The sequence below is a fragment of the Vombatus ursinus genome, unplaced genomic scaffold (genome assembly GCF_900497805.2).
Source record: "Vombatus ursinus unplaced genomic scaffold, bare-nosed wombat genome assembly UNPS02014962.1, whole genome shotgun sequence".
Classification (NCBI taxonomy): domain Eukaryota; kingdom Metazoa; phylum Chordata; class Mammalia; order Diprotodontia; family Vombatidae; genus Vombatus; species Vombatus ursinus.
Window position 1 is genome coordinate 332,079 of NW_020954740.1, and position 144,179 is coordinate 476,257.

Genomic DNA, 144,179 nt, shown 5'->3' on the forward strand with positions numbered 1-144,179 from the left:
GTAATAAATAATTTCATTAAAATAATAACAGGGACAGAACACCAAAATTGTGGACATGCAGTCAAAGGCATCCTTAGGGAATACATTTTTCATAACTGGAATGTGTGAGAAAAAGGAGTCAGGGGAACTAGCATCTCATGAACTTCATATCAAAAGAAGTGAATACACACAGAGACACATGCACATGTAGAATTCTTGTGGCAAAACAAATTTAACAGGGAAAGAGGAAAGTAATATTTAAGTGGTTAGATAAAGTAGTTATTGAGTCATAGATTACAGCTGAAAGAGTCCTTAGAGGTCATCTGGTTCAACTCCCTCATTTTATAGAAAAGACAACTAAAGTCTTGAGGGGTCAAGTGAGTGCCCAGTAATGAGAAGTGATGGGAGTGTCAATGCTTGGACCATGTCCTTTGGCTCTAAATCCAGTGGCTCTTGTCATATTAGGTTATAGATTTAGATATTCTACAACCCCTGCCATTTTGCAGAACAGGAAATTGAGACCCAAAAAGGTTAAGTGATTTGCCTTAAAGACACACTAAAAGTGGCAGAGCCCAGATGGAAACCCAGGGCCTCTGACTCCCAAGCCAGGACCCTTTTCCCCATACCAGACAGCCCCCCAACATTGATACACATGCATGCATTTGGAATCAAATCCAGACCCCCCCCTCCACATGACAGGCAAGAATGCTATGACTGAGTTGGCAAAGAATTAAATCACAGGAAAACAAACTTCAAACTCAGAGAAAAGAGGGTAAAGAACAGATGAAAAAGAGAAGAGAAAGAATGTAAGAACCAGTGATCAGTAGTCTGGGCTAGATGAAGAAGTAGAGTGAAGGACCCAAGAGGAAAAGTATAATCAAACATGAGCAAGAAAAAGGGAAATAGTCTTTATAAATATGAAGATAAATGGTGTGAATTCATCCATAAAAGAGGACAGGGAAATGTTATCAGAAAAGAGGAACTAGCAATATGTTGCTTACGAGAAACACAAAACAAAAGACACCATTAAAATGAGGGACTGGGAGGGAATTTATTATGTCTTGAGTGAATTACATAAAGCAGAGGCAGTAATCATCTCAGAAAATGAAACAATAAAAATAGATGGGGTGAAAAGGAATAAAGAAGGATATTATGCTTAAAGGCACCATCAATAAAGAAATAATATTAATATTAATGATATCAACTTTAAAGGAAGTCAGGAAGGCAGAGATGAGGAGAGAGAACATTTCAGGCATGAAGGACAGCTAGTGAAAATGCCTGAGGTTGAGAGACGGAATGTCTTGTTTAAGGAACAGCAAGAAAACCAGCATCACTGGATGACAGAGGACATGGCAAACCATTTAACAGCACAGTAACACAGTCTCCAATAACTGATGCTAAAGAGGCCAAAGTTGACCCATTCTGTGAAGACCTAAAACATCTTCTAGAAATAACACCAAAAAAAGATACCACATTCAGGATTGGAGATTGGAATGCTGAAGTTGGAAACCAAAAGTTAATTAAAATAATAGACAAGTTTGGCCCTGGAGTACAAAATGAAGCATAGCAGAGACGAACAGAGTTTGGTCAAGATAACTCACTGGTCTTAACATTTTTTTCAAAAATCGTAAAGGTGACTGTACATATAGACATCACCAGATGAACAATATGGAAATCAGAATGGTTACATACTTTGCAGCCAAAGGTGGAGAAGCTCTGTACAGTCAGTTAAAGCAAGACCTGGTGCTGACTGTGGCTCAGATCATGAGCTTTTTATTGCAAAATTCGGACCTTCAATTGAAGAAAGTAGAGAAAACCATCAGACCATGTAGGTATGACCTAAATAACATCTCTTATGAATATGAAGTGGAGGTGATGAATAGATTTAAGGGATTAGATCTGGTAAATAGAGTGCCTAAAGAACTATGACAGAGGTTTGCAATATTGTGCAGGAGACAGCAGCAAAAAAAACATTCCAAAGAAAAAGAAGAGCAAGAAAGCAAAATGGCTGTCCGATGAGGCTTTACAAATAGCCGAGGAAGGAAGGAAAGTGAAAGGTAAAGGAAAAAGGGAACAATATATTCAACTGAATGCAGAATTCCAGAGAATAGCAAGGAGAGAGAAGAAGGTTTTCTTAAATGAGCAATGCAAAGAAATAGAAAACAATAGAATGGGAGAGACAAAAGATCTCTTCAAGAAAATTAGATACATTGAGGGAAAGTTTCATGCAAAAATGGTCAATAAAAGACTTAACCTGATGATCACCCTTAATGATAGGGAACATCCAGATCATCTTGTCTCCTGAGCAACCTGTATACTGGCAAAGAAGCAACAGTTAGAACCAAACATGGAACAACTGATTGGTTTAAGATTGGAAAAGGAGTATGACAAGGCTGTATACTGTCACTTTATTTTAACTTATATGTAGAGTCCATCATGTGAAATGCCAGACTGGATGACTCAAAAGCCTAAATTAAGGTTGCTGGGGAAAATATTAACAATCTCAGATATGCAAATGATACTACTCTGATGGCAGAAAGTGAGGAGGAATTAAAAAGCTTTTTCATGAGGGTGAAAGAGGAGGGTGTAAAAGCTGGCTTGAAGTTAACATCAAAAAAAGGAAGATCTTGGCAACTGGTCCCATCATTTCCTGGCAAATAGAAGGAGAAGAAATGGAAGTGGTGTAAGATTTTATATTCTTGGGCTCAAAGATCACTGCAGATGGTGACTATAGCCATGAAATTAAAAGATGGTTGCTCCTTGGAAGGAAAGCTCTGGCAAATCTGGACATCATACTAAAAAGCAAAGACATCACCTTGCTAACGAAAGTCCATATAGTCAAAGCTATGGTTTTTCTAGTAGTAACGTATGGCTGTAAGAGTTGGACTATAAGGAAAGCTGAGTGCTGCAGCATCGATGCTTTCAAATCGTGTGCTGGAGAAGACTTTTGATAGTCCCTTGGACAGCAAGGGGGTCAAATGAAAGAAATCAAAGAAATTAACTCAAGCTATTCATTGGAAGATCAAATACTGAAGCTGAAGCTTAAATCCTTTGGCCACATAATAAGAAAATGGTACTCATTGGAAAAACCCCTGATGTTGAGAAAGATTGAAGGCAAAAAGAAAAGGGGATGACAAAGGATGAGATGGATAGATAGTATTATGGAAATAACAAACATGAACTTGGACAGACTTTGGGAGATAGTGGAGGATAGAAGGGTCAATGACTATAGTAATCTATTTGATAAACCCTAAGACCCCACCCAGCTTCTGGGATAAGAACCCATTCTTTGAAAAAAAAACTGCTGGGAAAACTGGAAAAGAGTATGGCAGAAACTAGGCATAGACCAAAATCTCACACCATATACCAAAATAAAGTCAAAATGGGTTCATGATTTAGATATAAAGGCTGATACTATAAGCAAACTGGGAGATCAAGGAATAGTTTACCTATCAGATCTATGGAGAACAGAATTCATAATCAAACAGGAGACAGATAACATTATGAAAAGCAAAATGTATAACTTTGATTACATTAAATGGAAAAGTTTTTGCACAAAGCAAATGCAACTAAGATTAGAAAGAAGGTAGAAAATTGGGAAAGAATTTTTACAACCAGTCCCTCTGATAAGGGCCGCATTTCTAAAATATATAGAGAATTAAGTCAAATTTATAAGAATACAAGTCATTCCCCAATTGATAAATGGTCAAAGGATATGAACAGGCAGTTCTCAGATGAAGAAATTAAAGCCATCTATCTATCTAAAGCCATATGAAAAAAATGCTCTAAATCACTATTGATTAGAGAAGTGCAAATCAAAACAACTCTGAGGTACCACATCAGACCTATCAGAATGACCAACAAGACAAAACAGGAAAATGATAAATGTTGGAGAAGATGTGGGAAAATTGGAACACTAATGCATTGTTGGTGGAGTTGTGAAATGATCCAACCATTTTGGAGAGCAATTTGGAACTATGCCCAAAGGGCCATAAAAATGTGCTTACCCTTTGACCCAGCAATAGCACTTCTAGGGCTATATCCCAAAGAGATCATACAAATGGGAAAATAATCCACATGTACAAAAATATTTATAGCAGCTTTTTTTGTGGTGGCAAAGAATTGGAAATTGAGAGGATGCCCATCAACTGGGGAATGGCTGACCAAGTTGTGGTATATGAATGTAATGGAATACTATTGTGCTATAAGAAATGATGAACAGGCTGACCAGAAAAACCTGGAAAGACTTGTGTGGTCTGATGCTGAGTGAAGTGAGCAGAACCAAGAGAACATTGTACACAATAACAACCACATTGTGCAATGACTGATATTGATAAACTTAACCCTTCCCAGCAATACAAGGATCTAAGACATCTCCAAAGGCCTCATGATGGAAAATGCTATCCACATCCAAAGAAAGAACTATGTAATTTGAATGCAGATCAAAGCATACTATTTCCCATTTTTTTTTCTTTTCTGTTGAGTTTTGTTTCCTCTTTTTGGTGGTTCCTCCTATTGATTCTAATTCTTACTTATAACATCACTAATCTGAAAATATGTTTAATAAGAATGTAAAAAAAGGAATATGCATGTTTCTCAGCTATACATAGCACCTTTATTAAAAACTATGATCTAGGACATTGGGATTTTGTAAACAAATGCAGAATAGCAAAAATACTATCTTTTACTGGCCACAACACACACACAAAAATTATAATCAATAAAAGTTAAGAATAGGGAGATACTAATCCCATTTTTCTCTATTCTCATCAGACCTTATCTAGAGTATTATGTTCAGTTTTGGCAACTATGGTTCAAGCTAGCTAAAGAACATGTAGTGGAGGACAACCAATATGATAAAGGGCCTTAAATCCATGACATAAAAATTGGTTGAGGAAAATTGGCGTGTTTATCCTGGAGAAGAAAAGACTTACAGGGGTGGGCGGTGGGGAGAACATAATAGCTTTCTTCAAGGATTTGAAGGACTATCATGGAGAGGAGGGATTAGACCTGTTCTATTTGGCTGCAGAGGACAAAACTGGGAATAATGAGTGGAAGTTTCAATGAAGCAAATTTAGGCTAATTGTCAAGAAAAACTTCTAACAATTGGAACTATCCAAAAGTGGAATCATCTGCTTTGAGAAAGGTGACGAATTCCTGTTCCTTAGAGGTCCAAAAGTCTAGGTGATCATTTGTCAGTGTTTCATTTGGTGTGTATTTCTTTTTGTGTACAGGTTAGATAGACTGGCTTCTGAGATCTCTTCCAATTCTCAAATTCTCTGATTTCTGTAAGATTTGAAGAAAGGATTAAAATATTATGAAGACTGGGGCAACTAGGTGGCACTATGGATAGAGCTCCAGCCTGGGAGTCAGGGGGACCTGAGTTCAAATCTGGCCTCAGACACTTGACACTTAATAGCTGTGTGACCCTGGGCTGGTCACTTAACCCCAACTGCCTCACCAAAAAGCAAAAAAAAAAAAAAATTATGAAGACTAAATAATTTAATCACAAAATATGTGGGACAAAGAAAAAATTGTAGACATAATAGATCATTAGAATTAGATGATATAGATTATTATTTAATTATTTAATAATTAGATTAATAGAAAATAACAGTGAGACAATCTACCAAAACTTTAGGGGTATAATCAAAGTAGTCCTTAGAGAAAATGTATTCCTAAATATTTTTATTAATAATGGAGAAAAGGAAAAGATCAATGAATTGAAGAGGAATCTTAAAAAAACAAAAATATTAACCAAACACAAAAATAAAAATTTTGAAAATAAAAGATGAGACAAACAAAATTAAAAACAAAAAATTGAATAAAACTAGGAGCTATTTTTTAAAATAACCAAAAAAGTGCTAGCTAATTTTATTTTTTAAAAGAGAAAAACACATTTCAAAAAAATAAAAAAATGATGAATTCACAATAGATAACAAGGAAACAGAGACTTATTAGAAATAATTTTACCCAATTATAGATCATCTAGATCTTCCATAAAATTGCTTGCTTTATAATGCTGTTACTATATAGGTTGTCTTCCTGGTTCTGTTCACTTCACTCTACATCAGTTCATACAAGTCTTCTCAGGTTTCTCTGAAATTAACCCTTTTATCACTTTATGATACAAAAATATCGCATTACATTTACATGCCATAATTGGTTGAGCCATTCCCATTTGACAGACTCCCCTTTATTTCAATGTCTTTGATGCTACAAAAAAGAGCTACTATAAAACATATATATATATATAATATATATATATTATATATATATATATCTCCTTTTCTTCTTTTTTCAATCTTTTCAGGGTATAACCCTATTAGTGCTATCAAAGGATTTGCTGTTTAGTGACTGGGGAGGGGCATAGTTTTCTATTTCTTAAGAAACTTCTCTGTAGCAGGCACTGTGCAAAGTCCTGAGGATAAAGACTTGTTCTCAAGTCTAAAAAAGTCTTAACAGTCTAAAGCAGGAGACAATATGCAAAGAAATGTGTAAAAATAACGTACAAGATAAATTGGGAGTAGCCTCAGAAGAAAAACACTAATATTAAGAACTGGGAGGGGGGAGAACTAGGAAAGCTTCTTGCAAAAGGTGGGATGTTAGCTGGGAATTAACGGAAACCAGAGAAGCCAGGAAATGGATATGAAGAGGGAGAGCATGTCAGGCATGGGGAACAGCCAGTGAAAATGCATACTGTTGGGAAATAGAATGTCTTGTTTAAAGAACAGCAAGAAGACAAGTGTCACTGCATTACAGAGTATGGGGAGGGTAGTAAAAGATGTTATTGTTGTTTGTTCTTTCTCTAGGAGAACATCAGGGAGATGATGCCATGACATGCAAGTGAATTGGATTTAAATGAGGGAGGGCTGTGCAAAGTCATCAGCCTCACTTTTCTCCTCCAGAGTCATCAGGGTCAAGATATAGATCAGGACACCTGGAGATGGCCCTGGATGCATTGGAGACCTTGGCCTTTTTAAGCAAAGTTCTTTAACAGGTCTCAGTTTGACCGAGGCAGTGCCCATTCAATGATTAAGGGTAGCTAAGAAAAGAGGCAGAGAATGGACTCTTTTACCTAGTCAAAAAAAAAAAAAAAATCAACCCGAGAGGGGAAGATGCTCAGAGTTTCCAGCCAAAACAGAAACAATTGCTTTTTCAATTCACTCTGGGGCCAAACAGTGACCAAATGGGGCTTGGCCTGGGAAAGTAAGGTATAAAAATAAGGAAAGGTAGGAAGGGGTGAAATTATGAATGGCTTCAAAAGACAGAGGATTTCATATTTGATCCCAGAAGTAATAGGGAGCAACTAGAGTTTATCAAATGAGACATGACCTGGTCAGACCTGCACTTTAAGGAAGATCATTTTGACAGCTTAATAGAAGATGGAGTGGAGTGGGGAGAAACTTGAGGTAAGAGGACAAACCAAAAAGCTATTGTAGTTCAGGCATGAATTGATGACAGCTGTGAAAGCATTTTTCTCTTAAACACATAAAGTAAAATATATTGGATTACAAAGGAAACCAGTTATATTAAAAGTTATCCTTTTTTTTTTTTTACAAAGCAAATTCACTGATCCCATGTTAAGAATCCCTAGTCTATAGTTATTTTTCTCTACTTTATCTCTCCTTGGTTTAGGAATCAGGACATTTGTCTCATAGGAGATTGGTTGGATCTGTCTTTCTCTATTTTTACAAATAATATATGTAATATAGGAATTGTTCTTTGAAAGTTTGATACAATTCACTTGTATTTCCACAAGATTTTGAGTTCCAAATTTTCTCCCCATCTCGCCCCTCCCCCATCCCAAGATGGCATGCATTCTGAATGCCCCCCAATCAGCCCTCCCTTCTATCACTGCCCCCCCCTTATCTGCTTCCCCTTCTATTTTCCTGTAGGGCAGGATAGATTTCTATACCCCATTGCCTGTATATCTTATTTTCCAGTTGCATGTGAAAACATTTTTTTTTTAATTTTTAGGCAATTGGGGTTAAGTGACTTGCCCAGGGTCACACAGCTAGTAATTGTCAAGTGTTTGGTCTGAGGCCGGATTTGAACTCAGGTCCTTCTAACTTCAGGGTTAGTGCTCTATCCACTACGCCACCTAGCTGCCCCAACATTTATTTTTATTTATTTATTTATTTTTTTAGACAATTGGGGTTAAGTAACTTGCCCAAGGTCACACAGCTAGTAAGTGTCAAGTGTTTGGTCTGAGGCTGGATTTGAACTCAGGTCTTCCTGACTAGGGCCAGTGCTCTATCTGCCCCTGTGAAAACAATTTTTAACATTTGTTTTTAAAGCTTTAGGTTCCAAATTCTCTCCCTTCCTTCCTCCCTACCCACCCTCATTGAGAAGGCAAGCAACTTAATATAGGTTATACATGTGTAGTCATGCAAAACACTTCCATAGTAGTCATGTTGTAAAAAACTAACTATATTTCCCTTCATCCTCTCCCACTCCACGTTTATTCTGTTCTCTCTTTTGACCCCATCCCTCCTCAGAAGTGTTTGTCTCTGATTATCCCTTCCCCCAATCTGCCCTCCCATTGTCCTCCCCCCTCTTATCCCTTTCCCCCCTATTTTAAGATAGATTTCCATACCCAATTGAGTGTGTATGTTATTCCCTCCTTAAGCCAAATCCGATGAGAATAAGATTCACTCGTTCCCTCTCACCTTCCCCCACTTCCCCTCCACTGTAAAAGCCTTTTCTTGTCTGTTTTATGTGAGATAATTTACTTTATTCTACCTCTCCCTTTCTCCTTCTCCTAGTTACAATTCACTTGTAAATCCATCCTGTCCTTTGGAATCTTCCCCTTTGGAAGGTTTTTATGATTTGCTTAATTTTTTATTTGATATTGAGTCAAAATTTTAATTTCTTGTTCTCTTAATCTGAGGTTTTTTTTCCCCTACAATATTTAGCCATTTCACCTGACCACTCCCCAGAACTACTCCAAACAACCTTAAATAATGCCTTACAACAATTTCTGGAGTGGCAGAACCCACAAAAGGACAAGGTAAAACAGTCAACAACTTAGAAGGTCTGCAGGAAAGGTCTGTTGAGTGGATGAGAGTTGGCCTTGGGAGCAGCGGGCCTTGGGAGCAACTGAGTCAGCAGCACTGCTTCCAGAGCTCTCAGGCCACAGTCAGTAAGGGGGGTTAACAACTGGTCAGAAGGAGATGACTGGAGTCCTGTGCTGGCACTGAGGGCAGGATTCTGTTGCTTTGCCCATACTTGAATATGGGTAGCAGTCCTGGATGGCAGTCCCAGGGCAATGAGGAGCACTAGCACACTGTGGCCACAGTGAAGCTGGAACTGTCCTCACACTTCCAGGGCAGAAAAGAGTGCTTGTGGTCACTTACAGACCAGAGCACAGGCCAGAAAAGTAATAAACACACTTCTCCTTAGATCATACCATCTTGGAAGAACTGAAAACTTACAAGTCCCTAGAAGTATCTCTGAAAACACCTCACAAAAGCTTGGACAGTGCGCCCTCCACCCTGGAAGCAGGGCCACACTTTAGCAAAGAGTTAAAAGTCAAGTAATAGGCTGGAAAAATCAATGAACAACAGAAAAAAAATTCTGACTATAGAAAGTTACTATGATGACAAGGAAGATTAAAAGACACACTCAGAAAAAGGCAACAAAGTCAAAACTCCTACACCCAAAGTCTCAAAGAAAATTATTAATTGGCCTCAGGCCATGGAAGAACTCAAAAGGATTTTTTTAAAAAATCAAGTAAGAGAGGTAGGGGGAAAATTGAGAAGAGAAATGAGAATGATGCAGGAAAATCATGAAAAAGGAGTCAACAGCTTAGTAAACAAAACACACACACACACAAAAATACTCAGAAAATAACACCTTAAAAAACAGAATAGGCCAAAAATCCAATGAGGAAAAGAATGCCTTGAAAAGCATACTCGGCCAAATGAAAAAAGAGGCACAAAAATTCACTGAAGAAAAGAACTCTTGGGGCAGAGGCAAGATTGCAGAGTAAAGGCAGGGACTTGCCTGAACTCTCCCCCAAACCTCTCCAAATACCTTTAAAAAATGATTCTAAACAAATTCTAGAGCAGAACTCTAGAGGCAGTCCAGCAAAGGCCATGCCAGCATCTGGGCCCAGCAAACCTGGAGCAGGCCTCAAAGGACTGAATCACTGGCAGCAGTAGTGGTTTCCAGACTTCTCAGTCCACGAACACCAAACACAACTTAGAAGGTCACCAGGAAAGTTATGTTGCACCTGGATGAGAAAGGAGCATGATCCAGGCCTGACCCAGCACACTAGGAGCAGGCCTTGGGAGTGACTGAATCAGCTGACGCAGCAGCAGTGGCTCCTTCTGGAGCTCTTAGCCAGAGATAATAAGGGGATCGAACAACTGGTCAGAAGATTACAGGGGTCTCTTTGCTAGCATTGAGGCAGGACTCTGCTGCTTTGCCCATACCTGGATCTGGGTCACAGTCCTGGGTGGCAGTTCTGGGGCGAGGAGGAGCACTAGCATAGCAGAACTTGTGGCAGCAGTGGAGAGGGGACCCTCCTCATAGTTCCAGGGCAGAAAAGAGTGCTTGTGGTCACTCACAGACCAGAGCAAAGGCCTGGAGAGGAGTAAACACTTCTCCTTAGATCATACACTTCGGGAAAACTGAAAACCTACAGGTCTCTAGAAGTATCTCTGAAAACAGCTGCACAAAACCCCTGAAACTTGGGACAGTTCACCTTCCACACTGGAAGCAGAGCCCTACCTTAACAAAGAGTTAAAAAGTCAAGTAATAGGCTGGGAAAATGAACAAACAAGGAAAAAAACTCTGACTATAGAAACTTCCTTTGGAGACAAGAAGTGCAAAACATACACTCACAAGAAGACAACAAAGCCAAAACTCCTTCATCCAAAGCCTCCAAGAAAAATATGAATTGGTCTCAGGCCATGGAAGCGCTCCAAAAGGATTTTGAAAAGCAAGTAAGAGAAGTAAAGGAAAAATTGGGAAGAGAAATGAGAGTGATGCAAGAAAATCATGAAAAATGAGCCAACATGGTAAAGGAGACCCAAAAAAATGCTGAAGAAAATAACATCTTAAAAAATAGACTAGACTAAATGGCAAAAGAGGTCCAAAAAGTCAATGAGGAGAAGAATGCCTTAAAAAGCAGATGGCCAAATGGAAAAGGAAGTCCAAAAGCTAACTGAAGAAAATAATTCTTTAAAAATGAGAATGGAGCAAATAGAAGCTAATGACTATGAGAAATCAAGAAATTATAAAACAAAACCAAAAGAATGAAAAAATAGAAGATAATGTGAAATATCTCATTAGAAAAACAACTGACCTGGAAAATAGATCCAGGAGAGAGAATTTTTAAATTATTGGACTATCTGAAAGCCATGATCAAAAAAAGAGCCTAGACATCATCTTTCAAGAAATTATCAAGGAAAACTGCCCTGATATTCTAGAACCAGAAGGCAAAATATAAATTGAAAAAATCCACCAATCACTCCTGAAAGGGATCCCAAAATGAAAACTCCCAGGAATATTATAGCCAAATTCCAGAGTTCCCAGGTCAAGGAGAAAATATTGTAAGTACCCAGAAAGAAATAATTCAAGTATTGTGGAATCACAATCAGGATAACACAAGATTTAGCAGCTTCTACATTAAAGGTTCAGAGGGTTTGGAATATGATATTCTGGAGGTCAAAGGAGCAAGGATTAAAACCAAGAATCACCTACCCAACAAAACTGAGTATAATCCATGAGGAGGAAAAATGGATATTCAATGAGATAGAAGAATTTCATGCATTCTTGAGAAAAGACCAGAGCTGAATAGAAAATTCAACTTTCAAATACAAGACTCAAGAGAAGCATGAAAAGGTAAACAAGAAAGAGAAATTATAAGGGACTTATTAAAGTTAAACTGTTTACATTCCTACTTGGAAAGATGATATTTGTAACTCATAAGACTTTTCTCATTATTAGGGTAGTTAGAAGGAATATATATAGAAGAGGGGACAGGTATGAGTTGAATATGAAGGGATGATATCTAAAAAATAAAATTAAGGGGTGAGAGACAGGAATGTACTGGAAGAAAAAGAAAGGGAGAGGCAGAATGGGAAAAATTATTTCACATAAAAGAGGCAAGAAAAAGCTTTTACAGTGGAAGGGAAGAGGGGGGAGGTGAGAGGGAATGAGTGAAAATTACTCTCATTAGAATTGGCTTAAAGAGGGAATAACATACACACTCAATTGGGTATGGAAATCTATCTTACCCTACAGGAAAATGGGGGAAAGGGATAAGAGAGGGGGAGGATGATAGAAGGGAGGGCATAATGGGGGAGGGAGTAATCAGAAACAAACACTTTTGAGGAGGGACAGAATGAAAGGAGAGAATAGAATAAATGGGGGGGCAGGATAGGATGGAGGGAAATATAGTTAGTCTTTCTCAACATGACTATTATCGAAGTGTTTTGCATGACTACACATGTATAACATATCGAACTGCTTGCCTTCTAGAGGGTGGAGTGCAAAGGGAGGAAGAAAGAGAATTTGGAACTCAAAGTTTTAAAAACAAATGTTAAAAATTGTTTTTACATGTAACTGGGGGAAAAATAAAATACCAAATAAGAAAAATTAATTAACACATACACACAGAAGATCTCCTTAAAAAGCAGAATTGGTCAAATGGAAAAAGAGGCATAAAAAGAGGCACTGAAGAAAATAACTCCTTAAAAAAGTAGAATTGGCCAAATGGAAAGAGAGGTACAAAAGTTCACTGAAGAAAATAATTCCTTAAATAGGAGGGAAGAAGATAAGAAAGCAGGGGGATGATAGAGGAGAGAGCAGACTGGGGAGGGAGTAATCAGAAGCAAACACTTCTGAGGAGGGACAGGGTCAAAAGAGAGAATAGAATAAATGGGGAATGGGAGAGGATGAAGGGAAATATAGTTAGTTTTTCACAACACAACTACTATGGAAATGTTTTGCAGGACTACACATGTATAACCTGTATCGAGTTGCTTGCTTTCTCAATGAGGGTGGGTGGAGAAGAAGGAAGGGAGAAAATTTGGAACCCAAAGCTTTAAAAACAAATACTAAAAATTGTTTTCACATGCAATTGGGAAATAAGATATACAGGCAATGGGGTACAGAAATCTATCCTGTTCTACAGGAAAATAGAAGGGGAAGGGGATAAGAGAATGGGTAGGGTAGATTGAAGGGAGGGCAGATTAGGGGAAGGGGTATTCAGAATGCACACCATGTTGGGGTGGGGGATGGGCGAGATGGGGAGAAAATTTGGAACTCAAAATCTTGTGGAAGTGAACTAATCAATAATAAAAAACCCAAATTACATGGAAAACTATCATAGAATAGCTATCCATGCTCCAAATTATAGAGCAGGAATTTCTATTATTCCTGCTGAGAAGGAAGCTTACTAAACAATTACGTGGGGCTACATTAGGCAGAGAATGATAAGCACACTCATAAAGACTGAATTCTTATTGGCCAGTTACTTCATTATATAAATATTTGACAATGCATATTTTGAGTCTTTTATGCTTAAAATATCTTTTTATTATGAGAAATAAAGAACTGATTTATATGTAAAAAAAAGAATTCCTTAAAAATTAGAATTGGGCAAGTGAAAGCTAATGATTTTATAAGACATCAAGAAACAATAAAATAAAACCAAAAGAATGAAAAAAAAGAAGAAAATGTGAAATATCTCACTGGAAAAACACTGACTTGGAAAAGAGATCCAGGAGAGATAACTTTAAAATTATTGGACTACCTGAAAGCCATGATCAAAAAAAGAGCCTAGACATCATCTTTCAAGAAATTATCAAGGAAAACTTCCCTGATATTTTAGAACTAGAGGGTAAAATAGAAATTGAAAAAAACCATCGATCACCTCCTGAAAGAGATCCCAAAATGAAAACTCCCAGGAATATTATAGCCAAATTCCAGAGCTCCCAGATTAAGGAGAAAATATTGCAAGCAGCCAGAAAGAAACAATTCAAATATCAATGAGCAATGAGATTAGATTGTTTTCTCTAAGAACTGTCTTCTCTAAGAACTCTGTCTTGATGACAGAGTTAAAAAATACATTGCTAAGCTGAAGAGTATCCGGAAGAGGACAGCCTGGAAGATGAAGGGACTTGAGTGCATGTCATATGAGAATCAGTTAAAGGAACTAGGCATAATTAATTTGGAGGAGAGAAAACTAAGGGCAGGACATACTAGCTGTTTTCACATTTTGGAAGGGCTATTATGTGGAGAATGGGTTATTCTTGTTCTATGTTACAGATCAGAAGTAATAGATGGAAGTTATAAAGAGACAAATTTAGACTTGATATTAGGAAGATCACCGTAACAATTAGAGCTGTCCAAAATTTGGATGGGTTGAGTTAAGTATTGGTAGGTTACCTCTACTTGGAGGTCTCCAAGCATAGGCTAAATAACTACTTGTCAAATATGTTATAGTTGGGATTCCTTTCATTTATGAGGTGGGCTAGATCCAAAGTGTCAAATACACTGCTCACAATATTCCCAAGTGCTGCCCAAATAAGATTGCAATGTAATTCAGAAATATTTAAGAAAATATATACAAATACAATGTAGATAATGTTCATATGTCATTTTCTAAGTCAATTTGTGAGGATCCTTATTCAAAGTTTTAGCGACTTCTTATTTCTATATGAGTTTGATACCACTGGACTAGATGACCACTAACATCTCTTCAAAATCTCAATTTGTGTTTCTGTTACACTATCTTCCCTTTTTCTGAACTTCCCTATTTTACAACTTTGGTGTCTTTCTTGACTCCTCATTCACACTCACTTCACATGTCCAATCCATTGCCAGATCTTACAACATCCCTTATGTTCTTATATACCCTTTCCTTTCACTCACATAGCTATTACTTTGGTACAGGACCTCATAACCTCAAGTCTGTACTATTGTAATAACCTTCTGGTTGGTCTCGCTACCTCAAGTTTTTCTTCACTCCATTCTATCCTTCACTCAGATGTCAAAGTGATCTTAAAACACAGGGATAACCACATCACTCTCCTATTCAACAAACTCCAATGACTCCCTATTACCTTCAGCCTTTCAAAACATGGCCCTTTTTACCTTTCCTGGCACATTTGCACGAGATTCTCCTCATTAGTGGAGTGGATGATGACTTGATGCATACCTATATTAGGAATGGAGTTGACACGAGAGCTTGGGAAAAGAGACATTGTTTTTTCTTTGTGCTTTGAATGAGGACATTTGGGGTTCCATACCCTTATTAAGAAAAAATCTGGAAAGAAAGAGGAAAAAACTTTGGGAAGCAGAACACATGTAGAGAAGCTAGCACCTCCACTTGTCCCTGATTTCCAGCTGATCTCCCCCGAGACTTCAGGGAATTTCTGCTTGGGTAAGAATGGGAACTTTCTGTCGATTGAGCTCCCAATGCAAGTATTGGCATTTTCTTTGCAGAGTTGTTTTTTGCAGGGGGGGGGGAGTGGTGAGAAGGTAGAGAAGAGAGTATGCTGACTTTTTATGCAGTTGTGGAATGGAAAAAAGTTAGTTACTGTAATATCTTCCTTCCTTTCCTTCTTTTCTTCCCCTTCCTTTTTTTTCTTAACATATTAGTATCATTTTAATTCATTCCTTCTTAAAACACCACAATACATTTAATTTCCATAATAAATTAAATAGCTATTCTCTTCCCTTTCCTTCCTTCCTCTGTCTCTTCCCTTTTCTTCCTTCCCTTACTTCCTTGCTACATTGTTGTAACTACCTTTCTCCTTCCCAACCCCCTCCCCATTCATCCATAGTTGTGAAAGGTATGTCCACTAATCCTTTAATTTGTTTATGATGTGACCTTTTATATCTAGGTCATGTATCCATTTGAAGCTTATTAGGGTATGTGATGTGAAATATTAGTAAAGCCAAATTTTTCTATCAGATTGTTTTCCAGTTTTCCCAGCAGTTTCTATTAAATAATGCATCCACACTCCAGTAATTGGGGTCTTTGTGTTTGTCAAATACCGTTATTACGTTCATTTGCTTCTGGATCTTTTGTTTCTGTTCTGCTAGTCAGCTTTTCCATTTTTTAACTACTATGAAATAGTTTAATGATTACAGCTTTGTAGTATAGCTTGAAATCTCAGTCGTAAGACTTTTTCTTTCTTTTTCATTATTTCCATTGATTCTTTATCTTTTGTTCTTCCAGATGAATTTTGTTATTTTTTTTCTCATCCTGTAAACTAACTCTTTAGTAATTTGATTGGCATGGTACTTAGTAAGTTAATTTAGATAATATTGTCATTTTTATCATAATGGCATGGGCCAACCATGAGCAGTTATTTGGGTTTGTCTTTATTTATGTAGAGTCTTTTATTCATATAATTCCTCTGTGTTTTGGTAAGTGGACTCCCAAATATTTTATCCATTCTATAAACAGTCAGTCAATAAGCATAACTATGAGCCAGGCATACACAGTACTAAGTATTGAAGTACAAAGGCAAAAGACAGTTCCCGTCTTTAAAGAGGATGAAGAGGAACACAACATTCAAATAATTATATATGAACAACCTGTATACAGGACAAACAGGAAATAATCAACAGAGGAAAGGCACTAGAATTAAGAGGGGTTCCTCTTAATTAAGTTCCTCTTTCTTGTAGAAGGTGGGGTTCTATTTGGGACTTGAAGGAAGCAATGGAAGCCAGGAGGCAGAGATGAGGAATGAGAGCATTCCAGGCATAAGAGACAGCCAGACAAAACGCCCAGAGCCAAGAGATGCAGTGTTTTGTTCAGAGAATAGCATTTTAAATGGAATTTCTCTTTTGGAATTTTGTGGCTTTATTTTTTATCCAGTTACTTTGCAGAAGTTATTGTTATTTGTTTCAATTAATATTAGTTGACTTGTCTCTCTGGATAGACCATCATATTATCTAGAGAAAGTGATAGTTAAGTTTCCTCTTCCACTACTGTTTCTAGCACCATGTCAGATAATAATGTTGATGATGGACAATTTACCCTTGACATCACTGGAAAGACTCCTAGTTTATCTCCACTGCATATAATATTGGCTCTTAGTTTTAAATGGATATAGTTGCCACATTAAGGAAAAGTTTATTTATTCCTGTGCTTTTTTCTACACTCTAAATTTTTTTTAGTACATATATTGATAGAGATATGTAATTTTTATTGTTTTGTTCCTAATGTGGTCTATTATGTTCATTGTTTTTCCTAATATTAAACCAATCTTGCATTCTTTCCTTTAGGAGTTCATTTATGACCTGTTTAACTTCTTTTTTTCTGAGATTGGATTGCTTTAGTGCTCTATTTCTTTTACTGTTAATCTGTTATATTTTTGTAAATATCCATTTCATTTGTCAGATTATTGGAATATAATTGGGCAAACTGATCTCATCACTTCAATAGTTTTTTTAATTTTTATTTCATTTTTTCAATTTTCAGAATTTTTATTTTTTTTCTTTAGTTGGAATTTTTTATTAGTTGCTTTTCTGGTTTTTTTTTTTTAACTTTTATAACCAATTCATTGATCTGTTGTTTCTTTCCTTGATGAAAGTGTTTAGAGCTATAAAATTTCCCCTCAGGACTGCTTTGGTTGCATGCTAAAAGTTTTGGTATGTTGTTTCATTGTTGCCATTGTTTGGATAGCATTTTCAATTGTTTCCATAATTTGTTCATTAAGCCATTAATTATTTAATTTATTTAATAATTATTTTACTTAATTATTTAGGATTATTAATTATTTAGGGTTATTTAGTCATTTATTTATTCTTTTTTGTTCCTTTCTTCAAATAATTTTTATTGTGCTGTAGGTAATAAAGGATTTAAAACTATTTAATATCTAATATTTCTATTCTTAGAGATATTAATATTTCATTTAATGTTTCAGTTTTTTAAATTTTTATTTGTGAGGTTTTTAATGCCCCAATAGATGATCAGCTTTTTTATTTTTAATTTATTTTTATTTTTTAATTAATTTATTTTAATTTATCAACAATTACTTCCATAAGCTGATATAGGCTATACATATATACATATATATTCCTATTAAACATATTTTCACATTAGTGATGTTGTAAGTAAGAATTAGAACCAATAGGAGGAACCACCAGAAAAAGGAAACAAAACACAACAGAAGAAAAAAAATAGCAAATAGTATGCTTCAATCTGCATTCAAACTCCACAGTTCTTTCTTTGGATGTGGATAGTACTTTCCAGATGATCAGCTTTTGTAAAGGTGCTGTGTACTGCTGAGAAATATATAAGTTGCTTTCTATTCCAATTCAGTAATTGCCAGAGATGTATCATATCTAACTTTTCTAAAATTATTTTCACGTCCTTCTTTCCTGTTTATCTTTTTGCTATATTTGTTTAGCTTTGAAAAAGCTATATTGAGGGCCCTTACTGTTACAGTTTCACTTTCCAATTCTGCTTATAATTTGGCAGATTTTTCCTTTAAGTATTTAGATGCTATACCAGTCAGTCTATATGTGCATATGTACATTACATGTGAAGTACTGATATTTATTCATTATCTATGGTGCCTTTAGGCATAACGTAGTTTCCCTGCTTATCTTTTTTTATTTATTTTTGTTTTTAATAGTTTATTATTTTATTTTTTCAGTAGTATTTTTATAATTCTATCCCTCCCTCTACTCACCTTGAGCAATTTTTTAAACAACTGAAAATTAAAGCCTTTGATACATGGCTGCATAGTTCACCACATTAGCCATGACTGAAAATGTATATCTCTTTATGCATTTTAAGATCAATTAAAAAATTAAACAGCCATAAATTGATTTCCCAAAGGAAAAAAAAAACTCCAGAACCAAACTGATTCACAAGTGAATTATTATATAAAACTACATAAACTGTTTACAGTAGGAAGAAAAGAAGGCACCATTTCACTGTCTTTCTGTGACACTAATGTGGTCTTAATTCCTAAATCAGGAGAGACAAAGCAGATAAAGAAAGCTATAGAACAATATCTATAAAAAACATTAATTTTTAATAAAATATTAGCAAGCAGGCTACAATATATTAGAAAGATTATATGTTATGATAAGTTTGAGTTTATACTCAGAATTTAAGGTTGGTTCAATGAAGTGAAATCTATAAACATATTATGTTAATAACATAAATAATAAAAAACATGACAAAATAATTGGATATTAAAAAAGGATTGACAAAATCTGAAACATGTTTCTATTAAAAACTGTAGAAACCATAGGAATAAATGGATGTTTCCTAAATTTAGTAAGTATTTATCTAAATACAAGACCAAACATTATAAGTAATGAAAAAAGATCAGGGTTATCCCAAGCAAAGATGCCTATGATCGCCACTACTATTAGTATATTGCTAGAAATGTTAGTTATAAAAATGAGACAAGACAAAGAAATTGAGGGAATAAATATAGGCAAAAAAGGAAACAAATGTATTGCTTGTTGCAGATGATATGGTAATGCACTTAGAAAACCCTACAGTCAACTAAAAATAAATTGAAATAATAACTTTACCAAATCTGGCTTCAGACACTTGACACAGACACTAACTGTGGGACCCTGGGCAAGTCACTTAATCTTGATTGCTTCACCAAAAAAGCAATAATAATAATAATAATAATAATAATAATAATAATAATAACTTTACCAAGAATCCACACAAATCATCAGCATTCCTCTATATAACCAACCAAACCCATGAAGAATAGTTAGGAGAGAAATTTCATTCAAAGTAACTACATATGTAAATTTGGTATTTTACCTAGTAAGATTCACCCAAACTCGGCAGAAATGAAGCCAGACCTATATAATTGGAGAAATACTATTTGCTCATGGGTAGATTGAACAAATATAATTTTTTTAAAAATCACTACCTAAATTAACTTATTTACTCAGCACTATGCAAATCATATTCTCAAAAATATTTTCACACCTAGAAAAAATAACAAAATAAATATTGAGGAACAAAGGTCAGGAATATTAGGGTAATAATGAAAAAAAAAGTGGCAAGGAAGGGAGTTAGTATATCATTACCAAACTTCAAACTATACTACGAAGTAGTAATCATTACAATTATTTGGTACTGGTTAAAAAAAGAAAGAGAGCAATAGTAAGTGGAATAGATTAGGTAAACAACATACAGAAACAAGTGAACACAGTAGGATAAGTGTTTGACAAACCCAAAGACCCCAGTTACTGGGGGAAAGACTTACTATTTCAGAAAAATTGCTGGGAAATCTGGACAGTAGTCTGGCAGAAATTAGGGTTTAACTCACACCATTCACACAGATAAGCTTCAGATGGATATGTGATCTAAGATAGGAGAAACTCACACCAAATAAAGCAAATAGTTTTTCTTAAGTAGCCAACTTTAAAGAGTGATGAACTGATTAGACTTCATGATGTGATAGAATTTAAAAGCACTGCAAATGTTAACATATTAAAGGAGCAAGATTAGCTTTTGTATCTGTGAAGAGGGGAAAAGTTCATGACTAAACAAGTAATAGAGAGTATCACATAAGATCAAATAGACAATTTTGTTTATAATAAATTTTAAAGTTTTTGCACTAATTGATGTGGCAAAAATCAAAGGAAAATAAGTAATGGGAAAAATCTTTGAAATACATTTTTATTATAAATGTTTCAAATCCATGGGGGCAGCTAGGTGGCACAGTGGACAGAGCTCTAGCCTTGGAGTCAGGAGGACCTGAGTTCAAATCCAGCCTCAGACACTTGACACTTACTATCTAGTCAAGTCACTTAACCTCGATTGCCTTACCGAAAAGCAAAATAAATACATAAATAATGAAAAATAAAGTAAGTAAATGTTTCAAATCCAAGACACATAAGGAATTAATTCAAATGTATCAGGCTAAGAGCTGTTCTCCAGTAAGTAAATGGTGAAAGAACAGGAAGTTTTCAAAAGCCAAGCTATCAACAATCTTATGAAAAAATGCTTTCAAACACTAATAGAGAAATGGAAATTAAAGTAGGTTTGAAGTTCTACTTCATACCTATCAGACTGGCAAAGATAACAAAAGAGGAAAATAAAAGATTGGAGGAGCTGTGGTAAAATAGGCATGCTAGTAATTGGTAGAGCTATCAATTAGCCCAATCATTCTGGAAAGCAATTTGGAACTAGGCCTACAAAGTTACCAAACTCTGAATAACTTTGACCCACTGATACCATTACTAGGTCAATAATCCAAAGAAATCAAAGAAAGTGGAAAAGAAATTGTGAAAAAAAATATATTTATAGCAGCTCTTTTCTTGGTAGCCAAAAAGTGGAAACTAAGGGGGTATCCTCCTGTTGGGGAATGGCTAAATGAATTGTGCTGTATGATTGTAATGGAATATTATTTTGCCTAAAAAAATAATGAAATGGTTGATTTCAGAGGAAACTCGGAAGACTTCTATCAAGTTATGTAGAGTGAAATTAGCAGAAATATTACAAGTTATGCAATAACAACAATATAGAGAAAAACAACTTTGAAAAACCTTAGAACTCTGATCACAATTATAAACTGCTAACCCAAAAAAATGAAGATGAAACATGCCACTCACTTCCTAACAGAGAAGTGATGAAAGTTAAATGCACAAAAATATATACATTTGAGCCAAGGTTAATGTGGACTTTTTTCCTGCTGGACTATGCAGCTATGTACTGAGGGGTTAAATTTTTTTTTATTTGCTCAGTGGGGATGAAGGATCTAGTATGAGGGACAGATTAATTTTTAAAAATGCTTGTTTATGGCAAAAAAATAAAAAAATCATAAGCTAATTACAGAAAATAAAAAATGTGACCAGTACTTGAAAGAGTGGCCAACAAGGCTATATCATGTGGGAGAAGCCACGTATCAGTAATAACTAGTATATGGAAGGAGTGAGAGAGGAATAGATGTAGGATGAAGGGAAGTTGGTTGCCTATGGAACAGGCATTCCAGAGGGGAAAGGAAGGGATGGGTGTTGTTTGGTTGAAACTTTGGGGTAGGAGGGTTGAGTGGGCTAGGAATAAAAAATCAGGTGGTGGGGGAAGGGTGGGAAATGGAGTTTGAACAATGACCACAGGGGTTAAGAATGACTGGCATATGAAGGCTATGACCAGGAGTGAGAACATTCAGCATTGAGTGGAAGACACCACTCCTTTTCCCAAAGGAGGCTGCAGATCACACTGGAGGCAAATGCAATCTGAGATGGAAAGCACATGGTGAGATAGTCAGGTGGGAGACCCTGCTTCACTACTCTTCTCTCTGAAGGCTAAAGATTAGGCAGGAAAAAGGTACCACAGATGATGGAAGTTGAATAGCAGTAGAAAGAAGTTCCAATTTCCATCAACTTTCCTCTTCCTTTTCCCTCAAGAAACAGGGGCAGCAGGAAATGAAAAGGCTGAAGTCAAAGGGAGTTGCTTCTCTCTGCACTAGAGGTTCTCCACAATGAAGTTGGGAGATTGGAGTGGCAGCAGGAGGGGGAAGTTGCTTTGTGATGGTTCAGATTGAATTCATTAATTTGGGACAGATGGAAGATGTCCAGTCCAACCCCTTGCCACCTTCTCTCAGGGGACACATTGCACCCAGTAGGAGATGTAAAGCACAAAGCACAAAACTCTTCTTACTTGAGGAAGCTGGCAATGAGGTGGCAATAGGAAGAATTAAATTAATTCAATGAATGTTTCAAATACCTCTTTTTTATTGTGCAGTCATATCTTTTGATGTATAGTTAGGCTTAGATTTGCAGGGTAGGTCACCATAGGCTGTATCTTGAGCTCCTTTGCTATTCAGAACATGTTATTCCATTCCCTCCTATGATTTTTGATAGATACAGAATAGTCTTGCGTAATTCAAATTTCCTTTCCTTTATATTTGAAGGTCATTCTCTTAGTTGCCTACAGAATTTGTTGTCTGTCAGTGGAACTATTAAATATAATCACTATGTGTCTTGGAGTTTATGTTGGTATTTTAACAACTATTATTCTTACCATTATTATGGAGGCAATCTGTGGGTTCTTTCAATTAGTACTTTATCTTTTGTGTTCCATTTTCTTGTATTATTTCTTGCATTATGGTTTTCAGGTTTTTTTACTTGTCATGTTCTTCAGAGATATCTATAATCCTTACGTTGTCTTTACTCATTCTGTCTTTGAGATCAATATGTTTTGATTGTGTAGAGATCATGCCTTCTTTTAATGTTAGTGCTTTTTGTTTCTCTTTTTCCAGATTGTCCTTCACTTCTGTGTCTTTACATTCCCAATCAGTTAAACTCTTCTTTCTTTGATGAGACTTGCCACCACGGATTCAAGTTTTTCTATTCTACCAATTACTTTTGCTGTGCAGGTTATAAATTCTGCTTTCACAATTCTTTTTTCTCTTTTAAACCATTCAGGAACATGTTGCTGTGATTCCATGCTCTATTGGAAATCAATAGAGTTCTCTTCCTCATCAGATGTTGATTCATCTTCCTTTGTCAACACTAAAAACAAACAACTTCTAAAGAACTAAGAACTCTGATTAAATACTGTTAATCATGATTCCAGAGCACTGATGAAACATGCTATTTCCTCATGACAGAAGGGTGATAGGCTCAAGGTGTGGAATGAGATATATATTGCCTGTACATGACCAACTATTGACTAGGCACGTTTGTTTCAATAATTTTTTTTCTTTTTCAGTGAGCGTGGGGGAGGGTAGGAGTGGAGTGGAGATTAAAAGAGAAAGAAAGTAAATTCTGTTCATTGTTTTAAAATTTTAATTTACAAATAGTTCAATGTAAATGTGGCAGGAAGTCTCTAGTGGAGTACCCCAGGAATCTGTAATTAACCCTGTGCTGTTTTGGTTTTTGTTTTTTTTTTTGGTGAAAGATTTGGATAAAGACATAGATATATACTCATGAAATTTGCAAATGACAATAAGCTGGGAAGGATAGCTAACACATTGGATGAGATAGACAGGGATTAAAAAAAAAAAACAACCCAAACCTTAACAGGCCAAAACATTGAGATGGATTTAGCAAGATTGTATTCAATCAAAGTAAAATCTTAAATCTGGGTTCAAAAGATTGATTTGACAAATACAGAATGAGAGACACAATGGTTAGAAAGTAGTTTTAGTAGACTTCAAGCTCAACATGAGTCAGTTGGGTACAGAGTAGACAAAAAATGCCACCCTGAGCTGCATTGAAGTGATAGTCCCCTTTCCCTCGTCAAACCACAGCTGGTTTATCGTGTTTAATTCTGGGTACCACAGTTTAAGTACCTTGAGAAGTTGAAGAGGGTTCAAAGGGCAACCAGGATGATAAAAGACCTTGACTCCATGACATATGAGAATCTTTTGGTGGAACTAGGGAATGATAAACCAGAAGAGAACACTCAGATGGAACATGATAGTATTTGAAGGGCTGTCACATGGAGGAGGAATTAGCCTTGATCTGTTTGGCCTCAGACGACACACCAAGGGCAATTAGTTGGTTGTGCTTCATTCTCGAAGAGGACCAAAATGACATCTCTATGTTGGGATCAAGGTACAGGGTGTCCCACTGTGGTTGATCAGACCAATATGAGCTTGGAAGGGCTTACCACAGGTCAGGCACAGATAGTCCATATGAACATTTGGAATGGAGATGTCTCTAAATTTGCACATCTCAGTGCAAAGGCAAAGTAAGGATTCATGTTAGGAAAAACTTCCTAACAGTGAGAACTGCTCAGAAATAGAATGAATTGCTTTGAGAAGTGGTGAGCTCTTCAATGGGAATTTTTATATGATAAGATTATATATTTAAAATCTGAAGGAATCTTAAGAGATGATTGAATCCAATCCCCTCATTTCACAGATGAGGAAATTGAGACACAGAGAAGTTCAGTGACATGCACAAATCAGACAGCTAGTAACTAAGGCAGGATTTGAATTCAGGTCTTCCTGTCTCCAGGTTCTATGCTATGTAGTGTAGCACTTAGCTATGATAAACAGAGATGACCTCTTGTCAGACATATTATGTGATTCCTTTCATATATGTGTTGAATTAGATAACTTCTGATGTCCCTTCTAATTCCCAAATTCAATTATTCTAATAATTGTTTTTGGAATGATTTAACTTTCCATAGCTGTGGCGTGGGAGTAATAACACTTGATTTGGAGTCAGAGTACCTAAGTTTAATTCTCAGGCCTGTTTTAGTCACCTGTCTGATCTCTGGCAAATTACTCTCTTCTTGGGCCTCAATTTTCTAAGCTATGAAACAAGAAAGCTAAACTGGATGAGCTCAAAGGTCCCTTTCAGTTTTAAATTCTATGATAGCATACTCCTGATCCATGTAATATAAAAATATTCTAAGTAGGATACTCCCTACTTATTCAATCAACAAGCATTTAAGTACCTACTATGTGCCAGACATTATGCTAGGTGGTGGGGATACAAAGACAAAAGTGAAAGCCCCTTCCCTCAAGGAGCTTATGTTCTGTTAAAGAAGACAAAATATACATATGTAGATATATACAAAAAAGATACAAAGGGAGAAGGAAACAAACATTTTTATATAGCACCCATGTGTCAGGCACACTGCTAAGTACTTTACAAACATCTCATTTCATACAAGCTAATTTTGTTGAGGAATGTATTAACTAGAGTTGGTGAGAGGAAATCAGGAAAGGCTTCATGTAGAAAGTGGCACATGAGCTAAATATTTAATCAACATAAAAACTCTAAGAGGCATAGGGAAGAGTGCATTCTAGACATGGGAAAATCCAACTGAGAGGCACAAAGCATATGAACTAAGACTGTGGCTATATGTGTAAAGAAAAAAGGATAGAAATGATAGCTGATGTGGAGGCAAAAACATTTAACAACCGATTGGGAAGTGGGGTGTATTGTTGTTCAGGTCAAGTCCGACTCTTTGTGAATCCATTTGGGGTTTTCTTGGCAAAGATATTGCTGTGGTTTGCCCTTTCCTTCTTCAGCTCATTTTATATGAAGAAACTGAAGTAAACAGGGCTATGTGATTTGCCCAGGGTCACACAGGTACTAAGTGTCTGAAGCCAGATTTGATGAACTCAAGATTCCAGGCTCAGCACATCAATTGCGCTACCTTAATGCTCCTAAGTGTGGTAAGGGAGAGTGAACAGTCAAGGATGGAACCAAAGTTAAAAGCCTGGGTGACCGGTGATGCCCTTGACAGTGATAGAAAAATTTAGTAAGATTTTGGGAAGCAGCAATAATGAGTTGTTGTTGGCATGTTGAGTTTTAAATGACTACAAAAGGCATCCAGTTTATGAAGTCCAAAAGACATTTTGTATAGGTCTGAAGCTCAAGAGAGAGACTGAGGTGGACATATAGATTTAAGAGTACCGTGGCAGTGTTTAGGAAAGAAGATTGGAACAGCCTATAATTAATACATTTTTCAGGTGTCCATTTCTTGGAGGTGTATCTAATTCATTGTTCAGGTGACACAGTCCTTTTTCTATTTGGATAGCTATATGATCAATCTGTTTCATATTCTCTTCCCACATTTCACATGGATTATGGTGCACAGTATTTTGAAAAAAAAAATGTTACCTCGGAGGTACCAATGCAACTACTGATTTGAATAGTACTCAATAATCTTAGGTACTTTAGTCACAAAGTACTTGATCCAAATTCAGGGAAAGTTATTTATATTGCAAATTACATGGGTGTAAAAATCCAGTTCCATCTAGTGGAAAGAATTCTAGACTAGTTAGAATAGTTAGGAGACACCTGGGATCAAACCTTGTATCTGATACTGCCTCTGTGATTTTGGGCAAGTAACAATCTGTTTGAGCTTCAGTATCCTCAACGCAAAACGGGGATAATAGTACCTGTCCTACTTCTCTCACAGGGTCGTACAAGGAGCAAGTGAGATTATTTTTAAAATGTCAACTACTGTTATGATTGCAATTTTTTTTCTTAGAAGAAAGGCACTTCTTGGAAAAAGATAGTCACAGGGGCAGCTAGGTGGTGCAGTGGATAAAGCACCGGCCCTGGATTCAGGAGGACTTGAGCTCAAATCCTGTCTCTGACACATAACGCTTACTAGCTGTGTGACCCTGGACAAGTCACTTAACCCCTTTGCCTAACCAAAGAAAAAGATAGTCACATTTATTTAACTAGGGAAATTTATCCTGTCTCCTCAGCTTGATTGGAAGTTCCACAGAATGTTAAGTGTTGTAAACCATCTTAGAAAAACTCACATTTTATTAAGAAAATGAGGCTTATAAAGTTAAAAGTTACTTGACAAAAATCATAAAATACACAATTATATGGGTAATTTAAAAACAAAAAAAAAATCTACCCACTCAATATTGGATTGATCATCTCAAAACAAGGTAATATTACGGCTACTAGTAATATTTTGCCATGTTGGTAATTAAGTGAAACTTCTAGGTGACAAATTGATCAGTTTCAAGATGTGTTTCAGAGGAAATTTGCCATAGGCACTCATATGGATGCAAATCTGTTTCTGCCTACACCCAAAATTTCAGGAAGGCCTTTAAGAGTTACAAGTCAAAGGGGCAGCTAGGTGGCGCAGTGGATAGAACACTGGCCCTGGAGTCAGGAGGACCCGAGTTCAAATCTGCCCTCAGACACACAACACTCACTAGCTGTGTGACTCTGAGCAAGTAACTTAACCCCGATTGCCTAGCCAAAAAAAAAAAAAAAGTTCTGAGTCAAAAAAGGCTATCCAATTTGGGTGCAGACTTTTAGTTACCATAAACTAAAATTCATCAACAAAGTGAAGACGCATAAAAGTGACAGTTGATGTCTCAAACCTTCAAAAGCTGTCTGATGAAACTTCTTGACTGTAATTATTGAAAATCATGTTAAATAATTTCCCACAGACTCTTAAGATTGAAGACATATTCAGAAATCTTACTTCCAACTGAGTTGAATATAAACCAGTTTGTGATATTAAGAAATTAAATGATTTCACATGGGGAACTGGAAAGCAAGAGTATATATGTAGATATTAATTAAAAAGGACAAAGAGTAAGTTTTAAAGATTAAAAATATTTTATTTACAATTTCTTTATACACACTTTTTACATTTTTTTTTCAATTTAAAAACAGAATGGATAACGTATACATATATGTCTGAACAGATTGTATCCACAGTTTGGGAAAATTACCTGACAAAAATGTAAAGGCTTTTCAAAACAGTTATAAAAGGCAAACCTTAAATTATTCTAAGAATTTTATAACAATCCTAGGGTTGCTGTTAAGACTACTAGCCCAAAATGTACATAAAAGCTCAAAATATTTCTATAGACAATGTATGCCCAAGAGCCATGGTGCATACAGGCTAGGTAGAAAATAACTTCTCCAATTACCTTATTGGAAACATTCTTTTAGAAAGCAAATACCCATCCCTTACTGGCATACTGGTAACATGAGATTAATAGAATTCTTCAACCTATGATAATTATTTCCAAAGGTTTATAAAATAATTCAAGATTATCGATAGGAAAAAACTAAAAAGTAAAAAATGGAATTTTCTCAATGTTATTATAGCTTATATTATTAGTATTTAAGTTATATTAAAGTATTGTTAGGATAATGGACTTCCATGAGTTTATCTATTACTTCACTCTACTCTTACTTAACATTTAACTCTATTGGTAGTTTGACTAAATTTCAGTACTTTCTTGTTTAAGGGGAGGTTCTTTAATTTTCTGGGGTCCCCTCCTTCAAATTGAGTTTAAAGATACAATCAAGCTCATGATCTCTAAAAATGGTTATACGTGCAAACAAGATTTAAAATGTATGGTTAGGCTAAGTGACCTAAGAAAGCTGCCATTAGCAATACATTTTCATTGCTGACTGCCAAATATTTCTCAATGTCTAATTTATATTTGGGCCTATATTAATTTTTTTATTTTTAGTTGAGACTTTCAAATTATAGATTCTCCAAAAATTTCTGATAGCTTATACAAACTGAAATGTTATGACCTAACACCACATATACATATATAAAAGTGAAGAGCCCACTGAATATTTAACATTTCTAGGAGAGTACCTATCACAAATAATTCATTATAGAACATTCTAATGCTTAATTTCACTTAAGACAAACCTTTCCATCTGTTTCTTACTTTATTACTTCACACACTAGATAAGTGTGCCTTTTAACATTAGGACAGCATGCTTTCTAGAATTAGGCTTCATAAGGTACATGTTCAAAGAGGGTTAGAGAAGGGCTCAGTAAATTTTTCACAATTTATTACCTTAACTCTAGCAAAGTGCAGGGCAAGACGAAGGAATAGAAAATTGTCTCAGGAAAAAATAATACTCTATTAATTAAACTGTTTTTTAAAACCAGTAGCATTTCTCCTAATCACATCTTTAAAAACAAAAGCTTCAGTGGGAAAGCTTTGTATTTTATGAAAAGGTTGTACTACAAGATTTTTTTCTTTAAGCAAATTAGCATCAGAACTCATATCACCACGAAAAGGAAGACTGAAGAAGTGCAAGGAAACAAATTGTCTAATAAAGAAGGGCAAATAAAAATGACCTATCTGTCCAAAAGTTAAAAAGTTTACTTATATTAAGTATGTAGAAAGATCACAACAGTGACACTGTATAGTTTTCAAATCTCTTATCTGTACTTTTAAAAAACACTGTTTTGAGCATAGGCATAACATATTGATAAAAATGCACAAATGGTTCTGGGGGAAAAAACATATAGTAAAATAAACTTGAAAAAAATCCTTATGAAAACCATTCCTATAGTTTAACAAAAATAAATCTCTACAGTTGAATCACAATTTTATAAGGGAATGTAAATTAGTTATGGATTTAAAATAATCTCCATTAGAAATATAAATATCCATAGCTAAAGTTCTCTCTTGGACATTATACATTCAGAATCCAAGCAAACATCAATTATTCTTAATGCTCAAAACTGATTACCAGTAACATCAGTTTAGAAAGGATTTTCATGAGACTGAACTCCATTGTTCAAGTTAGGATTTCACAGGTGTTTGTTTTATAAACTTTAATCTTGGCCTTATTACCTTTAATATAAAATATCAAGCATATGAACTTGACTATTTTCTCAGATCTCTCCCTAACAATGGCTATCTAGTCACAGCTAAGCAGAAAAACAGCAAAAGCAGAACAAAAATACACTTACAGTTAGAAAAACCCTGGATGTAGGCACCAGAATAAAATGTGTTTTTTATCTTTCCTTGTTTTCTTCATCTATAATAAGATGAAGCACTTGTAAAGACATAAAGATGAATGAAATATATCAAGAAGAAGAAACTTTTCTCAGTTCGCATTTAGCTAAGAAGAAAAACTTTTAGCAGTTTTAGAGAAAAAATAAAAAAACACCTTACCAAGACAGTCTGCTCACAAAATCTTATTAAAAGGAAAAAAAATTGTAGTAAATATTAAGATGTCAAGAATTTGTCTATTTTTTAAAAAGATGAAGAAGGCTCGTGTACACAACCCTGGAAAAGCAATGATCAATTAATCATATCCTAAAACTAAAACTTCTTTGCAAGCTTTGCTCTCAGATGAACAGTTCCAGATTAATCTCTTGCTCAATCATAGACTTAGTTGTTGTTTGAATTATAAAAGGTTACTTTAATGAAATGTTTTGTCTTTTAAGCAGATGAATAATGACTTTTCTCAAATTAAAGGTTAGTTTGCAATTTTTATATACCTACTCATTTACTTACTGCTTGTTACTCACAAAAATGAACAATTTTGGTATTTTTAAACCAGATTTTACTTCACAGTATAATCTACATTGGATTGGGGGGGCAAGGGGAGAGTTACCATGAAGTTTCTTCTTTGGAAGTTCTTTCACCTTGCCACATTATTTTCAATGATGGCAGCAGTCAAAACTTATATAAAACTAGAAAATTTACATAACAGCATTGTAATATTGCACAAATGTCTTACATCTTACACTTGCCAGTGCAGGCATGGCCTACTGAAGGCCAATTAGAGGATGAGAAAAATGACACCAATTTGGTCATGGCATGCCACAGGAAACAAATTTCCTAGGTTACACTCAACTAAACAATTTTATTTGAGTTTAAATAATTAAAAGGTACATTTAGTCCTAAAGCACCCTTCTTAATAAATGTATTTTTAAAAATTGTTCTTGATCATTTTTTAACTTTGGGGTTATGATTCTTCATGATCTATGGTACTTTAGTACAAAAGACAGAAGATGAGGGTTTGATCACCAATGCCACTACATAGTTTGGAAGAAAAAAATAAGCTAGTAAATTTCATAAGAAAAGTGTGAGGAAGTAATTATTAATCTGATAACAGTTTATTCATAATGTCTGCAATTAGAATTAAGTTCTAATTTTCTAAGGGCTGTTAGTTTATGCTTAATAACAGATGTACATAGCCCCACTCTGGCAGAAGTGGGAGTGGAGGGAAGAGAGAGAGAGTGAGGAAATGGAAGTTAAACTTATTTTGTAAGGTGTTTTAATTATGTGTGTGGTATCACCAAAAATCTTTTAAAGGAAGAAAAGGGCATGAGGGTAAACATAATAGCTGCTGATAATTTTATTATTTCTCTCTTAGTAAAGAAATGGTAAATATGGCCTATTTTAAAATTTATGTTTCTCATTTTCATAATCCAACACCCTTGGATGATACCTGAAAATTATTATTAGATTCAAATAGAAACTATAAATAATACCACTACTGAATCTCAATTACATACAGTAGAGTATAACCACCTTTGGAGTGGTGAAAAGTGCTTGCACACTGCAGAATTAGGGCTTAGACATATCCAGTTCTCACTACATGTAGAATGACATTCAAATGTACTGAAAAGAGAAACATATTCCAAAGTGAAAGACAAACATTGATGTGGCTTACCTTAATATTTACTTTTTAAATAAATATAAAATCTTAATTTTCATGAGTTTATATATGTCACATGAATATAAAGAGTTCAAATGTTACTGAATCAATCAGTATGTATCAAAGATACGGTACTTTGATACCAAATGAGGCCTCCAGTTACTTTAATTTTTTTTTATTATTAATACATGAAAAGATGTTACTACATCTAAAACTCAACAAGTATGACTGACAATTTGCGCACTAATTAAAAATGTAATATCCTAACCACACAAAAAGATGCACTGTATATAGATTTTATTATGTATTCACATGTGCATATATTTTCTTCACTTACAAACACAATGCAGACAATAGAAGGCAGCATAGAAATAGTGTTTTGAGTATAAAAAGTTGTTAATTTAGTAGAAAATTTATATTTTTGCATTTTCAGCAGACTACTATACAAAAGCCATGCAAAAAGTTAAGTTTTAAGCTGTTTGTGTGACAAAACCAAAAGTGAAACATTGACATAATGAGCAATCCAAAAGACTTTAGATAGAAGAAATGACTGAAATCACTTTAAATGACACTTGAAGGTAGTTCTTCTAGAAGACTGCCAAATCCTACCTTGACAATTTAAAATGTTTTTTAAGGTATAAAATCAATTTTCCAGACAAGTGGATCATTCTATTCAACTGCTTCCAGAGGCTATAAGTGTAACTGCTATTTTCTAGAATGAATTTACTGCATGAGCTCATGAGGCCACTGAAAAGGGGGAAAATGCAAGGAGAAAAGAAAATTTTACAATACCATAACAATGGCATTGCTAGTAAAACTGTTGAGGTGCATTCCCTGTTTCTCTTTTTATGCATTTAGTAACTACTACAACACCAACAAGTACTTAAGAGCCTTAAATACTACGCTTTGCTTTCTTTCTTTTAAGGAAGATGTACATTTTTAGCTGCAATGTCTAACATGCTCTAATACATATTCAGGAAAATGCAGGCTGCATACTTGTAAACCATCAAGTTTACAGGGCATCCGTGGGTACTCATCTTCTTTCCATTTATTTTCTTCTGGATCAAATGTGAGAATAGAATCACTGTAATGACCATTATAGCAAAGGCCTCCAAGAACCATTATTTGTTTGTCCAATACAGCTACACCATGACCACTTCTACCAATTGGCATTGATGCCAAGATAGTCCACTGATCAGTCTCTGGGTCATAAACTTCTGTGGAAGGGCATCCTTGTGACTCAAAAGAGGCCCTTAAGATCACACAGACACCACCAAACACATAAAGCTTACCATTATAAGAAATCATTTTGTGAAAGCATCTCGCATAATTCATTTTGCACTTATTCTCCCAACAATTAGTAACTACTTGAGTTCTTCGTGTTCGGTGTTCCACTGTCCCTTCTTTACTAGGATCAAATACACACACTTGTTTAGAAGTGGAAGATGAGGTAATTCCACCAGTGATGAACAACTTGTTACTAAGCACTGTCCCCTCATGTCCATATTTATTGACTGGATAAGGATCCACAAATTCCCATTTGTCTTCAGTGATGTCGTAACGCTCTGTTGAATAAAATGTCTCATCTCTTGTTCTTCCAGCCACAGCATAGATGTACCTACCAATAACACCAACTGCAAATTCTGAACGTGGTACAGACATATCTGCCATTCTCAACCAAGTATTTTGTCTTGGGTCATACCTGAACACTTTGGAGGAAGCATGGAATTCACCATCTGGCCCCAGTTCTTCCCCGCCTAACAAGAACACAAAGTTATTCACAATGGCAAGGCAGTCTGGTCGTAGAGGTACTTGTGGACCCTCCAGCTCCCACCAGACCCGTGGTTTGTGTAAAAGAAGAATTTTACTATTTACCATGCTATGTCCTATCATTCCTCTGAATACTGCAGTCTGGGGTTTGGCAGAACGGATACGGCTGGATTTCATTTCCATCAAAGGCTGCTGGTGAACACTATGAAAGTAATTCAATGCTTGGTCAACTTCATGTCGTAGCTGCCGAGAATATCTATAAAATTCTGATGTCTTAACCTAAGGACACATTAAAAATTTATTTTAACTCAAAGAAAATGCACTGATGATAATCAAAATGATCAAAGGCCACTAAAATAATCTCTAGATCCTTTGGGATTTATTTTTCATTTTATTTTTTAAAAGCATCAAAGGCTACATATTTTAATTGCTTATAAAATGTGTTTACACTCATATTTTAGGGATGGTATAACTGCAAACTCCATGTTGCCACATGTTTTTTATGGTTATCATAACAACAACAAAAAGGGATTGGCTTCTTACCTCCCAAGAGATGCTATTAGACAGGATAAAATCACATCCTATTTGGCTCTGATGGTAATAATAACAACAGCTAATATTTGCATTGTGTTTTAAGGTTCACAAAGCGATTTACATATATTATCATTTGATCTTCCCAATAATCCTGTGAAATAGGTGTAATTACCCCCATTTTGTAGATGAGGAAACTGAAGCTAGGAGAGGTTAAGTGACTTGCCCAGTCACATCGCAGGTAAGTGTCTGGGGCAAGATTTGAACTTGGGTCTTTCTTACTCGAAGTCCGGCACTCTATTAGTACCTCACCTAATTTACTCATTAACAATGTAAAATCAACATCTTAGAAACTTAGGAAAAAAATGTAAATTTAAAAATCTTTAAACTTTTGCTAAATCGATTCAAGGGAATATCTTGAAGGTAACAAAACAAAGCTCAATTTCTTTTTCTTTGGTTTTATTACCTTTTTTAGGGGACAGGGGACCTGTTATTTCATCTACATAGGAAATTCTTAGTGTGGAAACTCCTTGCATGGATGCAGATTGATAACTTGTCTGTAATTTATAATCTTAGAAAGTTGTCTGGGGCACTGAGTGGTTAAGTGACTTGCCCATGGTAGTATAGCTAAGTAGATGTCAGAGGCAGAACTTGAATCCAAGTCTTCCTGAATCTAAAGCTAGCCCTCTATTTATTCTGACATCACTGCCTCTGTTGCACTTAAGGATAGGCCAGGCAGGCTGAGATGTTTGTAGTGCCCAGAGCTGACCCACAGAATCAGCTTTGGGCCCAGGCCAACAGTTTGGGGTCTGGAGAGGTCTAGAAGCAGGGACTCAGTCCCCAGACCTTTGAGCAGATCTTGTAGTCAGCTCCCCACCCAGGACATTAGCATGGGGATCCCTCAGGCAGACTAAGATCACAAATTTAGCCCCAAGAAATCCATGACAAGACAGCAAACACTGGTCTGCTTAGAGAAAATTGTTGGAAAAATGAATAAACAACCAAAACAAAAAGAAAAAGAAATTATTATGATGTCAGGGATGCTTACCATAAAAACATGCAGAAAATAATTCTATAACATCTACAACTAAAACCTCAAAGAAAAATTCAACTTGTCCAACAAATCAGAATTCAGAGAAGAAATGATGCAAGAGTTTACAAAACTAAGTTTTAAATGGTATTAGAAATGAAATAAGAGCAATACAGCAAAGAAATGAGAGCTATAGAAGAAAGACTTGAAAAAGGATTAACAGCTTGGCACAAGAGGTACAAAACCTTCCCCAAGTAACAAAAACCTGAAAATTAGAATGGACCAAACGAAGGTTAATGCTTCTATGAGATAAAAAGTAATATTAAAACAATGCGAAAAAGACTGCCAGAAAAAAAAAAGAAAGAAAAAGTAAGATATCTTATATTAAACAAATGACCTAGAAAACAAATCAAAAAGAGGATCAGTTTCACTGGCCTACCTAAAAACCATGACCAAAAAGAGCTTGCATATCATATTTCAAGAAATCATGAAAGAAAACCACCCACACATATTAGAATCAGAGCACAAAGTGAAAAGAGAAAAAAAAAATCCACCAATCCCTTCTTCAAACTCCAAAACGAAAACTCCCAGTAATGCCAAAGTGAAAATTCAAAGGTCAAAAAAGAAATATTGCAAGCACCCAGAAAAAGTTAAAGTACCAAGGAATCTGGGGCAGGTAGGTAGCACGTTAAACAGTGCACCATGGCTGGAGTCAGGAAGACCTGAATTCTAATCTGTCCTCAGACACTTACTACCTGTGTGACCCTGGGCAAGTCACTTAACCCTGTTTGCCTCAGTTTCCTCATGTGTCAAATGAGCTGGAGAAGGAAATGGCAAATCATACCAGTATCTTTGCCAAGAAAACCCCAAATGGCATCAGGAAGAGCCAGACATGACTGAAAAGACTGAACAACAACCAAGAAATCATAGTAAAGATCACAAAATTTAACACTGTAAAGAAAGGGAAACAAGAAATACCATATTCTAAAAGGCAAAATATTATCCTTAAAAGGGGAAAAAAAATTGATAACTGGAGGACTTCCAAGCTTCCAGATTACAATAGAAATTTTGAAATATAAACATGGGAGAAAAGAGAAAAAAGGAGTACAGAGAAAAAGTTAAATATAAGTAGCAAACTGGGGAAAGACTTTATATGGAAGAAGTATATGCATTCTAATGGAGAGCAGGAGATAATACAAGCCTCCTCTAAGAACCAAAATATCATCAGAAATCTTAGACATCAAATAAGATGGAAGTCCTGGGATTGAATTTTATTATGTTTTGATAATCTTAAAAGAAGAAAGGGGGAAGATGGCGGAATAAGACAGGAAATACTGGACTCTCCAAATTTCTCCTATAAACAAGATAAAACATCACCTGAAAGTGAACTTTGAGCAGCAGAAATAATTAAAAGTTGAGGTAAAGCAGATGTTCTCCTAAGACAACTTGGGAGGACCGCAGGAAAGACCGCACACCTCCAGGGACAAGGTTGGCTTATTTGAAGTGCTAACACCCCTAGCATAACCCTCAGAATCAACAAACAAAAAGCCCTGGGGGCAGCTGGGTCAGATCTCAGCTTCAGGAACTTTCACCTCAACAACAGTGTGCGGGTTGGAGAACTGAGTAGGGAAGATGAAGGACCTTCCTCTGTTGTTGGACACCAGGCCCAGTTGTGCTGACCACACTTGGATCTGGGCTGCAGCTGTGAGTGAGGAGGGGCAATCTCATGCGGTAGGCAGAAGAGCAGGGACCCTGCTGGCTGTGAGCGTAGGCAGAAAAGCAGGGTCCCTGGTTTCAGTACCAGGGCAGAGGAGTGAGCTGAAGTTTGTAGCTACGGGAGGAACTGCAGGGAGCAAGAGCATCTGCAGTGACACACGACTGGGGGCCCTAGCCCCCCACGGCTTAGGGACAGAGAAGAGTGTTCAAGGAAGGGCCCCAGGCAGCGCTTAGAGAAAACCTTGAAGCCTGAGGCATTGCTCCCCACAATTCCGGCCGAGAACTTGATTATAATAATAACACACTAAAAATAAAATAATAATAATGATGATGATGAATAAACAACAGAGAAAGAATCCAACCACAGATAACTACAATGGGAATAAAGATCTGGGTTCATACTCAGAAGAAGATAATGAAGTTTTTAAAAGCCACTCCTACTTCAAAGAAAAATGTCAAATGATCACAAGCCCAAAAAGAGTCCTTGGAAGAACTTTAAAAAGACTTTAAAAATCAAATAAGAGACGTTGAAGAAAAATTAGAAAAAAAAGATGAGAGCAATTCAAGAAGATTAAAAGAATTATGAAAAAAAAGTCAACCAACTGGGGAAAGAGACCCAAAAACTTAAGAAAGAAAATAACTCTTTAAAAACTAGACCTGGGCTGATACTATAAGCGAACTGGGAGAGCAAGGAATAGTTTATTTGTGAGATTTATGGAGAACAGAAGAAGTTATGACCAAATAAGAGTTAGAAAACATTATGAAATGCAAAAAGGATAATTTTGATTAATTAAATTGAAAAGTTTTTGCACAAACAAAACCAATGCAACCAAGATTAGGAAGGAAGCAGAAAACTGGGAAAGAATTTTTACAACCAGTGTCTCTGATAAGGGCCTCATTTCTAAAATATATAGAGAACTGAGTCAAATTTATAAGAACATAAGTCATTCCCCAATTGATAAATGGTCAAAGGATATGAACAGGCAGTTGTCAGATGAAGAAATTAAAGCTATCTATAGTCACATGAAAAAATGCTCTAAATCACTATTGATTAGAGAAATGCAAATCAAAACAATTTTGAGGTACCACATCATACCTATCAGGTTGGCTAACATGACAAAACAAGACAATGATAAATATTGGAGAAGATGTGGGAAAACCAGAACATTAATACATTGTTGGTGGAGTTGTGAACTGATCCAACCATTCTGGAGAGCAATTTGGAACTATGCCCAAAGGGCTATAAAAATGTGCATACCCTTTGATCCGGCAATAGCACTTCTAGGGCTGTATCCCAAAGAGATCATACAAATGGAAAAAGGACCCACATGTACAAAAATATTATAGCAGCTCTTTCTGTGGTGGCAAAGAATTGGAAATTGAGGGGATGCCCATCAATTGCACAATGGCTGAACAAGTTGTGGTATATGAATGTAATGGAGTATTATTGTGCTACAAGAAATGATGAACAAGCATACTTCAGAAAAACCTGGAAAGATTTGTATGGACTGATGCTGAGTGACGTGAGCAGAACCAGGAGAATGTTGTACACAGTAACAGTCATGCTGTGCAATGACTAACTTTGATAGACTTAGGCCTTCTCAGCAATGCAAGGATCTAACATCTCCAAAAGTCCCATGATGGAAAATGCTATCCACATCCAGAGAAAGAACTCTGGAGTATGAATACAGATTAAAGCATACTATTTGCTCTTTTTTTCCCCTTCTGTTTTGTTTTGTTTCTTCTTTCTTGTGGTTCCTCCTATTGGTTCTAATTCTTGTTTACAACTTGATTAACGTGAAAATATGTTTAATAGGAATGTATATGTAGAGCCTATATCAGATTGCATGCCGTCAGGGAGAGGGAAGGGGAGGGAGGGGGAGAAAATTTAAAACTCAAAAGTTTATGGAAGTAAATATTAAAAACAAAAAATAAATTGATAAAAATTTAAAAAAAAACCTAGATCGGGGCAAAGGGAAACAAATGACATTAGAAGGTACCAAGAAATAATAAAACAAAACCAAAAGAACAAAAAAAAAGAAGAAGAGAATGTGAAACATCTCATTAGAAAAACAACTAATCTTGTTTCGAGGGGAGACAATATAAGAATTGTTGGACTACGTGAAAGTTATGATCAAAATAAGAGTCTAGATACAATATTACAAGAAATCATTAAGAAAAATTACACTGAAGTTCTAGAATAAGACAGTAAAATAGAAAATATTCACTGATCACCACCTGAAACAGATCTCAAGATGAAAACTCACAGGAACATCACATCCAAGTTTCAAAGCTCCCGGGTTAAGGAGAAAATACTACAAGCAATAATAAAAAAAAAAAAAACCAAATAACATTTAAATCCTTTGGAGTTATAGTCAGGATAATACAAGACATAGCAGCTTCCACATTAAAAGAACATTATATTTTGAAGAGCAAAGAAGTTTAGTTTGCAACCAAGAATAACTTATCCAGCAAAGCTGAGTATAATCCTGAATGGGGGGGGGGGGGGGGGAAGGACATGTAATGAGTTAAAAGATTTTCAGGTATCTGTGACAAAAAGACCAGAATTCAATGGAAAATTTGACATATAAGATCTAGGAGAAACATAAGGTAAACATTAAAGACCAATTATTAGGGACTCAATAAGGTCATACTGTTTACTTTTTATATGGTAAAAACGTTATTTATACTCTTAAGAATGTTATTACTTGGGTAGTTTGAAAAAGCATACATAGAAGGCTTGGGGTTGAGTTGAACATGATGAAATGATTCTGAAAAATAAAACTGGGTTGAGAGAGATAAAATGGAGTAATAACCTCATGCAAACAAGATGTGAATGGAAGAACTGTGATAGTGGAAGCAGGTGGGGGTGGAGGGATGGTAGTGCTGGAACCTTATTCTCATTGGAACTGGATCAAAGAGGGAATAACACATACATACTAAGGGTATAAATGTCTTCTAAATTTATAAAGAAATACGAGGGCAATGGGACAGGATAAGGGAGGGACTTTTAGAAAGGTGTGTAGATCAAGAGAGGAGCATGGGGAAGAGGATAAGGGAGGGATTCTTACATGGGTGGGTAAACTAAAGAAATAGGAGGATAAGGGGAAAGGATAAGGGAGGTAGTGGTTAGAAGCAAATGATACTGTCAGGAGGGATAGGGGAAAAAGAGTGAGAAGGATAATACAGAGGAAAAATAGGAAGGAGGGAAATATACAACTAGTAGTTATAATTTCATATATATATATATGTATATGTATAAATATATAGGCAATTGGGGTTAAGTGACTTGTCTAGGGTCACACAGCTAGTAAGTGTCTGAGGCCACATTTGAACTCAGGTCCTCTTGACTTCAGGGCTGGTGCTCAATCCACTGCGCCAGCTAGCTGCCCCTAGTAGTTATAATTTTAAATGTGAACAGGATAAACTCCCCCATAAAAGGAAAACAAATAGCAGAATGGATTAAAAACCAGAATTCAATAATATATTGTTTATAAGAAACACAATTAAAATGAGAGATACATACAGAGTTAAAATAAAAGGCTGGAGTAGAATCTGCTATGCTTCAGCTTAGGTTAAAAAAAAAAGCAAGGGTAGTAATCATGATCTCAGACAAAGTTAAAGCTAAAATAGATTTAATTAAAAGAAACAGGGAAACTATATTATGATAAAAAGTACATAGAAAATAAAGCAATATCAATACTTAAACCTATATGCACCAAATGCTACAGCATCTAAATTTTTAAAGGAAAAGTTGAATGAATTACAGGTGGAAATCAATAGTAATATTATAATAGTGGGGGACTTTAGTCATCCCCTCTCAGAATTAAATAAAATTCTAACCAAAAAATAAATTAGAAAGAACTTAAGGAGGTGAATAGAATCTTAAATAAGCTAGATATGATGGATATCTGGAGAGAACTGAATGGGAATAGAAAGGAATACACCTTTTTCTCAAGTGGTACGTGGCATCTGCACAAAAACTGATCATATATTAGGGCATAAAAATCTTATAGTCAAAGGCAGGAAAGGCAAAGGCAAAGGCAGTCCATCATTGTCAGATCGTAATACAATAAAAATTATATTCATTAAGGTACCATGGAAACAGAGATTAAACACTAATTGGAGACTAAACAACCTAATCTTAAAATATGAGTGGGTTAAAGAACAAATCACAGAAACAATAATTTTATTAAAGAAAATAACAGTAATGAGACAACATACCAAAACTTACAGGATATAGCAAAAGCAATAATCAGAGGAAAATCTGTATCTCTAAATGCTGATATCAATAAAATAGAGAAAGAGTAGACCAATGAAATGGGTATGCAACTAAAAAAAAAAAACAAAAAAAATCTCCAATTAAACACCAAATTGGAAACCTTAAAAACTAAAGGTGAGATTAATAAAATTGAGTGTAAAAAACCATTGAATTAATAAATAAAACTAGGAGTTGGTTTTATGAAAAAAACATTAAATAGATAAACCACTGATTAATATGATTTTTAAAGAGAAGAAAACCTAATCACTAGTATTAAAAATGAAAGAGGTTAATATACCACAAATGACAATGAAATCAAAGCAATTGTAAGGAGTCATTTTGCCCAATTATGTGCCAATAAATTTAACAATTTAAGCGAAATGGTAGAATACTTAACAAAAATATAAACTGCCTAGATTAACAGAAGAGGAAATAGAATATTGAAATATGCCTGTTTTAGAAAAAGAAATTGAACAGGCCAAAAATGACGTTCTTAAGAAAAAAGCATCAGGACTAGATGGATTTGCAAATGAATTTTATCAAAACATTTTAAGATCCACTAATTCTAATATTAAATAAATTATCTGGAATAACAGACAAAGGAGTCCTACCAAACTTCTTTTCTATAACAAATTTGGTACTGATACCTAAACCAGGAAGAGAAAAAACAGAAAGCAAATTATTGACCAATTTCATTAATGAATAGGGATGCAAAAATCCCAAATAAAATACTAACTAGGAGACTACAACAATATATTACAAAGATCATACATTGTAACCAAGTGAGATTTGTATCAGGAATGCAGGGATGGTCAAAGATAAGGAAAACTATTAACATAATTGATTATACCAATAACAAAAGTAACAAAAACCATATGATTATATCAATAGATGCAGAAAAAGCTTTTGATAAAATACAACACTTATTCCTATTAAAAATACTTGAAAGCAAAGGTATAAAGGAATTTTTCCTTAAAATGATAAGAAGCATTTACCTAAAACCATCAGCAAGCATTATTTGTAATGGTGATAAGCTTGAAGCCTTCCCAGTACGATCAGAAGTGAAACAAGGATGCCAATTATCATCAATATTATTCAAAATTGTATCAAAAATGCTAGTAATAACAGTAAGAGAAGAAAAAGAAATCAAAGGAATCAGAATGGGAAATGGCATAATAAAACTATCTGTTTTTGCAGATGATATAAAATCCTAAAGAATCAACTAAAAAGTTAATGGAAAAAAATTAATAATTTAGCAAAGTAGCAGGATATAAAATAAACCCAACAAATCTTTTTAATATCATAAAGACCCCAGCTGAAAACTATAGACATTTTTCCTGGCTATGTGACAGCTACAGCCCTCTCAGGTATAAACATCTACTAAGGGTTGTAGCACCGACTCTGCAAAGTTCTGAACTGCTAGTGCTTTAGTATCAGCAATGCCAAGACAAACAACCCTGTAGTACTAGTGCTGCAAAGTCCTGAACTGCTGGTGTCAAAAGCCAAAGAACTAAGAAATTAGAGGACACTAAGAAAGGAAACTATGGAGAAGGGGTTGGGGGATTGTGAGAACCTGTGCAGCACTCCACTAAGACTGAGAGAAAAGAGCACAGCATCTAGCTAAGGTCAGTTCTAACCAACCAAAAGTTCCTTGGGGGTAAGACCTGGTGAACTGTGAATTGCCCAGAGTGGGAAGAGGCAGAGTTGCTCAGCTCCAGGGAAACCACAATCAAAAAGGAGAAAGTCAGAAAGTAAGTACTAAGGGAAAATAAAGGGGGAAAAATACTGAAATTACCAAAGATTTCAAGAAAAAGAAAGCTCATTAACCTTGAAATAAATAGATAAATCAATAGAAAAAAGAGTAACAACAGAAGGAAATATGGAATCATGCATCTATTAGTAAATACTATAAAATAAAGGAAAGTGACTCAATACTTGATGAGGAGGACCACATGGAATTTGGAGAGATATGGAACCACAACACATTGTTCCTAAATAGTCAAAAAGAAAAATGAGAATTATGAGGGCAGAATTTATGGCCATCACAGCAAAAATAATGGCCAGAACAGAAAAATTGGAATCCATACTGTGAAGCCTCACCAAAGAAACAAGAAAGAATAATGGATTGGGAATGCGACTATGTAGAAGTGGAAAACAATCTAGAAAAGAAGCAAAAATGAAAAAAAAATCATTAAAATAAAATATACTTACTATGTAAGCAAAAGATACTAATCATGAAGACAGAATGCATAGACACAACCTAAGAATCATAGGTCTCCCAGAAGATGAAGAGGTCAAAAAGTCTCAACACTATAATGAAGGAAACAATAGAAGAAAAGTACCTAGAACTTCTGAACATAGAAAATATTTTACTATTGTTGTTTGCCCTTCATTCTTGAAGAGGACCATAACATCAGGAAGATGATCTCATGATTTGCAAGTGAACTGGATTTAAGGGAGGCAGAGCTGTGCAAAGTTACCAGCCTCATTTTCTCCTCTGGAACCAATTGGCTCCAGTGGGGCAAGACATAGATCAGGACGACGGGAGAGAGTCCCCAAATAGAAAATAAATTCCAATCAAAAGAATTCACAGATCACCTCCAGAAAAAAAGAATCCAAGGCTGCAAACTTCAGGACATATAGTGGTTAAATTTAACAAATCAATTTAGAAACAAGTTCTGTGAGCAATCAGGAGAAATACGTTCAAATACAAAGGAAAATTCAAATAATGCAAGATTATTCTGTACCTACCAGGAAACACAGGAGGGGAAGGAATAACATGTTTTGAAGGACAATGGAGCTAAGCATGCAGCCCAGGGTCACTACTCTGCAAATCTGAGCTTAACTATATATAAAATGGATGTGGCAGGTAGGTGGCGCAGTGGATAGAGCTCTGGCCTTGGAGTCAGGAGGACCTGAGTTCCAATCCAGCCTCAGACATTTGACACTTACTAGCTGTGTGACCCTGGGCAAGTCACTTAACCCTGACTGCCTCACCAAAAAGCTTAAAAAAAAAAAAAAAGGATGGATGTTAAATAATGAAGAGGTGTTTGAAACATTTTAGAAAGAACCAGAATTGAAGAGATTATTTGCTTCTTGAACAACCCAGAGAATAGAAATGCAAAGGTGAATAAATGCAGCAAGTAGGGATAGCAATAGCACCAGTGACAGCAAAAAGACCAGTAAGAGACTTCTTCCGAAAAGAGACAAGAGGTGAAGGTGGAATTCTGGTAGAGGTAATAGTGAAAAAGTGGACAGGGGGTATTTCGGGTAGAATCTGGCAACACCTTGCCTGTAAGTGAACCAATGTGTTTTTGTGCAACTGTATTACAACACAGAAGCATATATGAAAGGGGGTGGGGCAAATAAACAAGGGGATAGAAAGGAGTGTGTGACGTGCTGGTGTCAAATTGCTGGCTAGCAATGAAGGAAAGGTGACTTCTGTGGTCTTAGAAAGAGTAGAGCCTAAAAGAGAAAGCCTGAAAAGTCTACTTAGACTAAAATGTATTATATGAGTATATTCCCACAAGGCATAAAACAAAAAGGAAATTATTAGCACATATTTTAAGACACATCTCAATTTAGTATCCCTTCTCTCCAAAAAGGCTCTCCAAAAACCAAATTTGTTGTAGAAAAGGAGTTTGGTAGGACTCCTTTGCCTGTTACTCCAGATAATTTACTTAATATTAGAATTAGTTGATCTTAAAATGTTTGGTAGAATTCATTTGCAAATCCATCTAGCTTCACTGAGAGTCCCAATTCAATAGTCCTTCAGTTGTCTTCTAGTCACTCAACTCCCTGTCTAGCCTGACACTGCTATAAACAAGTTTACATTACATTCTCAACATAGACTTCTTTGTTCCCTTAATCTTTTTCCATATTTATGTTCAACCCTGATTAATCTTCCCCTCCACCCCCCAATCCTTGCATCCAACATTAGCTTCACTTTTTCACGTTCCAGGTTAAAAGGCTGTTATGGAGGGAAAAAAAATCACATAACTATGCTCACCTGGTTCATTATAAATCAACGCTTTCTGACTTCAACTACATATGATATTGCCCAATATTCTAATTCCTCCTGTCTTGAAATTTTTTTTTCACTTGACCCTGTTACCTTTTATAGTTACTATCATATTTTTCTCCTTTGTTACAGCCAAACTTCCCTTTTACATTTTTTTTTATTTTGAGGATACATTATTTTACTAGTTTAGATATTCCCTTTAACAATGGAGATCACAATCCCTCTATAACACAGTAGATGGGCTTTAAGAATTGATGTGGCTTAAAAGTTTATCAGCCTATGTCCTCTCAGGTGGAAAGTCTCTCCACATGACACACATAGAGTCATCAGTAGGATCACTATTTCAAGCTTTCCCAGCACAAAGCAAACAAGAATTTGTACTGTGCAAGCAAATCCTTTAAGAACTCAAATATCACCATACCACAATAAGACATCCCTAGGACCTAAATGAACTCCACATGTGACAATATTTCAATGGCTCTATGAACTCATCAATGTCAGTATTCTCTAAAGATGGAAGTTACAAGCCTATGCATACTTTTTCATCTTGATCCTCCCATAAATTCTTCAAGGGGCAGAGGTGGAGGGAGTGGCGGCACTCAATATGCCTGGAGCATTTTTCTACAACTCTTGACATTGTGAGGAGTATAGGGGCTGTCTATATCTGGTACCAAACCACCTATCTCCTTTTCTAGTCATACATCTCTCTGATGACATCCTTCATACTATTTCTCCTATGCAATTCTTCTTTAATATACTACAGCTTACCATACAACTCTCCATTGGCCTTTCGGTGACAAACTAATTCTTCAGAAATGTCATTATATGAATCGTAAGCATACAACATCAGCAAAATAGTAATGTGAAAAAGGTGGGCCTTTAAGGGAGCTGTTGGGGGCGGGGGGGGGGGAGGGAGATCATTAAAACCAGCGTGAATTTCCCAAGTACAATCTAGCCTGCTCACCAATTCTCAGGTCAGTTTACTGTCCAACTGTCCACCTGCAGTGTCTGTCCAAGACACATTTGCTTGTAAGACAGCATTATGGCCTATCCAGATATGTATCACCAACACGTTTTTTTCCTGTACTGATAGATCAAAAACTCTTTTGAGTGATTATGGATCTTATGAAAGTTCTGCAATGCTCCTAGACTTGAGATAATAAGCATAATGTCACCTGCAGACAGGAGCATCAAACTCAAATAAAAACACTAAACAGCACATAAGGATCCTCGTGGCTGCATATTACTTAGAAAACCACATTTCAACATTATCTAGGTTCTATTGTATTTTTACTTATTTCACCAAATATTTCCCAGTTACATTTTAATCTCATTCCTATGTTTGGCACCTCTGATGTAAAGGGCCTCTCCATCTGCAGGAAATCACAGTCTTCCATTTTCATTTTGCATTAGGCATCTCCTATAAGAGAAGCAAAGCCCTTTGGCAAAGTGTACTTCATTTTTAAAACTTTTATTTATTTTTACAAGCTTTTATTATCTCTGCCTCCCACTGCCTAAAGAACAATCAGGGGAAAAAAAGCTTCACAACAACTATACATGTCTCATTCTTAATTTAATAAGACCAACATCTATCTGGCAGAAGGCAAGTGGAATGATTCCTCTTTAGTCCGGAGGACTAAAGATTTATGATTACAGTTTTAAAAGTTGTCTTTCTCCAAAATGTTACATTGTTTAAATTGTTCATCAAGTTCTGCTTGAAGTCTTTCCAATTTCCTCTAAGCCTGTTCATTTAGTACCTTGTTTAATATTAATAATCAGAAAGCTGAACAAAGTTCTCTTTCTTATTACATGTTAGGAAATCTTATATGATTTTTACATATGCATGGAAAATGCTGCTGGAAGAGAATTTAAGGCAGCATTTTGCTTTTCTAAATTAAATGCATTTTTATAGTCGTCAAAGAAAAAACAGACTCTGGGCAAGTCATTTAACCCCAACTGGCTCACCAAAAACGAAAAAAAAAAAACATAGTGTGATTTTTTTTCTGTGTTTTTTCAGTCTATTAAAGTGGTCTACTAAAGAATATAATTAGCAAAAGTATGACTGTTCCCTGCTCATACCTTCATCAAGGACACCCTCCATATATATATAGATTACCCTCAAAGGTTTTGCAAAATGAGGAAAGCAGGAACATGGATTGGTAGCTATTGATACTTTCTAGGTTACCGATCCTTAGTAATAAGGTGCATGATATATTCTAAGACTTCTTATCTTCTTAGTTTTCAGATATCTTAAGAAATGATCCCTGGGGGCAGCTAGGTGGTGCAGTGAATACAGCACCAGCCCTGGAGTTGGGAGGACCTAAGTTTAAATCTGACCTCAGACACATAACACTCACTTAGCTGTATGACTCTGGGGAAGTCACTTAACCCCAATTGCCTCACCAAAAAAAAAAAGAAAAGAAAAGCAATGATTCCTCAACACCTTCAAAATCGTTTTACTTCCAGCACAACTCTCAATGTGTAATTGATCTAATCTGAACAATACTCCTAATGTTTTCTTATTTCTGCTTCCTAACATAGCACATTGGAAACTGCAATGTTAAAATCCAAATGTTGTGCCTTCACTGTCATCAATGAGGAAGAGTTTATAGAAATGACACATATTTCCTAATTTTGTTCTGTTATCCTTGTTTCATTTTTAAATGTTTTAAGATATTATTCCTCAACTGAGTCTCAAACTAAACTTTCTATAAACTTGTTTTTTTTCTTTCGGTATTTCTCACTAGTTTATGAGGCAACATGACTCATAATCTTGCATTCTCCTCCTCCATTAAGATTTTACAAACATTTACATTCAAAAATGATACTGCCCTTGGCTACTATGTCTCTTTGCTTGATGAGGGCAAATTTTGTTAGTTAAGGGTGGTTTAAGGGCAGGTAGGTGGCACAGGGGAGGGAGAGTCAGTAATGGAGTCAAAAAGATTCATCTTCCTGAGTTTGAACCTAGCCTCAGACACTGCAACCCTGGGCAAGTCACTTAACCCTGTTTGTCTCATCTGTAAATTTAGCTAGAGAAGAAATGGAAAACTACTCCAGTATCTTTGTCAGAAAACCCCAAATGGGGTCATTAAGAGTCAGACACGACTGAAACAAACAACAGCAGCAAAGGTGATTTAAAGGCTCTCCTGGTCTCTTCATTGTGGCAACTAATTTACATTGGTTAAGCTTTTAAAGGAAACAGTGATAATCTATATAGATGTTCTTGATCAATTTCCCATTTTTCAATGTCAAGTTTGATTATGTAAGTCAAGTTGGAGTTACACTCTGTGTCTTCTCATTTTTCTTCTAATATGAGAGTGATATCTGCCTTCTTTAAAAAATGGCATTGTGATCAAAGATAGTTGATTCATAATTGACTCCCCTACTAATAACTAGTTGTTTCCTGATAGACTATAATAAATTTTATTTTGGGAATACTACTCAGTGTTTACCACATTTAGCATCTCCTAACTCTCTTTAATAGTGTACAATCTGGCTTCTAACCCCATCAAAGTAGTCAAACAACATTCTTGAAAGTCACCTATTGGGCAGCTAGGTAGCACTGTAGATAAAGCAACCAGCTCTGGAGTTGGGAGAACCCAAGTTCAAATCTGATCTCAGACACTTACTAGCTGTGTGACCTTGTCTCAAAGAAAGTCACCTATTAAAAACTTCTTAATCAAATATAATACCCCTTTTCTCAGGCCTCTTCCTCCTAATTTAACATAACCAGCATTTTCCCAGTAAACCTTGTTTAAACTTTTGTGGTCATTTTTGATTGACTTCTCCTTGGACACATTCGTGTCCAATCATTTACCAAATTCTGTCCATTTTTTTTTTCCATTCACAGAATCAAAGAATTTTTAAAATTGGAAGGATCCTCAGCAGCCATTCAAGTCCAAGCTATAACCAAAAGGAATCACCAACTAAAACATATCTAATGAGTGATTATCTAGTTTCTGCTTGAAATCCTCTAAATGAAGAAGCTACAATCTTCCAAAGCAGTCTATTCCACTTGATGCTTTTCTTCATGCTATTTACTTAAAAAAAAAAAATGCTTCTACTTTGCTACCCACTCCCAAACTACTGAAATCCAATCTATGCTTTAAGGTCCAGCTAAAATGTTATCTTCTCTATGAAACATGAGTACTTCCTCTGAATTTACATAGAACACTGATGGCACTCAAATGTCATTTATTTTATGCTGTTATATTTGTGCATGTGCATTATTTACTCTACTAAGTTGTAGAGGGCAGAGACTACCTTTCTATGTCTTTTATAAGGCTTAGAGTATTACTTTTTATTTAGTAGGTGCTCAATAAGCATTTGCTGAACAAAGTTTCATCTTTACTAAAATTAATAAGGTCAAATCCTATTTCGTTTATAGTCATGTTGTGAATTTGAAAATACTTTCGAAAATCATATTTATGTGACTACAGCCTTTGTCATGAGGAATTGGTTATGGAAAAAAGGTAATATTATCCATATTTTTTCACTTCAATAGTATTCAAATATATTGAATGCCATTCAGTTCTTTGAATGGTATCCTAATGATCTAAAAGAGTAGACAAACAAAAAGACTAACATCGAGTCTTTCCAAATAATATATTTTTTAAAAATCATCGAAAATGGTCACAATGACCAGTAAAGCACATTATATACAGCATGTTTAGTTTAATTTAGTTTAGTTCAAAATTCAACTGTGATGAGAATGAAAGCAAATAGATAGCACAATATATGAAGGTAAAAAGCAACTTTAGAGGAGGTAACACAGATGAATCAAAGAAAACACTATGAGTTTGCCCTAAAAGCCTGGAAAATATGTTGTATATATACCTACATAGTTTCATTTTCATCTAAAAAAATTAAAAAGGACAAAAGGAAAAGTTGATTTTCTTATACTACGTGGGTCCATACCCTAGATAATAGAAGAAATCCTAATCTTCATGTTAAATATGTGAACAGTTATTGTGTACACAATACTTCACTAGTTGCTATTCAGAATTTAAAGGAAGCCCACTCAGGATGGTTTGATTAAAGTAGGCCTTCAAGTTAGGCTCCACACCTACCTACTAACTTTAAGTGTGACCTCAGACAAGTTACTTCCCCTGCCTGGATATATTTCCCCACCTGTAAAACATGGGCCTCACTGAGGTGGTTCTATGAAATGAGATTATGCAAAGTACTTTGCAAATCTTAAAGCACCATGTGACTATCAGATTATTATGAATAGTATTTGTCTACTAGGAAGTACAAATCTAAAATAAGACAATGCATGTCAGAATATGTGACGTGAATAAAATTATCTCAATTTACTATTCATTACCATTCTCATATTCATCTAATTATGAAAATCAAACTGGTGCTAAGAAAGTCAAGAGTTGTCAGGTCCTTTTACTTCAAATCCAGTGCTCAAAGATTTTTGAATAAATAAATGAGTAACAACTGTCTGTCAAATGAGTGGTACAGAAATGAAATACTATTGGAGTTCAGAGAAATAAGAGATCATTGTAGCTTAGGGTCACTAGGAAAAGTTTCACTGAGGAGGTAGAATTTAGCCTAGCATTTAAAGGGAGAGGGGAGAATTAAGAGAAATAGATTGTTCTAAGAGATACAGAAACTCTAGGTATGACATAGCATGAGCAAAGATATAAATGTTAAAAAACAACAATGAATGATGAAACTAGACTAGGACTAGAACAGGGTGTTCATATAGGAGAGGCAGGATTAGGAGATAAAGGGAGAAAGAAATGTAAGGCTTTTGACAGATAAAAGGCCACTTCCTGTCAACATTGTACAAGCTCTAGTTGATCCCAGTTGCCTCGCTTTTTTCCTCCTTAATCACAATTGTAGTCAATTCCCATCATATCATTAGCTTAGTTTTTGCACTTCTCTCTTCCCTTTAAAACTCAAAATGCAAATATAGGCTTGTAGTCTCTTGGAAAGTGGAAGTGGAAAAGGGCTCCAGAGTACTTGATCTGAAAAGTCATAAGCCCTCATCCTATCAATTAGCTTTTAAAGAACTGTCGCTTTCCTGGCTATGGAAGACCATGGCAATTTCTCCCAGCTTTTTAAGAACTACTTTAAATTTTAAACATACAATCAGTGCTATTTTGGTTAATAGTTTTATCGAATATGTTAATTCTAATCTGGGTTCCCACAGCATATAGTTTCTCTTTAGAAACAGAAACAAAAAAACTCTCCTAATTTCAAGTCAAAGCTATAGGAGGAATACAGGTCTGAGGAAAAACTCAGTTTTAAATTGCTTTGCTACATACCATGTACCAAGTGTAGGTAAGTCACTTAACTTCAGTGAGTCTTAGCTTCCATATTTATAAAAAGAGGATGCTGATCCTATCTACTTCATGAAATTATTGTTCTAAAACACTCTCTAAACTAGAATGTACTATGTTAAGTATAAAATATATTAAATCTCCTGTAGACATCTCAAACTTAATAATCTGTTATCTTTTCTCCAAAACCTTCCCTCCTTCCCAATTACAATTCAAGGTATCCCCATCCTCCTTGTCATGGAGGTCTGCAATTTTAATGTCAGAATTGGCCACCTGACCCCTCACTCAAACCCATCCCACATGCATAATTTGTTGCCGAGTCCTGTGGATATACTTTTCTCCACTCACCTAGGGGCATCTCTAGTATAGATAGGTCTTATCACTTTCCTCCTGGACTGCTGAAATAAACTGGTTGTTTTCTTCTTCCTCTGGTTTCTTCTGACTCTAAGCTATCATCTAATTCAAATGCCAAGCTGATTTTCCTAAAGCACAAGTCTGACCATGTCATTTCCTCCACTCAATAAGCTCTAGTAGATTTGCTATCAATAAAAATAATAGCAATTACATAATATTTTAAGATTTGCAAAGTCCTTTACACATATTATCTTATTTGATCCTCATTTTACAGATGACAAAACTGAGGCTGGGAGAGGTTAAGTTATTTGCCTGGGGTCACAAAGCTAGTTAACCAGGATTCAAACTGAGGTCTTCTTACCTCCAAGTCCAGTACTATATCCATTATGCCACCCAGCGTCCTTTTTCCTTTAAGATAAAATATAAAACTCATTGTTTGGTTTTCCTTCATAATTTGGCTCCTTCCTACTTCTCCAGACTTCTTATCCTCTCCTTGACTCCATGTATTCTACAGTCCAATGACACTAGCTTCTTTGATGTTCCCTGAACAAGACACTCCATCTTCTGATGGTGAATTTCTACTGGCTGTACCCCAGGACTGAAATGCTCTCTTGCCTCACATTTCCTTCAAGATTCTGCACAAGTCCTACATTCTGCAGGAGGCCTTTCCTGGTCCCTCCAGCTGCTAATACCTTCCCCTCTAAAATTATTTTCCATTTACTCTATATACTTTTATGTACAATAATTTACAGGTTGTCTCCCTCATTCCAATGTATATTCCTCAGGGAATCCCATGAGATTGTTTTTACCTTTCTTTGTAACCGCAAAGCTTAGCACTGTGCCTAGCACAGAATAAAGGCTTGACTGGTCAGCTTTACAAAAGAATGGCATGTGTATTTACCTTTAAATAAAAGATACGTAAATTAAGTCAGAAGACCTTAATACAATTCTGACTCTACCACTAAAATGCTCTGGGCCTCAGCTTCCTTCTTATGTAAAGAGAAATAAGCAGATATGACCTTCCTAGTTGACAGGGTTATTGTAGGGTTCAAACAAAGTATTAAAACACTTTGTATATTATAAGCTTTTATTTTTAACAAAAAATACCATTGTCCTAATAGGAAAACTGATTAAGGAAAATTTCTATTAAATACTTAAGGTAAAACTAAGAATATCTCCCAAAATTTATGACAACCTTAAAAGTTCAAACTAAATTAATTCCTAAGACCTATCAATCATACCTTCCATACAAAGTCCTCTTGTTTTCCCTGATTCCCATTTCTCTTCCTAAATATCTTCTATATACTGTTACAAGACAGTGTAGGGCAGCTAATTCTCAAAGTGTGGTCCTTAGCCCCTTAGACCCTTTCCGGGAGCCATCAAGGTCAAAACAATTTTTATTGAGTTGACATTATTTGCCTACTAAAATATTCCTCTCTTTTCTAATTACATATCTGTATAAGGCCAGATTTTCTTAATATATTTCAACTGAAACAACATATCAAAACAGAATGAAGAAGCAGATTAAGAGAATACAGCTGTCCTCTATTAACCAGACATTAAAGAGATTTGCAAAATTGTAAAAACAATGCCACTCCCCACTAATTTTTTTTCTTTTGGAAAACAGGTTTTCTTTGTCATTAAAAAATTTAAGTAATAGATTTATTATGTTTTTAAATGAATACATCAAAAAATTTTCTTCAGTTTTAATTGATAAATATGACCCACATATATAAAAACTCTTCAAGGCACTCAATAATTTTTAAGAGTATGAAGAGGTCCTAAGACCAAAACGTTTGGTCTTAGAATATAACTCTAATCACATCATCCTCTCCAAAAACCTTTAGTAGTTCACCATTACCTACCAAGTACCGTCCAAATTCTTGAGCACGGAGGACATTCAAAGTCCTAAATTTCTTGGTCCTTATTTCCCAACTTTTCAGAACCCCACCTTTTCCTACTATTCCAGTCCCTAAATATGCTCTGCAGTTTCCTACCCCTGAAAAGACTTTGTCTGACTATTACTGTTCTTCTTGTCTAGAATGTCCATCAATTTTGGTGAAATCTTGCTCATTCTTGGAGGTTAAGCACAAATGCTATTTTTCCTACAAAACCTTCTGGAATCTTCCCAGGAACAAGTAATTACTTTGCTTTTATTAACTCCTACACTTTCTTTAGACTCCCACTGAAGTACCAATACAACCACATTACATTGCAGTATGTAGTTTTTGGTGCACTTCATCACTCATTACATTATAAATTCTTTATGGGTAGTGACAAAATGTCATTCATCTTTGTATCCAACACTTCATCTACCAGGTTTCTTCACTCAAATTATAGAAATAATTTTTGAACAAATTATTATAAGGTTCTCTTAGATAGTCACAACTATATTATACACAACAGTGTGCTAAGTTAAGCTGTCAGTCAATAAATATTTTAGACAACCACTTTCAGTTGACTTTTCAGGTCCATGATGTTATATATGTATACACATACATATATATTTATACACACACATATGTATATATAATATATACACACATGCATACATAATGTGTGTGTATGTACAAACATACAGATGGTACAGTAGATAGAGCACTGGGCTAGAGTCAGGAAGAACTGAATGAAATCCAGCCTCAGACAACTATTAGCCATTTGATCCTGGGTAAATTACTTGATCCTTGTTTGCCTCAGTTTCCTCATCTGTTAAATGGCATAATAGCACCTACCTTCCAGGGTTGTTTTGAGAATCAAATGAGATATTTGTAAATTGCTTAGCACAATGCCTCACAGAAATGTTTATTATTATTATTACTCTACTACTATACATACACACAGGCTACAAGATACTCTTCTATAATAGTAAAGCTTTGGTGTTTTTCCATTCATTTTTAGAAATTAAAATTTTTATAAAACTAAATTCATCAGTTTTTTGTTTTTCCTCTGTTTTCAAGGCTAAAAAAAAATATTCAAAGATAAGCATTCCTTCCTGTCCTGCCTATAATGCTAATTCTCACTATTTCTTAAAAACTAGTAGAGTCTACAGATAAAAATACTTAGAACTAAATGAAACCTAAATTAGAGAAAAACCTCCACATGCTTTTGTAGGGAAGAAAATAGTAAAGTTCATGCCCAATGACTGCTGCTTACATCAAAATCATGCTTGCATTTATCAAAAGAATGCAACATACAAGAGATTGGTGATTTTGTCATAGGGAGTCCCTGGGTGTATGACTTGGTAGAAGAGTCCTAGGGAACTGCCCTAAGGGACATAAAAGTTAAATAACTTGCCCAGGATCACATGGATAAAGTCAAAGTTGGGATCTAAATCCAGGTCTTTCTTACTTCAAGCCTAACACCTTGTCTCATATCAGAAACATAAAAATTAAGGTTACAAATTTAATTGTTAGATTAAACTCTACAAAATGCAGAAACAGAGCTTTAAATTTTTTTCTATCACGCTAAAATATTTTCATAGGGAAAATAAGTATTGCAAGGGCAAGTAATCAACTTAATTATTTAAAACTAAACATAAAATCATGCTAAGCAAAAAATTAATCAATAAGCTATTTTGACTGAACTGAAATAACAAATAATAAATGGTATTGATACTTCCAAGCTCCAGGTAGGCCTGAATTTAGACAATGAGCTATGTTTCATCTTTCCATCTTTGTAAGGCACAAACTCTCCATGTTAACTCTTCAGGAAAACTTTGTGAATCTTCTATTCCATTTGCCTATTACAGAAATAAAGTGGGTGGGGAAATAATGCAAAGACAAATACTAAAAAAGTCTAATTTTAATCCAACAGGTAAAATAGAAGTCCCATTAGAAACAAGAGTACATTAAAAGTAGGGACACATGAAAATTGTTATTGAAAAATAAGAACTCCAAAATAAAGGTGTTTTGTTGTTTAATTACATTAGCACTTAGATGGTTGAAACTAAATTCTAAGGAAGTAGTTTTTAAAATCCTGTTTCTACAGCTGTACTCCAAGTGGAAAAAAAATCAGTTACTCGACTCTGAAAAGCTTTTTTAAAACGGGATTGACTGCAAATTAACTTTTATTTACACACAAATGTTAAAGCATAGAGAAAAGAGCAAAAAAAAAAGTGTTAAAATTGTATCTTTAAAAAATGACTCCAGGATGTTCTTAAGCAATGGTTATCTGCAATATTTATGGAATTTTCTTTACAATTAAAAATTTATAAAAAGAAACCCATAATTTAATTATTCACCTAACTTTGTATTTTCTTACTTTTTTTTTTTCATTTCTGGATCTCATTCTCTTTTCCCTTTGGCTATTTTTCCTTTATCTTTCTGTTTACTTTCTTTCCCGCTTTCACTGAAAAAAACTTTATTCCCCTTTTACAGGTCAGAGTAGCATTCCCTTTTTTGGACATTTTTTTCCTCTCCCCTGGCTTCACAGTTAATTACCAATTTTCCCCTGCCTTTGTTTTCAGGTCTCTCTCATTCTCCTAACTCTTCAGAACACAGCTGCTTTGAAGACCTAAATGGAAGGAAGGCAAGTGGAGAGAGCAGATAAGATTGAATTTATGAACAGGTTCATACCACCTATTTAGTGAGCCCTCTAAGAAGACCTTAAAACAGTAACAGCCTAGTTAACTGGCACCCTTAAGCAATTAGCATCATAGTGAACACAGAAAAGTCTACAGGTAGAGTCTAGTGGATCTGAAGATGTACATTTAATGTCTGTTTGAAAGCTCCAGAGAAGAGAAAAAATACCTGATGTCACTATCAAAGAAGGGGTGGTGGGAAAAAAGGAGAAAGAAGGGAGAGAAAGGAGAAAGAGAAAGGGAAGAGGGGAAAAAAGGTGGTCTTACAGAAAGTAGAGCCATCTTTCTTACGCTCAGCGTGAGAAGTGCACCCATTATGAGTACACTTAACCCATTTACCTGTCATCTCCCAAGAACTCCTGAAGCTTTCTATTTTCTGTGCTTTGAATCTACAGGAACCAAAGTTTTGATAAAAAGCAAAAAATCTGATTTAGCTTCCAGTCTAGGTTTATTTTAGAATAACCAGAAGTTAACTTCAAACTTGCATTTCTTACACAGTCTCTTTAAATCCGTTTACTTCAGCAAGTATTTTTCAAGTACCTTAGTACTGGAGAAACATCTCCAGCTTAGTACAATTCAAATCAAACTTTATTTTTTGCAATATATGAAATTTCTCAGGGACTTCTATCTTCTATCTGTGTGGTTTGCTGTGATCATGGGCAAATCATTTAACCTTTTTGAGTCTGTTTCCTCATCCAAAATATGAAAATAGTATTTGCACTACCTACCTTATACTGTGAAGAAAATACCTGGAAAATTATAATTTCATATTATAAATTATATAATTTATTAATTATATATAATATAATATATAGATTATAAATTATAATTAATAGGAACTATTGTTATTGGAGGAAATTGATATTTTCCCCTCTAGGTTTCTTCTACTTAAGTCAACAGATAAATGGGTTATCCCACAGTTAATCAAGGCACCCAACCAGAAGTTTTTACTATATTAAAAAATTAAATTTAACCAAACTTAAATTCCAACAATCAAAACAGTCTATATTAATGCTACATAGTAAGTATTCCAAGGAAGAAAATGCTTGGAAAATTATGTTTTACTTTTTTGTTAAGGTTTGCTCTGTTAATAAATCTTCATGATTTATATTCCTGGTACTCTTTCTGATCTTTAAATACTTTTAGTTTCAAGATGACTTCCAAACATTTTCTAATATTTAAAAAGGTAGCCTCTCCCTTAAAATCATAACTTCTGCTTCTTAAGCCACTTAAAAAATTCCATTTTAGTAAGCTTTGCTAAAGAACTGTGTTTACTCTGATTCAGATTATTTTCAGCATTAATGAAGTTAGATTTCCCTACATGACTAGTGAAAAGATTTTCAAATTACACAAATATTTCATTGAAATAAGGAAACTATAACATTTTATAAAATGTAGTCAGCATGACTATGCCTATAAAAATCCTAAAATGAAAAACAATTTCAAATTCTACAAAAAATTTGTTATACACAAAATCCATGTTACATACCTTAAAATTCTGCTTTGCTTTATTTTATAAGCTTAGAGAAACAAGTGCTATATGTATTAAAGATATTCCTTTAAGACTTCCAAATTACATTATATTTTGAACGCAATTCACGAGCATGACATTTAAAGGAATCCTGTAATACACTACTACTTGATGTAAAATATTGTTCTTGAATTAAACTTTTGCAAACTCAAATTTTCACACATTAGGTTTACTCACATTAGGACATAACTACATAACTTACTGGATCAAATGTAAACTTCTTTACAATTTTTAAACAATCTAATTTCAGCAAATTAATGAAAAAAGGTTTAAATATGAAAGTTGTTTTGGTATGCTTTTTCTTACTTTAAGAGAATCTTTAAAAAATTTTGTAAGTAATTTAAAATTAAGATTTCCCTTTAGCTGGTAAAATACAATATTTTCAATTATTATTTTGAGCACATACTAATAATTTCTAAGAGGTTAGTTGGTATGTCTTACCCTTACTTATATTTATGATGTAGTTATGTTAGGTGTGAAAATTAATAAGATTTCATTGCACTGAAGATCTACTGTGTCATTTTAATTAATGGATTTCACAATTTTACTATAAAGATATATTCCATACAAAAATAACAAGCATAATGGGCACATATTTACTTCCTAAGTTGTTAACTTCAATAAGATAACTTTAAATAACCCATAAGATCAAATAGAGAGCAAAGGTTAGACTATTTAAATAACCACATCACCAAATTCAAATTGACAAATGTCAGGCCTTATCAGTGGTGACAGTTACAGAAGTTATTCACTTGAACTTGCAAAACACATCCCAAATCATTTGCATAATTAAATGCTTTCAAATTAGGTATGCATTGTGGATAACTCAAATCAGAGTACTTTAAAAAAAGTTATGTCAAAGGGCCAGAATACTTAAAAGTTTGCTTTATTTTCAATTTTCTTCTATTTTACAGTGAAACCTCAGTTACATTTTCACAATTTAAAATTTTCCACCTCTCTTCAGTCCCATCAAATTTCTTAGATTCCTGAAAAAATGTCAGAATTTTTACTAATTTTTGCACAGTCACCTATACTAAAGTCTTTGATGCCACTTTCAGTGTTTCCAGCTCAGGATCACCTCCTCAGGGCCCTTTTCTTTTCCCAAAGAGGGGTAGTGATAATCCCAGACACCCAATATAAAAACCAGAGATGTCTGTTTTTAGCTGAGCTAAAAAGGACTAACAGAAACTGATGGTGAGAGAATAAAACTGCAGAGCAAAGGGCTCTTTTTCAAGTACACACATAGGTAGTATGATTCAATTTAACAGTGTTAGTGATGACTCAACTTGGCTGAAGACAGACTCCTTTATTACTGATACTGTTCCCATTATGACCAACACTGTCATAAATTTTCAGATTAAGTTAAATTATTTCACATATTTTCTCAGCTTCCTGGGAAAGAAAAAGGATCTTAAAGAAGAGATGTTGCTCTGGAAAATGTTAACTTTTGCAGAAGCTCTGGCAATCATGCAAATAATTCCTCTCATTTATAATTTTCTGTCATGTATAGCAGCCCTCATAATTCTCAGGAATGTATAAGAGAAAATTTTACTCTGTGTGCATATACATATGGATGAATGTTTCCAGGCAATAAAAAATCCTTTTTCTGAATTTCTAGAGTCTCAATATACTGGACCTCTCTATAAGGATACTTTTTTACCCTTTTACTCTTTATTACAGTTTTATTCTCATTCAAAGTTGAATGGCAGGATTCAAGATCAGAAGAGGGGGACCATTTTGAATGAAAAAAAGACAAATATTGACTGGTTATAAAACTTATTCATGTCCTTAACCAAATTTTTAAAAAGGTTTTACCAGAGACAGAAAAACTGTTATCCCAAATTTCTCATCTCTAAAATAGGTGGCACAAGAGTCTCTAGCAGAAATCATTAAAAATTTACATTATTTACCCTACATGATAAAATCCCTTAAGCCTTCTCATGACAAATAACAATATTAAATGCTCAGAAGTAATTTACATCACTGCTGCATTTTTCAAAATCTTGAAGAATACAAAACCCCCAAACACATCAACACTACCCCATCCTCACTTGTATAATTTGGACAACAAATTACAAAGGAAAGGTCTAATAGTGATGGAACACGCGCTAGTTTTTCAAAGCCAAAAGGGACCCTGGAAATCATCTAGTCTAATACCCTTGTTTTAAGGATGTGCAAACTGAAGCCCAGGAGGTGAAATCACATGACCAACATCACACAGATCAGAAATGGGACAGTCAGTATTTGAACCTAAGTGTCTACATCACTTTTAGTCAGTGTCTTGGAGACAATGGGCATTCAGGTATGTTTACTTCAGGCTTAAAAGAAGAAGACATGGTCTCTATCTTCAAGGAGCTAAAAAAATTAGTTATCTATACAGAGTCTAAGGGCAAACTCTATTACCTCCCAATGAAAATTTTTGTTATATTTAGAAGTTTTGTTTCTAGAGATGATCTACAGGAAAAAATTCTTAATGTCTGCAATTCCAAATTAGGGAATCTTAGTTATTAACTCTTGTACAGAAAAATACATCTAGGCAAATTTTCCTACAAGCTTCACTAAACAAGTTCCTCAATATGTTTCAATGACATTCCTAAGAAATTGAAGAAAACCATGCTTAGCAATATATTTTTTTGGCAGTGACTTTCAACAAAAGGCCAAAATGCAAAGAATGTTTTTGTGATAGGAATGTGCCAGACTGGCTCTATTAATGTTTTATATCACATTTGAAGCTAAGAATTAGCATTTAATATGGACAGCAAAAGCATCTCCAACTCCCACACTTAAAACTTTGGTCAAGACACAGAAGCAGATTAAGAGATATCAATCAAAAGTAAATCACAGCAAAGGACAAATGCCTTTAAAAAGGGCTGGCCATTTAAGATTGATTATCAGCAATTATATTGAAGAAATGTAGTCTAGTCTTTAGTTTTAGATGCTTCTCTTACACTCACAAATTTCAAATAATTAGACCCCCTTAAATTTAAACTCTTTTAAGTGACTGTATTAGTTAATGACACTTCAGCATTCTCCCCACTACCTCACTCCCCCTGAAAAATATCAGATACCATGATGTATCAGAGTCATAATTTTCCTGATTTTGCTAGTAATACAAAGAAATCTTTTTTCAGAAGCTTCATGACTGAGAATAAATGCTAGGGAAAGGCTTAATTTAGGGACTGAGTATGTGTAAATCTAGAAAAGAAAGCACAGATCAGGCAAACTAAGCCCTAGAGATAACAATGTGACTAGAAGCCAATTAAGTTAAGCAGTTTCAAAAATTATTTTCTATCCTTTGGGCAAAAAGTAAATCACAGGTGAGACATGGGACATAAAAGTAAAAAAAAAATCTAGGAAAAGAGACTATTTTTTAAGTTAATAGAAATGGCTGAAAGTGCAAAAGGGTATTTTGATCAAAATAGAGACTAGGAACCTCTACTCTATTTACAAGGAAACATTAAACAGTCAAATTTGATCAGTATTCACAATGCAAACAAAGCAATATGACTAGGTAAAATGAATAAAGAATTACTACTAATACTTATTAGTTTTTAGCTGAAGCAATAATGATCTTACAATTGTGTATGTCATTAACATATTTCCTTAATGGTCAATGGAATATTGTGCTTTGTGACATAAAACTCTAAATTATTTGTCTGCTTCAATCTCTACAAAACTGAACAAGTTCACTGTTTCAATGTGTCACAATAAAAAATTAAACACAGCTTTGCTCACTTCAAAGTCAGTCACTTTGTGAAAAGAAAAGCTGAAGAAAATACATAGCATTCTATATGAAAACACCTTATATCTTACTTAGATTAAGCCTATTTAAAGTTAAGTTTTGGGAAAAAAAAAAACAACCTAGATCCTAATAACACACTATAAAACCTATCTGGCTTATCTTTCACCAAAAAAATCTTCAAAAAACTAGATACCTCAAAAATTAATCTCCTTCATACATTATTAGCCAAACTAATTTCTCCTCTTTCTGACAGGTACAGCTCTCTCACCTACGGAAGGCATGCTGCCCTAGCTAAATGAGGAATCCTGTCTATTGCTTTCAAATGCACCAACCTTCTCAAAAACACTGGATGGGGTCATCAAACAAAACCTGATGTTCTGAATGATGGTATCGGTATGTCTCCAGCGTCTTCTATCATGCCGCAGCCAAGACTGAACAGCCTCGTACAGTTCTATCTCTGGGAACCTGCTCAGACGGTCATTATCCAAATAAGACATAAGCTTTTCAAAGCTCAGATAGGACAGGAAGTCAGGTCTTGACATTAGTGGCACAAAGTTCTCTAGCAGAAAGGAGTCCAACTTCTCCCTGACTCCCTCGATGTTTACACCAAAATCATCTAAGAGTCTCATAATTTCTGCACAATTTTCTAAGCAGATTTTGGCTAAGAGAAAAGAGCAGCAGAACTTCACCACTTCTATAAGTTGAACATACATGGCAGCCTGTAGGATTTCATGAACAGTATTCATACTCAGTTCTATAGTTCCATAGTACATGAATTGTAGGACATGGCTGAAGCCTGTAGCAGTCAGACCTTTCAAATGAATTTTGTCCTGATCTCGCTCCCTCATGTCAGCTGTGAACATTATCCTGAAGTAGTCACTCTGGGTGGCAAGGAGTGCTTTATGGGCCTGGAATTGGTGATCTTCAATGACAAGTGTGACATCAAGAAGCAATCCCTCCTCATACAGTGCTCTGAACCCAGCAGAGACACTGGTGTCATGGATGGAGGAACTAAACCCTTCCACGTCCCCTGCCATGAATCACCTGAAAAAAAAGTAATCAAAATAAACAGCATTAATCATTCCCATATTTTGAAGACATCTAAATAAACTCTTCTAGATTAAACATACTTAAACAATTATCTGAACTGTGTCATCTTACTCCTAATATGCAAGCTCTTACAGGTAACAAAGAATACTGCTTGCAAGTTATGCTGTTTTGGTTTCCCCAACCTTGAAGCCCTATAAAAAAATATAACAATGCATCAATAGCAAACAATATATAAATTGTTAACAGTATGAAACAAGCTTAAAAACTGTAATGTTAAAAGGACGTCCACCTGATACTAAGATGTATATAGTCTACTGATTTCATATCATTCAGGGTCAATTATTTGTAAGGACTTCCAAACACTAGGCATTATAAAGGTTTTTTCTTTAAATTGGTGAGATACAGATTTTATAGGCCACATCCTCCTGGACTGGCTATAACCTCCTAACAGATCTTCCTGCCTCGATTTTTCTACTTTTCTAATCCATCCTTCATATCCACTACCAAAATAAAGTTCTTCATACTAAGATGCACTCAGGTCACTCTTCTGCTCAAAAATTTTCAGTTATTCCCTATTTCCTGAGTAAAACTCAAACTCCTTTACCTGCCATTTAAAATCTGAGACTTACTCTACCTCATATCATATTATTCCCCTTCATTTATTCAATGTTACAATCAAACAAGAACAATTCTCTATACCCAAAACATACCCCAGGCCAGAATGCCCTCTCCAACTCCTATTTTTGACTACTACTTTATCTTTTAAAGTCCAACTCAAATGCCACCTTCTCCCTGAAGTTTTCCATGATTCCCTATCAAAAGACTTTTTCAATATAAAACCTCACAGAGAATTTTTTGCCACCTCTCACATAATGAATATTATGAGTGTCTTGTCTTCATTATGTATTTTTGTCCTATTCTGTAGAATGTAAGGACCTTGAAGGCAGAGACTGTCATGTTGTTGTCTCTGTATGCCTAGAGCAGTCTTGCAAAAAAAAAAACTGTTTGTCAAATTGAAATAAATACTAGATGGGGGCAGCTAGGTGGCAGGAGGACCCGAGCTCAAATCCAGCCTCAGACACATGATACTCACTAGCTGTGTGACTCTGGGCAAGTCACTTAACCCCAATTGCCTCACAAAAAAAAAAAAAGAAAAGAAATACTACATGGCAAGCTTCATTAGAGTAGGATATCTATACAAATTTGGTAACTTCTGAGGCTCACTGCACAATGCCCTGCTGAATGCATGCTGACTGAACAAAAGAAAAGTAGGAGCTCTCAGTTTTTAAAAAAGGTAAAATACTTTTGTATATTTTTTAAAGCAAAGTAATAAAAATTCATGGAATCCTAATGGACAATATGGAAAGATATAGATTAGGTGATAGTACAATTGAGTGAACTGAGAACCAATTTAATGATCAGTCTCAAAACCTGTTCATTGACAAGTCATCATCTTGAAAAGAGGTATCTAGTGGACTGCTACCCTTTCCTTGGTCCTCTCATGTCCAACATTTTTAATCAGCAATTTGGATGAAAACACAGATAGCACGCTTGTCAAATATGTAGACAGCTTACGCTGGGAAAGATAACTAATACTGACTGACAGAATCGGTATCCAAAAAAAAAAATTTGGAAGGGCTGAATCAAATAAAATGAAAATCAATAGAGATAAGTTCTATATATGGGTTCAAAATGTCAATTTCATGTTTAGACAATAATTCTTGGGGGAAAAAAGTGTCAGGTATTTAGTGGACTGCAAGCTATCAATGTAAGTATACGGTGTAACATGGTAGCCAAAAAAGTTCATGTTATCCTAACTGCATTAAGAAAGGCAACATGGCATAGTAGAGAGTTGGCCTTGGACTCAGAAAGACCTGAGTTCAAGTCTCACCTCTGACATATTCATATTGCATGACCCTGGCTGGGGGCAAGTCACTTAACCTTTGAATACTCAAAGTAATTCTCTAAGAATTCTATAAATTGACATAGCAGAGAAAATTCTATCTTGCAAGCTCCCTAACTAATGAAATCACAGGTCTAGCTTTAAAAACATTTTTAAAGGGTCCAGAATAAAAGTGATCATAGTTCTGCCATATTTGGTCCTAATCAGCCTATATCTGGGGTGTTCAGTTATGGATACCACAAAGCCAAAAATAGAGTTCATTCAAAAAGAGGCAATCATAATGGTGAAAGGACCAGATGGATTTTTAACCTGGAGAAGAGAACCCCTTTAGTGGGGTGATAATCAAGGTCTTCAACAATCTATTACACAGAAATATACTGAGACTTATTCTGCTTGGCTCCAGAGTTAGGATTAATTGGTAGAAGAAAAACAGTGTAGTAGAGTGTAAAAAGTACTGGTTCTAGAGTCTGTGGGCCTGAGCTCAAGTTCAGCTTCTAATACTACCTGTGTTTCCTTGGACAAGTCACTTAACCTCTTTGGGTCATAGTTTCCTCATCTATAAAACAAGGTTACTGGACTAGACAGCCTCTAATGTCCCTTACCACTCTAAACCTATGATTTCAAAGTAGCAGAGATGCCCAATAGAAGGTAAATCTTCCTAATGATTAGAGCTGCCCAAAAGTGACACTGAGTAGCCTAGAGTTTAGTGGGTTCCCCTTCACTGTAGATCTTTAAGCAGAGATTGGATCAATAGTTGTTGGAGAAACTGTAGAAGAGAATCTTGGTCAAATACAGGTTGTACTAGATGGTCTCTGAAGTTCTTTCCAGCTCTGTGATTCTGTAATTCATTCTTCTTATAATTTGAAACAAAATAACTTCCATCTCATACACTGGGAAGAATTATAGAACACTAAAATATTAAAGGAAAAACAAACCAAAAAAAAAAAAAAAACCCCAAGGAAATCCAAATTGTTAACATATATATACATTCACACTTTCCCTTTATTTTGCTATACTGAATAAATGTGTGTGAGGCGGGGTGTCTAAATATGCATGTATGTGTATACATACATGCATGCTTACAAATACACATTATCGTGCACACAGTTTATGTATATAGATGTTTAAACACACATGCATATGCAGAATATCCCAAAATTCTTAGACTTTTGAGACGCCATGTATGTATATATTCACATGTATACATATATACACAACACACATATGTACACACAATCTTAATTCTGAGATAGGTTCAAAATTTGTGAATTCATTATGGAATACTATTTTTCAATTTTACTTTGTCCAAGAGAGCATTTTTTTTTTGGCTATAGAAAAATTAAATAAAAAACCAACAGGTTCTCCTAATCCTTTAATAATTAAAAGTAATATACTTTCAATGTCATGAAACATTAGGACTGAATAATAAGACTGGCCAGTACTTTGGAAAAATAGATCTAAAATCTATTTCAGATATTATATTTGTCAAAACAGGCTTACTGACATAATCAAATTTAAACTAGTCTAGTAGCTTAATCTTAGTTATCTGAAAAACTTTAAAAAACAAAACACATGAAATAAGAACTTTAGAAATAGTACAAATACACTAGGTTATCAGAGAATACGATGTTGTAGTTCATTACAAGGGATACACCACACATATATACATATAGATTTATAAACAGTCCATACATTATTTACAAATTTTCCTAAGAAACAAATTACACTTGCAAATTCTACTGAAAATGGCCCTTAGCCCAAGGGTAATTATTACAAACAGGAATGATTACTGAAATATCAATATGGGTAAGTGAAAGTACTACTTCACAGAGCTAAATTAAAAGCTAACAGAGGGGCAGGTAGGTGGTGCTGTGGATAGAGCACCGGCCCTGGATTCATGAGGACCTGAGTTCAGATTCGGCCTCAGGCACATAACACTTACTAGCTGTGTGACCCTGGGCAAGTCACCTAACCTCACTGCCTAGCCAAAAAAAAGCTAACAGAAAGAGAAATAACCGTTTATAAGTGTACTTTTAAGGCAGTTTCTACTTTTTCACTACACTGTTAATTCACCACTACTTAAAACAGAGCTATATCTCTCCTCTCCTCAACTCTTTAACATTCTCTCTGGTAGTTTTTGTCATACTTGAGACATGGTCCAAACAACTTATTGTACACAATCAAAAGTATGCCTTGCCTATGTATATGCGTGACTTAGAGGTTAAAAATCCTTGAATGTTTTCCTCACAAAACAGCAAGAGGAGAAAAATGCTGAATTGCTTTTATTCATTCTATTTTGCAACCCTGGCTCCAGGAACGCATCGCAGCAAAAAAGTGTGCTGTCTATAAATGTATATATATATATATACATTTATATATGTGTATATATAAATGTATATAGAGATACATGGCATAAACTAAGATACCTTTTAACGTCATTGCAAATTCAAATAATTTTGATTCTTAAATCACTATGGAATACCTAATAAACCAATAAGTAGTAAAGCTTACCTGAGCTATGTCTATATTGTGAAATTTTAATTCCTAAATTACAGCATGTGTCCAATAATCACTCTTTCTAAATGAAAATGCAAAGTAGTTGAATCAGCAAGATCAGATCCTAGCAAAAAAGGGACCTTCTTTGACTCATACTTCATTTGTATTACAGTATTATGTACACATAAGGATTCAAATTATTTGGTGAATAACCTCATTTGGTTCAAGTATGTTTTCTCTGCAATGACATATATCTGAGTTTATTGCAATTAATGTTTTTCAAACAGTAAAGCACTGAGAACACGAACTCAGCCTCATATATGGACATGATTGTTCAGTCGTTTCAGTCATTACCAACTCTTTGGGACCTTATTTGGGGTTTTCTTGGCAAAGATACTGGTGTGGTTTGCTATTTCCTTCTACAGCTCATTTTTCAGATGAGGAACTGAGGCAAATAGGGTTAAGAGACTTGCCCAGGGTCTCACAACTACTAAGTGTCTGAAGTCTGATTTGAACTCCGGAAAATGAGTCTTCCTGAGTCCAGGCCTAAGCACCATATCCACTGTCCCACCTAGCTGCACAATACAGATTTTCAAATCCATACAACGATGATTACAACACTATATAGCCCAAGCCAATCAGCCTAGCTATATAAAGTGCTAATGGGAAAATTATTCTTGAAGATCAAGTAACTTCACAAGCTCAAAAGACTGTTTTCCGTAACCACAAACAACATGCCAAAACTCAGTAAGTTGTTTTGCAAATGTGTGCCACTGGCCATATGGGACTGCATTAGGGCACCAATTTGGCCTAACAGAAGTTCATCATTACCACTACTAAGGTAGGAAAGGCTCAAAACTCTACTTAAAACATATCTTGGACATTTTGAACTAACAAAAGAGACATAAATCTACACATCTGCTATTCTCAACCTAATAATTTTATTTGTTTTGATATGCTAACAACTCCTAAAAAGAACACTTCTCTACCAAGATGATTATTAGGCACATAAAAGAATTGTTGACCCAAGTAGTTTTCATTATGAATTACTAATGTATATCGGCATATCATGATTGTGGTGATATTAGATTCTTGAGTGGTCAGAGGATATAAACAAACAGTTCTCAAAAGAATTTCAAACTATTAGCAACCACATGAAAGAACGCTCCAAATCACTAATGAAAATATTACAAATCAAAACAATCCTGAGGTTTCACCTCACTCTATAAATTGGTAAAAATAACAAAATATAGAAATAGAGTTGGAAAAGTTAAGGGAAGAGAGGCATACTAGCAGTAGAGAATTCACTATGAATCAGTATAACTCATTTGGAATCATGCAAATAAAGTGACTAAAATAGAATGTCCATATCCGTTCACCTAGCGATTCCAATACTATACTACATATACCCAAAAGAAGTCATTGATAAAAAGAAAGTCCCTACACACATTAAAATATTTATCATATTTTTTGTGGTAGCAAGAACTAGAAATGAAGTAGATGCCCATTAACTGGGAAATGGCTAAAAAAGGTTGTGGAGATGAATGCAGTGGAATATTTTACTGTGCTGTAAGAAATGACAAATACAATAAATACAGAGAAGTATGTAAAGACTTACACGATCTGATGCCGAGTGACAATGACTAAAACAATGTAAATAGAAAGAACATATAAAATTCAAAGTAAACATAGAAATATTAAAAAGAACAAGCATGGCCCCAAAAAGAGATAGAAGACACCCCATCCAACTCCTTTGTTAAGGTGAGAGATCCACAGGTATGAAACATATGTTCAGACTTTTTGATTTATTAATCAGTTTTGCTAAATTTTTTCTCTTCCTTTAAAAATATTATTTATTAGCTGTGTCTCTCAGAGCAGGGAGGATATTAGGAGAAATTCTAGTGATATGAAAAACAAAAACTATCAATAAAAATTTTACTTAAAAAAAATATAGCTATGCTACAGCTACAGCACAAGCTTTGAAAGGTATAACAGGGTAGTAGAGTTTCATCTTCAGGCCTGAAGGTGAATTATTTCCAAGTTTGGGCCTGGAGAAGACTATCTACTAGGTGATGAATTTTTTTAGACACAGGAACTCAAAAATAGTCTACTATAATGCGTATAGAAGTTGTGATCTACTGTGTTTGATGAAATACCAATAAAATTATAGATTCTTTAAGTAATCATACTGACATTTATTAGTCAATAACATGGACATGTCATAACATCATAAAAACAGAAAAAGGTTATCACAACCCTCAATTACCCTCTTTCACACTTCTCTATGTCTCTAACCATTCTCTCCTATTTCCTTCTCTTTCAAAGAATGAGGTGATCCTTCATATTGCCAAGACTAACCTTGTAAATCCTTGATCCTATCTGTTTCCCATATCTTCTGGAACCTTCCAACAAATTATTCCTCTTTCCTCTCCTACATCTTCAATCTCTCCCTCTATTGGCTCCTTCCCTCCTCAATTTTTGCTTGGATCCTTCCTCTCATCCTAAAAATAAAACTTTCCCTTCACCCTGCTTACTCCCTTCAAGCTATCATTCTCTCTTTACAGATAAACGTCTAGAAAGATGATTTACATTTGCAGCTTCCACTTAATCACTCACTCACTCTTTACCCCCTTTACAAGTGATTTCCATCTTCATATTCAACTGAAGCTGTTTTCTCCACCAGTAACAATCTTGTCACTTGCCTTTTTAAAGTCTTCATCATCCCTTGATTTCTCCATAGTATGACACTGTTGACTAATGCACCTTCTTCACAACTTTTCTCCCTCAGCTCCCAAGAAATGGTAGTCTTACAAGGTAGTCTTATCTCTCCTACACAGTACTCCTTTACTACCTCATTATTCCTCTTTTCACAAAACACTTGTGTTTTCTTAGGCTCTGTCCTTGGATCGCCTCTCATTCAACACTCTCCCATTTAGCAATCATTTCTACTCCCTCAGCAATTATCTGTATACAGATGACTCAAAAATCTTTATACTCACTTAACTTCTCCCTAGAACTCTAGTCCAATATTCCCAAGTGTTTGCTATCTCCAGAAGGGTGTGCCACTAGCACCTCAAACCCAGTATGTCCAAAACTGTACTTATCTTTAACAAATCTTAATACTCTAAATATATAGTATTTTATCAATGTGGATTCTCCCTCTACTGACAGAGATCATAAGGCCTCCATGCCTTGGTAGCAGTGATCAGGAAAATAAATGATTTAGGATTGAAAAGGATCTTATAGCTTATCTAGTTTATCCACCTCATATTACACATGAGAAAACTGAAGCTCAGAGAAACAAAATTAAGAAGCACCAGTATCTGGACTCAGGTCCTTTGAACTACTCAGGCCAAAAGAAAAAAAATTCATTTAGTGACTAATTTTGCAATAACGGTACTAAAGAATTTAGGTAAACTGGCCGTTGGGAGACAGACACACAGTCTATTGCTGGCCTTATATCTGAAGCTGTTCCTGATAGATAGGGCTTTGCTATTCCAATGGAGCACAATGTCTGACCTTCTAAGAACCTAAGGACAATCCTAAGTTCCATTTTCTATGCTGTACTCTATGTTTCTGTGGTTGGAATTGTCATTTTCCCAGTCACCACTGATTCCTCTATTAGCCTCCATATCCAGTTGCCAAGTCATATGAATTCTACATCTACATCTCTTAATTTTATTTCCTCTTTTCCACAGCCACTTTCTCTGATACTTAAATTTTTATTGAGATCTTTTGTTTATATAATCTACATTTCCCAATATATTTCTACTCCCTCCCCTGCAACTCCTCTCATAATAAAAAATTAAAAAGAGAAAAAAAGGGATCAGCAAAACTAATCCATCAAGCAAGTCCATAATTTGATAGTGTTCCACAGCTATAGTTTCTTTCCTCTTCAAAGAAGGAAAAGAGGTGCACTCTCATTTATCTTCTTTGGTGATTAAGCTTGGTCATTATTAATTTCATTTATGGAAAGGTCTCACCATTAATTTCACTAAGGATGCCATTATAATTCCTTCTTAAAAATCTTATTTATAATACAAAAGGTTCAGTTTTTGGTAGTAGCAAAGAAGTAAATGCCCACTGATTAGGTAATGGTTAAACAAGTTTGGTACATTAATGTGTAAGAATACTGAATATTATTATATTATAACACCCCAAAGCATCCTTAGGACTCTTGCGCCTTGCCATCTGCCCTTCTGCAGTATCTTTATATCTTTCCACCCTGTAACTGAATCTTCTTATATGTAATGTCTCCCTCAAGAATGTGAACTCCTTGAGATCAAGGGCTAGCTCCTTTTTCTGAAGCCTTTTTTTTTTCTTCCTTAAACCCAAATCACTCCAGCTCTCATAGACTGGCCAACAATAGGTCCAAGGCCAAGCCCCACTTGGTCATTGTTTGGGCCCAGATTGGCTCAGAGTGAATGTAAATAGCAATTGTTTCTATTTTGGTCAGAAACCAAGAGGGTCTTCCCCTCCCAGGTAAAGAGGTCATTCTCTGACTCATTTCTTTTTTTTTTCTTTTTTTTTTTTAAAAGGCAGTTGGGGTTAAGTGACTTGCCCAGGGTCACACAGCTAGTAAGAGTCAAGTGTTTGGTCTGAGGCCGGATTTGAACTCAGGTCCTTCTGACTTTCAGAGCCGGTGCTCAATCCACTGCGCCACCTAGCTGCCCCCTCTGACTCATTTCTTAGCAAACCTTTAATCACTGATTTGAATTGATTCAATCAAACTGAGACCAGTTAAAGACCTAAGCTTAAAAAGGTCAAGATCTCCCACTGCATCCAGGCAGGGCCTTCTCTAGTCATCCTGATCTATATCTTGCCACTGGACCCAGATGGCTTAGGAAGAGAAAGTGAGGCTGGTGACTTTGCACAGCCCTCACTCACTTAAATCCAATTCACTTGCATGGTATGGCATCACCTCCCTGATGTCATGGTCCTCTACGGAGAAAGAAGGACACAATAACAATCAGCTCTAAGCACTTGTAAATAAATGTTTTTTTTACCTATTCATTTATAGCACTCAGTTTAAATACACTCAGTTTCAACAATTTGTTGGTCTTTTCACTGTACATATAATTTTCCTGGCTCTGCTCACTTCACTTAGTAACAGTTCTTGTACGCAAATCTCACATTTCTGTATATTCTTCATAATAGTTGTTCATATCATTCCATAAGACTTCATTAACCTTTTGCTATGTGCCAAACACTGTGCTAAGTGCTGGGATACAAAACAAAAAGTGAAGCAGTCTTGGCCCTCAAACATTAAGCAGTCTTGGCCCTCAAACAGAGTATGTTCTAATGATAGAGATAAAATATATCTGTGTGTATATATATGTATATTATATTACATTAATATTTCACAACTCGTTAGCCATTTTCCAGTGACAGGATTGTAGATATGAAGCCAGAAGGGATCTTACAACCACTGAGTCCAAACCCTTCATTTTACAGACGAGGAAAGCGAGACACAAAAAGGCACCCAGATCTAATATAGGAATTTGACCTAGGTCTCCTGAATCTAAGTCCCATGATCTAGAACTCAATATTGGGAATGGAGGCCATCTCCAGTCGTCCTGATCTATATCTGGCCACTGGACCCAGATGGCTCTAGAGGAGAAAGTGAGACTGGTGACTTTGCACAGCCCTCCCTCACTTAAACCCAATTCACTTGCAAGTCATTGCATCATCATCCTGATGTCATGGTCCTCTTCTGAGAAAGAACAACAAACGATAACAACCCATGATCTATCTCACATGCTGCCTCTCAAGGGGCATCGACTTTGTTTCTAGATCTTTGCTAAAACAAAAAAGTGCTCCTATAAATATTTTGGAATAATATAGAGACCTTTTTTCCCTCTCACTAACTTCCTTGGGGCATATTTTAACAGTGGGATCTCTGTATTAAAAGGTATGGATATTTTAGTCATTCTCTTAGCAGAACTCCAAATTGCTTGGACAGAATTGTTAGACCAATTCACAGCTCCATCAATGTTGTAGCAATATGGTCTTCTTTCCACAAACCCTCCAACACAGACTATTCCCATTTTTTTGTCACCTTACACAATTTGCTGGTTGTAAGGAAAAATCTCTAAGCTGTTTTGGTTTTCAATTCTCTTATTAGTGACTTGAGGCATTCTTTCACAAAGTTGTAAAAAGTTTGCAATTCATCTTTTAAAAATTGTTTATTCACATTTCTGACCACTTATCTATTGGGGAATGGCTTTTGGTCTCGTGTGTGTGTGTGTGTGTGTGTGTGTGTGTGTGTGTGTGTGTGTGTGTACACACACATACATATATTCCTATATATCTTGGATATCAGACTCTTACCAGAGATATTTGACAACAAAATTTTCCCATCTTAATTTTAAAAAGTTACAAGAAGGCAAATTAAGTTTGATGTCAGGAAAAACTTCTTAGCAAATAAAGCTGTACTAAAGTGAAATGGCTTGCCTGGAGATGTTGTAGGGTCTTCAAAAAAAGGCTAGACAACCACTAGTCAAACATGTTACAGTGGGGATTTCTTCACGTATAGGTTGGACTGGATGGAGGTTTCTTCCAACTCTCAAATTCTGTGATTCTATAATGTAATAACCTAAGTGATCTTCCTTACTCTGTCTCAGCCTCATTCAATCCATCCATCACAATACTACCAATTTAAATTTCACGATGTAATATTCTATCGTCTCATTTTATTATTAAAAAATGTTAAGTGCCTTCTCACTGCCTACCAAATAAAATATGAATTCCTTATTCTGGCATTCAAAGCACTCTATAATTTGGCTCCAATATTCTATTCTAACATACTACTCACTTTCCTAAACTATTAATCACAAACTGGGCTTCTTAACCATCTTCATTCTCCCATATTCTCACCTTAAATTCTCCCATCTTTGTTACCCCACCCCCATGCCTAGAATGGAGTTGCTCCAGATTTCAATCTAGAATACCATTATCTCTCCATCTCTAAATTTGTTCCTTCAAGGTCTAACTCAAGTGCCACTTCTTTCATGGAGCTATCCCTGTTCTCCTGAGGTGAGAGACCTTACACAACCCTCTAATTTCTCAGAAGACTGTATCTCTCCTTTGCATCTATAATATTCTGTTTTGTATCACAGTTGTTTGTGGACAAGTCTTAATCCTACTATTAGATTACAATTTCTATGATGACAAGATTTGTGCATTATTTCATCTTTGCATAGCAACCCCATCTCCAGCATACTTCCTTGCATAGAGTAAGCGATTTTAAAAAGTCTGTGGAAAGGAAAGCAGAAAATTGAGGGAAAAAATTTTATAGACAGTTTATCAGAAAAAGGTTGGTATCAAAAATATATAAAGAACTTTGTCAAATCTATAAGAAGTCATTCCCCAATTGATAAACGGTCAAAGCATATGAACATGCAGTTTTCCAATGAAGAAACTAAAACAATGAGTAGTCATATTAAAATTATATTATATTAATAAAACTTTTTTAAATTGTTAATTATTAGAAAAATGTAGATTAAAAAAACCTTGAGATAGCATTTTATACCTACCAGATTGGCTAAAATGATAAAAAGGGAAAGTGACAAATATTGGAGAGGATGTGGAAAAACTGAGACACTAATTCATTGTTGGTGGAATTGTAAACTGATCTAACCATTTTGGAGAGCAATCTGGAATTATGCCCAAAGGGTTATTAAACTACCTGTACCCTTTTAACTCAGTAATACCATTACTTGGTCTGTTTCCAAAGATGATCAGGAAAATAGGAAAAGAGAACCTATATGTTCTAAAATATTTATAGTAGCTCTGTTTGTGGTGGCAAAGATCTGGAAATTACAGGGATGTCCATCAATTAGGGAACTGCAGAACAAGTTTTGGTATATGATTGTGATGGAATACTATTGTGCTATAAGAAATGATGAACTCAATGATTTTAGAAAAACATGGAAAGATTTGCATGAAATAATGAAGAGTAAAATGAGCAGGACCAAGAGAACATTGTATACAATAATAGCAATATTATTTTAACAACTTTGAGCAAATAACTTATTTTGTGTATTATAAATACCCAAATTAACTATAAAGGACATATGAAAAAAGATGCTATCTGCATCTAGAGAAAAGAAAGGATAAATAGATGTATAGAATAACTTTACATACATACGCGCGCACACACACACACACCCCGCAATTTGTGTCTAACAGTAGCCATCTCTAGGGCCGGGGGATGGGGAGAAGGGAAGAAAAAAAGGAAAAAAAAGTAATTTACATGATAATTGTTATAAATTTGAAAAGAATAGCAAGTTGTGCATAGATTTATAGTTTCACGTACAATCATCTTTTTTGTTGAATGCTTGCTTTACTCCATAATTAAAAATAAAATTTTTCTTAAAATTTTGTAGATTTGAAATTAATTGAACCTAAGACCAATTCTCAAGTCCAAAAATAGAGATCATTTATTTTTATATGCTTTTCTTTATAATTTTAAGTCCAATTTATAGCCCTGTTCTCAGACAATGGTGATTTTACCAATAGCTTCAACACTTGTGAGACTTGGCATCTGAAACACCTTGATAAAGTTTTTTGCTGCACAAAGTTGTAGGTACACTGGGCTGGCCCTAGACAAAATTACGGAGTTGGCAAAAACACTGGCACTTCTTGACCTTTATATGTTCCCTTAACTCCTTCATGATTCCCTTATTTCTTCTTCCCAAAGAAGAAGCCATTTTAGGTTACTAAGGAAGCTCTGTGGTATGGTTCTCATCCCCACATCATATTCCAGTCCAGAAGATAAATTTAATTTATCCCAACCACCTTGGATATAAGAAAACCTGCAGAGTTTCTTCCCTTCCCTATTGTGTTCTATTGCCCTACCCTTCAGCAATGAGGGGGGCTGCTGAAACAACATAAATGAAATTTTTTAAAAAACCCAAATTATTTGGGGAATGGGGGGAAGAGGTAGTCACAATACAAGCGTACTGGTAAATTGCTTCCTCATCTCACTTACGTTCTTTAAGACACCAAAACCTGATTTGATGTTGATAATAGTTATGTGGGGCAGCTAGACGACACCATGGATAGAGCCAGGCTGGAGTCAGGTCATCTTCCTGGCTTCAAATTTGGCCTCCCTCAGACACTTACTAGCTGTGTGACCCTGGGCAAGTCACTGAACCCTGTTTGCCTCAATTTCCTTATCTGTAAAACGAGCTGGAGAAGAAAATGGCAAACCACTCCAGTATATTTGCCAAGAAAACCCCAAATGGAGTCAAAGAGTTGGACATAACTGAAAAATGACTAAACAATAAAATATTTATACAAATTTAATTCAACCACTAATAAAAAAGGTGGGGGCCAGCTCCAGTCACCCCATCTACACCTTGCCAATGGACCCAGATGGCTCTGGAGGAGAAAGTGAGGCTGGTGACCTTGCATAGCCCTCATTCACTCAAATCTAATTCACTTGGAAGTCATGGTCCTCTTTGAAGAATGAAGGACAAACAACAACTGCACTAAAGGTATCCCCAGACATTTCTAAGGATACGAAGATGTGTGAGCCAATTCCTGCTGTCAAGGAATTTATAACCTAGTATGAGTGTCAAAGTCATCTGACTGGGACTGTTGGTGGCCTATTCTCAGAAGATCCTAAGCCCAAAGGAATATGCGTAGTTATATATGTGATATGGAACTATAATCTAATCTCATAGAATCAAAGCTCCTTGAGCATAGAAGAGATTGTTTCATTCTCTGTAATTGTATCCTCAGCTCCAAATAACCAGTAATAAGAGAAATGTAAATCAAAACAACCCTGATGTTTCACCTCACACCCTATAAACTGGAAAAAATGACAACAAAATGGCAACACTCAATGTTGGAAGGGTTGTGGAAAAATAGGTACATTAATACACTGTTGTTGAAGCTATGAAATGGTATAACCATTTTGGAATTATGTAAATAAAGTGACTAAAATATCTATACCCTTTGAACCAGAGATACCATTACTGGACTTATGCCTCAAAGGAGCCACTGACAAGAAAGGAGTCCCCATATGCTCCAAAATTATTATACCAACATTTTTTGTGATAGGATTCCATAAGAACTGGAAACAAAGCAAATGCCCATCAATTGGAGAATGGCTAAACAAACTGTGGTACTATGAGTGTAATGGAATACTTCTGTGCTATAAGAAAAGATATGTGACAGAGAAATATGAAAAGATCTCTATAAACTGAATGTAGAGTGAAGTAACCAGAGCCAAGAAAACAATATACACAGGAACTACAACAATGTAAGTGGAAAGAACAATAACATGCCAAAAATAAAAAAAGTTAATACAACAAAATTATAAAGATAAGGCAGAACTCAAATAAAGAGACATGAGAAGATACCCCCAACCTACCCCACAGGCATTACACATTGAACATGTTTTCAGGCTTTTTCAATGTATCAATCCGTTGCGCTGAATTTTCCCTTCTAATCCCCCCACCCCCATTACTATTTGTCATATGGGATTGTTCTCTAAGAGATGGAAGAGGAAGGAGAGGGGCAGTTGGGATAACTATGGTGATAAGAGAAAAAGAAACCTCCCCCCCCAAAAAATTGTTAAAAATTATATTCCCTAGCACAGTGCCTAATATATAGCAGGCACTTAATAAATGCTTGTTGATTGATTGATAAATATAGGGTTAAAAGGGACCTCAGACGACATCTAGCCCAATTGCTTCATTTTACAGATGAGGAAACTGAAGCCCAGGGAGTTTAAGTCCCTTGCCCAAGGTCACTGTGTCACAGGACAGAATTAAATCCAGGTCCTCTGACTCCAGCGCCAGTTTTCTTCCCAGGATACCATTGAAACTTTTAACTTTACAAGCAAATACATTTTAGCTACATCTTGGGTTAAATGAGTTTTACTGGGTTAACCTGAGACACTAACTACTACTAACAACATTGTTTCTAGAAGAAAATGTTTACTGTGTTGAAACAACCAACCAAATGATTTAGATTGGAGATTGTTACTCTAAACGTTATTTTTTTAAATTGAGGACTTCAGGTTGCAACAATGATGAATCAATGAAAAGCAGTTATTCAGCCAAGCACTGTGCTCACCAAAAATATGATACAGTGGGAAAAAATACTGGTACGGGAATCGGAAGACCTAGGGTTTAGTCCTGCCTTTGCTACCAATTAGCAAAGTTAGTACAGTCTTGGGAAAATCATGTAACAATGTAGGCCAGTTTCCTCATCTGTAATATGACATACTAGTGCTAGGCAATCTCTATAGTCCCTTTCCATTCTGAAATCCTAGGATTCAATAAATTGGAAAAACAAACAAAAACTCAACAGAAAGAAATAGTAAAAGGAATAATAACTGTGTGTATATGAACACATAGGGAGGGAAAGGTAGAAAAATAATGAACAAAATCCTTAAGGACAGGAAAAATAACCAAGCTCAAAAAATATATTAATGGAGAAAGAACTACCTATCTAATTGTTGCTATTAAAATTTCTAATGAAACAAATGAAATTTCTACATAGTTGTCGGGAATTACAAATTTAAGTCACTTTGAAAAAAACTAATGAGAGGAGTGGGAGAAAAGGCAAAATCTTAAACAGAATCTTAAGAATGTAATTAGAAAGTGGCTTTAGTAACTAGATGGATATTTTAAATGTTCACTTTTGAAAAACTTAACTGGTTAAGAGAAACTATGTGGTTTATAATCTATACATGTAATTTGCTGTGGAAAAATACTACACTTTGTCTTTGGAATTCCCAATTGTATGGTTCCTCAAGAGTAAAAAAAAAAAATGCAGCTAAATTACAAAACGTGAAGTGAATTCCTTTAACCTTAAGCTGAGAGGGAACTATTATTATCTCCTGCTTTAATAAGCATGTCACTAAAGGAAAGTCTCCTACTTTCACTAAACATGAATAATTATCTAATAAAAAGTAAAGAGAATAACTATATTCTTAAGGAATGGATGACAAAACAATAAAATCTTATTCTCTTTCACTTCCCTTGAAAAGTATTATTGCTATTTATATCCCAGAAATTCCTAACAGCAAGAACTCACAAGGGACCAATAAGGTAAGAAGTCTGATGAGGGAAAACGGATGAGGACAATTAGAGGATTCAAATGTTATGATGTATGTTATGAAGCTGATATTCTGATTCCAAGGCCCCAAACGCCACAATTATAACAATGTAGGAAACATTAAAACTAACAAAAAATAAACCCATATGCAATGGTCAGAGAAGCATTCACGTTCTTTCTATATTCACTTTTAAATGTATTTTTATAAAACCCTCTATTATTCAAGTGTAACAGCTGGTTTCTCAGACACTGGCACAAAAATTTCATTTTCCCCAGAAAAAAATTACTATATTAGGATCTAGAGGGGGAATGAACTTTAGAAGTCACCTAGTTCAATCCACTCCCTTTCTACAGATGAGGGAACTGGACCCCAGGAAGGATGTGACCTGCCTAAGGTCTGTTAGATCATAATCTTCTAAGGCAAGATTTGATCCCAGCTCTTCTGACTCCAGAGCCTGTACTCTTTCCACCGTACCACACAGCCTCCTATAGGACAGGCAGGTATGAATGAGTTGGAATTTGTACAGTTGGGGAGAATAGTCACATGGATGAAATTATGAACCTGGTGGAGATTCTTCCTTATGTTATAGTTAATAAGGAATTTTTCTCACAGTAACATTGTGAGGTAGGTAATACAAGTATTACTATTCCCATTGTACAGAGAAGGAAACATAGGCTTAGAGAAATTAAATTGTTTCTCATCACAGATAAAAGGACAGAAACAGGATTCAAACCCAGGTCTTTTGACTCCAAGTTCAATTTTCTTCCCACTACAACACACTACAATCTAGAGTTTAATTTTTTGCTGTTGAGTATTCAAATAATTTTCTCCATTAAAACAAACCTAGAAGCCACTATCAAAATGGAAACAACTACAATTGAGAAGGATTTAATGTTTTGGGATTTTTCTCTTAAAACAGAAATGATGATTACAGCTACCTAAACAACAATAGCAACCACAAAATCTAAGAAAAACTGATGCAAAGTCATGGAAATAAAATTAGGATGATTTTCTTAAAATGTGTGTGTATGTGCATATATATTTTAAATCTTTCTAAACAAAAACTATGTTGGTTTATTAAAATTCTTGGTCAGATATTTGAATATTTTTGATGATTATTAAATTTTTTTGTAAATGTTTTTAGACTGCTCTGCACTGAAAGCCTCTTATCTAACATAGGATTGCTCATTCTTAGGTTTAGAAGTGCTCCAACAGTGATGTCATTAAAAAAAACAACAACCCAACAACAGTAGCTTTTTTTATAATCTATAGAGAACAGATCCAGTGAGAATACTAGCAAGAACTTCTATTAGGAAACAAATACCAAAATCTTATAAATTACATACCAACAAAAACAGAAACACTATATAGTTAAGATCTTATTTTTCACAAAAGGCATAATAATTAAAATGCATATCTCTGAGACTAAGATTTGACATAGGTCTACTTTGAAAATCTATAACTTAATCATGTTGCTTGCCTTCCCAATGAATGAAAAAATGGCCGGAGGGAGGGAGACAATTTGGAACGCATTAAAAAAAATTTTAAATGAATGTTAAAAATTAACTAATTGAAAAAAAAAGAAAAGAAAAAATCTATTACCAGTAAGCAGATTTAAAAGTCCTTGGCTTGAGCTAATCAGTTAGTCAAGGATGAAGTTAGAGGTAAGTGCAGACTTCTTATTGTTCTCTTTGTTTCAGTGCAAATTACAGAGTAGTTAAACCAGACGAAATTAAAGAACTAATAAGCTTTCAATTCTGAAAATACTGCTTTTGACTTTTCCTGTTCCTTTAACCTAAAGCTGTGTATCCCCTAATGAAACCAAAAAAGCAAGTCAATAATTTCACTACTCAAACATAATTATCAATTCTCTTAAGATTTTGAAACTGCAAGCAGTACAACACACACACACACACACACACTTACGTGTGTAACCACAACACTGATGACTAAAATGTCACAGTACCTCAATTATTCTTAATTCTGTAACACCCTTGTCTTCCATTTCTCTTCATTTAAGAAATGCAAGATTTTCAAGCACTATAACAAAGAGCAAATATTCTGTAGCAAACAAAACTTTAAGACGCAAAGACCACTTCCATTAACTGATTATACTGCTCACATTTAAATAGCATTTTATGAACACAAAACGTTTACATTCGCTAACTTGATTATCAACAGATAAGCAAACTGAGGCTCAAAAAAAACAAAGCAGTAATATACTCATAATTTCTATTTAACACATGACCCTAGGTCACCTGACCAAATCTAATGTTCTTTCTACTACACAACACTGTCTTTCATTATTCCTTATGAAATCTTGTAATAATCAATTACAGTAGTTCTGATAAAAATTCCCAGGTTTTAAGAGGCAGCTAGGTGGGGCAGTAGATAGAGCACCTGGCCTTGGAGTCAGGAGGACCTGAGTTCAAATCCAGTCTCAGAGCAGATACTTGACACTAACTAGGTGTGTGACCCTGGGCAAGTCACTTAACCACATTGCCTAGCCCCCCCCCCCCAAAAAAACCCAGGTTTTGGCTTCAGGGAACAAAAAGAAAGGCATAGAGGGTCTCTAAAATTATCTCTGAACACTTTTGTGGAAATTTTACATTCAGGCAATGGTGTTAAACTAACATATCTTATGTCTTTTAAGGCTCTAAGTAGTAGGCCCTGTGTTGTGTTATTCTAATAATATAAACTTATAATGGTTTTAAAATATTTTTATTGCCTCTTAAAAAGACCACAGCATGCTCTGAAACCAAATGGAATTAAGACAATAGAAAAGTTAAGAATTTAACAAAATATTTACATAAGAAAACAATTTATCTTTTATCTTTAAAAAAATGACAATACATTCACCCTACATATCACTTTAAAACAATTTATGAATAAATTTGTCTTTTAACCACTCCAAACTACACATACTATTCTGGTTAAGTATAAAATGACTACCATGTTGGTGGGATTTAAACATATGTAATAAAATATCTTGTAATTAAGCTCAATAAACTTGATCCACAAAAATTTACTAATTTTTACATGCCTTCCCTATGTGAATCTGTTTTGAAGTAAAGAAAAGAAACAAGCCAAATTGATACTGACCCCTGACAGAGAACAACCTATTACATTCTGTTGAGTTGGATTTTTCTTTATATATGTACATACTTAGAACAGGACTAATTAAGGCCCAGTTCTAAAACTAATTAGGCATGTGACAAACAATTTCCTCATTTATAAAATATAGGGGCATGCTTTGTAAATTGGTAAGGCATTATAAAAAAATGTGAGCTAATATTAGTTTGTATTTCTATATTAGGGATATTTAGATGCACTACCTATAATATATAATAACACAAGAGCACCTTCAGATTGTATAATTATGCCCTTTATACAGACCATTAGTCTATGTAAGGGCAGCTAGCTGCATTAGACGTATTAGGTGTTGTGGGTAAGTACTGGGTCAGGAAGACCGGAGTTCAAATCTGGCCTCAAACACTAACTGTACGACCTTGGGCAAATCTTAACCCTACTAGTCTCAGTTTCCTCATCTGTAAAATGAGCTGGAGAAGGAAATGGCAAACCATTCCTGTATCTCTGTCAAGAAAACGCCAAATGAGGTCACAAAGAGTCAGAAAACTGAAAAATGACTCAGCAACAGTCTGCTTAAAACAGACAAAATGAGACATTTTGTGGACATTTTACTAACAAAGTTATTTCCTAAAATTTAAAATTTACTTACAAATGTGAAAGTACTTTAAAGGTAATGTGTTATAAAGATTAATTATAGTTCACATCATCAAAACAGCTTGACATTATAATAGTTTGCATTATAAAGTGTCATGTAGACAGTTTGATTACATACAACTTTAAAAGTCTTTGCAGAAACAAGACCAATGCAGAGAAGACTGGAAGAAAAACAGTTAACTAGAATTTTTTTTTGTAGTAACTTTCTCTGAAAAAGGTCTCATTACTAAGATACATAAGGAACTGACTTGAATTTATAAGTGTAAGAGCCATTCCCCAGCATATAGTCAAAGCACACAAATAGGCACTTCAAGGAAAGAAATCCAAGCTATCAAAAGCCATATTAAAAAATACTCCAAATTGCTAATAATTAGAGAAACGTAAATTAGAACAACTCTGAAGTTACATCCTATACCCATCAATTTGACAAAGTTGACAAAAAAGCAAAATGACAAATATTGGAGGGGTTGCAGGGAAAATAGACACATTAATGGGAGAATCTTGGAATTGGTCCAGTCATTCAGATAAGCACTATGGAACAATGCACAAAAAGTTACTAAATTGTACGTACTCTTTGACCCAACAATATCATTACAAACTACCCCAAGAGATCAATGAAAGAAGAGGACAAAAATGTATAAAAATGTCTATTACAGCAGCTCTTTTTATAGTGGCAAAGAACTGGAAACCAACGGGGTGTCCAGCAATTGGTTCCTGGCTGAACAAATTGTCAAATATGGATGTGATGGAACACTATTATGCCATAAGAAATGATGAAAAAGAGAGAAATCGGGGAAGACTTGTATGAACTGATGCAGAGTGAAGTGAGCAGAACCAGGAAAACAATTATACAATAACAACATATAAAGACAAACCATTTGGAAAGACTTAAGAATTCTGGTTAAGGAAGTGACCAACAATTCCAGAGGGCCAAGGAGGAAGCATGCTATTTACCTCCTGGCAAAGAGGTGATGGACTCAAAGTGCCAAGCGGGAGACACAATTTTTGAACAGGGCCAAAGCAACGTTGGTGTTTTCGTTTTTGTCTTACTTGACTATGTATATTTGTTACAAAGGTTTCATTTTGCTTTGGTGTTGTTTTTTTTTCCCCCAATGGGGAGGATAAGTGGGTAGGGAGAGAAAATTTGACTTTTTTTTATATAAAACTAATTAAATTTTTAAAAAGTATCAGAGTTAATTGGCTACTTCAGTTTGGTCAGCAAATTTTAATGAGCAGCCACTATATATAAAGCACTGTTCTAAGGCTACAAGGGCAACAACAACTGGGAAAGATGAAGGGGTAAATCAGTAAAGATATCTTATAGGAGATGGCACGTGAGCTGAGTCTTAAATGAAGCTCAGAATTCTAAGAAGCTGAAGGTTAGGAAAGAATTAATTTCAGTCATTGGAGACAGCCTGTGGAAAGGCACAGTGGTGAGAGATGAAATCTTAAATTCAGAGAACAACAAGAAAGTTAGCTTGGCTGTAACAGAGAGGAAAGGTGGAGCATAAAACATCTGGAATTATGGGAGACAATGGGCATGAGGTAAAAGTCAAGCAAAAACTTACCACCTATCTATACAACATTACTTTGCTTTCCTATATATTAAAATATCAAAATAAAAAGGAGGAAAAGACATATCCTTTAGAATTTAAATACACTTAAAAAGCTTCCTACTAACCATCATTTAAATATATGTGGCAATTTCACATCATTCCTAAGAAAAGCTACTCTTCAGCTAAGGGCCTTTGCTTTAAAAAAAAAAAAAAAAGTGCTTTCATAACAGGAAATATAAGCCCAAAAAAATTTCTGAACAATTTTAATGAACACAAAGGTAATGATAAATTTAGGTCTTAACATAACAGAAGCTATGAATCCAATATAGTCAAGAAACCTAGTTCTAACAAGATTATTACAGAAATATTTCAAAAGGGCAGAGCCACTGAGGTTTCCTGAGCTCCTGCTTTCTATTAACTCATCTCTCACAGCCTGGGTAGGTGAGACAGAATACACACCTTGGTGGTCTGGGTCCAGTTACGAGTGGACTGGCGTCTGCATCAGGAAAAGCACCTCCGCCATTGGTATTAATTGGCGTCCCCGGATTCGGCCGAAGAGGGAAGACCCAGGGCTGTGGAGGCCATGAAGACGGATCCCTCCTCCTCCTCCTCCTCCTCCTCCTCGCACCTCTAGAGGGGCTCCTCCCTCCAGGACGGGGCCGGGGCACCTCGAGGAGGCCAGCGTGGGGGGAGCCTGCGCGCCGGCTGCTGGGGTGGCTGCGGCCCCCGCCGTCCCTGCCCTGGGGATAAACAAACCATTCAGTCTCCCGGGGTGTCCCCCCCACGTCCTCGCCCCGGGGACACCAGCATCGCTTCCGAGGGGCGAGTAACGACAATAACGGCAATACCTGCAGGAGTAACCCAACTTGGGGGGGGTGGGGAGGCTCACAAGCAGCCGGGGGCGGAGGGCCCGGGGCTGGGGGGGGGAGGCGGGAAGGGGAGGCGCCCGCCCGGGCCCCGGCAGCGCGCGCCCTGTCCCCGCGCCTCCCGCGCCTCCCTCGGGGGTCCGGGCTCGGCCGCGCCGGGAGGGCGAGCTCCTCCCCGCGCCGCCGCTTACTCCCCCCCGCCCCGGTTACTGTGGGCCCGAACCGAAGCGGGCAGCCGCCGCGGGGCCCTGCCTGAGAACGGCCGAGGCCTCCCCCGGCCCGCGGCTGCTCAGTCCGTCCGCCGCTCGGTCCGTCCGTCCGCCTGCCCGTCAGCCGGGTCTGTCCGTCTCCGCGGCGGAGACAGAGACTCCCAGGGTGAAACCCGCGACGGGTGGAGGGAGGAAGGGAAGGGGGTGGGGAACAGCAGGAGGAAGGAGGGGAGGCATCCCCTGTCCCCCTTCACTCTTCCATTCCCGGAAGGCCCGTGAGGCTGTGAAAGAGGTCGGAAGGAAGATAGATTAGTTTCCCCAGAGCAACAACAGCAGCCTTGACCGGTGTTTACCTTCCCCCTGGTCCAGCGCCAGCGCCGCCATCTTTCTTTCTAACGCCGGGCACCGCGCGTGCGTCACTTCCGCCGCAGCCGCCGCCACCGCCACCTGTGGGCCAGAAGCACTAACCTGACCAGGCTCGGGAGTAACCGGACCCTGAGCAGATGGGACTGGGCTGGCGCCGGCCAACGTATCATACCGTCATCAAGTCCCCGCCTGCGATTCCCCCACATCCTCTCCACTCCTATCCTTCTGGGCCTTTGTAAAAGGCCGTCGTAATTAATGATCCATTACCAAATAAATAAGGTCGGGCCGCCCCCATCCTCCAACCTCAGCCCAGATCCCTGGGGAGCCCCGGGATGACGGACTGGAGCCGGTGACCCTCTCCAAGGGGCACTGTTGGTTTCACCGCTTGCCGAGCCCCGTCTGAGTAGCGTCCTTAGGGGCCTCTACGTTGGCTTTAAAACTAGCAGACGTTTGTTTTCTTTGGGATGCTACCACGATCTGCGTGTATGCACCGGACCCTTGTCTCCTGTGCAAGTGGGCAAAGGTCTGTTCGCCAGGAGCAAAGATGTTTGTCATTCCACATTGGGTAGCCCCCTACGGGTACCGATGAGACAAGCGGCTGTTCGTCTTATAGGAACGAGCATAAAATCTCTTTTAGCAACTGGACTGGAGTGTAAGAGAAAGGCAGAAGGAGAAAGGAGGAGATGGTGGGAGGATGGGCGCAGTCTTGTGTTTTTAAAGTGATTACACCTGCATTAAATGACATCATTTTTATAAGGCAACTTGCACTGAAGTATTGCATCACATTTCCACTCGGCTTAGTGCACCACAATTACATGTTCAGCATTGTACATCTCCCAGTGGCGGTTAATTTATAGAAAATGGCACATATGCACCATTAAGAAAAATGATTTGAGCAATCTAAAAACACTGCTCTATTCATTTCTATCTGCGCCAAAAGAAAATGGCAGAATATTTCAGAATATATTGAGTAGGCAAGTCACATTCAATATTTATTTACATATCAACACCCAGATTCTAATTAAAGCTGTTAAAAATGTCGATTTTTCTTTGCCTCCGTTTTTTTTCCTGAAATATAAAACTGCAATATACAGTTATTTTATGAATCTACTAGTATTAGTTTTCTTCTAGAAAAAGTGAAGGAAAGGACAGGAAGAAAATATTTGGAGGTCAGTGCTCATACTACAAAAGTATATTAAACTAAGACTCATTATTATTAAATTATAAAGGATAAATGCCTTAGTTCTGGGTTTTTCATTTCTCAGATAAGCTTAGAGTATAAACAAAGATCCGAGTAAAATGAAATCATATGAACGATTTTAAAAGACCCTAATACTACTTTTCCCTAGGAAAATTGCAAACAATAGTTAATTTTCAGCAGACCAAAACATAACATACATTTTGCAGAAACAGACCACATAAAATAAAAATAAATAATGAAGGGATAGCTATACCATACTGAAAAAAAGCAACCTGTTTGAAGGTGTGAGGAAGAAACTACCCCTGAGGTTCTGAAGAGCATAGAATCTAAATTTTAAAGCCTTGGCATTTAGTCTAATACCTTCATTTTAGAAATAAGGAAATAGCTCTACTCTGTGCTTTCATTTGTTACTGGAAGTTTTCTGGTTAACACTTCTGTGTTAGGTGTTGCAGACAGAACACTGGGCCTGGAATCAGGAGGAAGTGGGTTCAAATCTGGCCCTAGACACTTACTAGGTATGTGACCCTGGACAAGTCACTTAACCATGTTTGCCCCCATTTCCTCATCTGTAAAATGAGCTGGAGAAGGAAATGGTAAACCACTCCAGGATCTTTGCCAAGAAAATCCCAAATGGGGTCACCGAGTCAGATATGACTGAAAAAGACTGAACAACAATAAAATTCAGTAAATTCCCATGGCTCCCTATCACCTCTAGGATCAAACATCCTTTGTTTGGCATTCAAAGCCTTTACTTTCCCAGACTTCTTACACCTTAACTCCCTACCATATACTCTGTGATCCAGTGACACCAGCATCCTTGCCTGTTGCTCAAACAAGACCACCTCCTGTAAAACAACTGAACAATTACATTAGGTGTTGTAACTGATGAGTTCTCACCCCCTGAAGGTGAGTATGCCCACAGAGCTTCCTCTGGGCTTCTGAGACAACAGAGGAATAGACATGAAATGGAAGTGATCTAGGTCATAGACTATGTGTAAATTTGAGAAGAACAGAGAGGGGACTTTAGAAGATGGAGCTGAGGGAGAGACATTTTGTTTGTGTTCTTACCAGACTTCTTGGAAGTGGACTGTGTAACTTGGGCCAACCATTTCCTGTGCCAAGTCTTTCCCTGGAACCTGCTAGTGTCAAGTAGAGCAAAAACCATTTATAGTCCTGCTCTAGCCAGCAGCACAGTGAGTGAGAAAGGGAGGATTCAACTGATGTCTCCAGTGCTATGCTGTTGGGGACTTCTTGAGTGGCTGATTCCAAATTACCAATATTGCACCGCACTTCCCTTTGCCCCTGCCAACAACAGTTGAATTGAGGAGGTCTAAATCTAAGTCTCTAAACTAAGTCTCTTACATGCCTGAGTTTTCTTTGGATGCTATCTAAATTTAAGCATCTGAACTGTGTTCCTTTAATTCCTGAATTTGAGGACATACCTATAGCACTGGTTTGGGTTAACTAGATTTGAGGTGAGCTATGAGCTTTCAGTCCTCACAGTGGTTGTTTTTTATATATTTGGTGTTTCTTTTTTTCCATATATGAAAAGAACAATATGCTTCCTTGTGTGACTGGCTCTATCATATTCCGTGTGTGTGTGTGTGTGTGTGTGTGTGTGTGTGTGTGTGTGTAAAAAGTCCATAAAAACATCACTGAAAGGACAAGCCTAGAGTTTTCTGATGGATAGGAGCACCATGAGTAATAAGAGTCTAATTGGATAAATCTAAAAAATCCATATCACCTATACATATCTGTGATCAAAAAAAGAATAGGATTGTGCTCAAAAATGTTCAACAACTGGATCTCTGGGGGGAAGTGTACATGTGACACATTTTAAAGTTGAATCTGCATTATTAACATTTTCTCTGTCACTTTCTTAAGTCTAGAGACTCTAGATGATCAACAAAACAATAACTTAAGCCCTGATTTGTAACATTTGCCCATTTCCAAAGTATAATGCTCACAATGAAAATTTAATAATCAGTTCTCCCTAGCTTGTTTGAGCTGGCTCCAGCACATTCCTGAGCTAAGATACAGAAGTAACTAATTCTCTGAGAACTGAAGAAAACTACACCACCCTATGGCATTGCTGGGAGCACTCAACTGTTGAAGTGAGCATGGGACTGCCAGCATTTGACTCATCAACAAACAGTCAGGCAGTTGGAAACTATATCCCCTGGCAGGGGTGTATGGGGTATTCAAAGAGAACTAGCACCTCTTGTGTGTGGGCTTGCTGAGCCCTTTTCATGGCTGCTCATCCACCTTTGATGTCTACCTGTTACCCACCTCTCACTTGTGACTGCAACAAGTCATAGCATGCACAGTGGCCACACTTTGGTAAAACCATCTTGCCAGAAAGGCTAAACCAGGTTCAGGGTAACAGAGGGGCCTCAAATCCATTAGGGTATGTCTACTGCAACATGTGAAAACTTCTTCCATCAGAATGAGCAGATGAGAACAATTTATTCCAATGGGCCATGAAGTTGGCAGAAGCAGGTGCTATGGAGTTGTAAGAGGTTGGCCAGACATCAGACACCAAGGTCATCCATTGCATCCTGAGCCATTGCTGATCATCTTGATTTTTGTCTTGCCTTTGAATTTCAATGACTCTGGAATAGAGAGCAAGGCTGATACCTTTGCACAACTCTGCCTCACTTAAATCCAATTCACATGAAAGTCAAGACATCAGCCTCATGATATCATTGGTCCTCTTCCAGAACTAGAATGAAGGATGAACAACAACACTGGGAAGAGATGTACCTTGACCCCAATATCAGGATGTCATCTGGCTTCACTCAGTACAAAAAACAAACAACAACACCCCCTGGTGGTTAAAGTTAAGAACTTAAACAATAGTATGGGTTAGTTTTCAAATTACATTATTTAATATGATGATAATAATAGCTAACATTTATAAAGTAACTGACATTCTTTACTCTGCTAACCCTGGTACTATTGATGAACAGCAGAAATAATTAGAGTTCACATTTATATAGTGCTTCAACATTTACAACTTGTTTTTCCTCACAATCCTACAAGTAAAAACTGAAAATATTATTTACCAGCCCCATTTTGCAAGTGAGGGAACTGAAGAGGCAACGTGACTTACTCAGGGTCACACAGCTAGTAAGTGCTAGTGCTACAATGTAAACCTAGATCCTTGCTTCCTCCATGTCTAATGGTCATTCAAAATACCATCCTGCCTCTCAAGAAAACCTCAATAATTCAAATTTAGATGAATCAGTCAACAAACATTCACCCGTGTCTTTGGCTGAAAGAAGGCTTCGAAGAGTCAAACTCATTCGGGCAGGACCTGCACATCATGATTTTGGGGTCCCAGCATTCCTAACATCTAAACTTCAACACCACCACCACCACCAATTCTGAATGAAGAGATGGTTTGTGAAGTGTTTTTCATTGCTTCAAAAAGAAACATCAAATAAATATATATAACATAAAAAAAAAAAGCAAAATGGGCCAAATGGAAAAGGAAGTATAAAATCTAATGGAAGGAAACAATTTGTTAAAAATTAGAATTGGGCAAGTAGAAGCTAATGACTCTATGAGAGAGTAAGAATCAAACAGAAACAAAAGAATGAAAAAATAAATGAAAATGTAAAATACCTCATTGGTAAAACAACTGACCTGGAAAATAGATCCAGGAGAGACAATTTAAAAATCATTGGTCTACCTGAAAACCATGACGAAAAAAAGAACCTGGAGAGCATCTTTCAGGAAATCATCAAGGAAAACTGCCCTGAAGTCCTAGAACCAGAGGGTAAAATAGCCATAGAAAGAATCCACTGATCACCTCCTGAAAGAGATCCCAAATTGAAAATGCCATGAAATGTTGCAGCCAAATTCCAAAATACCAGATCAAAGAGAAAATACTGCAAGGAGTGAGAAAGAAAATTTAAATATCATGGAACCACATTCAGGATTATACAGGACCTTGCAGCTTCTACATGAAAAAGATCAGAGGGCATGGAATACAATATACCATAAGGCAAAGGAGCTCAGATTACAACCAAGGATCAACTACCCAGTGAAATTGAGCACAATCTTTCAGGGGACTTCCAAACCTTCCTGATGAAAAGACCAGAGCTCAGCAGAAAATTTGATCTTCAAATACAAGAGTCAAGAGAGATATAAAAAGGTAAACAGGAAAGAAAAAAACAACATGTAAGGACAAACTGTTTATATCCCTACAAGGGAAGATGACACTTATAACTCTTGAGAACTGTATCTTTGGGGCAGCTAGGTGGTGCAATGGATAGAGCTTGACCTTGGAGTCAGGAGGACCTGAGTTCAAATCCAGCCTTAGACACTTGACACTTACTAGGTGTGTGACCCTGGGCAAGTCACTTAACCCCAGATTGCCTCACCAAAAAGAAAAAAAAAGAGAACTGTATCCTTATTAAATTTAAAAGGGGTATATATAGACAGAGGGTGTGGGTATAAGTTGACTTTGATGTGATGATAAAAAATCTAATTAAGTGGTGCAAAGGGATTGTTGTGGGAGAAGAGAAAAGGAGGAGGCAAACAAGGGTAAATTACATCACATGAAAAGGCACAAAAACCTAGTACAGTAGAAAGTAAGGAGGGAGACAAGCATTGTTTGAGACTTACTCTCATCAGATTTGGCTCAAAGAGGGAATAACATAATTAGTAGGTATATAAATTTAATTTACCCTATAAGAAATAGGAGGGGAAAGGGGAAAGAAAGGGAGGGGGCTGATAGAAGGGAAGGAAGACTGAGGGAGGCGTGGTTGAAAGTAAAACTCTAGTGAGGAGGGAAAGGAAGAAAGGAGAGAGAAAAGCATAAATGGGAGAAAACAGGATAGAGAGAAAGACACACACAGAAATCATAACTGTTAATGTGAATGGAATTAACTCTCCCACAAAACAGAAGTGGGACAGTAGAGTGGATTAAGAGCCATAATCCTACAATATGTTGTTTAAGAACCTGGAAAGACTTATATGAACTGATGCTGAGTGAAACGAGCAGAACCAGGAGAACACTGTGCACAGTAACAGCTACATTGTTCAATGACTGATTTTGATAGATTTAGCTTTTCTCAGTAGATCAAGGATCTTAGACAACTCCAAAAGACTCACAATGGAAAATGCTATCCACATTTAGAGAAAGAACTTTGGAGTTTGTATGCAGATACTAATGTATACTATTTGCTCTCCTTTTCTTTTGTTGTTTTGTTTTGTTTCTTCTTTCTCATGGTTCCTCACATTAGTTCTAATTCTTCTTTACGTCAAGATTAAGGTGAAAAAATATTTAATATGAATATATAAGTAGAGCCTATATCAGGCTGCATGCCATCTTGGTGGGGGGGAAGAGAGGGGGAGAAAATTTAAAACTGAAAATCTTATGGAAGTGAATGTTGAAAACTAAAAATAAATTATTTTAAAAAAAATAAAAGAATCAATCTGGGATAGGAAGAGCCTCTGAGTTCCTGGCCAGAACAGAAACAATTGCTATTAACACTCATTCAGAGCCATCAAAACCCAAACAATGAGCCTTTGAGAAAGACAATATGTACATGAATAAGTATACTATGTGTATGTGAATGTGTATGTATATGTATATGTATATGAGGGTAAGGATCAACTGCATGGATTACTTCTACCCAAGTAAAGTAATTAGCAAGATACTCTAAATACTGCTACTTTTATCATTTGAGAACACCAGTACTAAATCAATCAAAGGCATTAAACTAAGTACACAAGTCATTAGATGAAATGAAAAGAAGTGTAATGCAATTGGATGAAGAGACTCAGTTATGCCATGTAGGAGTTAGGCAAAATAGCAAGCCAGTTCAGTACCCAGAAGTCCAGTGGCAGGACTGACAAGTGGTTGAAGCAATTCTAGCCATGAAGCTGAAAAGAAACTGCTTGAGGAGGGGGGAAAGTAGAGAACCTTGCTAAAAGAAAACCATGAGAACATTAAAGATTTTGGACTTCCTAATGACATCTTAGTAATTAGTCTCTGGAATAGTAGTGGCTGATAACAATGTCTATGCTGGGAGCCAACAACAAACTAAGTTTAGTAGGATTGAAACACAGGGAGAGCTGGAAGGAGATTATGGTCATATATGGGAACTTCAGAATTACAGATTATGGAGGTAAAATTCTTGTTGGTGACAAATGTATGTTAATCTGCAAGTAGGGAATATTTCATTCTTTGTGCTTGTATCCCTGGCACCTAGAACAATGCATGGAACTTAGTAGCACTTAATAAATGTTTGTTGATGATTGGTCCTTATGGGTGGCTGGGGCAAAATGAAGGTGCAAAGCATAGGAATTAAGGATACTGATAAACTGGGAAGCAAGGGAATTTGAGGGGACATTAACATTTAAGCTAAAGTCTTCAAGATGATTTGTAGTGGAGAAAAAGACTGTGAATCAAATACAGAATTCCTTGAAAAGCAGGGGGAAATGACCCACAAACCAATGGATAACAGCTACTAGGACCTGAAATATAGGATTGAGTGAGCCTGAAAGGAGGAGAGGGTACACTAAGTAGAAATGGGACACATGTTTAGCAGTGGCCATAATGATCAAGAAGTATAACTATTCCCTTCTCCAACATGGTCCAGGGTGTTGGTATTGAGATTTTAGAGGTTTAAGGGTACTGGGACCTCAAAACAGCAACACGAAGGTGCTGCTCGAATGAATTTTGACCCAAGCATTCTTTCAAGTCAAAGACAAGGTTTATTAAGGATTCACCATATTGGCTAGACCCTTAAGGAATCTGAACATTTGTGACACTAGTGTTGACCAGTGGGCTGGAGTAAATCTCAGCTCTTGGCTAGATTTTAAGAATCTGAGAACTTAACTAGACTCTTAAGAATCTGAGCACCTGAATGGAGGCCAGATGGACCTTATATACAGAAAGACTGTGGGAGGGATCTAGGAGTGCCCAAGTAGTTTGGCTGGGGTATCTTGATGGAAGTGACTGGGAGGTCGCTCCCATCAAGGAGAATGAGGTCTAGGGGGGCAGCTAGGTGGCGCAGTAGATAGAGCACTGGCCCAGAAGTCAGGAGAACCTGAGTTCAAATCCGGCCTCAGACCAAACACTTGACAATTACTAGCTGTGTGACCCTGGGCAAGTCACTTAACCCCAATTGCCTAAGGAAAAAAAAAAGAGAATGAGATCTAGATAGGATCAAGGGTGGGAAGTGGGGGAGGGAGGGACCGATGAGAGGTAATAGACAATGAAGGGCTAGGCTAGGTTAAGGGTAAGAGAGAATTGGGAGACTGGTCACAGCCACAAGGAAAGGCCAGTTGAGAGGATTACTGGGATGATTGATTGCCTCAGAGGAAGCCAAAGACTTGACCAGTGGGAGAAAAATCAAGGAGAATTGGGGGGGGCAGGTTTCCCAGGGCCCATACCCTGTCAATGGGAGTATGTGTGATGGTATATCCAATAATAAAATGTGAAGAGTAAGCAGTATCTTTAATAGTCAGCCAGAACTACACTATGAAAAGCAATACTAAATGCAGCACCCCAGAGTTTTTTACCACGACCCTGCAGTCATGGAATAGGTCCCTCAGAGGAAGGCTGCATCAGATTCAAGGAACTCTGTAGATTCACATTTCTAAAACTCTGGATCATGAGGCCCAACCAATTTATTTACCTTTTAATAATCAGAGGGCACAATTAGTTTAAAGCAAAGGGAATAGTAAGAAGTATAACATCTGTGTAAGTAATCAAATAGTCTTAGCTTCAGGTTCATGTCTCAAGTAGTCAAGCAGATATGATTTACAATTCAAGAGGTTTTCTAGGTATCTCCTTACTCCCTTTTTGGTTAAAACAATAGCAACAACAACAGCAAAGTTGATTATTAACTTTAAAAAAAACATGGCTATAAAAGGATCTCATTCCTAATCTAATCTCACTACTGAGGGATGCCATTATTTAAAAATAGCTTAACATACAAGTATACAACATTATGGTATAATGGGGTGGTACAAATACAAGTGCATATTTCAGGGTTGTCCTTTCCACATAAACTTGGGGCACACTCTACCACAAATTTATTCAGCACAAATGGGGAGAATGGACACAAATAGAGTTGACAAGTAAGAGAGATACACACATAAGGATCACATGGCCAGGCTGAATGCAGAGAGGGATGCACCCTCAGGGAACACCTGTGGCCAAGGCATACATGTGTGAGGGAGAGGGACAACTTTCACCTCCAATGCTGCAGGGCCTCGATGTCCTCTCATGATATCTCAAGCTGTTCTTCTTGGCTTGTATAGTTTCTTTTCTAGGCTCACTGGGTCTGCTCCCTACATTATTCTATCTATCGTCCCAGCTGCTTCCAGCTTCCAGCTTCCAGCTTCTGGATCAACTGCCATCCTTGGCTTGGGCCCTTCAGAAAGATCTGAACTAACTACTAATGTCTTCTCACCCCCAAAATTATTGTCTATTTTGTATATACCAACACATGCACATGTTGTCTTCCTGAATAGAAATGTAAGGACAAGTACACTGAAGAAAACAAGTCCCTAAAAAATACTATTGACCAAATAGGGAAAGAGGGACAAAATCTGATAGAAGAAAACAATTTGTTAAAAATTAGAATTGGGCAAATGGAAGCTAATGACTCTATGAGAGAGTAAGAATCAAACAGAAACAAAAGAATGAAAAAAATAAATGAAAATGTAAAATACCTCACTGGTAAAACAACTGACCTGGAAAATAGATACAGGAGAGACAATTTAAAAATTATTGGTCTACCTGAAAATCATGATGAAAAAAAGAGCCTGGACAGTATCTTTCAGGAAATCAAGGAAAACTGCCCTGAAGTCCTAGAACCAGAGGGTAAAATAGCCATAGAAAGAATCCATTGATCACCTCCTGAAAGAGATCCCAAATTGACAACACTAAGCAATATAACAGGTCAAACTGAAAATACTGCAAGCAGCCAGAAAGAAACAATTTAAATATCATTGAACCACAGCCAGGATTACACAGGACCTTGCAGCTTCTACATTAAAAGACTGTAGGGTATGGAATACAATATTCTGTAAGGCAAAGGAGCTTGGATTACAACCAAGAATCAACTACCCAGCGAAAATGACCATGATCTTTCAGGGGAGGAGATGGATATTCAATGAAATAAGGGACTTCCAAACCTTACTGATAAAAAGACCAGAGTTCAACAGAAAATTTGATCATCAAATACAAGACTCAAGTGACGTAAAAAGGTAAATGGGACAGAAAGAAACAACATGTTATTACGGGCAAACTGTTTACATACTTACAATGGAAGATGACACTTGTAACCCTTGAGGACTGTATTGTTATTACACCATGTTACAGGGGTATACATAAAGGGGGTGGGTATAAATTGACTTTGAAGTAATGATAAAAAACAATCTAAGCAAGTAGTTTAAATGGATCCAAGTAAGTAGATTAATCTGATTTAACTAAGAAAATATACTGAGAGAAGAGGAAAGGAGGAGGCAGACAAGGGTAAATTACATTACAGGAAAAGGCACAAAAACCTGTTACAGTAGAGAGAAAGAAGGGAGGGAGATGAGCACTGTTTGAATCTTACTCTCATCAGATTTGGCTTAAGAAGGGAATAACATAATCAGGTATAGAAATCTAACTTGCCCTATAGGCAGTAGGAGGGAAAAGGGGAAAGAAAGGGGAGGGGGGATAGAAGGAGGGAAGAAGTAGTAAGGGTAAAGGGGAAGAAAAGGGAGAAGACTAATAGAAGGGAGGTGGAACTGAGGGAGGTGGTGGTCAAAAGCAAAACACTAGTGAGGAGGGAAAAGGAGAAAGGAGAAAGAAAAGCATAAATGGGGAAAAAAGATGTAAAGAAAGACACAGATAGTAATCATAACTGTGAATGTGAAGGAGATAAACTCTCCCATAAAATGGAAGCAGATAGCAGAATGGATTAAAAACCATAATCCTACAATATGTTGTTTACAGGAAACACATTTGAAACAGGGATACACACAGGATAAAGGTAAAAGGCTGGAGCACAATATATTATGCTTCAGCTGAAGTAAAAAAAAGCAGGGGCAGCAATTCTGATCTCTGACAAAGCAAAACCAAAAACAGATCTTATCAAAAGAGATAAAGAAGGAAACTACATCTGCTAAAAGGCACCATAGACAATGAAGTAGTATCATTACTAAACATATATGAACCAAATGGTATAGCATCCAAATTCTTAGGGGAGAAGTTCAGGGAGTTAAAGGAAGAAATAGACAGCAAAACTATACCACTGGGGAACCTCAACCCCCCCTCTCTGAACTAGATAAATCTAACCACAAAATAAACAAGAAAGAAGTTAAGGAGGTGACTAGAATATTAGAAAAGTTAGGTATGATAGACCTCTGGAGAAAATTGAATGAGCATAGAAAGAATTCCATCTTCCCCTTATTATACTTTGCAAGAGGCACAATCAAGTCCTCAAGAACTAAATTATTCTTCCATAACTAGTCCTTATCCCCATTGCTTCTAAAGCTCCTGTTTTCCCCATTTTAAACTTTCAGTCTCTTCTATTCTCCCATATCATTGAATGGACATAGAAAAAGCATGTAGCCAATCCTCAGATGCATTTCCTAAGTCTTCACACACAAATGGACTACTCAAAATTTCATATCCTTATATTTTATTGTCTTTGTTACCTGTCCCTTACATCCTGTAACTTCAGTAAGCAAATAAGATTCATTTGAGTAGGAGTCTCCTAAGCAATCCTCAACACACTAAACATATATAATAAAAAAGATATAAAATATCAATCAGCAAGAATTGATAAAATATCTATTATGTGCCAGGCACTGGGCTAGGCATTGGGGATACAAAGACACAAGTGAAACAGTCTCTGGCTTCAAAGAGGTTACATTCTATTCAGGAGGACAACATGTACACATGTTGGTATATACAATAATTTTTGGGGTAAGAAGGCATTAGCAGTTGGGGAGAAAGATCAGGAAAGTCTTATACATAAGGTGCCACTTGAGCTCAGTCTTGAAGGCAATTGGGGAATTCCAAGAAATACAGGTGAGGAAGTAGTACATTCTAGGCATAGGGATCAACTACAGCAAAAGCACGGGTATGGAAGATGCAGAGCTGTATTTGGGAAATAGTGAAGTTATTTTAGCTGGACCAAAAAGAATATAAAAGAAAATGATGTGTAATAAGGCTGGAAAGGTAGGCTTAGGCCAGATTGTAAAAGCTTTAAATGACAGAGGAATTTATATTGATCTTAGAAGTGACAGAGAGCCACTGGACTTTACTGAGTAAGAGAGTGACATGATTAGAGCTATGCTCTAAGGAATATAACTGACAACTATGTGGAGGGCAGATTGAAGAAGGGAGAGATTTGAAACAGGAAGACCAATTAGAAGGTTCTTGTAGTAATACAGATGAGATGTGACAAAGGCCTAAACTAGGGTTATGGTCATGTGAGTAGAGAAGGGGAATTGTTGTGAAGGTAGATTTGACAACTGTTGTGGGATGAGTCAAGTAATAAGTCAAGGATGACACCAAAGTTGCAAACTTAAGTGAATGGAAGAATGGCAGGACCCTTAACAGAAATGGATAACTTTAGAAGAGGAATTGGTTTTGGGCAAAAGATAATGAGTTCTGTCTTGGACATGCTGAGTTTGAGATGCTTACAAAACATCCTTGACTGAAGAACCTTGGAACTGAATGTCTAATAGGCAGTTGGTGATACCACATTGGAGCTCAGAAGAAAGAGCAGAGGTGAATAGAACTATTAAGTTATTGTCACAGAGATGATAACTAAATGAGAACTGATGTGATAACCAGGTGAGATAACCTAAAGAGAGAAGAGAAGAACAACTAAGTTAGAGCCTTTGGTATGTCCAAGATAGGGGCATGATATGGATGATAAGCCAGCAAATGAAATTGTAAATGAGTATTCTGACAAGTAAGAAGAGAACCAAGATAAAAGTGTTTCAAAAAAAAGGGGGGGGGGAGAGAATCAAGAGGAAAGGGTGGTAAACAGTATCAAATGTTGTAGAGAACTGAAGGATTAGGCTTGAGAAAAGGCCATTGGATTTGGCAGTTAAGAGATCATTAGTAACTATGAAGAGAGCAGTTTTAGATAAGGTCAGAAGCCAGATTGCAAATGGCTGAGAAATTGATGAGAAGAGAGAAAAGGGAAGTAGCAAATATAGACAATGATTCCTAGGAGTTTGGTTGACAAAGGGAGGAGAGACTTGAGTGGGTGGTGTGATCAAGTAAGAGCTTTCTGTAAGAATGGAGGAAACAGAATCCTTTGAGGCAACAGGGAAGGAATGAGTAGGCAGGGAAAGACTGAAGATTAGAGAGGTTGACGATGATCATAGAGATAATCAACTGGAGAAGATGGAAGGGGATATAGGATCAAAAGTACTTATGAAAGTGCTGACTTTGTTGAGGGGTAGGGTTACTTCTTCATCAGAGACTAGAATAGGTGCAGCCTATTCAAAGCACCGGCCCTGAAGTCAGGAGGACCTGAGTTCAAATCCGGCCTCAGACCAACCACTTAACACTTACTGACTGTGTGACCTTGGGCAAGTCACTTAACCCCAATTGCCTTAAAAAAACAAAACAAAAAAAGAGACTAGAATAAAGGAAGAAAGATCAGATGATGTCAAGCAGTGATGACAAAGGGAGAAAAAAGAGCTCATGTCAAATAGCCTCCATTTTTCCTCCACTAAAGTATAAGAGGTCCTCAAATATCCCCTGATGTTAAGGAATAAAAGATAGTATTCATGTGTAACTTTTTAACAATGAATGTAGGTACTGAGCTAGCTCTCACTTTTAAAACTGAAGTCTTAACATTATTATATATCATTCTTGTTACATTGTAAAAATCAAAGGCTCTAGGAAGCCTTTGAAGTACCTTTGAATTGGAATAAAGTGATAATGAAACAGAGTACAAAAAATGTAACTGCTCAGAAAATAATTTGGCATGCCATCACCATATATAAGAAAATAAAAGTAATTGGTATTTCTAATTTTGTCTAGTACAGGTTTTGCTTTTCTTAGGTAACTTCTAGCTAGACTAATTAAAAAAAAAACAACAAACCCTAATGTTAAGAAGTAAACAAAGAAGTAGACATTTATTTTTCATTTGGTCAAGGTAGATAGAGGATGCTTCAAACCTACAGTACAAAGGGGTAAAAGAGAACATATTGAAATAAAACATTTATTGCTTTTAGCTTTGCATGTGTCTAGATACAAATTACCTAAAAATTGTAACATGAGATAATTGTTCCTTATGTTTCCAAAGAACCACTGAAAAGTAACAATGAAATAGTAGAACCTCAGTATACTATTTATAGTTTCAATAAAGGTACAATCTCTTAAAAAACAAACTAGAACTTAAAAAAAAAAAAACCCAACCCAACCCCTCAACAGATATTTCTGGAAAAAATAAAGAACAATGATAATAAAAACTTTAAGTGTAAAATGGGGATAAAGTGGAAGTGGTAGCAAAGGGGGAATGGCAATTCCAAAGAACTCCATGTTTATTTAAAGACATGAAGAAACCTAGGAACTGCCCAGATTCTCTAGATGAAGCAATGCAGACTTCAGTATTATATATAAGATTTGGGACTGGGATAAAGAATAGAGCCAGAACTGAATCTAGAAACAATAGCAAGGTTGTAAACAAAGTGAAATACAGTAATACTTTAATTAGTAAATCTTCTCAAAACAATAATTTTTTTTTAAAAAAAGAAACCTCTTCTTGAGCATAAAGAGAATTAAAAGTAGCAGTCTTCTGAGAAGTAATTTGCAGTATCTCCATTGAAGGGTACTTGGTGATGGGCTAGGTTTCAGCTAAGGAGATGGCTACACTACTCGTGTAATCTATAAACAAGAGACTGTCCTTGGAGACAGGAATATCTTGTGTATTAAAAGGACAATTGGACAGGAGTAGTAAAAGAGCCAGAGAATTCAGCCTATTTTATCTAGAAGGGAAGAAAAGAGAAAAGAACTCACCTTTTGGAAAAGCAGTGGAAATAATGTACTTGTTTACTGTTTTTGACCCCAAAGATTGTACTTGTAAGACCTACACTCCCATGGAGAGCAACATAGAAAGTCCAATAGGTATCACAATATTTATAGAAGCATTTTTGTTTACAGCAAAGAAGTGAAAACAAAATCAATAATCATAGATTAGGAAACGGTTAAACAAATTGTGACAAAAGAACATGATGGAACATTACTGCACAAAAAGAAATGATAATCTTTTTTTTAAAAAAAGATTATCATTATTACACAAAGACAGGGGAAAATTTCTATGAATGGTTGAAAAGTGAAATAAGCAGAACCAGGAAAACAAGGTTCACAGTGATTACAACAGTGCAAATGGAAAGATCTACAAGAAATCAAAGCTGAAAACTGAATAATGACAATAATCCCACTTGACTTAGAAGGAAGGTATGAGAATGCAAGTGCCTCCATCTCTGCATCAGGGTGGTGAGGAGGGAGGACTATGGACATGGGATACTAAATAAGCTTGATTAGTTTTGCTGAACTTTTTTTTCTTTTTTTTTTATCCCTTTGCTATAAATAAGGGATGACTCTAGGATGGGGGAAGAAGGGACTATATTTAGACATGGTGATATAAAAATAAAATATATGAATACATTTTAAATGGGTTTATTGCTTGAATATTCCAGATCACATCTTTATAATTTCTACGTTACTTCAGTCTGTGTTAATGATTTTTCTGAAAATAAAGTGTCATTGGAATGCATCCTCTTTGTTAACAGTTCTCTAACTGTTGTGAGAGTATGTCCTGTAACATGAAAAGTCCAGGTTACTTTTGGGGGCTATTTCTTTGCTTATTAGCTCAGAGCCCTTATCCAGAATCCTGGAAAACCTCTGTACTAGACTGTCCAACTCTATACTTCCAAGCAATCTGGCCACAATTTACTTGAAGCAGCTTCATAACACAAATAGCACAGAAAGGAGACTAAAGAAAAATCCACAAATGGCTTACTATGACCCTTAAATCCACATGATCCTCAAACTAATGACTCTAAGGATGACAATTTAAATATTGCTGGTCTGGTTCTGGCAGAGGACCTCTCAAAAAGAAAAAAAATAAGTGCTTACTGCACATTGTTTCCTTATCCAATAAGGCTGTATGTTCTTTGGGATTGGGGTTTGCTTCAATTTTTGTCTTTACAATTCCAGACTAGCAGTGCCTGACTCATAGTAAGCACTTAATAAATGCTTGTTGATTAATTGATCATTACTCTTAATGATTCCTCTCTCTAACCTAGACGTAACTCAGTTGACTCTTTTTTTCCCCTGTCAGGAGGAGTTTACCTGTTCTTCTTTGTTCTCAGACCCTTTCTAGAGTTTTCCAGCTTTCATGGTTCTTTGTACTTCAGGACTTTTGTGATCCCTCAGAAAAACCTTTCTGGCATTATCACGTGTGGGGGAGGAGTGTTCTTTACTGACACTCAGTCAATATCTTGTCCTGATTGGACATTATTAGTCAGTCAACAAGCATTTATTAATTGCCTCCCTTGTGTCAGGTACTTTGCTAAACTCTGGGGATTAAAAAAAAAAAAAGCAAAAAACAAAACCAAACAGAAACAGATGAAAATAATGTTCCCTGCTTTCAAGGAATTCACAGTCTAATGGGGAAGATAACATGTAAACAATATATACAGGGTTAATTGAAGATAATCAATAGAGGGAAGGCACTAATACTAAGGAGGATAAGGAAAGATACAGAAGGTGATAGAAGGTGAGACAATAGTTGGATGATAAAGGGAACCATTAGACTAGGCAACAGATGAATATTCCAAGAATGGGGGCAGCTGGTAAAAATGCATAGAATCAGAAGGTAAGGTGTCTTGTTTGAGCAACGGCAAGGTTGTTGGTGTTACTGGATCACTGAGTACACCATGGGGAGTTAGGTGTTAAGAAGATTGGGAAAGTAAAAGCTTTGAACACCAAACAAAGGACTTTATATTTGATCCCTGAGGTGACAGGAAGCCATGGGAGATTATTGAATTTTGTTGTTGTTCAGTCCTTTTCAGTCACGTCTGACTCTGTGACCCCATTTGGGATTTTCTTGGCAAAGATTCTGAAGTAGTCTTCCATTTCCTTCTGCAGCTCATTTTACAGATGACAAAATTGGGGCAAACAGGGTTAAGTGCTTGTCCAGGGTCACACAGCTAGTAAGTGTCAGAGACCTGACTTCAGGCCCTTCACTCTATCCATTGAGCCACCTAGCTTCCCATATTAAGTGTTTACTAAATGCCTTTTTTTTTCCATTTATAGTCCTAGTAAGAGGCGATACAGGCCTAAACAAGGCAACTGGAGAAAAGGGAACAAATGCAGATGTTGTGGAGATAGACTCCAATAAGATTTGGCAATTGTTTGGAAATGGGGTTTGAAGAAGAAAGAAAAATGTCAAATTATGACTCCAAAGGTTGTGAATTTAGATGATTGGAAGAATGGTGGAGGCTTTAACAGAAATAAAGAAGTAGGAGACAGGGTAAATTTAGTTTTGGACATAATGTGTTTAATATGCCTACAGGATATTCAGACAGAGATGCCCAATAGGCAGTTGGTTATGCAACTCTAGAGGGCAGCTGAGAAATGAGGGCTAGATATATAGATTTGAGTTGCATAGGGATTACAAATTATCCCATTGGGGTTAATAACATCACCAAAAAAGCAGCATAGAGAGAAAAGAGAGCCAAAACAAAGTCCTAGTGAGGAATCAGGCCTAGCCAGCAGTCCATGAAGGATGATCCACAAAGGAGATCGAGAAATGGTTAGACAGGTAGAAGAAAGAGGAGAGAATAGAGTTAAGGAAGCCAAGGAAAGAACAGACTATCAAGGAGGAGGGGATGGGTCACAGGGTTGAGATACAGAAAAGTGATTCTGATGAATCTGGAGTACCACAATTGAAGTAAAAAGTGAAAGTTTTAAAAATCTTACTCTACTGGTGCAATTTTTGGATCACACAAGAGAGTTTTAATTACATCTGCTTTTTAATAATAATTGTTAAAATCTTCAGTGAACCAGGAAAACAAAGAGTGGCACACAATACATGGGGTAAAACATGATTTAAGACAAAATCTCCTCTCACTCTTTTCCCCACTTTTCTTTACAGTCAGTCAAACCAGCCTATTTGCCTTGTCACATAATTGACTGACTGCTTCCCAGTATTATATGCCTTCCCACCTTGCTTTTCTTCACAAAATCCCATTGGCCTGCTATAACTTTTCTCTTATTCTTCAACCAGTCTGTGCCTAAAGGAATTCTACTTACTCTTCAAAACCCAGCTCAAAAATCAGCTTCTTCGTAGTCCTTCCACAATCCACCAAGTGGATTAGGTTCTATTTTCTGTTATTTTCTTATACATATTTCCTTTAATGTTCCATAAACTGCATGAGGGCAGGGAACTGTGTCTAAAGATTTGCACTTCCGTCAGTACTTTTATCAGTACTCTGAAGAAAAAGGTTAGTAACCCAGTATATACAAGGTGAAGAACACTGTATTAGAGTTTGGGTTCATAAAAGAAAGTACTTTTAAACTCACCTCCTATCACTGTCCCCTCAATTTATTATTGCCTATTTCAATATATTGAATAGGCTCAATACTTATTGAATGAACTTGAAGAGTACAACACACTGTTCAGTAAAATACACACATTAGTCTATCAGAGGTGGTTGTCTCCTCCCTACCCTTCGCTTCCGAGGTGCGGTCCACTATTCTAGCGGTAAATGGACCTGATAAGAACCGACCAAGCTGGCTAACAGGAATACATTTTCGGTATTGCCGTTTCTTTATCTTTCCTTAAGAAGATCTGGGGAATTTTATCCGTGCTAGTTTTGACCTAAGGTAAGTCTGGGTTTTGCCTTTCTCATTAACAGTGTTGGGCTGGGGGCTTTTCCTCTGCCAGGTCAGAGCCGGTCCTCCAGCTCGCACAGCTTCATAGCCGGGGAAGCAGCGCAGGGTGCGGGCGGGAGCCAGCGGCCAGGGGCGCGGCCCAGCCCTTCTCCGGGCCGGTGCCTGAGAGGGGGTGGGTGGGGACCGGTAGGACCAGCGAGGCCGCTGGACTTCTCGAGAATGAAGGCTGCTCCTTTCCCCAACCCCGCAAATAAAAGTATGGAAATGAGGGAGTCTAGGCGAAGTGAAGAGGCGTGAATGGGGCGAGCAGTGCCTTCCTTTATGTCGCGTCGCCGCCCTTCTCTACTAAAATTCCACGGCTCGGGAACCGGATCCGGCAACCTACGCCGGAAGCGGAAATTGCTTTCGCTCCTTGCAGACACGCGCGTCCACTTGCAACACCTTCCGCCTCTCTGGGGCTTTTGCTAGGGCTGCCCAAGGATTTGCCTGCTCAAGTGCCTCTGAGGGCCCCGGGCTGCCAGAGTTTGATATTCACCATGCTCTTCTTGGTAAGCAGCCCACAAGTGCTGGATTCGAAGCCAGAGACACCTTGAACGGCGACGGCTTTCTCTTCGTCTAGTCTTGAGGGCTTGCCAGCTCTTGTATATCAAGAGGGTCTTGCGCGGAGTCAGGCGGCCCCTGGGACAACCTACTTCCTTTTTGAGCAACATGGCGGGCGACGAGCCGGGAGTGACTCTGGGGCAACCTCATCTGTCTCGCCAGGACCTGACTACCTTGGTGAGTCCGCTCCCTCACCCGAGCGCTCGCACAGTTCTGGATGTGGGGGAGACCCGAAGAGTGTGTGTTCGTGTGGAGGCGGGCGGGGCCGGGGTGCAGGGCGGCGGAGTTGGGGGCAAGGCGGCGCTCGCTCGGACAGGGGCAGCCTGGGGGCCGGGTGTCCGGCCTGCGCCTGCGCCAGGGCGGCGGAGAGTCGGGCCGGGCACGGAGGGCTTGGGGGGCCTTTCCGAGGCGACCGGCTGCCGAGGGCGGGGAGCGTGCGGGGGCCGGCGGGGGGCTCGGGGGCGTGCGGGGCCCGGGAAGGGCTCTGGGAACTTTGCCGCCAGCGGTCTGGGTTCGTGGCTGTGTCCGGAGCCGGGTCGGGAGCGTTTGGGAGCGATGGAAGGTGACAATCGGTGAATGTTTGTGAAGGTGCCGGGCCGGTGTAAGCGCTGGGGAGGCAGAGAAGGGGAGAAGCAGCCTGAGCTCGGGGGCTCGGGGGCTTGGGGTCCGAGCGGGGCTGGGGACCGCGTGCAGGCAGCTGGGGACAGACAGCATAGACCGGACAGATCGGAAATCATCCAGAGATCAGCCTCTAGAATTGAGGGGATCAGGAAAAGCTTCCTGCAGAAGCTGAGATTTCAGATGCGGTTGGAAAGAAGTCAGAAGGAAGAGGGTGGGGATTGACAGTTCACTTTTGTTAAGTGGCATTTTACAAATTGATTAAATTGTAAAGTGCTTCCTCACAGGATGTTACCAAGTTGACTCCGCTTTCACATGAAGTTATCAGCAGACAAGCCACAATCAATATAGGTAAGATTAAGTCATTGCTAAAAGAGTGCTAGTGGAGTCAGGAGATCTCGAGTCTATCCCTGACTAAGATGTATGCTAACAAGTCACTTAAGTGCTCTAAAACTGATGTTTCCTCATCAGTCAAATGGAACACTTATTTGACAGGTAATTATAGAGCACTAAATCCTGTGCCTGTGATGGGTGCAAAGAAATTTAACAACATAACTTTTTGAAAAATCTTTTTAATATTTATTTTGTATTGTACGGTATGTGCAATTGTCTATCTTCCTACTATACTATAAATTCTCCAGGAATAATATCCTGTCTAAAACTTCCTTCCGATACTTCTAACAGAGTTAGTATAGACTGGAATGTTAGTGAACGTTGAAGCGAATTTCTGGACACAGGGAACTTGTAGTTGAAAAGACAAGGCTAACCCAACAAAAGTTAACAATACTCTGTTGTATTTTACATCAGTGCTGTGCTGACTCCAGAGGGAATTTAAAGAAAGAAGGTTTAACAGTTGCTTTACCACTTCATCACAGTATTATTGTGGGTATTAATCAGGCAACCAGCAAGCATTTAAGTTTCTGCTACATACAAGGCACTGTGCTAGGTTCCAGAGATACAAAGACAAAATTGAAATTGTCCCTGCTCTCAAAAAACTTACATCAGGAAGTCAACATGTACACACATAAGTCTATATAAAATGAAGGCAATTTTGAGGGAAATAAAGTAGCAGGTAGGAGAATCAGAAAAAGCCATGTGTAAGGAGTATCACTAGAGCTGAACTCTAAAGAAAACTAGGGATAAGAGGCAGGGTAAGAAGTACATCCCAGGCAGAAGTGGGAGATAGAATGTCATTAGTAAGCAACAGGAAGAACAGTTTAGCTAGACCATGTAATTCATGAAGGTGGAAAAGGGAACAAGTGAAATAAGGTAAGCATAAGCAGTAAATAAATGTAAGCTGTGAAACCTACTAAATTAGATGGCTATCTTATTATTCAATACTAAATAGTATATTTACTGAGTGAAAATTTGATGCTTCCAGTATCCATATATAGAGAGAATAATAATAGTTGATATTTACATGGTGATTTGAAGTTTGTAAGGTGCTTTATGTGTCTCATTTCATCTGCGTGACAACCCCTTGAGAGGCAGTATTACAGATGGTATCCTTTTTTTAATTAAAAAAAAAAGTTGCAAAGAATAAAGGATTTGCACCAAGTCAAGCATGCTATCTAGTAGTTCCTTAGAGTCTTCTCTGTTGTTCTAAGTGTTGTAGTTAACAAGCCTTTTCACATGGGATAAATATACTTCAGCATTAGAGGAGAACAGTGCTCTTAAACTATACAGCTTTTTACTCAAATTTAGTGAAAGGTTCCTTCGTGTATATACGTACATACATAGTCAGCATGTTATCAGAGATGAAGTTCAAGCTTTGATGTCTATCTCATTGTTTATGAGACTGAGAAAGGATTCTCTGACAATGGCTTTCTTGGTCTGTAGTTTGATTTCAACTGAGCATTATATATTTGGTCTACAGAATCATCTTTCTTCCCTTCCCTCCTATCAAGCCTTTTCTATTCCAAAGTAACAGGAGAGACTGCATAATGTGAAAAACACTTAACTTAGAGTTGAGAAAGCTGGGTTCTCATCTTAGATTTGTAATTGACTAACTTTGTGTCTTCTAGCAATTCTCTTCTCTCTGGAGTTCAGTGTTCTCACTTGTAAAATTGTCTGTGGCAATTTTGAATTAGGTTGAATAGGAAAAGTTACACGTTAGTAGGTCTTCAATATAAATTCTTTAAAAAAGTAATAACTAACATGCCCAGCTAGTAGTTCTCTGAAATGTCATCAAAACTATAAGTAAAGAGTCACCTTGTAGAGTACAGTGTATTTACAAGCTTTCATTTTTGTTGGGGCTTTTTACATATCTTCACAGTCCTGTTGTTACTTTCTGAAAGTGTGTTGAATGTACTAGTGTTATTTATTATTAAGTGGTGTTCACTAATATTGTTTGAAAGGAATATGGTTCATGATGTCAGATTTAGTGCTGAAATAAATCTTAGAGATCATCTAGTCCAGTCCCCTCATTTTACAGATAAGGAAAATTAAAACTGAGAGACATTAAGTAATTTGTCTAAACTCATCAAGTACTATGAATGCTAATTTACAAAGAGAGCTGTAAAAATTTCCAAATGTGCTTAAGGACATTATAATTTTAAATATACTTAGTCATTTCTGTGGCAAATCTCATGAAAGGTATATCTTTTACATATTGTTTTTTAATGGGGAGGAGGCAGATAATTTTCAGTAGTTGATCAACTCACTGGGACCACAGTTTACTGATATATTGTATTATTCTAAAACCAAACTTTTGGCATAAAATTTTGACCATCCTACCAGTAGGACAAATAGTAACACTTTACACTTGACCAATCTCCAATGACAATTTATTTAAAAAAAAAAACCTTTTAGTTAACTGGGTCTCTTTTAATCTTTTGTTTTTGATTGTAGGTACAATTGGCCATGTAGCACATGGAAAGTCAACAGTAGTAAAAGCTATTTCTGGAGTTCACACTGTCCGATTCAAAAATGAGCTGGAAAGAAATATTACCATCAAGTTGGGTTATGCTAATGCTAAGGTTAGTTGATTAATGTTGAGCAAAGAAAAAAATTACCTTAAATTTTCAAGATGTGTAAATGTCTAACTTTTGAGACCTTTTTCACTGAAATTTTAGATTTACAAACTTGATGACCCAAGTTGTTCTCGGCCAGAATGTTACAGATCTTGTGGAAGCAGCACACCTGATGAGTTTCCTACAGACATTCCAGGAACTAAAGGAAACTTCAAATTAGTCAGGTGATCAATCTTTTTTTCTTTACATTTCATGCTTTATTGTCTTTTATGTCATTTTGAAAAGCTGACATGTTTGACAGTGGTATATAACAGCCACATAAAATCATATATTGATGGAGATAAAAAACTATGTTCCTGAAAATGCTGGAAGCACAGAAACTTGTAAAACTTGCTCTGGACAATAGCAGTTCAGAGTAGTTATATAATACGTGGGTGTTAGAGGTAATTTTAAAAGTGTTGGCTTAATGTCTTATTGACTCTCTATCCCACTCTTCTCCCTCCCTTCCCCCCATTAATTTTAAAGTTGCTGTTAATAAAAATTAGCTTCAAAGAAAGTAAAAAGGGGTTTTTAATCTCCTCTTTTCATAAGTTTTTTCTTGTCTCTATCTTCTGAAAGGTTTTACATTTTTCAGTTTTTTTATAAGAAATGCTGGTGGAGCTTAAAAATAGGTTTGGGCCTACTTAATTTTTGAGTGTCTCAAAAGGAAATTAGGCAATAACCTACTTTACAATGTTTCATCTTTATATTAGGCATTAAAAGCTTTTTAGGTGGTTGTTCACCTTGCTTGCTTATTTAGTAGCATAAGAGGTGTTCTGTAGAGATTTGTTTTGTGAGTAGCCACTTGTGAGAGCCTGATTGTGGGATTTTTTTTGTGTGTGTATATATGTTTGTTTTTAATTGTTAATAGAGAATTATACTTGCAGAAACATTGTAAAATTAAGGGGCAGAATAGATCACAGTTGGAAAAGAAGATTAGAGATCAGATCATCTATGTTAACCCTCATCATTCTACAGATCAGGAAACCTGTTTTGTTATGCTATTTGTTTTCAGTATGTCATATCTAAAGAATTAAAGTGGCACATTGGGAAAGAAAAGCCCTGGTCTTAGAGTAATAACCAGAGTTCCAGCCTTCACCCTACTGGTTACTAGTTGTGAGACTTTGGGCAAATTATTTAATCTTCCTAACCTTTAGTTTCCTCATTCGTAAGATCAGGGTAACACTTATAGTGCCTTCTTCACCAAGATTGTGAAGGAAGTGTTTTGTAAAACTAGTAATTATGAATGGTTATTCATTATTATTCAAACATATTGAGTACTTATGACACTTAAAGACAGATTTTTTAGTGCTTGAAATGCTGTCGAATGCTTGATAATTCTATTAAAAATGTCTGGTTTGTTGTGTGTTTTTTTTTTAAATAGAGATACATAGCTTAACAGTAGAATAGTATCTATCCCATGCTTTATAGAAAGTGTTCCTTTCTTTTGTTCTGTTTGTGTTTGGGAGTTTTTCAAAATCTGTTTTGTTATAAGTTATTTCACAAGTGATTTGACCTTTGTAAAATTGTGACTTATTACATGTTGCATGTTCTAAGTCTAAACTAGTTGTCTTTGATACTCATTCTTTCCCCCAATTACTAGACATGTCTCTTTTGTGGATTGTCCTGGCCACGATATTTTGATGGCTACCATGCTGAATGGTGCTGCAGTCATGGATGCAGCTCTACTGTTAATAGGTAAGTAGAGCATAAGACATTAAATGTACGACAACTCCATTATAGAATATTAAGATAAACTTAGACTATTAGAGATATTTCTCTGACTTCTTGCTGAAGTTTGATATCAAGGAGAGTGATCATGTCTGTACATCTCTTGTTATCACAGATAGTGACAGTTCTTATTGAAGTGTAATATACTGTACCAATTGAATTCAGGAAACATTGAGTTTCTAATATGTACCAGTCACTGTACCAGATGCTGGGAATACAAAGAAAAAAACAAAATTCGTTCTTGCCCTCAAGGATATTATATTCTACTGCAGGGAAACAGTATGGACACAAATACGTACGTACAGAATAAAGCAGGAGCATAAAGTAGGAGAATATTAATAAATGGGGGGAAGGAGAGGGAGTAGAAAAGGCCTATAGGAGGTGACGTCTGAGTTGTGTCCTTAAAATAATAGGACAGGAACAATAACTTGTTAAGAAAAGAATTTAGTTTAAACTTCTAAGTTGACTTTAAGTTTACAGAAGTATTTCTAGGAAAAGTTACTTTGAAACATCTCATATAAGTTATTGGAATTTCTAATATAAACACTGACTTTTTTTCCTTCATTGCAAGTTGTCTGTATGTAGTGCTAAAAATATGAGTTTGTTATGGTCATGCCAAAGAAGCCACTGTTGGAGTATCTTGGTAGGCACTATCACTTATCCACAGAGAAATTCTGTGGCTTTTCGTCATAAAGGAAATCAAGCAAAGATTGTGGATAGTTTAAGGCAACTGATTATCACAACCGAGAAAGATTGGAGTGGTAAGGAGGAGAAAAACTGCATGACAGATCAGAAATATCACCTTCACTTAGCAATAGTTCTAGAGTTTAGAGAATTTTACTCAAAAGGAAAAACATGACTCTGCTCAAGCAACTGAGTGATTTCTCAAGTGATTTTTGCCTTTTGGCAGACTTCAGCACAAAATGTTAAATAAATAGGGGGGCGGCTTGTCATTTATATGTAGAAGGAATGAAAGTATTTAAAGCTTTCTTGGAAAGATCAGAGGAGTACTTACATACTTTATCTAGAATAATCTTCTCCGAGGACTGCCTAGGATATTTTGAGTGAAGTGGGTTTTGTTTTGTTTTACCTCACTGACAGCAAAATAGAAAAATGACTATGGACTTTTAATAATCTTTAAATTGGGTCTTGAGTTTGTATAGTATAAATGCTTACCAACATGTATATTACTACCAATCTTTTTATTCTCCTTCTTTATGTAGCTGGTAATGAGTCTTGTCCTCAGCCTCAGACTTCTGAGCACCTAGCTGCCATAGAAATCATGAAATTGAAACACATTCTGATTCTACAGAATAAGATTGATTTGGTGAAAGAAAGTCAGGCTAAGGAACAATATGAACAGATCCTTGCATTTGTACAAGGTAAGTAGTTACAATTAGTAAGTCAATATCAGTATAGTAGTACTGTATACTAAAAGTTCTCATGTTAATATGTATGTATATCCTACAGAATATTAATTTTTTTGTAAAGGTAGCTAAACCTGAACAAAGTAATAAGTCCCAACCCTCATTTTTGTATCTAACCCTTTTGTCATCTGACTTTTAAGCACTGACACCAAGTATATTTTTTTAATTTACTATGCTAAAGTACTAAGTATCCAATGCTCATGGAAAGAGGGTCAGACTAATGTGTTAGAGAGCACGGTGCAGTGGAAAAAACTGAATTTGGAGTTTGAAGACATCATGGGCTTGAATCTTAGAACTGTGTGACTTTCTGAAGTCACCTAAGATCACTGGGTTTCAGCTTGTTTTCAGGTGTTTTTTTTTTTTATTTTTTATTTTCTCTTTATTTTTTTTTTTAGGTTATATATGTGCAGTTATACAAAACACTTCCATAGTAGACATGCTGTGAAAAACTAACTCTATTTCCCTTAATCCTATCCCCCCCCCCCATTCTATTCTTTCTTTTGACCCTGTCCCTCCTCAGAAGTATTTGCTTCCGATTACCCCCTTTCCCAGTCTGCCCTCCTCTCTATCATCCCCCTACTCACTTGTCCCCTTCCCCCTCCATTTTCCTGTAGGGTAAGACAGATTTCCGTACCCAATTGAGTGTGTATGTTATTCCCTCCTTAAGTCAAATTCTATGAGAATAAGATTCACTCATTCCCTCTCACCTTCCCTTATTTCCCCTCTACTGTAAGAGCCTTTTGTTTTCTGTTTTTTTTGTGAGATAATTTACCCCGTTCTACCTCTCCCTTTCTCCTTCTCCCTAGTATAATCCTCTCTCACCCCTTAATTTTATTCTCCAGATATGACCCCTTCATTTTCAACTCACCCTGTGCCCTCTATCTATATCTATATCTATATATATACGTACATATAATTTTTTCCCCTCCAACTACCCTAATACTGACAAAGGTCTCATGAGTTACAAATATAATCTTTCCATGCAAGTATGTAAACAGTTCAACCATAATAAGTCTCTTATGATTTCTCTTTCCTGTTTACCTCTTCATGTTCCACTTGAGTCTTGTATTGGAAAGTCGAATTTTCTATTTAGCTCTGGTCTTTTCATCAAGAATGCTTGAAAGTCCTCTATTTCACTGAATGACCATTTTTTCCCCTGAAGAATTATACTCAGTTTTGCTGGGTAGGTGATTCTTGGTTGTAATCCTATCTCCTTTGCCCTCTGGAATATTATATTCCATGCCCTACGGTCCCTTAATGTAGAAGCAGCTAAATCTTGTGTTATCCTGATTGTGTTTCCACAATACTTGAATTGTTTCTTTCTGGCTGCTTGCAATATCTTCTCCTTGACCTGGGAACTCTGGAATTTGGCTACAATATTCCTAGGAATTTTCCTTTGGGGATCTCTTTTAGGAGGAGATTGCTGGATTCTTTCCATTTCTATTTTGCCCTCTGGTTCTAAAATATCAGGGCAGTTTTCCTTGATAATTTCTTGAAAGATGATGTCTAGGCTCTTTTTTTGATCATGGCTTTCAGATAGTCCAATAATTTTTAAATTCTCTCTCCTGGATCTATTTTCCAGGTCAGTTGTTTTTCCAATGAGATATTTCACATTGTTTTCTAATTTTTCATTCTTCTGGATTTGTTTTACAGTGTCTTGATTTCTCATAAAGTCACTAGCTTCCAATTGCTCTATTCTAATTTTTAAGGAAGTATTTTCTTCAGTAAGCTTTTGGACTTCCTTTTCCATTTGGCCAATTTTGCTCTTTAGGGCATTCTTTTCTTCATTGGCTTTTTGGACCTCTTTTGCCATTTGGGTTAAGCTATTTTTTAAGGTGTCATTTTCTTCAGTATTTTTTTGGGTCTCCTTTAGCAAGCTGACAACTTGCTTTTCATGATTTTCTTGCATCACTCTCATTTCTCTTCCCAGTTTTTCCTCTACTTCTCTTACTTGCTTCTCAAAATCCCTTTTGAGCTCTTCCAAGGCCTGGGACTGATTCATATTTTTGTTGGAAGTTTTGGATGTAGGAGCTTTGACTTTGTTTTCTTCTTCTGGTTATATGTTTTGATCTTCTTTGTCACCAAAGTAAGATAATATAGTCTGACTCTTTTTGCGCTGCTTGCTCAGGATCCCAAACAATTACTTGAGTTTTAAACTCTTTGTTGAGGTAAAAGTCTGCTTCCAGTGTGGGTGATGTACTGTCCCAAGCTTTGGGGGTTTGTACAACTGTTTCAGAGATACTTTTAGGGACCTGAAAATTTTCAGTTCTTCCAAGGTGCTATGATAAGGGTCGAGGTGTTTTCTTTCCACAGCCACAACAAGCTCCACCATGCCAGTGCTCCTCCTCACCCCAGGACCGCCCCTCAGAACTGTGACCCAGATCCAAGCATGGGCAAAGCAAGAGAATCCTGCCTCACTACTGGCAAAGAGAACCCTGAAATCCCCCTCTGATCAGCCACTGGATTCCCCCTCAGTCTGTGGGCGGGAAGCTCAGAAGGCAGCCGCTGCCCTCAGGGTGGATGAGATCTGGCTTCTTCTCTCACTGCAGTCACAGACTTTTCCCACTGACCTTCTAATTTGGCTTTGGCATTCATGGGTTGAGAAGTCTGGAAACCGCCACAGCTGCCCATGATTCAGTCCTCTGAGGCCTGCTCCAGGGTCTCTGTGGCCTGCGCGCCCACGCCACACTGCACTGTGCTCCTCTCCCTGCCTGGTGCAATATACCTTTCTGATCAGCCATCCAGGCTGTCTTTGGCTGGAAATTTGTTTTACTCTGTGTTTTTGTGGGGTCTGCTGCTTTAGAATTTGTTTAGAGCTATTTTTTTATAGGTATTTGGAGGGGTTTGGGGAGAGAGCTCAAGGAATTCACTGCTTTCCCTCCAGACGTTTTTTAGTTATGACCGATTCTTTATGACCCCATTTGGGGTTTTCTTTGCAAAGGTACTGGAGTGGTTTGCCATTTCCTTCTCCAGCTCATTTTATAGATGAGGAAACTGAGGCAAACAGGGTTAAGTGACTTGCCCAGGGTCACACAGCTAGTAAGTGTCTGACACCAGGAAGATGAGTAGTCCCAATTCCAACCTCTGTGCTCTATCCACTCTGCTACCTACCTGCCCCAAACTTAAGTTTACTGATCTTTAAAATTGGGGTTTTCTAAATTCCTTTCTAAATTTAAATCTATGATCCTGTGATTCTAATCTTGATTTAATTCTCAGTTTATAGAAGGGGGAAAAACTTTTAATACAGCAATCTTAAACATTTTAGTTTTCCCATAGTTTGTTTACCTTCAGAGAAAACTGGAATGAATTACTTGCTTTAAGTCCAGTTGGTTCATAAAAAAATCAAATGTGTCATTTCTATAAAATTACCTTCTTTCATCCAGGCATAGTTCCTGAAAGACTTGTTTGACAAACATATATTACAGATCAAACACATACATGGAGGCAATCTTTTGATTAGTAAAGAGTCTATAATTTTGTTTTAACATTTATTGCAGAATTAATTACATGGATTAGGACTCAACCAGTCATGGTCGGCATTTTATCTACTTTGTAGAAATATTAAATATTTTTGTAATTTTGTAATTGAAATTTGTAACTTTTCTAAGCAAAATTATACCCATGTTCAGCCAAAATTTGTATAAGCCTGCTGAATTATCTTTTTAGTGCTCTTAGATATCATGTGAAACAAGTATCTAATAGTGTGGTTTCTGTAAAACTAAATTTTGAAGCTCTCAATTTTTGGTTGAACAGGTACAGTTGCAGAGGGAGCTCCTATTATTCCAATTTCTGCTCAGCTCAAGTATAATATTGAAGTTGTTTGTGAATACATAGTAAAGAAAATTCCAGTACCCCCACGAGACTTTACTTCAGAACCCAGACTTATTGGTAAGTTTATAAATTGATCCTCTGCATTTCATTTGATACCTCTTTTCTACCTTTATCTCACCATACTTAAATTCCAGGGATCTATGCTGTGTATGTGAATATTCTCCAGTAATAAAATTGCAGCCCTCTCTATATGTTAGTTGCCGTGGTCTTCTCAGACTTATCACTTGAGCCAATTCTCTAATGAGGCCAGATATATTGCCAGAAATATAATCTCAATCTTCAAGATCATACTTTTGAAGTATTTCCATTTGAGTTAGACTAATTATCCTTTGCTAATTATTTACCTTTGGAAACAAATGGTCACCACACTGTGATCAAGAATCCAAATAGGATTTCAGTGGTGATAGCTGTTATAGACAAAAATAGGAATATAACTGTTTTGAATGCATCTTGTGAAGATAAATAAATTAGGATGTACAAGGCAATTTAAGCTTTTAAAGAATGGAGTTATAAAATCCAATTTCAAAACTGCTAGAGTTGAATTCCTCAAAGCAGGGTGGAATGGCATAAAAAAGGAGACAGAAAGCATTTAGAATTTATTATCAAGTATTACTATGACCATATTCACAAAAATGTCTGGACAGTATTATGGGAGTGTATCTAACATAGGAGTAATGTTTTAGAATTTCTAAACAAACATTAAGAAAGGAAAGGCATAAAAAAGAAAAGAGGAAAGGCTTTCATATCACTTTTCCCATGGTTTTAAATTTTTTATTCCCAATATGTAATCTGAAATTCACAACACCTATTTGATTCTATTATTTAACAGCTATGAAACATATATCTGATGCTGTGTAACAAAATGCCAGGTCTCTATAATTTTGAAAAAGTTAATCTAATATTTGTGGAAAATCTTGAAATAGCAAAATTGATTCTTAGTGACTTTTATGTCCTTTTTTAGTTATTCGGTCTTTTGACGTCAATAAGCCTGGTTGTGAAGTTGATGACCTTAAGGGTGGTGTGGCCGGTGGTAGTATTCTCAAAGGAGTGTTAAAGGTAATCTTTAAGAAAAAATCCAATTCATTAAAACTGTCCTACTCTTTTTCTCTGATCTGCCCAAAAGAAAGAGGAAAAAGTTATAAATATGAAAAATGAACTTGGTATCTTAATATCATAAGCTGTTACATATATGATCTTTGTTTACTAATTACCTTGTCTTCTCTGTCTAAATTGTAAGCTCAATTTGGATAGGGAATATATATTATGCTTTTGTGATCCCACAATATCTAAGTCAGTGTTTGTGCTTCATTAATACTTTGTTATTGATTGTGATTTTAAAAATAATTTTTATTTCCAACTCTTGTCAATTTTTAAAAAATCCTAAGGTATAGCAAACTCTTTGAAATAGTGAAGGTCTTGATTCTACTACATGCTTCTCATGAACTTATTTACTTATTTCTAGGTGGGTCAGGAGTTGGAGGTCAGGCCTGGCATTGTCTCTAAAGATAGTGAAGGGAAACTCATGTGTAAGCCAATCTTTTCCAAAATCGTATCACTTTTTGCAGAACATAATGATCTTCAGTATGCTGCTCCTGGAGGCCTTATTGGTAAGGATTTTATTTTCTATTTGGAAATTATTGGATTTCTTGTAAAAGCATAAATAGAATATCTTTTGTGAAAGAAAGAACATTTAAATTGTAAAATCTTGATTCTTCAAATTATAGAAGTACTTTTTGGCTCTTAAGTGGTTATAAACAGTTAATTCACTTGATCTTTTTTTTTTAATTTGAAAAAATTCTTGGTATACATTTTCCTGTTAATCTCTGGGTAGTAAATTTTGGATTTGGAACAGTAGATTGAGCTGTGTGGTATGCATTTAACTACATTCATTTTTCCTTTTTTTAAAATCAGCATATGTAGATTATATATGCCAAGTGCCTAAATGTGCCACCTAGTTCATGTCATATTGTATTTGAACTAGTATGGGAGTTTGAGGATTGGTAGAAGAAAATATATGATATTGTCTGATTTGTTCAAGGATTGTTAATAGCATTTCTAGTTTATCTGGGCTTTTACCTTTTGACTGCTATGGTACCACTGATACTGGTGGAAGAATGCAAAAGTAATGATGAGCCTAATTTAGACCTGGATGAGTCCTTAAAGGTCAATAAGTGCAACTCCACTGTCTTTATAGGGGCAACAGGACCCATGAAATTGAACCTAAACAAATTTAGTCATTGCCAACATTGTTTGGGGTTATTTTGTTTTTAAGTTGTTTTTGGTGATAGTTCTTTAATTTAGTGAGGGAGAAAGGGGCTCTTTTGGCTAATGTGGGATTTTCAGCTGTGGATCTCACCTCTATTTTCCTTGTAATCACAGATAATGCATAGATGACTATTTTTCTCCAGTTCCATCAAGTTGGATATATACAAAGGCACATTGCAAACTATCTCTTTTTGTTGCCTTTTTTTTTTAAATGAACAGGAATGAGATATCTCCTGAAGGTATAGGACAATTGTGACTGATATCAAACTTTGCTAATTAATACTTATCAGACTGAAGTGATTTTCCAAATAATTTATTTTACTGTTGTGAATTTTTTTCCTGCTTAAAACTAGTCAAATTTGGATCTTTTTCCCAACTCTTCTTTTGATTTAATTTATAAAATTTTTGCAAAATATTTTAACTTTTTTTATCTATAGAATTAGGATATGTGCCACTTTCTAAAAACACTTAACCTTTTTGAAGAAAGCCATTATAGAAATGCAGGTTGTGATACATTGAATTTTGCAGTTTGTTACAATGTATAATATATTGTGATTGTTTTAAGACTTAAGAGGTAAACATTAAAAATAATTCTTTTTACCTTAGGTGTTGGAACAAAAATTGATCCAACTTTGTGCCGAGCTGACAGAATGGTGGGACAGGTTCTTGGTGCAGTTGGAGCGCTGCCTGAAATCTTCACAGAGTTGGAAATTTCCTATTTCCTGCTTAGACGACTTTTAGGTGTGCGTACTGAAGGAGACAAAAAAGCAGCAAAGGTAAGTATTGCAAAACTATTTGTGTGTGTGTGTGTGTGTGTGTGTGTGAGTGTGTGTCTATATATATATATGTGTGTGTGTGTGTATATATATATATATATGCAAAACATATATGAGTTTTTTGTGAAAGTTTACCAGAGAAGCCATTTTAGTGCTGTCAGCCTAATAAGTGACAAGGATCAGGAAAAGAAACAAAAATTTGAGGCATATGTTTATATTTTTAGTGGCAAAACTAACCATACAACTTACAAGTGTCTTCCACTACCCCCTACACATTGTACTTAAGTTACATATATCTATAAACAGTTTTGTTTGCCTGTATTAGTGCAGAAAAATGAATTTGTGGGAAACCTAAATCTGGAGGCAATGTTAAGGAGCATTGCCCTTTTAAATCATCGATTTTGTTAGATATTTTGGCATTCTTTTAGTAAGTTATTAAACTGGAGACTGTTAATAAAACAAATTGTTTAACAATGTTTTATTAAGTGTCTTCTTCAGGTGCCAGATTTGTTGCTCTTAACCTGCTGTGAAACCTCTTCTAGTTTGGAAGAAATTTTTGGCATAAGACTGAATTTTATCTTTTAATGAAAGAGTCAGGTCACACTGGCCAACTTATTTGGTAGTTTTGAAGGTCTACAGATTAGATCCTAATATAATGAAAAATATGCCACAAAACTTTCCACGGCTTGATTTCAAGCACTTTATGTGATTTATTTCAAGCAATAACTTTGAAAGCTCCAGGACAATAAAACAATTAGGTGATTCCTCAAAATTCGTTGTAACTGGAATTGGTCTGTAATAATAACTACTAACATACTTCAAGAGGCATTTTCTTAGTTCCCTGCCCCTCTTTGATTCTCTCCTTACTCTAGGTGCAAAAATTGTCTAAGAATGAAGTGCTCATGGTGAATATAGGCTCCTTGTCTACTGGAGGAAGAGTCAGTGCAGTAAAGGCTGATTTAGGCAAGATTGTTCTTACTAATCCTGTGTGCACAGAAATAGGAGAAAAAATTGCGCTTAGTCGAAGAGTTGAGAAACATTGGCGGTAAGTCCCTCTGAGGATGGGTACATGGGTTAATTCTTGGTGGAACTTGTCCTTTCTTTCCCTACCACTTCTATCATCTCTACCCAGATCTTTCCCAAACTAGTTTCCTAACTTTTTGTCTGGAATACCATAATTTTTTAGCCATGCATCTTCAAGATCTGAAGTCATCTTTTTTTTTTTTAATTTCTGGTTTCATTTTTATTCTGAATTTCACAAACATCGAATAGAGTGGGTATTTGCATTTATATAGTAGGTCAGAAAAAAAAGATTGTTTATGAAACTTACAGGTCTCTTATGTTTTTTGTTTTTTTTTGTTTTTCCCTTTTTAAACATGTAAGACCAGCCTGTAACTTCCAGAGCTGCCCTGCTTGTCTGGCCTTCCTTCTGTTCTTTTCTCCCCATTGAAAAAAAGAGAGAGAAGTCTCAGTGACCCTGGGGGAGTGGGGGGTGGTCCTACCCTTAATTACTTTTGCCCTCTCCCTTACCCTTAGAGTCATCTTTATTTCTACTTCCTTTATGTAGTCCATTTCCAAACCTTGTCCCCACTCTGGCCTAGGTCATCATTGCCAGTCTTCTGCATTCCCCTGAATTGTGACTCATTTTGTCGTGCTATCTTATATGGAGTGACTCTCCTTCAAAAGCCTAATTCAGTTCAGTAATAAGCGTCTTTTGTGTGTATAGAACTTTTAGGTTCTGGGTGAGATACAAGACTTAGCTAATACAGTCCTTGCCCTCATGATACTTTGTAATCTATTGGGAAGATACTGCGTATAAACAAATAATATATGAAAAGAGATCGGTAAGATTTTAGATTTGGGGTCAAATGGGACCTTTGAGGCCAACCCATTTGTTTAACAGATGAAATTAACTGAGGCAAAGAAAGATTAAGTGATTTTTTTCAGGAACACATAGAGGTCTGAAGAGAATTTAGTTAGGATCAAAGAAAGTTTCCAGAAGGAGGTAATATTTTGCTTTGAAAGATTCTGAATTTCTGTAAAAGGAAATGATTGGCTGAGGAGTTGTGTTTCAGGCATAGGAACAGCCTGAGTGAAAACACAAAAGGCAAGAAAGTACAGGACATACATAAAGTGATAAGAGATTTAGAGCCAGAAGAGACCTCTAAAAAAAGATTAGTCCAGCCCCCTTGTTTTACATTGTTTTAGCAATTGAATGTAGAGGGGCAGTGACTCTGGTCGCATTTTGATCAGAGTAGAGCACATGGAACAGTGTAGTATGAGGTAGGACTAGAAAGATAGGGCAGCACTGGATCTCAGATGGCTTTGAATGCCAAACAGGAGTTTGAACTTGCCTTGTGCAATAAGAAACACTGAAGGTTGTTAACCTGGGAATGCTAAACAGATCAATGCATAAGAAAGATAAATGTGGGAGCAGTTTTAAGAATGATTTGGAGGCAAGAAAACCTCTCAGAAGACTTATTTCATTGTTTAGTGTAGGTAGTAATAAATGTGCCTGGTGGTGGCAGTAAAAATAGAAAGATGGAGATGAATGCTATAATAAGACTTGGTAATCTGGGGCAGTAGGAACAAGTCAAACATTACATTTTTAAATGTGGGAAGCTATTTAACTATATACTTACAGACATGATAAAAATCAGGAAAAGTGGATTTTGGAGGAAAGATAAGCTAGGTTTTCGCCGTCAAAACCTGAAGTAGCAAGGTGTCTTGTAGGTAATTCAAGGTCCCCAATCTGTATGTGTGTTTAGTTGTTTTTTCGGTTGTGTCCAGCTCTTTGTGGTTCCGTATGGAGTTTTCTTGGCAAAGGTACTGGAGAGATTGGCCATTTCTTTCTCTAGCTCATTTGACGGATGGGGAACTAAGTCTCTCTAAGACTATCTTCTGTCTACTTTGTATCTTGTGTGTACCTATAAAAATAACTACTGCCTGTCTCATTAACATTTAAACTTCTTGAGGACATAAACTTAGGTTTTTTGTGTTTTTGCTTGTTTTGTTTTTCTTTTTTATAATCACAGTGCTTAACATAGTGCCTGGTTGATTGATATATCAAGCACTTAGCAAATTTTAAAGGGCTATATAAAAATTACGGCTGTTATTACAACCTAGCACCACTTTACCCATTAGTAACTCATTGTGGACATAGGGTTAAATATTCAGGAAATTATTTTTGTCCTACCAAATTATCTTTGGGCCCAAATACTGTTTGCGGAAGTTGTTCATTTATAGAAATGAGTTATGATGTGCATGGATACTTGGGTGGCCTGCTGTTTATATTGATTATTTTATAGAAAGGGATTCATCATTACTTATTTAATGCTCTATTTTCATTTTGCAGTTTAATTGGCTGGGGTCAGATAAGAAGAGGAGTGACAATCAAGCCAACGGTAGATGATGACTAAAGAACTATCACTGAATGCCTAACTTTGGCTGAGGAAAGAGATTCCACTTAAATCTAGGGGTATATTTTCAGAGCAATAATGGGGAATTAATTTCACAGCTCGTTACATTTAGTGAACGCTGGATAGTTTTCTCATTTCTTGTGATGAAAATTTAACCTCTGGTATTAAAATACTACTCAGTGTCTGCAATAAATGTAAAAATTGGCATAATGGTGGATTTGTTCCACATTTTAGCAGAAATTAATCATTCTCATACCACATGTCTAATTTATACATCAGTGCAGGTTTGAAATTAAAGAAATGTTTACAACAGTCAAGACATCTTCACTGTAGTACATTTAACAAAACCTGTTTGAAATAAAATTTTTCTTATTTTTTCATTGTTCCTTTGAATAGCCCCAGGCCTCAAAAATTGTTTCAACAGTAAAATACTTAAAGAAATAAAACTTTTTTTGAAGACCAGATTCTACTTCACCCTATGATTTTTGTTGTTTTTGTTCTCACACTGTATATGGAATAGATATTTTGGAGCTAAATTAGCTTTAAAGCAAAGTTCTCATTTTTAAATAAATAGGAGCTCTGTTATAAATAACAGAAACTTCCCTTCTAGTCAAGAATGTATTTAAGTATATTCTATATATGAACTAGAATACAGTGCTTTCTAGGGCTTTTTCTCACTTGTCCCCAGTGGGTCACGATATTTATCAGCAGGTAAAGACTCTCCCCTCCTAATTACCATGAAATTACCAGCTGAGACTTCCCCTTGAAAGGAACCATGATATAAGTAAATTATTAGCTCTTTGTAGCAAAAATTCCTGTATTCCTAATCAGCTTTCTTTTTCACTATAACCCTTATAACAATTTTTTCTGGCTCTTTTCTGCAGTTTCTGTGAAGTTACCTCATTATGTTTGAGAATCCCTGTAGAGTAATAGTCAATTGGCTTTGAAGACAGGAAGACCTGTGTATAATTCCCACCTGTAACATAGGTCACAATCCTTATTTTTTTTTTCCCCCAGTTATCCCTTAAGAGATAAATCAGTAGAGAGAGTTGCACCATGAGAGGTTCTCTGTATTGGTAAAATCACTGGTGATGCCCCTCAAAATGTTGGCATCATAGGGAGGAGGAGAGACATGTTTTCCATTTACAAATACCATTTAACTCAACCCTTAACTAGCCTCAAATCATGTAACACTTAAATCTCTGAGTCACCCACCAAAGTGTGGCAGGAAAACAGGACATCCGAGATGAAGAATGATAAAGAAGGATTGTTACATGGAAGAAAAATTGGCCCCCCCAGGATCTCTGTGGCAGGACTACGAGCAAGCAACTAACTGGTAGAAATTGGAAAGGTCAGTTTAGGGGAGATAGAAAAGAAAATTTTCTCTCACTTGGAAATTAGGTAAGGAAACAAGCTGAAAGGTCAAGCCGTTTGTCCAAAGTCACCAAAGTAGCAGAGCCAGGATTCAAACCCGAATGATTCCAAATCCAGCATATTGGTAGGAGATATTTTGAAGTCAGATCCAGTGTATCTCTCCTTTCCCCAAAAAATTGCACAGATGAGTCTCCCCCCATCGCCCCAATCATTAAGCAACTTAGTGGGGTCACTGCATTAAAAAGTCTTTTTTGCATAATTCCAAATGCTTCAGTGTTTTATGAACCATCTATTAATACTTTTTAAAAATATCCATTGTTGAATTAGCCAAATGTTGCGGTAAGTAGGGGTCCATTCTACATCAGGAACCCTTATTCCTTGAAGGAGTTGTCTGTGTGGTATCTTTGTCTATATGTCTATTGTCTGTGATGTCATCATTTTACAAGGGGCAGGTAAAGTGCTCTTATACATGGTGTCCCAAAATCTGTGCAGATGCCAAGGTTTAGTTGCTTAAAACTTCATAAAGACCTTTGGAACACTCTGTATTTGACTGGAATTGTTTTTTGCTTTTTGGTATGAAGAATAGTTTTATTGGACCTCCTAAAAATATCTTATTTTGCATTTCACCAACATTATGCAGTGGGAAAAGTGCTGCACTAAGATTTAGCCCAGACCTGGGTTTGAATCCCATTTTTGTTACTTACAAATTGTATGACCCTTGCTAAGCTCATTGACCTTTCCAAGTTATAATTTCCTCATCTGCAAAATGAAAATAATTCTGCCTAGTTGCTGGGATGGTTGTGAAGAATGTGCCTTATAAACAAAAGCAGTATATAAATGTGATCCATTATCTTGCTTAGGCTTTTTTGTTAACTGCTTTAGTAGAAAATTTGCCTATAGGCATCCTGCTCTACTGCTTTACATTATTATTTAGTTGTCTAGGCTATGATAATGGCTATTATTTGTATAGTGCCTTATGACTAAAAAGTTTTGACGTGTATTTTTTTTTTCATTTGATCCTCACCACTATGACCCGGAGACGAATAGTGTAAGAATCAGGGGTGAGGAACCTGTGTCCTGGAGGCCACATGTGGCCCTTTAGGTCCTCAAGTGCAGCCCTTTGCCTGAATCCAAACTTTACTGAACAAATCCTTTTATTAAGATAATTCTTATTAAGAATCATCCCCACTTAGCAAAAGAGGAAATTGAGACAGAAAAAATGACTCACCCGAGGTCATGCAGTAATCAAGTGGAAGAGCTGCAACTCAGACTCCAATGTTTCTGACTTTTAAGTCTAAGACTTTCTTCTCTACTACATGCTGCGCCTAAACCATACCTATTTTTAATAAATACTTGAGAGTCCCAGCATGTTATTGGTCACTCTTAAGTGTAAAAAATTTAGCCTGGTTGAAAGCAGGACCCCAAAGCATTTCATCAGTAAGTGCCATATGAATGTGATGCTAAGGAATGTGGTATCCAGGCCTTCCTGGACAAAGCAAAAAAGAAAAAAGGGGATTGGTGCAGGGTTTTGTTTGTTTTTTTCATTCTCAATGAATAAGGTGATTTTGAGGGATATTATGATAATGTAAATGTAAAGGGGAAAGTACAAAATTCTGAATTAAAAAAAAAACAACACCTTACATCTGTGATCTTTAGCCATTTATTTAGCAAATAAATAAATTCTAGCATTTGTTTATAAATGGCTATTTATTAAAGCAAGATGGACCAAAGAAAGACTTGGGTTTGACAGTTAGCATTCATTTTAAATCAATAATTTAAATTCATTAGAATGTATATAAAAAATGGGGTAATTGAACTCTAAATAACAGACTAATACAATGTGCTTGGCCTTTTATATAGTCTTCTAAAATAGGACCACTCACCACTGTAGTTGAAATAATGACTCCTCATGCTTAAGAAGCTTAAAAGTGAGACTGATTTCTATCCATTTCGGTTTCTTCGTTGTCAGTAAATGCCTCTTCAGATAAATATGTGGCAACTGAAATATCCACACATTAGGAAAGGGAAAAGAAAACCCACACATGACAGAATACTATTGTGCTATAAGAAATGATGAGCAGGATGGTTTTGGAAAAAGCTGGGTAGAATTATGTAAACTGATGCAAAGTGAAATGAGCAGAACCAGGAGAACATTGTACAAATAACAGCAATATTGTATGATGGTTAATTGTGAATAACGGGTTTTCTGATCAATTCAATGATCCAAGACAATTCCAAAGGACTTAATGAAAAGTGTTATCCAGCTCCAGAGAGAGAACTGAGTGCAGTTTGAAGCATAATTTTTTACTTTATTTTTCTAGCATTTTTTTTTTGCAAAATGGCTGATTTGCAAATATGTTTTGAATGATTTCACATGTATAATTGATACCACATTTCTTGCTTTTCAGAGGAATTCAGAACTCAAAAATAATTTTTTTAATGAATGTTAAAAATAAATAATAAATTTGGAAAAGAAAACCCATACACAAGAGCTGTGTGTGCAAAGAAGATTTATTGTTGAAGAATATGATTTATAATTCACTGAATCCAGGAATAGGTTGTTGTGGACCTCCATCTGGTGTGGCTGGTCCAAAGAAGCTTCTAAGTTTTATCCATTTTTTAAAAGGAAAAGTTCCATTTCTGTCACACATTAGAACAACTTCCTCCTTTTCAGGGGTTCCAGGATGGTCATTAGTGGAGAGCAAGCTATAGTCTGCTACCTCTAATTTGGAATCTTTAAGGGCAGTAATCAGTTGAGGGAGATGAGATCATACTAGAAGCTTCCCTGATTTGCCCAAAATTAGCCAACAAGAGAACCTGGAAGGTCTCATCTGTGATGCTTGCTAGGCACTAGGGGATAATCCAACCAGAGGAAAAACAAATGTTCTTAACTAGTTTTTAGAGAATGGATTAGAGTGGGGGAAACTTGATGGGGAGACTAGTTAGAAGGTTATTGCAACAGCACAGCTGTGAAATGATAAGGGCCTAGATTAAGATTGTGACTGAGTGGAGGGGAGAATGTAGACAAGGTTTATGTGAAAGTAGAAACAACAGGAGCTAGCAACAGATTGGATGTATAGGGCAAGTGCACAAGCAGAGTTGAGCCTGACACTGAAACTGTGAGCTTAGGTAACTGAGGATGGTGGTGCCCTAGAAAGTAACAAATGTGAGGGACTGTCTGATGTTGGCTACGTGCCACATGGGGGTTGTGGCAAGATGGGGCAGGGACAAGATATTAGGAAGTAACCAGAGCTTACGCTCCCGAGGCAGGGGGCTGTGCCCCATGTGGAGTTGTGGTGAACTGGGATAGGAACTGGATACGGGGAAGTAATCGGAGCTCATGCTCCCAAGGCAGGGGGCTGTACCATGTGGAGTTGTGGTGAACTGGGATAGGAACAGGATACAAGAAAGTAGCCGGAGCACGTGCTCCTGAGGCAGGGGGCTGTGCCACGTGGGAGTGGGATGGCAGAGAACGAACTCCCTTTGTCTAGTCCTCTCCCTAGGTGCAGCGCTAACCCCAGATGTCTCCTTCCGGTGTCTAGGCCTGGCTTCCTTTGTCACATCCTCTCCCTAGGTGCAGCGCTAACCCCAGATGTCTCCTTCCGGTATCTGATCCTACAATCAATCACTAGTAGGCGGGCTGAGGAGGAGGGGCTAGGAAGGTATATAAGGGGCGGTAGGGATTGGAGCTCGTTCTCTTGCTCCTGCTCTCTTGCTCCTGCTCTTGCTTTCCTGCTTGGCCTTGCTGTGATGGCCTCTGAATAAAGTTCGAGTGCTTGCACCTCCTGATCGGCTGTCTCTATGTTTATCTGGCTGGGCTCCGAGTACTGGTGAGTATGACCCTGGCAGCTGGCTCCTGTTAGTAGGAGAGTGCACGGAGCGACCGGCACAAATAAAGAAGTTGGAAGAGGGAAGGGTTTGGGGAAAAAACAATGAGTTCTGTTTTAAACATGGTGAATTTGAGATTCCTATGGGAAATCCAGTTTGAGATGTCCAAGAGGTAGCTGGAGATTTTGTGACTAGATGTCATAAAAGAAACTAAGGTTCCGTATATAAATCTGGAAATCATCTGCATAGAGATAATAATTCAACCCTAAGAGCTCATGAGATCATCAATTGAGATGATACAGAGCAAAAAGAATAATGGATCCAGTAGAGCATTGGAGACACCCACAGTTAGAGGCTGTGGCATGGAAGTGGGCCCAGCAAAAACTGTGAAGAACAGCTAGATAAAAGAACCAGAAGAGATCAATATCATAAACCACAAAGAAGAAATCTAGGCAGAAGTGATGGTGTCAAAAGTTACCAAGAGGTCAAGAAAGATGAGAATTGAAAAAAGACCATTAGATTTGTCAACCAAGAGATCAGTAGTAACTTTGGAGAGGGCAATTTCAGTTGAATGAAGTTGGAAGCCAAGGCTTCTACCCATTTCAGTTCCTTCATTGTCAATAAATGCCTCTTCAAATAAATATGTGGCAACTCAAATACCCACACATTAGAAAAGGGAAAAGAAAACCCACACATGACAGAATACTATTGTGCTATAAGAAATGATGTCAGTAGTATGTCAGACTGTCACCCTTTCCTGAATGCTGCCCCTCTCAATGCAGCCCGAGATCACATTAACCTTTTTGGACTGCCATGTTACACTGTTTGGCTCATATTAGTCTTGCAGTCCAGATCTTTTTCAGATGAACTGCTATCTACCAATACCTTCCCTTTCTTGTACTTGTGAAATTGATTTTTTTTTTTAGCCCAAGTGTAAGGCTTTTATCTTTACTATTAAATTTCAGCTCGCTAGATTTGGTTCAAAGTTCTAGTCTGTCAAAATATCTTTGAATTATCAGTCATCAAATGTTAACTCCCCCACCTCCCCTCCCCTTAGCTTTGTCATCTGAAATTTTTATTTCATTTTTTTTTTTTAGGCAATTGGGTTTAAGTGACTTGCCCAGGGTCATGCAGTTAGTAAGTGTCAAGTGTTTGGTCTGAGGCCGGTTTTGAACTCAGGTCTTCCTGACTTCAGGGCCGGTGCTCTATCCACTGCACAACATATCTAACCCTGAAAATTTTTTAAGTGTGCCATGTAAGCCTTTATCCAAGTCACTGATAAAAGTCTTAATAAACACAAATTCCTTGGGCATTTCACTGGTGACCTTCCAATTTGATGTAGAATAATTGGTTACTACTCTTTGATCCCTGCCACTCAACTATATTCAAAACCTCTTAAATCTATTGTTGTCAAGCCTATCTTTTCACAAGAATATCATGATAGACTTTCACAATTGCATTGCTAAAATCCATGTAAACTATATCTACAGCATTTCACCTGGTCTAGCACTCTAGTAAACCTTTGAAAAAAGGAAATAAATTCTATCTGACATTACCTTTTGAAAATCTTACTTTTACTATTTTGTTTTTATATTACCTTCATTTCTGAATATATCCTTCCCCATTTCCCTATCCAAGTAGTCATCCTTGTAACAATAATTTTAAAAGAAACAGAAAAGAAAAATCAGTCCAGCAAAACCAAACAATACATCAACTTTTGCACCACTTCTGCAAATAGGGTATAGAGGTGCATTTTTTTTTCAAATCTTCTCTGAGTCCATGCTTATTCATGACAGTTAAATAGCTTTCAATACCTTAAAAAATAAATTTTATTCTTTTCATTTACATCATTGTTGTCATTGGGTATATTGTTTTCCTGGCTCTGCTTCACTCTGCATCAATTCATATAAATCTTCCTATGCTTCTCTACATTTTTATATTCATCCATCCTTTCTTATATCACTGTAACATATTGTGGAAAATTAAATATTGCTCCTGTATTTTCTATAACCTTATTCTATATGTGATATAAAAACCCAAGCCTTTTCTTTGTCTCTAAGTGAAGAAGCTCATAAGTTCAAAAGTTCAGTCTCCCTCTCTCAAAGTTGGATACCAGAAGTTTAGTCTCTTTATCCTATCACTTGTAAAGAAAAACTCTTGGCTAAAGTTTGGAAGTTCAATACTCTCATAAAACACTCTAGTTCTAAGGGAACTATTATGCTAGCACTACCTGCAAATCACTTTGTGCCAAGGAAGCTTGTTATCCCTCATAATATCATCTCCTGAGAAACTCCATGACATTTGTGTGTTATCCCTGAGAGCATATAAGCTGAGCTGGTCCCATCTCTGCTTATCCTGTTCCAATCAAAGATGATCTTATCTCAATACAAGAAGCCAGTGAGTCTACCACCTGGGTCCACTATTAATAGCTTTGGGGTACCCCTGGGTCCCATAAATCCCCAAAACATTCCTCTAAGATAAGGGGTGGGGGGAGATCCTGGTCTCACATGTGTGTAAACCCTTCTCTTTAATGTAACCAATCATTTGCCCTCATCCCCATGATGCTGCCAACTCTATTGGCAATTGTATCATTTCCTTACCTACTCTGTTCTGTTCTTTGTTCTGTGCTTAAAAAAAGGAATTGCATCTTCAATTCTTGGTCTTTTGGCCAACTGAGGCAGTCATTAGACCCACTCTATTGTCAGGCAGTACCCTGTTTATAAAATGTTATCTTGCTTGGAGAAAACTTAGCTTAGTCTATCTTTGTTGAATTTCACTTGAGACAATATCATTTCATTCATATGCCACAATTTGTCTCTTTACTAGTTGAGAAACACCTTTATTTCCAGGTATTTTGGACACAAAAAAATCACAAAAAAGTACTGCCATGAATATCTTGGTGTATATGGGGCCTTTCTGCCTTTGATCTTCTTAAGATATATGCCCAGCAATGGGATCTCTGGATCAAAGGGTATGGACATCTTAAGAACTTTTTGGCTTAATTTCAAATTGTATTCCAGAATGATTGGACCAATTTAAAGCATGACATGGCTTGTTTTTGAGGAAACTATGCTAGTTACTTGTAATTACTGTCTTTTCTAGATGTTTATTAGCTATTCTTTTAATACTACATTCTAGTCAACCTGATTGGCCTGTAGCTACCAGACTCCATTCTCTTTCCCTTTTGAAAATCTGGAGAACATTTGCCCTTCTTCAGTTCTATAGTACTTTTCTTGTTCCCTACAGTCTTTCAAAGATCACTTACAGTATCTTACCAATCAACTCTGCTAATTTTTTTTGGTACAACAGGATGTAATTCATCTGGACATGATCCTGATGATATGAACTCATAAATACTTTTATATATTCCAATGAATTAATGATCTAAATGAATTGGGTATGTCCTCTGCTTTTGCAGATCCCATTCATTCCTCTAATCAAATGCAGTTCTCATGTGTCCTCCCATAAGTCCCTCATGATAGATCTATCTGACATTTTTAGGCCTTCCTCTAATTCTATTAATATTTTTATTGTTGTTCAATTGTGTTCAATTCTTTCTGACTCCATTTTCTTGGCAAAGATACCAGAGTGGTTGACCATTTCTCCAGTTCATTTTACAGATGAGGAAATTGAGGCAAACAGGGTTAAGTGTGATCTCTGTGCCCAGGGTCACACAACTATTAAGTGTCTGAGGCCAGATTTGAACTTAGGAAGATGAATCTTCCTGACTCCAGGTTCAACACTCTATCCATTGTGCCATCTAGCTGCCACCTAGTTGGTGCACCTTGTTGTTTTTCAGTTGTTCAATCATGTCCAATTTGTTGTGACCCCATGGACACTATAGGCCAATACTGTCCATAGGGTTTTCTTGGCAAAAATACTGGAGTAGTTTCCATTTTTATCTCCAGTGGATTAAGGCAAACAGAGATTAAATGACTGAACTAAGTAAGTGTCTGAGGTTTGATTTGAACTGAGATCTTTTTGACTCCAGGCCCAGTGCTTTATCCACTGAGCCACCTACCTTCCTCAATTCTATTGACATTACATGAATACCAAAGGAGCATGTGAGAAGTCTATTCTCCACTCTTTTTTTTTTCAATCTTACTGTGTACAGTGTTCTCCTGGTTCTGCTCACTTCACTCAGCATCAGTTCATGTAAGTCTTTCCAGGTTTTTCTCTTCATGTTCCACTTGAGTCTTGTATTGGAAAGTCGAATTTTCTATTCAGCTCTGATCTTTTCATCAAGAATGCTTGAAAGTCCTCTATTTCACTGAATGACCATTTTTTCCCCTGAAGAATTATACTCAGTTTTGCTGGGTAGGTGATTCTTGGTTGTAATCCTATCTCCTTTGCCCTCTGGAATATTATATTCCATGCCCTACGGTCCCTTAATGTAGAAGCAGCTAAATCTTGTGTTATCCTGATTGTGTTTCCACAATACTTGAATTGTTTCTTTCTGGCTGCTTGCAATATCTTCTCCTTGACCTGGGAACTCTGGAATTTGGCTACAATATTCCTAGGAATTTTCCTTTGGGGATCTCTTTTAGGAGGAGATCGCTGGATTCTTTCCATTTCTATTTTGCCCTCTGGTTCTAAAATATCAGGGCAGTTTTCCTTGATAATTTCTTGAAAGATGATGTCTAGGCTCTTTTTTTGATCATGGCTTTCAGATAGTCCAATAATTTTTAAATTCTCTCTCCTGGATCTATTTTCCAGGTCAGTTGTTTTTCCAATGAGATATTTCACATTGTTTTCTAATTTTTCATTCTTCTGGATTTGTTTTACAGTGTCTTGATTTCTCATAAAGTCACTAGCTTCCAATTGCTCTATTCTAATTTTTAAGGAAGTATTTTCTTCAGTAAGCTTTTGGACTTCCTTTTCCATTTGGCCAATTTTGCTCTTTAGGGCATTCTTTTCTTCATTGGCTTTTTGGACCTCTTTTGCCATTTGGGTTAAGCTATTTTTTAAGGTGTCATTTTCTTCAGTATTTTTTTGGGTCTCCTTTAGCAAGCTGACAACTTGCTTTTCATGATTTTCTTGCATCACTCTCATTTCTCTTCCCAGTTTTTCCTCTACTTCTCTTACTTGCTTCTCAAAATCCCTTTTGAGCTCTTCCAAGGCCTGGGACTGATTCATATTTTTGTTGGAAGTTTTGGATGTAGGAGCTTTGACTTTGTTTTCTTCTTCTGGTTATATGTTTTGATCTTCTTTGTCACCAAAGTAAGATAATATAGTCTGACTCTTTTTGCGCTGCTTGCTCAGGATCCCAAACAATTACTTGAGTTTTAAACTCTTTGTTGAGGTAAAAGTCTGCTTCCAGTGTGGGTGATGTACTGTCCCAAGCTTTGGGGGTTTGTACAACTGTTTTCAGAGATACTTTTAGGGACCTGAAAATTTTCAGTTCTTCCAAGGTGCTATGATAAGGGTCGAGGTGTTTTCTTTCCACAGCCACAACAAGCTCCACCATGCCAGTGCTCCTCCTCACCCCAGGACCGCCCCTCAGAACTGTGACCCAGATCCAAGCATGGGCAAAGCAAGAGAATCCTGCCTCACTACTGGCAAAGAGAACCCTGAAATCCCCCTCTGATCAGCCACTGGATTCCCCCTCAGTCTGTGGGCGGGAAGCTCAGAAGGCAGCCGCTGCCCTCAGGGTGGCTGAGATCTGGCTTCTTCTCTCACTGCAGTCACAGACTTTTCCCACTGACCTTCTAATTTGGCTTTGGCATTCATGGGTTGAGAAGTCTGGAAACCGCCACAGCTGCCCATGATTCAGTCCTCTGAGGCCTGCTCCAGGGTCTCTGCAGCCTGTGCACCCATGCCACACTGCGCTCCTCTCCCTGCCTGGCGCAATATACCTTTCTGATCAGCCATCCAGGCTGTCTTTGGCTGGAAATTTGTTTTACTCTGTCTTTTTGTGGGTTCTGCTGCTTTAGAATTTGTTTAGAGCCATTTTTTATAGGTATTTGTAGGGGTTTGGGGGAGAGCTCACGCAGGTCACTGCTTTCCCTCTGCCATCTTGGCTCCACCTCCTGTTCTTCACTCTTGCCACATATTCTGCCCACTTTCTTCCCCAGTCATACATCTTTCTGAAGATATGCTTTATGGTAGTTGTATTGCAAAATTTTTGGTTGATAATGCATTGCAGCCAATTTATGTCCTGCATGCAAGTGCTTATATCCTAAAAGAGAGAAAAGAGGCTGCCTCTTCAGAATCCTACCATCTTGAGGGAATATAGAAAAAATACTCAAGGTGTGTGTGTGTGTGTGTGTGCACGTATGTTTAAAGAGAAAAGAAAAGCAGGAAAAAGAATATATTTGAGAATGAATGAGGAAGAAGAGTAAGGGAAAACTATTATTTCTCCTAACTGGTACAAATAGGAGGAAATTATATAATAATGGAGGTAGAGGTATTGGGAGTGGACATCTCCTGAACCTCATTCTTATCTGAAGTAGGTGAGGGAAAGTTGAGGGAAAAATTATCAGGACCTGAAGTTGGAGAGAAAAATATGTCCTTGAGCAAATCCTCTTGCTGAACCTCCATTTCCCCATTTGTAAAATGAAGGAGTTAAATGAGATGACCTCTAAGGTAGCTTCCGCCTGTAAATCCTATGCTCTTATGATCTTTAATGCTAAATTCTTCCCTCTCCATGGAATGTGGTGAACTCCTATGTATGGGTAGAAACCTCCCCGATTTGTAATGTGGCATTTGGGTATAACTGAACACACATCCTTCCTATCATTTAGAAACAGAGTAGCATCAGCCTCTCAAGAGAAACCCTTCAAGGTTTTCCTTGGTTGTATATTTGAAGGAAGAGGGTCTTTCTTTATTGGAGAGTTTTTCCATATGTTCTCCAGGCCTAGATGGACTTTTTGTCTGGGCAACTTCACATTGTATGTAGTAATATTTTATATAGTGGCATCATTTTAAAAATATTTTAAGTAAGAAAATTCATGCTTTTTTCCCTTAAAGTTTTTATGTATTCAATAAATACGAACTGTTATGTCTTAGTCCTCCCCTCCTTTTTCCCTTTACAGTGAATAAATATAACATGATTTACAACCAACTGTGGTATAATGGAAAGAATATGGATTTGGAATCAGGGTTCCAGAATTCAAATCATCATTCTGCTGTCTGTGAGTTTGCAAGTTGCTCTCTAGGTCTCAGTTTCTTTATCTATAAAAGCAAGGGGTTGAACTAGATGACATCTAAAGTCATTTCCAGATCCTTCCAGTCCCTTCTAAAGCTACACTCTTATAAAATTTTCAGAAGAACAACTATTCAGTAATGGAAGGAAAGCCTATATCAAATAAGTAACATATATTTTTAAGGTGATCAGAATCAAAGCTCTGGACAGATGGGCCATATTCAATCTTGGGACATCTCTGACACATCCTTCTAGCTCATGCCCTAGCCTAAAAAGTTTTTTTCTGGAAACATCAGAATCTGACTTATTTGTATCTCTCCTTAATGAGTTTTGAATCCCTGGCAAGCAACTAAGGCTTGCCATAAAGATCGGAACATAAAGGATATTTATTACAAAGCATATGTAATGGAAGTAACTAGGGAAGTCTCTCTGATCTGATGGACTGATTTATCTAGTGATTTAAGCTAGTAAAGTGTTTTACATGTATTTACATGCATGTATTATTGGAGCCTAACAAAAATTCTGTCACTTGAACTACTTTTGACATATTGAATTGGAGATTTCTATGGGATATCCAACTAGAAATGTCCACTAGACAGTTCATAACCTGCTATTGGAACCCAGGAGAAAGGTTAGGGAAAGATATATATATCTATATATCTATATATCTATATATCTATATATCTATATATCTAGGAGCCCTAAGCATAAAGATGATCATTAAAACCATGAGAACTGATGAGTGCCAAATACAGGTGTTTATATTTGATCCTAGAGGTAATGTAGACTCAATGGAGTTTATTGAGAATGACTTCACCCAGAAATGTATTCATAACTCTAGACACAATTGAATCCCAGTCTTCATGTATAGACATGGGCATTTATCTTGACCCATACAATGCTAACCCTAATTTTTGTATTGGCTCAGTTACCTATATAGTTTTGGTGGTTTAAGTTTGGGGGGGGCATGTGTGTATTTATTCTTCTCTCCCTACTTTTTTCTTAAAGTGTTACTCTAAAATCATTCACTCCTTAAAAACAATCATTTACCCTTTCCTCTTCTATGCCTTCTTTGTTTGATATTTATGAAATCCACAATCAAGTAAATTGTCTTTTCAGTCTTCCCTCCCTATCTTTATTGTTTTTGTTGTTGCCGAATTAAGTAAGAAAAGATTATTAATTGATCTCTGTCTCCCATCTCCCAGAGCCCATTTATGTCTTGAACAAGTCTTGCTGCAGGGGATTTGTTAATTTGTTAATCTACTCAAAGTCTTTGTTGTTGTCTTCACTTCTATTATGGTGGTTTCAATGGAGTAACATACCAATAATTGTATCATTTAGATGTTCCTCCCTATGTCTCACCTTATAGACAATTGCATATTACCCCAACTCACTACATTACATTTACATAGACTCCTCCTCCTGAGCCTGTCCCTTAATACTTTGGATGATATATTAACATTTCAAAATTCAGATATACAAGTATAGGATGGGGGAGATGTGGTTAGGTTATTTTAGCCATCATGCCATACTGCTACTCATACTGAGCTTTCAGTCCACAAGACCCCATAGAGCTTTTTCACTCGGGTTGCTAAGTTTTTTAGTTCTTCCTTTTTTTTCTGTCAAAAGTCATTATATGATTTTTGTTATCTAGGTCTTACAGAGTCTTAGTAAGTTAATGCCTAATATTTCTTACATTTTATCATTGTTGTACATTGTATTTTACTTTCTATGGATTTTAGGATTTTGTTTGTGCTGTGTATATATAATATGAGACTGGCCAATGAGAACCCAGCCCTTATAAGCATATGTATTATGCTCTGCCGTGCAAAGTCACCAGCCTCACTTTCCTCTCTGGAGCCATCTGGGTTCAGTGGCCAGATATGGATGAGGACAACTGGAAATGGCACAGGATGCAGTGGGGAAACTTGGCCTTTTGAAGCTAAGGTCTTTAACTGGTCTCAGTTTGACTGAGGCAGGGCTCATTTAGTGGTAAGGCTTAATGAGAAATGAGGCAAAGAATGGCCCTTTTAAAAAAAAAAAACAGGTCTGGGACTGGAAGACCCTCAGGATTTCTGGCCAAAGAGAAACAATTATTTACATTCATTCTGAGCCAATTAGGCCCCAAACAATGACCAAGTGGGGCTTGGCCTGGGACCTGTTGTTGACCAATCAATGAGAGCCTGAGTGATTTGGGATCAAGGCTGATCTTTAAGAGAAAAAAACAAAAACAAAAACAAAAAAAAGTTTCAGAGATTAAAATTTGCAGTCTCTTTGGATCCTCTACTGATATAATCCCCTGTGTAAACTTCAGACCATGTACAGGTATTTCAGTGACTGTTCTGGTCAGCTTACCTTGTGGTGAGGAAAGGTTTTTTGATTGGCTTCAGAATGAAGAATATATACAAAAAGTTCATTTAATAATCAGTCCTGCATTATATATAAAAATAAAGATGACTTTGTGAATTCATCTTAAGCCTTCATAACTTGCTAAGTGAACTTATTTTCTCAAGTATTTTGAGTCTTTTAAATCTTCTAAATGTACAGTTGCAGCATCTGCAAGTAAAGGCACTTTACCCTCTTCTTTTGAAGGTCAAATGAGATAACATTTGTAAATGCTTAGCACAGTGCCTGGCACATAGCAGTTGCTGTATAAATGCTTATTTCCTACCTTTCTGCTTCTTTGCTAATGATCAGTCCATTAATTTTTTGTCCCTGCTGTCCTATAGCTGTTTCTAAAACTATGTTGGATAGTAGTGGTAGCACTACCGCTACCAGATCCTTGCTGTGCTATTGAAACTGCTTCCTCAAAGATGATTCATCAATCATCCAATTTCATGGCATTTCCCATGCCCCATTTTCATCCCTCTCAAATTATCTGCAGAATGTGACATTGCTGACCTTAATGTTGCATTACTTTGTAAATCTTAAAAGCATCAAAGTAAATAAGTATGAATTATTGTTGTCATACACCTCTTTCCTTTTCTCCACCTACCTCTCTGATCACTCTTTTTTCTTCACTGTCTTCTCTTCCTTTTTATCCCTATAAATGTAGGTATTTTCCAAGATTCTATCTCTGGCCCTCTTCTTTTTGTATTATCTCCCTTAGTGATGTCTCATACAGCCACAACTTCAACTATCAACTCTATGTGGACATTCCAAAATCCATGTCTCTAGTCCTACCCCTAAGCTCCAGTTGGAATTTTCTTTTATTTTTTAAGGCAATTGGGGTTAAGTGACTTGCCCAGGGTCACACAGCTACTAAGTGTCAAGTGTTTGGTCTGGGGCTGGATTTGAATTCAGGTCCTCCTGACTTCAGGGCTGGTGCTCTATCCACTGCACCACCTAGTTGCCCCTCCAGTTGGAATTTTCAACAATCAGCTGAGCACCTCCACCTGTATATTCTACATGTACTTTAAACTCAACATACCCAAGATGTACTGCCATTAGTGGAGGTCAACCCAGAGAAACATGGACAGGAGCTTGCTTGGTGGGATAGAGAGGATGAAGTGAGGAGAAAAAAAAACAACAACCTTTCATGAAAAACCTTCTCTAGGAGACCAAAGGCATGGGTTTGAGTCCTAACAATGCCACTTAATAGCAGCATGGCCTTTGGCAAGTTCCCTCACTTCTCTGAATTTCAGTTTCTTCACCTGTAAAATGGAGATAAGAGTTTTTCAATCAAAATAAACTCTTTGTCCAATCTTCCTTATTTCTCTGAATGGCACTGATGGAGTTCAGGTACACTCCAAGAATGTTGGGGTGCTGCCAGAAATGATGGAGTAAAGACACGGACAGTTTTACAAGTTAAAGAAAGGCATTTACTGGGGTGATGCATCCAAGCAGACCTTGCTTCTACATGGGAGAGACAGAGCATAGACCTGGGCCCTGGGCCCCTAAGGGAGGCAGAGCCATCATTGGAGTTAGGTGTCTGGTCTATATAGTTTGATGGATTAGTGGGAAGGAGAACAAGAGAGTGGGAGGAGGGGCAAGCAGAGCACTGGAATGCCTGGGATATCAGGTAGTCTGGAGGTGCCTTTGTCATACAGATAAGCAAGGAGAAATGGAAAGGGGGAAGGGGAGCACTGCTCCAGGATGTCATGTAGTCCATACAGATAAGCAAAGGGAACAGGAAAGGGGAGGGGAAGAGTTGTTCTGGAATGTCAGGTAACTGGGGTGCTTTGTAAAAGTACATAGGTAAGTCCGTGGTGGGGGGCTTCACTGGATAGTCGTCTTTGATCATTTTTCTGGCTGGTCACTTCCTGCATCCTGTTTGCTCCATTTGCCTCAAGCACTGGCTTTCTACCTCATCAGGCACCACTATTGTCCCTGTCAACTCCTTGAAACCTTAGCATTAACTTTAGCTAAGCCTGGGTTAGTGAAAAGAGCATTGTATTTGAAATCAGAAGCCAAGGGTTCAGATCTTATCTCTGATACTACCTGTATGATGTTGAACAAATCACTTAACCTTTTTAGGGATCAATTTCTTCTTCTGTAAAGTGAGGTGCTTGGACTAAATGATCTCTAAGGTGTCTTCCTGCTATGAATACAAGATTTCTTAGTTTCCTGCTTCCTCTCTCTTCCTGATCTACACCTGATCAGTTACCAAATCATACTGATTCCACCTCAGAAATATCCATGCCCTGCTTTCCATCCCATTGTCATCAACTTTGTTCTTGTTCAGAAGTTCATAACTTCTCATCTGAATTTTAGCAATAGCATCCTAACAGGACTTCCTGCCTCTGATCTTTTTTTGCTTTCCAATCCAATCTGCATACTACTGACAAATTAATCTTACTAACCCATAGCCCATTCATTTATTCATTAAATAGTCAACATTCAACAAAAGTTTAATAAGCTCTTCATGACCCGTTGGGTCATTCAGTATAGCTCCAACCTACTTTTCCACCCTATTTCACAATATTTCCCTCCATTTGCTCTGTACTTCAGCCAAACCAAACAATTCATCATTCACTGAATATAATCCATACTTTCCTGCCTTATTACTATTGCTTAAGCAATTCTTTACACCATCACTTTGCACTCCTACCCTTCAGAGATACAGAACAAAAACATTTACTTTGAGCTTTTTTTTTTTGGTTATTTCCTAACTCATTTAGTTTGCATTTTTGGAAGATAAAGGACTTGGAGTAGTGTATTACCCTTTGTTTTGCATATGTGATCCATGGCTAAGGGCTCACTGAAGATTCTAGGTTCATACTTCATACTCATACTCATACTAAAACAAAGCTCAGCCACTCTGATAAAGACAATGATTCAAAACAGTTCCAAAAGACCTATGATGAAAAATAGTATCCACTCCCAGAAAGATAACTGATGAACTCTGAATGCAGATTGAAGCACACTTTTTCACTTTTTTTTAATGAGACAATTGGAGTTAAGTGACATGGTTCACTTTATTTTTCTTATTTTTGTGTGTGTATTTTCTTTTGCAATGTGGCTAATATAGAAATGTTTTGCATGAATTCACATTTTTATTGATATATTGCTTGCCTTCTCAAGGGGTGTAGGAGGAGTAGGAAGAAGGTAGGTAAGTTAAAACACAAAATTTTTAAAAATGAATAATAAAAAATTTTAAAAATGTAATTTGGAAATATTTAATGAAACAAATACAAATATATTTAAAATAAGAGGAAAAAACCTAAGCTCATACCCAAGGTCTCCCTAAATGTGGGTCACACGCCCACAAGGGCACTCATTGTACAATATGAGTTTTAGGTATGAGACAACTTTTTAATTCCCTCCAGAAAATTATAAGATGCAAAGGACTTGGAGTCATTTGTGAAAAAATACAGAAGACATAAAACACTAAAATAGCTCAGACTCAGTCCCCTCCCCCACAGGATAAAGAATCTTTGTGGGACTGCTAGACTAATATTTCCCATGTACCAGCTGAGAAATTCATAGCAATATCATGGAGAGCTGGCAAGATTCAGTTGACCTGGATCTTCATGGCATGTCATGGAATTGTCTAGTTGCAGAACCCTCCTGTTGGAATCCTTCTTCTAGTCTGAGAAGTATGCTTTCAAGAAAACTCTCTGCTTGGATTGTACCTGATTCAGAAACTCTCTAATGCAGAAAATCTTGAACTCAGGATTTATCACCAGGGTAATATGTCCATTCTCCAGATCACTAGCATATAACATGTGCTCAGGAAAGGAAACAGAAAGGAAGAAGAAAGAAGTCAGAAACTAGAGGTACAGGAATACCAGCCTCAGGATCACCTGGGTAAGCATAAGCTGTTCAGTGTGTACCCCTCTCCCTTAAAATTGCCATTTTTCTGCTCCAGCTGGTAGAGTGGGGAGATGAGGAATTCTCTTTTCCCACCTTCAACCTTCAGCTTGCTGCACTCCAGTGCAGAAGTCCAAGGAGGAGAACTTGTGCAAGAAGAAAAGAGTAAAAGTGGTGGGCTATGTCATAGCTCACTTATAGATAGATTGCTGAAAGAGTGGTTTCTCTAACTAGCCTTTTGATCCTGGGTCAAACTAACATATTGAGGTATCTCCAGTCACTGAGGACTGATCAGAGGAATTCCCTGTACCCTCTTAGCAATGACCTAGCACAGGTCTACTTTCAACAAAGGTCCATGCCCTATAGTTGATTGGAGTGACAGATCCAAATTATCAGGGGGTCCTCTGATCATCCATCCATTATGAGAAGTTCATTTGTTTATCAGGTTTATAATTTTAATTAAAAAAGAAATTCTACCTTCAAATTACTAGCTCAAATGCCACCTCCTTTATGAAGTCTTCCTTCCCTTCCCCACCCCACACCTGAGCTAGAAGAGCTCTATTTCTCCTGTGACCTCTCCTAGCACTTTCTTTGTATCTCTTGTGCATTTATCCTTTGCATTAAATTTATTTTGGTATGTCTTACATCTTCTTCACAAATGTTCTAATAGAGCATTTTCATTAAGGCAGAGAAGTAATCTGGGTTTTCAAATGTTAAGACAACAAAATTCAAGTTCTGGTAGGTTCTACCAAACTGAAAATACTTATGGACCTGGTGACAAATGGCCTACTGTCTGAAGACCAAACTATCTAAGACTAGAAAGTATTATTACAAGAAGGATGGTCACTGGGGGATCAATGGAATCCAAGTTTTATCTTTTTGTGTAAGGGTTATAATTGGGCATTATTGATCAATTTAAGTCTCCTTATTAGTAGGAGCCATCTCTGAAGCCCAATCAATACAGGGCTAGTGAACATGCTGTCAGTCTATGGGTAAGTGACCTTCATTTGTCTCCAAAAAGGCATATGCCTTATAATTTAAATGCTTTTATTGGCATACTCCAGTTGATAAGTGTCTCCCCTAATTGTCCCCATTACATCACTGTCTTCCTTAGTTTTATGTCTAGATTCTCAAACATGCCTTTAGGGTGATGGAGAATATTCTCAGAACACATGCCATGTCAGAACTGCAACTGAGGTTGTCTGAAAGTCCTACCTGTCACAGGTAACCCTTTATGAGACATTGTTCCTCACCACATGGAGGCAGTACTAAGAGCTGTTACAGGAAACCAGATGTCCAGTGAATGGACACACAGATGCACATACTCTCCCCCTCTGTTTTTCAAGGAAAGCATATTCACACCAAGAAAATGTCTCCTCATGAAACTAGATAATGTAGTAGTACACTTCCCTCATCCTAGCATAGGGTTTCTCAATCGGGGTCCATGGTTTGTTTGTTTTTTTAGTGTATTTTAATAACCATATATCAATATAATAAGTTTCTGCTATAATTCTATGTGTTTTACTTTATGCATTTAAAAACATTATTGTGAGAAGGGGTCTATGAGCTTCACCAGACTGCCCAAGCGGTCCGTGTCACACACAAAAAAGGCTAAGAGTCCCTGCCCTAGAAGCTCACCGGGTTCTTACTCTTTACTTCGGGCTCCAGAATAACAAAAGGCACAAAAGTTGACTGGTTTAATTGAATCTATTGGTTCTAGTAAAACCATTTCATACTGCTTAAATATCCTCAGTAATCCCTGCCTCACACTGGTATGGTGGCGCAGTGCTGCTTAACCAGGAACAGCTCCCCACTGTCACTTCAGTTTCACCACCATTGCCAGACGTGGTGCTGGCTGACGTTTACCACCAAGCATACTTTGAATATTGTAATCACAAAATAAGTATTTGTGGAGTGAATGGTTCTAATAGTTCACGTTTTTTTGGTAGTGCTGTCTATAGCTCTTTCCCTACAGCTATCCTGTGGTATAGATAGTCCAAGAATTACTGTTCCTATTTGAGAGAGAAAGAGACAGACAGACAGAGAGCCTATGGAGGAGATGGATAGGGCTTGTCTAGGGTCACACAGTGTCTGAGGTCAAATTTGAACTCAGATCCTCCTGACTTCAAGGCTGGTGCTCTATCCACTTCAACACCTAGCTTCCCCAGAGTAATACAAATTAAAACGATTCTGAGGTACTGCTTCACATCCACTAGTTGTGATTGGCAATGGTGACAAAAAATGAAAATAACAGATGCTGAATGGGCTATGGAAAAACAGGTACATTAATGCACAGTTGATAGAGTGGTAGACTGTTCCAACCATTCTGGAAAGCAATTTGAAACTATGCTCAACAACCTATTAAACTGAACTGAAAAGTTATTAAACCTTTAACCTAGCAATATTACAATTAGGTCTATACCCCAAAGAGATTTTTTTTAAAAAGGAAAGGGATCCCTATTTGCAAAAACAAAAAAATTATAACAGCTCTTTTCATGGTGGCAAAGAATTGGAAACTGAGAGTATTCCCATCAATTGAGGGATGGCCGAAGGAGATATAGTATATGTATGTGATAGAATGAGTATTGTGCTATAAGAAATGATAAAGGGGATGGTTTTAGAAAAACCTGGGAAGACTTATGTGAACTGATACAAAGTGAAGTGAGCAGAACCAAGAGAACAATTCATACAATAACAATACTATAAAGACAAATAGTTTCAAAAGATTTAGGAACTTTGATCAAAACAATAGAACCAACCACAGCTCCAGCGAACTCATGATAGACACATGCTATCCATCTCCAGATAGAGAGGTGGTGGACTCACAATAAAGAATGAAGCATATTGTTTGTGACATAATTAATGCAGGAATTAGTTTTAACTCTATATATTTATTA

The 144,179-nt window shown here is 36.7% G+C and overlaps 2 protein-coding genes across 3 annotated transcripts; one reads left to right on the forward strand and one right to left on the reverse strand.

Moving 5' to 3' along the window:
* Window positions 1–28,029: 28,029 nt before the first annotated feature.
* On the reverse strand, window positions 28,030–85,172 carry KLHL15 (kelch like family member 15). Of its 2 annotated transcripts, XM_027845448.1 has the most exons (4): window positions 84,934–85,172; window positions 61,982–62,693; window positions 33,697–33,870; window positions 33,395–33,578 (listed from the first exon to the last, which is right to left on the reverse strand). In XM_027845448.1, the coding sequence occupies exons 2-4, from the start codon at window positions 62,684–62,686 to the stop codon at window positions 33,495–33,497; spliced, it is 963 nt and encodes a 320-aa protein (XP_027701249.1). In that variant the 5' UTR covers window positions 62,687–62,693; window positions 84,934–85,172; the 3' UTR covers window positions 33,395–33,494. The 2 variants fall into 2 exon arrangements, with proteins under 2 accessions (XP_027701248.1, XP_027701249.1); XM_027845447.1 differs by having other exon boundaries at window positions 28,030–33,870.
* Window positions 85,173–105,675: 20,503 nt separating this feature from the next.
* On the forward strand, window positions 105,676–123,074 carry EIF2S3 (eukaryotic translation initiation factor 2 subunit gamma). Its single transcript, XM_027845452.1, has 12 exons — window positions 105,676–105,783; window positions 106,512–106,575; window positions 109,075–109,202; window positions 109,299–109,420; window positions 110,839–110,933; window positions 112,190–112,348; window positions 116,147–116,281; window positions 117,186–117,280; window positions 117,687–117,831; window positions 119,096–119,265; window positions 120,138–120,310; window positions 122,621–123,074. The coding sequence occupies exons 1-12, from the start codon at window positions 105,715–105,717 to the stop codon at window positions 122,682–122,684; spliced, it is 1,419 nt and encodes a 472-aa protein (XP_027701253.1). The 5' UTR covers window positions 105,676–105,714; the 3' UTR covers window positions 122,685–123,074.
* The last annotated feature ends 21,105 nt before the right edge of the window (window positions 123,075–144,179 follow it).

Excerpts from the sequence above, each read along its gene's own strand:
- EIF2S3 (XM_027845452.1), top strand. The coding sequence starts at position 105,715 with ATGGCGGGCGACGAGCCGGGAGTGACTCTGGGGCAACCTCATCTGTCT. Across the intron at positions 117,832-119,095 it reads TGCTCCTGGAGGCCTTATTG|GTGTTGGAACAAAAATTGAT; the intron begins GTAAGGATTTTA and ends TTTTTACCTTAG. Across the intron at positions 119,266-120,137 it reads GAGACAAAAAAGCAGCAAAG|GTGCAAAAATTGTCTAAGAA; the intron begins GTAAGTATTGCA and ends TCCTTACTCTAG.
- KLHL15 (XM_027845447.1), bottom strand. The coding sequence starts at position 62,686 with ATGGCAGGGGACGTGGAAGGGTTTAGTTCCTCCATCCATGACACCAGT. Across the intron at positions 33,871-61,981 it reads CATCCAGTGTTTTTGAGAAG|GTTAAGACATCAGAATTTTA; the intron begins GTTGGTGCATTT and ends ATGTGTCCTTAG.